The sequence below is a fragment of the Oncorhynchus mykiss genome, chromosome 17 (assembly GCF_057628025.1).
Source record: "Oncorhynchus mykiss isolate SJ-2025 chromosome 17, ASM5762802v1, whole genome shotgun sequence".
Taxonomy (NCBI): Eukaryota; Metazoa; Chordata; class Actinopteri; order Salmoniformes; family Salmonidae; genus Oncorhynchus; species Oncorhynchus mykiss.
Window position 1 is genome coordinate 8656859 of NC_143038.1, and position 102853 is coordinate 8759711.

General features: G+C 42.7%; 6 protein-coding genes, 2 long non-coding RNA genes and 1 pseudogene across 23 annotated transcripts; 3 read left to right on the top strand and 6 right to left on the bottom strand.

Moving 5' to 3' along the window:
• Positions 1-2414: 2414 nt before the first annotated feature.
• Positions 2415-15691, bottom strand: LOC110495119 (mitochondrial Rho GTPase 1-A-like; annotated as a pseudogene). Its single transcript, XR_016487711.1, has 14 exons — positions 15564-15691; positions 15223-15324; positions 15006-15104; positions 14749-14857; positions 14366-14489; positions 13301-13385; positions 12973-13118; positions 9361-9461; positions 8751-8881; positions 8459-8542; positions 8201-8323; positions 7746-7943; positions 6034-6144; positions 2415-3880 (listed from the first exon to the last, which is right to left on the bottom strand). The product of XR_016487711.1 is annotated as a mitochondrial Rho GTPase 1-A-like (transcript).
• A 9319-nt stretch (positions 15692-25010) lies between these two features.
• LOC110493569 (E3 ubiquitin-protein ligase RNF135) lies at positions 25011-31927 on the bottom strand. 2 transcript variants are annotated; one of them, XM_021567919.3, is made up of 4 exons: positions 29060-31927; positions 28729-28830; positions 28448-28586; positions 25011-27415 (listed from the first exon to the last, which is right to left on the bottom strand). In XM_021567919.3, exons 1-4 carry the CDS (start codon positions 29363-29365, stop codon positions 26859-26861), a joined length of 1104 nt encoding a protein of 367 aa, XP_021423594.3. In that variant the 5' UTR covers positions 29366-31927; the 3' UTR covers positions 25011-26858. The 2 variants fall into 2 exon arrangements, with proteins under 2 accessions (XP_021423594.3, XP_021423593.3); XM_021567918.3 differs by having other exon boundaries at positions 25011-27418.
• Positions 31928-33343: 1416 nt separating this feature from the next.
• LOC110493571 (arf-GAP with dual PH domain-containing protein 2) lies at positions 33344-43067 on the bottom strand. 2 transcript variants are annotated; one of them, XM_021567925.3, is made up of 11 exons: positions 42424-43067; positions 41619-41749; positions 41355-41446; positions 40990-41078; positions 40688-40800; positions 36189-36335; positions 36028-36111; positions 35833-35895; positions 35637-35714; positions 35268-35459; positions 33344-35064 (listed from the first exon to the last, which is right to left on the bottom strand). In XM_021567925.3, exons 1-11 carry the CDS (start codon positions 42509-42511, stop codon positions 35050-35052), a joined length of 1092 nt encoding a protein of 363 aa, XP_021423600.3. In that variant the 5' UTR covers positions 42512-43067; the 3' UTR covers positions 33344-35049. The 2 variants fall into 2 exon arrangements, with proteins under 2 accessions (XP_021423600.3, XP_021423599.3); XM_021567924.3 differs by having other exon boundaries at positions 35231-35459; positions 42424-43061.
• Positions 43046-46278, top strand: tefm (transcription elongation factor, mitochondrial). The gene is made up of 4 exons (XM_021567926.3): positions 43046-43195; positions 43644-44113; positions 44257-44406; positions 44616-46278. Exons 1-4 carry the CDS (start codon positions 43153-43155, stop codon positions 45054-45056), a joined length of 1104 nt encoding a protein of 367 aa, XP_021423601.1. The 5' UTR covers positions 43046-43152; the 3' UTR covers positions 45057-46278.
• atad5b (ATPase family AAA domain containing 5b) lies at positions 45515-52088 on the bottom strand. 9 transcript variants are annotated; one of them, XM_021567921.3, is made up of 16 exons: positions 51997-52088; positions 50913-51711; positions 50475-50825; positions 50199-50295; positions 50022-50110; positions 49724-49863; positions 49045-49210; positions 48694-48891; positions 48262-48401; positions 48063-48156; positions 47910-47974; positions 47599-47803; positions 47307-47449; positions 46370-47187; positions 45981-46130; positions 45515-45862 (listed from the first exon to the last, which is right to left on the bottom strand). In XM_021567921.3, the coding sequence occupies exons 2-16, from the start codon at positions 51700-51702 to the stop codon at positions 45805-45807; spliced, it is 3504 nt and encodes a 1167-aa protein (XP_021423596.3). In that variant the 5' UTR covers positions 51703-51711; positions 51997-52088; the 3' UTR covers positions 45515-45804. The 9 variants fall into 9 exon arrangements, with proteins under 9 accessions (XP_021423596.3, XP_021423595.3, XP_090060802.1 ...); XM_021567920.3 differs by having other exon boundaries at positions 45515-45865; XM_090204676.1 differs by having other exon boundaries at positions 47307-47431; positions 51997-52073.
• Positions 52089-52282: 194 nt separating this feature from the next.
• On the bottom strand, positions 52283-65830 carry LOC110495120 (polycomb protein suz12-B). 5 transcript variants are annotated; one of them, XM_090204684.1, is made up of 17 exons: positions 65475-65830; positions 64852-65002; positions 64503-64549; positions 60895-60959; positions 60410-60478; positions 60078-60127; positions 59825-59910; positions 59466-59700; positions 58995-59100; positions 58642-58747; positions 58192-58369; positions 57648-57736; positions 57260-57403; positions 55514-55671; positions 54963-55161; positions 54567-54646; positions 52283-54220 (listed from the first exon to the last, which is right to left on the bottom strand). In XM_090204684.1, the coding sequence occupies exons 2-17, from the start codon at positions 64979-64981 to the stop codon at positions 53893-53895; spliced, it is 2070 nt and encodes a 689-aa protein (XP_090060810.1). In that variant the 5' UTR covers positions 64982-65002; positions 65475-65830; the 3' UTR covers positions 52283-53892. The 5 variants fall into 5 exon arrangements, with proteins under 5 accessions (XP_090060810.1, XP_036805405.1, XP_090060809.1 ...); XM_036949510.2 differs by having other exon boundaries at positions 54546-54646; XM_090204683.1 differs by having other exon boundaries at positions 54546-54646; positions 65438-65742.
• On the top strand, positions 65780-77160 carry utp6 (UTP6 small subunit processome component). The gene is made up of 19 exons (XM_021567927.3): positions 65780-66444; positions 66536-66620; positions 66714-66755; positions 67705-67797; positions 67921-67968; positions 68065-68128; positions 68963-69081; positions 69262-69339; positions 69412-69493; positions 69634-69715; positions 69805-69980; positions 73331-73410; positions 73563-73640; positions 73800-73979; positions 75125-75205; positions 75567-75676; positions 75879-75945; positions 76220-76292; positions 76607-77160. Exons 1-19 carry the CDS (start codon positions 66353-66355, stop codon positions 76759-76761), a joined length of 1785 nt encoding a protein of 594 aa, XP_021423602.3. The 5' UTR covers positions 65780-66352; the 3' UTR covers positions 76762-77160.
• A 1902-nt stretch (positions 77161-79062) lies between these two features.
• LOC110493576 (uncharacterized) lies at positions 79063-83060 on the bottom strand. The gene is made up of 2 exons (XR_002469173.3): positions 82255-83060; positions 79063-81543 (listed from the first exon to the last, which is right to left on the bottom strand). It is a non-coding gene; the product is annotated as an uncharacterized LOC110493576 (long non-coding RNA).
• Positions 82959-102373, top strand: LOC110493575 (uncharacterized). Its single transcript, XR_016487712.1, has 7 exons — positions 82959-83447; positions 89278-89409; positions 89598-90885; positions 99311-99472; positions 99606-99701; positions 99973-100118; positions 101312-102373. It is a non-coding gene; the product is annotated as an uncharacterized LOC110493575 (long non-coding RNA).
• The last annotated feature ends 480 nt before the right edge of the window (positions 102374-102853 follow it).

A 102853-nucleotide genomic window follows, 5' to 3' on the forward strand; every position in this document is an offset into this window, starting at 1 on the left:
ATAGTCAGTTTAGGACACTTATGGTACCAAGTACCAAACACTGTTTTACTTCTCTGTTCACCTTCCTTCCCCTCTGTATCTGGGTGGTAAGTGGGTTGAGGTTGAGGAGGGTAATAAGGGCCTGTAATTTCCAGGTTGTGTTTTAGGGTCATAAACAAACCCTCCCCTGCAGGCCTGCAATGACAATCAGCAAAATGATGGGTCTTCCATTCCAGAGGACCACCTACCCATTATCTATAATCACTTCAAACAAACTATTCATTTAAGATCAACCTGTGTGTTTTGTGTTGTTTGTGTGCACATGCATGTGCTTGTGTGTGCCCACTTGTGTGTGTAAGTTATTTTGTGGCTGTGGGGTGCAGCTGCTTTTGAGTGGGCTGGTAGCACTGTAAAGAGATTGTATCTCTCTCACAAAACCTGCACATGCTATTTGATAGTATTACCATGGAAACAATATGGCCATAGGTTATTTTTAACCTTATGGGTCTTGTGACACCTACACAGCACTTTTGAATGAAACTGCAGCCAACAATGTTTTAACAGCGAAATCCTATACTACCCGTCCTCAACTGGCCTCAAAACTGGCCTCAAAACGCTTCCTCCGAGAGAGAGCGAAGCTGTTGGGATGCCATCTGCAGTCAGCTGTGCAATTACCATGTTTGAGATCACAATTAAACTAATCTCATCACCCAGAACCACATCTCAACTACTCTATACGTATACTGAATGTGGGGTCTCTATTTCTAATGACTTTTCCTATTACTTTAGCCTAACACTGCTGTGGTTTCCATTCAAACTTCTACTTAGATCATGCTCACTTGAGTATCACCGTCCGATAGCCTTGGCTTAACTAACCCATGAGCAAAGCATTCCAATCCCCTGCTGGTTGCACATACTGCAATCTATGCAATTTGGCCAGTCAGTTAGACACTTACTCATAATATGTTACTCATTATGAGTTACAGCGACACTTGGAGACACTCATAGTATCAACATCCCCCATATCACCAGTGAGTGACTCAAACCATTGGCCCGCCTGTAGCGCACCCCAACACGGGAGAGGAGGGGAACCGCATATTTAAATTTAAATCTAATTGGGTGAAGAGTTCACATGTCAACTTTCACAGGTCAACTGCTGGTGGCTTCAGCTCTGAAAGTAGAACAGCCCACGGAACAGAGCGCAGAGGAACTGAGGCTAACCGCGGGTAAACACCTGCACGGTGAGAGGAATGCTTATCAACTCTGTCTCAGAATGTTAGTAGCTCTGTCTGCGTAGGTGTTAACTGGTGAAAACAGGTACAAATGACCTGCTATCTAGAAGAAAAAGAAACACACACCTATTTAGGCGAGGTGCTGGCTAGCGGAGTAGAAAGCTTGAAAATAAAAGAGAGCCGCACACTCTAGGAGCTCAGATTCAAAAATATAATTACCAGCGTTTCGACAGCCAAGCTGTCTTCATCAGGGTATCAAATGACCTGCTAGACAGACATGTACTCACTCACACATACACACTGTTAAGGCTCTGCGTTCCATGTATTTGCGTCTCTCTCGCTCTCTCTCTCACACACACACACACAGAAAGAGAGAGAGAGAGAAGAACAGACCAATCAGTTAGGCCCTAGGGAATAATCTTCATGGTTAAAAAGGCAATTTTATGCAGTCTGGTGGGGATCATTAGAGACTAGTTACAGCTCATCCCTGAGGGATCCGACTGCGCCCTGAATATTGTTATTAGGTAGCCTAGTGATTAGAGCGTTGGACAAGTAACCGAAAGGTCGCTGGGTGGAATCCCAAGCTGACAAGGTCAAAATATGTCGTTCTCCCCCTGAACAAGGCATTTAAACCACTGTTCCTAGGCAGTCATTGAAAATAAGAATTTGTTCTTAACTGACTTGCCTAGTTAAATAAAGGTAAAACAAATCATTAAAAAAACGTGGTGGTGTGCTGTCTGTAGACATTGGAATCATTATTTTGATAATACTGCCTCCATGTGTCCAGTGGCAGACCTACAGTTACTACATCACATTACCTCATCCTTCACGTGAAATCAGGGGGAATGACATCGCTGGCTGCCTCCTTCCCTACCCCTCAGTAGGACCTTCCTGGACCAATGTAGTGAGGACCTGAAATTAAGAGAACATTCAGCAGCATGTTGGCATTACCTCAATACTACAACAAATACTCTGAAGTCAAAATCATACCAATCACTTCGGCAGATCTCTTGCATAACGTGCACTGAGGAAGGCACTGTTCCGAAAACATTGGTGATACCCAATAAATCATTGGAAGCATACATATTACGCAACTTTATTTATTTAAACGTACCTCTCCATTTGTCAGCACCTCTGACTATTTTGGGTGTGCATTAACTGCTGCTTTTCATTAAAAAAAATGATCCCAAATGCAATAAAACATTATTGACACAGGATTAAAGTAGATGTATTTATTATAAACATTGGAAAGGCAAACGTGAAACACAATTGTCCTAATGTTCTGGGAGTTGGGGGTGCTGGATAACATTTGGATAATTGGAATAATACCATTGAGAGGAATGTTGGCTTAATAATAACAGTATATTTGATATAACAATATTGGAGGATGATCAGAAAAAGCAAAGCATGCAAATACAATAACTGTACAGCCTCACATACACACATAGCAAGCACACACAATTTTGACATGCATGCCCAACACACACAATTTGACTTTACATGCATGCCCAACACACACACCACCTGGGTGGTCCATACCCATACAGGAAGCCATGGGTGGGCTACAGAGCCTTACTGAGTTCTAGGGGTAAGGCGCAGACAAAAAGTATCATCCCATACGGAACATCCATTGATTGAATATGGGCTGATTCAGCCTTACAAATTTGTAAGTGTGCCACCGAGGTTCGGACCCTGGAAGGCAAACTAAAGAACAACATTTTAATAACAGTAGAGCAGCCTTTACTGAACTGGTTTGAGAACATTTGAAAATACTAAATACATGATAGAAAGCTAATGCCTTTATAGCATTGAATGTGGCTTTGTTGTGCCATTATAGAGTCAGCATTTGAACTTCATAACGTCCCGTTTGTTCAAGGGAAAACAAATATACAAGCAGTTATATATACATTATTTCCACATTGTTTCAGTGCTTGTTTTAAAGCATATATTTTTGTGTATGGTATTGGTTATTTTGCATACTCATTTCACTACCCTTACTTCAACTGCTTAAGATGGAATTGTTTTCCCATTTCAATCCACACAGGTAACCAAAAGAAATTGATATTTTGCACAAAGAGAAGAAATCACTAGCTTCATCAGTAGTAGTTATATAATCACATTTTCAATATAAATATGATATACTTTTGAGTACAGACTTGCAGAAGCCAAAATAAAGAACAATAGCAGTCATTTTCTTGTGAAATCTCTAGGTATAAAACTAAATAATGTTTGCTTTTTTTCCCCCTCATCACATGGGGGACATACTGGATCTTTTATGATCTTAGAGAGATATTTATTGGGAGAGGGTGCCAGGTTTAGCCTGGTCCCAGATCTGTCTGTGCTGTCCTGCCATCTCCTATTGCCAATGGGGCAGATCCAGAACTTGCACTTATGTTGAATTTTCACTTAGTCATGTATTGATGTCAATGGGAGACTAAGTGTAAATTCAACTTAACTGGAAGCTAGGATTCACTCCATACACCATAGTAGTTGGCAAAACAGCACAAAAAGATTTGGGTACAAGTCTCGCAAAGGTTGGGTTTGCATTGGATCCCCGTTGTTTGAGCAGCACTCTGTACATGGCGAAGCCCAGCACGGCAAACACGGTGGCTCCCACGCTCACTCTCAACCAGAACGTGGAGCTCTTCAGGTCAGCCTGTGTCACATGTCTAAGAGAGCGAAGGAAAGATACACACAGAGAGAGAGAGAGAGAGAGAGGATCCAGAGACAGAAAGAGAGCGAGAGAAAAACAGTGAGACACATTACGTCAGAGACAACAACATGTAATGCTTTTACATAACCTCTCTGCTTACACAGATGATCACGATACATGCTACAGTGCATTCGGAAAGTATTCAGACCCCTTCACCCTTTTCCATATTTTGTAACGTTACAGCCTTATTCTAAAATGTATTTTAAAAATCCTCATCAATGTACACACAATACAGGTTTTTGACATTTTTGCAAATGTATAAAACATTTTTTTTTTTAACATACCTTACGTAAGTATTCAGACCCTTTGATATGAGACTCGAAATTGAGCTCAGGTGCATCTTGTTTCCATTGATCATCCTTGAGATATTTTTACAACTTGATTGGAGTCCACCTGCGGTAAATTCAATTGATTGGACATGATTTGGAAATGCACACACCTGTCTATATAAAAAGGTCCCAAAGTTGAAAGTGCATGACACGATGTCGAAGGAATTGTTCGTAGAGCTCCGAGACAGGATTGTGTCGAGGCACAGATATGGGGAAGGGTACCAAAAAATGTCCAAGAACACAGTGGCCTCCATAATTCTTAAATGGAAGAAGTTTGGAACCACCAAGACTCTTCCTAGTGCTGGCCGCCCGGACAAACTGAACAATCGGTGGAGAAGGGCATTGGTCAGGGAGGTGACCAAGAACCCGATGGTCACTCTTGACAGAATTCCATAGTTCCTCTGTGGAGAAGGACAGACGGAAGGACAACCATCTCTGCAGCACTCCACCTATCAGGCCTTTATGGAAGAGTGGCCAAACGGAAGCCACTCCTCAGTAAAAGGCATGACAGCCCGCTTGAAGTTTTCCAAATGGCACCTAAAGGACTCTCAGACCCTGAGAAACAAGAGTATCTGGTCTGATGTAACCAAGATTGAACTCTTTGGCCTGAATGCCAAGCGTCACGTCTGGAGGAAACCTGGTACCATCTCTACGGTGAAGCATGGTAGGTGGCAGTGGCAGGGACTGGGAGACTAGACAGGTTCGAGGCAAAAATGAACAGAGCAAAGTAAAGAGAGATCCTTGATGAAAACCTGCTCCAGAGCGCTCAGGATCTCAGACTGAGGCGAAAGTTCGCCTTCCAACAGGACAACAACCCTAAGCATATAGCCAAGATAAAGCAGGAGCGGCTTCGGGACAAGTCTCTGAATGTCCTTGATTGGCCCAGCCAGAGCCCAGACTTGAACCTAATCAAACATCTCTGGAAAGACCTGGAAATAGCTGTGACACAATAGCGACACTTCCCATCCAACCTGACAAAGCTTGAGAGGATCTGCAGAGAAGAATGGGAGAAACTCCCCAAAAACAGGTGCGCCAAGCTTGCAGTGTCATACCCAAGAATAATCGAGTCTGTAATTGCTGCCAAAGGTGCTTCAACAAAGTACTGAGTAAAGGGTCTGAATATTTATGTTAAAGTCATATTTCAGTTCGATTTTTTTAAAACATTTGTAAAAATGTCAAACAACCTGTTTTTGCTTTGTCATTGTGGGGTAACATGTGTAGATTGATGCAGTGGGAGAAAATGATGTAATCAATTTTAGAAGGCTGTAACGTAACAAAATGTGGAAAAAGTCAAGGGGTCTGAATACTTTCCGAATGCACTGTATGTAGGAATTCATTCAAAACAGTGTGGCTTTGAACCTCCGTACAGTCCTATGCACTAATCACAACTAAAGATGCCAAAAGATGAACGTCCAACAGGATGAACAGACAAGACACTAGAAATCTGCATTATTAGACTACATATGCATTATTCATTAATGAAGAGGAACATAACGAACAAGGTTGGAACAGAACAAGATGGTCAAACAAGTGACGAATGACGAAGAGAGAGGATCAAGGAACTCAGAATCCGGGAACGTTTGGGTGAGGCAAAAGAATAAGAGTGAGATGTCATGAAGATTTACATGAAAACAAACAGTGGTTTATGACAATCCACAGCCCAAACTCCAGAACAGGGTCAAAACAAAGGCGATGAACAGCCACTGAAGAAGAACAGGGACAAATGAAGAGGAGGATTGTGAAACAGAAGAGTTGGAAGAGTTGGAAGGTCTCTGAGGACCTGCTGAGAATGGCAGTGTAGAGCTTGGCCTTCACTGTCTGCACCAGCTCTGAGTTGATGAAGTTCTGCAGGTGGCAGAAGGTGCACCTGTTACAGCGCAGCCGAGCATGACTAAGGAGAGAGGTGCACCCACCCACACACACACACACACACACGTGTTCAAAGACACACATACACAGGCACAAAGAAGAAGAGAGTTAGATCAAAGACCAATGTCACCAGAAGGTTTGAGCTCTTTGGGCCATAGAGCTCATCTGTTATGGGGTTAAAAACCAAGAGCACCCACCCAGGAAGAGAGGAGGATAATTGTCTAATTGAACAAAGGGAGAGCATGACCATAAGTCTGATTCATTGTAATCTTCACCTCACACTATTGGGGTTAGTAATCTCCAAATAGCCACTTTGGATCATTTTCAACATTGTTAAAATGTCCTCATGCCACCACAGAGTTAGAGGTCCATAGATTAAATAAAAATGCACTCGTTTAAGTATGTGATACGTTGATGCTGTCCCCCATGTGTTGGCTACAGTTCTGAGGAGTACAGTTCAGATGAGTCCAGTCCACCGTGCCAGAGAGGTGATCAGTGTGGATAACAGCCTGACAGAGTAGTGGGAAAAGGGGCACGCAAGGGCAGTAAACATACAATTGCAGCAAATGGCAAATTGAATCCACCGCATTAACCACCACGTCTAACCAAGATGGTGGATACTGTTCACCCCAAGAGTTCAGAGTCTCTATATTTCAATGTGAAGTGGCACCAATTTGGGAAGTGAGGGATGAGGTAGAATTTAACAGCTAAGGGGCAGTTTGGGGGCTTGAGGTAGGAGCAGTTTTGGGGCAATAGGTTTTACAGCATGAGATGAGGTCTTAAAATATTTTAAATTATTTATTTTAGGGATTGTGGAGAGTGTTTAAGGGCTTACGGTAGAGCTTTACACGGAACCCAAACCAACTGCGCGCATGTGCCATCGTGCATAAATGTATTTTGTCCCCCCAATTTAGCTAGTTAGCTTGCACTTGCTAACTAGCTAAATTGCCATACATGTTTAATGCTTTTCGACCTGTCCCCAAATGAATGTCATTGGTTCAGAGTTTGTTTTGATATTTTAACCTGCGTGTCGTGATCGCGTTTGGTGTGGGGGGACAAAATACATTTAGCTAGCTTGATGTTGCTAGCTAATTTGTCCTGGGATATAAACATGGAGTTGTTATTTTACCTGAAATGCACAAGGTCCTCTACTCCGACAATTAATCCAAACATAAAACGGCCAAACGAAACGTTTCTAGTCATCTCTCCTCCTTCCGGACTTTTTCATCTTTGAACTTATATGGTGATCAGCATCTAAACTTTCATAGTATTACCACAACTACTGGCAAAACAGTTTGTCTTTCAATCACCCACGTGGGTATAACCAATGAGAAGATGGCACGTGAGTACCTGCTTATATAAACCAATGAGGAGATGGGAGAGGCAGGACTTTCAGCGCGATCAGCGTCAGAAATAGAAAGGAGTTCTATTTTAGCCCTTGGCATCGCAGACGCTCGTTGGCGCACGCGAGCAGTGTGGGTGGAATAATTTAATAACATGGATTTCAAAATGTATTTTGCGATGCACGCGATGTGTCCGGTCTGGTCAGCATGTTAGGGTTTGAGCGAGGGATGTTAAAGGTTCGACATGGGGCCTAAAACAACAGAGTGACCCACTACCCACGGGTGCATGGCCATGGTGGTGTGTTTGGTGTAGATGTCTTTGCAGATCTGCCGTGTTGCAGGTGAAGGCCTGTGGAGGGGGCATCTTGTGCTTCCTACAGAACTCCAGAGGGGTGAGGGCGTAGAGCTGCTTGGTCTCCTGGAGGTCTGACTTGGCTGCGATCATCATGCACGGCGTCTTGGTGTCCATGAAGTACTGCTGCAAAAGGCAGAGGGATATTGTTATTGGACACTGTCGTATTCCATTCAGCAATATACTTTTTTAAAAGACAATGAAAATATGTAAATGCTCCAAAGAAGCACATATTGGTAATAATATGGTAATAACAGATGGTTTCCGCTTTAAAAACATTTACTTTCATTCAGTGGTACTGTAGATTAGAATAGTATTGACATCCTGAAAGACTAAATAGACAAACAGGGATGGTAGAAGGACTGGTTGTAAACGGCACATACCTTGAAGGCTCTGGCGCAGTACTCGAACGAGTGGGGGTTGCTGGCGTCGTACGCCAGACACACAATGTCACAAGCCTGGTCAGCGTCCGAGAGGACGTCAAAGTCTGGGAAGACCTCGTGGAGCTGAGGGAGAGTAGAGGAAACAAAATGGAAGAAGGTAATGAACACACAGAAACACAGACAACTTTTAGACTGAAAAGCTGTGGACAAATAAACACCATCGAGTCGATTAAGAGTTAGTCAAAACAGACGACTCACCATCAGGTATTTCTCCTGACCATACACATATGCAGTGCTGATAGCATAGTAGGACATATGCTCTTCGCTAATGATGTTTTGACGCTGAGAGAAACAAAGAGGGTGAAAAATGACTTCAAACAATAAAGTTGACCAATACCGAGAGGAATTCCAAAAAGTTTTAAACAGGCAGTAGACGGAAGTATTTGGAGTTGCGCGGAGTTGTTCAAATGTTTCTTCCATCCAGGGAAGTTTTCCTTGCCACCGACTTACAACGTAGTCTTTGAGGGAATGAATGAATGTTGACACTGACCGTGAGGTTTCTTCCAAGGAAGGCTTGCAGGAAGCCACTCTTGCCACTGCCGTTGTCCCCGAAGACGTTACAGCGGAACACACTGCGCTGTGTCTGCTTCTTCTGCAGGTCAATCTTCTTGTCCCTCATCACTGTAGAACGGAGAGGACACACACACTCTGTTAAGTTTATACAGCAAATGAAAGTATATGAATGAATGCTGTGGATGTCTTTAGTCCTCTGCAGAATGTGGTTTCAGTAAGAGTAACTTCGTCCCTCCTCTCTAGATAGAGAAGTTAGTACAACATGAAGTTCTAACACGCAATGTTTACTGGTTGGCTGTAGACTAGAGCTTACAGCTAACTTTGGTATCAGTCATCTTCGTCTTCTATACTGTTCACTCAAATACGACAAGGTTCCAGTTTAACAACGTTTACTCAACAGTATTAGCACAATGCATGACTGCCATTGCACTCAGGCCAGGTTCATCTACAACAAGACTCCTGCGCATGCGCACTAATAACACCGTAATATATACACTGTCCCACATTCAGAGCCATATCTATAGGTCTCTGCTCATATCTAATATAGCGGTCATCTCAGTTGCCATGACAACGGGCTGTCCTCCCACCTGTGATGGCCGCTGCCTGGGACTCCTGCTCAGAGATGATGGAGTAACCAAGGTAACCCAGGTACTCCAGGCAGCGCTGGACATCCAGGTAGGTGGTCAACCTGGGCACAGGGAAACACAGAGGAGTGAATGGAAACTGTCATACGTACACTGTAAGAAACACTGTCTTGGGGGTTCATTCAGACTTTCATAGTTTAGATAAAGAAACAATACACTTTGTGGATTTAACACAGCAGAACATCTCTCTTGTGTGTGTGTTTGTGTGTGTCTGTCTGTGTCTGTTCAAGTGTGATAAGGACCAATTGGAATCCAAGCTTCAAGATTGTTTTGATCACGCGGACTGGGATATGTTCCGGGTAGCCTCAGAGAATAATATTGATTTATGCGCTGATTCGGTGAGTGAGTTTATAAGAAAGTGCATAGGAGATATTGTACCCACTGTGACTATTAAAACCTACCCTAACCAGAAGCCGTGGATAGATGGCGGCATTCGTGCAAAACTGAAAGCGCGAACCACCGCATTTAACCATGGAAAGAGGTCTGGGAATATGGCCGAATACAAACAGTGTAGTTATTCCCATCGCAAGGCAATCAAACAAGCAAAATGTCAGTATAGAGACAAAGTGGAGTGGCAATTCAACAGCTCAGACAAGACGGATGTGGCAGGGTCTACAGACAATCACAGACTACAAAAAGAAAACCAGCCACGTCACGGATACCGACGTCTTGCTTCCAGACAAACTGGACAACTTCTTTGCCCGCTTTGAGGATAATACAGTGCCACCAACGCGGTCTGCTACCAAGGACAGTGGGCTCTCCTTCTCCGTGGCCGACGTGAGTAAGACATTTAAACGCGTTAACCCTCGCAAGGCTGCCGGCCCAGACGGCATTCCTAGCTGTGTCCTCAGAGCATGCACAGCATTTTATAACAAAGTCCATCCTCCTGGATGTTCATGACAAACAACAGATGTATGGAATGGGTCACAAGGTTACTAATAATTCACAGCAAACAGTATCTGCTGTAAATACTGTCCTTATTGTGTAGAGACCAGGGTCTGGCCCCCCAACTCCATACTGGAGCCATCTCGCCCTTGTACCCCAGTACAAAAACATTAACTCGTGCTCTGGAATGCGGTACCACCCAAAGACATAATAAATCTCCTGTCAGTGTTAAATCTCCCAGAGGCCCACTTTCAGTTCACACAGACACAATAGAGTTATAAGAACTCTTTTCTGTTGCATAAAACAACCATTTGATGCAATTACGGCATTACAACATAATCTTGCAATTTTGCCCTCACATGACATATTCAATCTCTCCCTATCCCAGTCTGCTGTCCCCACATGTTTCAATATGGCCTCCATTGTTCCTGTACCCAAGAAGGCTAAGGTAACTGAACTAAATGACTATCGCCCCATAGCACACACTTCTGTCATCATGAAGTGCTTTGAGAGACTAGTCAAGTATCATATCATCTCCACCTTACCTGTCACCCTAGACCCACTTCAATTTGCATACCGACCCAATAGGTCCGCAGATGATGCAATCGCCATCACACTGCCCTACCATCTGGACAAGACAAATACCTATCTAAGAATGCTGTTCATTGACTACAGCTCAGCATTCAACACCATAGTACCCTCCAAGCTCATCATTAAGCTTGAGGTCCTGGGTCTCAACCCCGCCCTGTGCAACTGGGTCCTGGACTTCCCGAAGGGCCGCCCCCAGGTGGTGAAGGCAGGAAACATCTCCACTTCGCTGACCCTCAACACTGGGGCCCCACAAGGGTGCGTTCTCAGCCCCCTTCTGTACTCCCTATTCACCCATGACTACGTGGCCATGCACGCCTCCAACTCAATCATCAAGTTTGCAGACGACACAACAGTAGTGGGCTTGATTACCAACAATGACGAGACAGCCTATAGGCAGGAGGTGAGGGCACTTGGAGTGTGGTGTCAGGAAAACAACCTCTCACTCAAAATCAACAGAACAAAAGGAGATGATCGTGGACTTCAGGAAACAGCAGAGGGAGCACCCCCCTATCCACATCGACGGGACAGCAGCGGAGAAGGTGGAAAGCTTCAAGTTCCTCGGCGTACACATCACAGACAACCTGAAATGGTCCACCCACACATACAGTGTTGTGAAGGCGGTGCAACACCTAAAACCCTCACAAACTTTAACAGATGCACATTTGAGAGCATCCTGTCGGGCTGTATCACCCCCTGGTACAGCAACTGCACAGCCCTCAACCGTAAGGCTCTACAGAGGGTGGTGCGGTCTGCACAACGCATCACCGGGCGTAAACTACCTCCAGGACACCTACAGCACCCGATGTCACAGGAAGGCCAAAAGGATCAAAGACAACAACCACCCGAGCCACTGCCTGTTCACACGGCTACCATCCAGAATGCGAGATCAGTACAGGTGCATCAAAGATGGACCGAGAGACTGAAAAATAGCTTCTCTCTGAAGGCCATCAGACTGTTAAACAGACATCACTAACACAGAGAGGCTGCTGCCTACATACAGACTTTAATAAATGGATCACTAGTCAGTATAATAATGCCACTTTAATAATGTTTACATATCTTGCATGACTCATCTCATATGTATATACTGTATTTTATACCATCTATTGAATCTTGCCTATGCTGCTCGGTCATCACTCATCGATTTATTTATATGTATATATTCTTATTCCATTCCTTTACTTAGATTTGTGTGTATTAGGTAGTTGTTAGATATTGCTGCACTGTCAGAACTAGAAGCACAAGCATTTTGCTACACTCGCAATAACATCTGCTAACCATGTATATGTGACCAATAAAATTGGATTTGAGTGCGTATCTGTCTGTCTGTGCGTTTTCAGGTCGGTCTGTCTGTCTGTGCGTTTTCTGGTCGGTCTGTCTGTCTGTGCGTTCTCAAGTCTGTATGTGTGTGTCTGTATAGATGCCTGTCTGTGTGTGTTTGTATAGATGCCGGTCTGGGTGTGTCTGTATAGATGCCTGTCTGTGTGTGTCTGTATAGATGCCTGTCTGTGTGTGTCTGTATAGATGCCTGTCTGTGTGTGTCTGTATAGATGCCTGTCTGTGTGTGTCTGTAAAGATGCCTGTGTCTGTATAGATGCCTGTCTGTGTGTGTCTGTATAGATTCCTGTCTGTCTGTGTCTGTATATATGCCTGTCTGTCTGTGTCTGTATATATGCCTATATGTGTGTGTCTGTATAGATGCCTGTCTGTCTGTGTCTGTATATATGCCTATATGTGTGTGTCTGTATAGATGCCTGTCTGTCTGTGTCTGTATATATGCCTATATGTGTGTGTCTGTATAGATGCCTGTCTGTCTGTGTCTGTATATATGCCTATATGTGTGTGTCTGTATAGATGCCTGTCTGTCTGTGTCTGTATATATGCCTATATGTGTGTGTCTGTATAGATTCCTGTCTGTGTGTGTCTGTATAGATGCCTGTCTGCCTGTCTGCCTGTGTCTGTATAGATGCCTGTCTGCCTGTGTCTGTATAGATGCCTGTCTGCCTGTGTCTGTATAGATGCCTGTCTGCCTGTGTCTGTATAGATGCCTGTCTGTCTGTGCGTGCAGTGGTAACCTACGTCCACTGGGACAGGTAGCCCTGGTAGGTGATCCAGCCTTCGTCGTTGGTGCACACCGTGTTGTTGACGTCGAGACCCCAGGGCATGTAAGGGAACACGTCAAACAGGTCCTTCAGCTCCTCTGGGGACAGGGCACAGTCCCGGTCCTGAAAAACACACACACCTCACAGGTCATTGGCATCTAGAACATTAGGACACACACTAGCTTGACCACTCGATTTATTGTTAATTCACTGCCAGCAGGGTTTAGAAACGGTTTGACTTTTGTTAGTCTGAAATGTTGGCTCCAAATTCAAATGGCATTATTTACCACAGGAAAGGTCAATACCTTGTCATGTTTGTCGAATACACTCTGGAGGAAAAGGTAGGCATTGTGATTCAGCTCGGTGGTGCAGTCTGGAGGTATTTTCAACCTGGAGGTACAGTAGAGGTGGGGAACACACACACACGCACGCACACACACACACACGCACGCACGCAGGCACGCACGCACAACAGTTAGATGGAGAATCCTGGAAAGATTACGAGATAAATAAGAACACAGATTCAATTATGGTGTCCTCAATGGACGCTCTGCAGGGGGGAGAGAGAGAGACTTGTGGGTAATTGAGGTCAGAGCCAGAAGGGGGATGATGTTAATCCTGACTGTACTGGGGCTTAGTGGCTCGTCTCAATCTGAAAGATGGGAGGCAGACATCTTTTGTTGTACTGGGTGAAGCCTAAGTGTATTTCTGCATGGGAATCAATGTTGATATTTATTATTACGTATTTGAAGTCTCGTAAGTCTCAGATCGTCCCGAGGAACACAAAGGCAATAAAAGCATGATGAACTAAGCACACGGAACAGTCAATATCTGTGCCTGTGGGTAGAGGTATAGACATGCACACTAATAGGTAGGCCTGGTAATTGCCACAATACAATATTACCACGATACGTATTGCGATTCGATACTGTTTTTATTGCGATTTGATTTTCCAAACATACTGCTCACCATGTTTGCTGCAGAGGGACAAGAGAAAACAAGTTTTGATCTGTCATTGAAAAAAAAAAAGCGCTGAAAAATTGTCTCCCTATTTAAAAAGAAGATTGATAACAAGCTATGAAGGAAAAATACTGGAGTCTTGGTGCAGGTACAGGCAACTAGCGTAAAAATTATATTTTACGATATTGTCAAAATGATACAATATTTCATCAATAATAACATACCGATATGAAACTGTATTGATTTCCCCTCCCCATCACTAATATGGGAAATAGTTTGTTGGTATGGGTGTAGAAGCAGCCAGTACACCCTGGAGGAACAGGTTGTAGTGGACGTGCAGAAACAGGCAGCATACTCACGTGAGTGGGAACAGGTTGTAGTGGACGTGCAGAAACAGGCAGCATACTCACGTGAGTGGGAACAGGTAGTCCTGGTGGAGTTCCAGGTCGTTGTCGTAGCCGAACCTCCTGAGGACCGTCCAGGTGGTCTCATGTCTCCCCCTCTGGATGAATAGGGTGTGGAGGAACAGGAACCCTGAGGACCACCACCATGATATAGGTCAACTACAGTGTGTGTGTGTGTGTGTGTGTGTGTGTGTGTGTGTGTGTGTTTTCGGAATGTGGAATATTGGGACATTATTCAAACATACCCCAACATACCCCAACATGGTGCTTCAGAAAGGTGTGACTAGTTTTATAAGAAATACAGTGGTCAAAGAAACAGATAATTACACACATTTGGATCAACAGGAAGTTCATTGTCTTCGCTCCCTCCCTTTGTCAATAGAGCATACCTTTGAGAGTGAGGCCGTTGTCACACACACCGTCGATCACATTCTTCCTCACAACGTTCTTCACATCCTCCAGAGCCTGAGACGCCAGTGGGTCATTGAAGCATGCCCTCTGCACACGCACACACACAAACACATCCCCAAAGCTGACAAGGAAAACACTGAAATAACTATTTGAACCCTTCACCTGAAAGGAAAAGGGCTAGTGAACTTGTTAGTGCACTTGTTCTGCTGTAGGAGTCACAGAGTTGAAAACTCACCTGGAAGAAGTTGAGCTCGTTATCATTGAGAATCCCATCGTTGTCCAGGTCTGACACCTTGAAGATGCGAGTCAGCGCTTTGATGCAAGCAGGCTTCATCTGGGAATCAAGTCCAATCAAGAGTATAATGACACAGTTGGCCTCAAACTAAATGTGAGACTTTATGAACAATTCTTATTCTGTAACATTCTGTCAACAGGGCATCTTCACTCTTTACCCGTTTCTCCTCTGGACAGTATAAAGGGCCAGTGGGGTGCAGGACAGCCTTTTGGGCGTAGTAAAACAACTCTGATATGTTCTTCAGGTTCTTTGCTGAACACTAAAAAAAAAAGTTACGGAAATACAGAAGGAAGAACATACAAAATATGAATTTCATTCATCCTGAACTAATATTTACCAACATACCAAAAAAACAACACAGTTCCTGTGCAGAACTAAAATACCTAAATACTTAAAGTTGGAATCTTTAAAAATTGTGAAAACAGCCACGTCCATTTGGGATATTGCAACAACAATGAAGTTAGTGGAAACAACAAACATTTGCTCGACGCACCTCACCTCTGTTTCGTCCACAAAACAATAACAAAGGTGCTGAGATGCGGATTCCATCTTTAAGCCGTGCACGGCAAACTCCCTCTCTTTCCACTAGATGGGTCAGGAAAGTGAGAGTTGTTTACAGTAGAGTATAGTAGTGTTCAAGATCGGTCTCCATAGTGACCTGGCTGGCTGGGGCCTGGGAGGATCTACCAGCCGGGGATTGGTCCGAGGGATAAGCCAATACTAATTAGACAGTCTGTGAAACATGGAGGAGTTAGCAGCCAAGCTGAACTGTGGACATGCCTCTATGGCTAGCTGGGTGGAGGAGAGCCATGGGGGTCAAACTCCAGGTTTGATTGGATCAGTTTGATTGTCAAGTCTGTTTCCTTGAATTGACAATCAAACGTATCCATAGTACACCTCTTGGACGAGGAGCACACACACGCACATTGACACGCAACCTGTCCATTAGGCTTAATATTTCTCGAAAAATGCATGTACACTCACATACCGACTTGAGCAAGCTATAGAAATCCCTTAGCAATAGCTCCATTAAGAGTCTAGACTGAAACCAATACCAAACTGACCCGTGCGTCACGCTAAGCACATGATTGACCCATGGAATTCCCACCATGAGAAAAATAGCATGAAGCGTGTCTGGGTGAAGGTCATACTCATAAATAATGCCCAACATAGGCTATGGAACCAAAGTGCATATACAGTAAACAAGCACGACATATAGTCTTAGTGTATATAGTCTTTGTATGGACTCACTGTCACCCTGCATGATGACGGTAAAAGCTACAGAGGTAGAGAACGTCAAGCTGGGACCAGCTTTAAACCCTACAGATTTAGATTTACAACATGTAACCTTTGTAAGCTGTATAGCAGCACACTAAAATCTGTATAGGCTGTAGAAGAAGGACTGCTAGAATATAAGCACCACCCCTGCTATACATCTTTAATAGATACTAGAACTGTTCAAGCCACTCTTTAAACAGTTCATTGATTTATCCTCAGTGCAGCCCCTGTGCTACATCTGGAGGTGTATCACTCCTCTGTCAGTGCGATAAGTGCAGTGGTGTGAAATACTTAATATATAATAAAATAAAATATTACTTAAGTCGTTTTCTTGGGTTATCTGTACTTTACTATTTGTATATTTTTTTTAATACTTTTACTTCACTACATTCCTAAGGAAAACAACGTACAGTTGAAGTCGGAAGTTTACATACACCTTAGCCAAATACATTTAAACTCAGTTTTTCACAATTCCTGACATTTAATCCAAGTCAAAATTCCATGTCTTAGGTCAGTTAGGATCACCACTTTATTTTATGAATGTGAAATGTCAGAATAATAGTAGAGAGAATTATTTATTTCAGCTTTTATTTCTTTCATCACATTCCCAGTGGGTCAGAAGTTTACATACACTCAATTAGTATTTGGTAGCGGTTGCCTTTAATTGTTTAACTTGGGTCAAACGTTTCGGGTAGCCTTCCACAAGCGTTTTTAGCCCATTCCTCCTGACAGAGCTGGTGTAACTGAGTCAGGTTTGTAGGCCTCACACACGCTTTTTCAGTTCTGCCCACAAATTGTCTATATGATTGAGGTCAGGGCTTTGTGATGGCCACTCCAATACTTTGACTTTGTTGTCCTTAAGCCATTTTGCCACAACGCATGCTTGGGGTCATTGTCCATTTGGAAGACCCATTTGCGACCAAGCTTTAACTTCCTGACTGATGTCTTGAGATGTTGCTTCAATATATCCACATAATTTCCCTACCTCATGATGCCATCTATTTTGTGAAGTGCACCAGTCCCTCCTGCAGCAAAGCACCCCCACAACATGATGCTGCCACCCCCGTGCTTCACGTTTGGGATGGTGTTCTTCTACTTGCAAGAATCCCCCTTTCTCCTCCAAACATAACGATAATCATTATGGCCAAACAGTTATATTTATGTTTCATCAGACCAGAGGACATTTCTCCAAAAAGTACAATCTTTGTCCCCGTGTGCAGTTGCAAATCGTAGTCTGGCTTTTTTTGTGGCGGTTTTGGAGCAGTGGTTTCTTCCTTGCTGAGCTGCCTTTCAGGTTATGTCGATATAAGACTAATTTTACTGTGGATATAGATACATTTGTACCTGTTTCCTCCAGCATCTTCACAAGGTCCTTTGCTGTTGTTCTGGGATTGATTTTGTACTTTTCTGACCAAAGTATGTTCATCTCGAGGAGACATTATGCGTCTCCTTCCTGAGCGGTATGATGACTGCGTGGTACCATGGTGTTTATACTTGCGTACTATTGTTTGTACAGATGAACGTTGAACCTTCAGGCATTTGGAAATTGTGGAGGTCTACAATTTTTTTCTGAGGTCTGATTCTGGCTGATTTCTTTTGATTTTCCCATAATGTCAAGCAAAGAGGCACTGCGTTTGAAGGTAGGCTTTGAAATACATCCACAGGTACACCTCCAATTGACTGTATCCCTCACCTGCTGTCCTTGTCTGTGTTGTCATTTATAAGTGGAATCCAATGGCTGGTCACCTAAAGGGAAACAAGATGGTGAAGATACAAAAAGCAAACCTGAGTGTGAACTGGCTGATATCAAAACAATGTGCATACAGTACTTCAAGAAAACACAAATACAATTAAATAGCCTAGGCTATGTCAAGTACTATGACTAAACTTACCTTCTCAATGGACTTCTTGTTGTTGACGGCGTACACTATGCAAATCACATTGGCCTGTAAAGGGAGCGACAGCCATGACAATCTGGACTCGGCAGCACTCTCAAACCTCGACACACATCTTTCTACAATACTGGACATTGATTCTAATATTACCTTTGATATCTCTGAAGACAACTGCTCATCTGTTTGTTCCGCCTCTGTGCATGTTAAAACATGCAGTGCGTGAACAACAGGACAGTATTAGTGTAGTAGTTCAGTGTGGCTTGAATGTACAGTAACATGCGTATCCATGGTTTGCATAGTACAACAGAGGTAAGGTACACATTATATAGCTACACTGTTAGTACAGTTACAGTACCTGAGTAGTCTACTATGTGTGTAGGAACTCTCTCTGGGGTGACGTCTGCCGGTATGGTGATCTCTTCAGCCCGGTAGGGCACCTGTTACAAGGAACCAACCAAGGATGACCATCATAAAGAGACACCAATGGGATACTCAAAACGGACATTCTACATACAGTTGAAGTCGGAAGTTTACATACACTCAGGTTGGAGTCATTAAAACTCGTTTTTCAACCACTCCACACGAAATGTGTCAACAAACTATAGTTGTGGCAAGTTGGATGACAAGCATGACACAAGTCATTTTTCCAACAATTGTTTACAGAGAGATTATTTCACTGTATCACAATTCCAGTGGGTCAGAAGTTTGCATACACTAAGTTGACTGTGCCTTTAAACAGCTTGGAAAATTCCAGAAAATTATGTCATGGTTTTAGAAGCTTCCGATAGGCAAATTGACATCATTTGAGTCAATTGGAGGTGTACCTGTGGATGTATTTCAAGGCCTACCTTCAAACTCAGTGCCTCTTTCCTTGACATCATGGGACAATATAAAGAAATCAGCATAGACCTAAAAAAAGAAATTGTAGACCACAAGTCTGGTTCATCATTGGGATCAATTTCCAAATGCCTGAAGGTACCACGTTCATCTGTACAAACAATAGTACGCAAGTATAAACACCGTGGTACCACGCAGCCGTCATACCGCTCAGGAAGGAGACGCGTTCTGTCTCCTAGAGATGAACGTACTTTGGTGTGAAAATCCCAGAAAAACAGCAAAGGACCTTGTGAAGATGCTGAAGGAAACAGGTACAAAAGTATCTATATTCACAGTAAAATGAGTCCTATATCGACATAACCTGAAAGGCTGCTCAGCAAGGAAGAAGCCACTGCTCCAAAACCAGCATAAAAAAGACAGACTACGGTTTGCAACTGCACATGGGGACAAACATCATACTTTTTGGAGAAATGTCCTCTGGTCTGATGAAGCAAAAATAGAACTGTTTGGCCATAATGACCATCGTTATGTTTGGAGGAAAAAGGGGGAGGATTGCAAGCAGAAGAACACCATCCCAACCGTGAAGCATCATGTTGTGGGGGTGCTTTGCTGCAGGAGGGACTGGTGCACTTCACAAAATAGATGGCATCATGAGGGAGAAAAATGATGTGGATATATTGAAGCAACATCTCAAGACATCAGTCAGGCAGTTAAAGCATGGTCGCAAATGGGTCTTCCAAATGGACAATGACCCCAAGCATACTTCCAAAGTTGTGGCAAAATGGCTTAAGGACAACAAAGTCAAGGTATTGGGAGTAGCCATTAGAAAGCCCTGACCTCAATCCCATAGAAACTTTGTGGGCAGAACTGAAAAAGCGTGTGCGGGCAAGGAGGCCTACAAACCTGACTCAGTTACACCAGCTCTGTCAGGAGGAATGGGACAAAATTCACCCAGCTTATTGTGGGAAGCTTGTGGAAGGCTGCCCAAAACATTTGACCCAAGTTAAAACCTCTAGTGACTCCCCATCCCGCATGCGGGAGCGTAATCATCGCCTGACACTAATTAGCATAACGCAACGGACGTAGATATCCCTAGAAAATATTCCTATTTATGAAAATCACGAATGAAATATATTGAGACACAGCTTAGCCTTTTGTTAATCACCCTGTCATCTCAGATTTTCAAAATATGCTTTACAGCCAAAGCTAGACAAGCATTTGTGTAAGTTTATCGATAGCCTAGCATAGCATTTTGTCCAGCTAGCAGCAGGTAACTTGGTCACGGAAATCAGAAAAGCAATCAAATTAAATAATTTACCTTTGATGAGCTTTGGATGTTTTCACTCACGAGACTCCCAGTTAGATAGCAAATGTTCCTTTTTTCCAAAAATATTATTTTTGTAGGCGAAATAGCTCCGTTTGTTCTTCACGTTTGGCTGAGAAATCGCCCGGAAATTGCAGTCACGAAAACGGCGAAAAATATTCCAAATTAGCTCCATAATATCGACAGAAACATGGCAAACGTTGTTTATAATCAATCCTCAAGGTGTTTTTCAAATATCTATTCGATAATATGTCCATCGGGACAATTTGTTTTTCAGTAGGACCGATTGGAGTAATGGCTACATCTGTATTTTACGCGAGAATCTCTCTGGCAGCATCAGGTGACCACTTGCGCAATGTAGCCGCTTACGGGTATTCTTCAACATAAATGCGTAAAACTACCTCACAATGCTGTAGACACCAACGGGAATACAGAGAAAGAGTAATCTGGTTGATAGCCCATTCACTGCTCAATAGGGACTCATTGGAACGCAGAGCTTTCAAAACATGGGGCACCTCCGGATTGGATTTTTCTCAGGCTTTCGCCTGCAACATCAGTTCTGTTATACTCACAACCAATATTTTTACAGTTTTGGAAACTTTAGAGTGTTTTCTATCCTAAGCTGTCAATTATATGCATGTTCTAGCATCTTTTACTGACAAAATATCCTGTTTACTAGGGGAACATTTTTTTTCCAAAAATGAAAATACTACCCCCTAGTCACAACAGGTTATTAAACAATTAAAGGCAATACTACCAAATACTAATTGAGTGTATGTAAAAGTTTGACCCACTGGGAATGTGATGAAAGTTTAAATAAATCATTATCCCTACTATTATTCTGACATTTCACATAAAATAAAAGTGGTGATCCTAACTGACCTAAAACAGGGAATTTTTACTAGGGTTAAATGTCACTGGGTTTAAATGTATTTGGCTAAGGTGTAAGTACACTTCCAACTTCAACTGTAGGTAATGCATGTATTATAACTGTTTATTAGTATTATTGCTGATCATCAAGATGTGCATCTCCCACGGGGAGTTAACAGTCTACCAAATACAATTCAAAGCACTCTCAGTTTGAGGAAAGTGCTTCATAGGCTGAATAGACATTATTCAATCTATTTACTAAACACAGAGGTTCCAGGAAGCTTTTTTACGTACCACCTGTGGGAACTCCTCGCTGACCGGCGACATGATCAGGGAAGTCTTCCCCACCTTGGCTGTTGGAAAAAAAGACAAAGAGGATGTCATACTGGCTCAGTGTCACGCCTGGCAATGAGACTCTTCTCCATTCTAGAATTGACAGAAGAAAAGGGTATTTGCTCAGCCTCACTTTCTATTGCATTGTTATGTGTACGTATAGTAACTGTTTTAGAAGTGCAGCCTTCTCATGCATTGTTTCTCTGCACATTTCTACCATCAGATGGCAAGCCTCTTTATGCTTTGTACAAATTGGCAGTCTGTCTCTGTGCTTCACACACACGGTGAGATAGTGATGCTGCGGCAGTGAAATATTCTATCCCTCATCTCCTACACCAAGTTGCCTCCCAAATCTAAGACATGAGCATTGGCTCTAAGCCCATTCGTGGCCAGACAGAGCGACTTGACAGCTTACTAAATCACAATTGGGCTTTGCTTTAGAAGGGAAGATAATTGAATTTGGCAAATGTGAAAGATAGAGCCCTGGTTCGCTGTATAAACAAAAACAATGCATTCAGAAACTATTCAGACCCCTTGAATTTTTCCACAAAAATGTCTTAACCCCCCCCCCAATCTACAAATAATACCCAATAATGACAAAGCAAAAACAGGTATATAAATGTTTGCAAATTTATTACACATTTAATATGTCATTTTTTAAATTACAAATAAAAAAATGACATATTACATTTACATATTCCGACCCTTTATTCAGTACTATGTTGAAGCACCTTTGGCAGCGACTACAGCCTCAAGTCTTCTTGGGTATGACGCTACAAGCTTGGCACACTTGTATTTCGGGAATTTATCCAATTCTTCTCTGCAGATCCTCTCAAGCTCTGTCAGGTTGGATGGGGAGTGTTGTTGCACATCTATTTTCAGGTCTCTCCAGAGATATTTGATTGGGTTCAAGTCCGGACTCTGGCTGGGTCACTCAAGGACATTCAGAGACTTGTCCCAAAGCCACTCCTGTGTGGTCTTGGCTGTGTGCTTAGGGTCGTTGTCCTGTTGGAAGGTGAAACATTGTCCCAGTCTGAGGTCCTGAGCACGTTTTCATCAAGGATCGCTCTGTACTTTGCTCCGGTCATTTTCGCCTAGATCCTGACTAGTCTCCCATTCCCTGCTGCTGAAAACCATCCCCACAGCATGATGCTTCCACTACCGTGCTTCACCGTAGGGATGGTGCCTCCCTGACCAAGGTTTCCCTACCAAGGCCCTTCTCCCCCGATTGCTCAGTTTGGACAGGCAGCCAGATCTAGGAAGAGTCTTGGTGGTTCCAAACTTCTTCCATTTAAGAATGATGGCGGCCACTGTGTTCTTGGAGACAGTCAATGCTGCAGAAATGTTTTGGTAACTTTCCTCAGATCTGTGCCTCAACACAATCCTGTCTCAGAGCTCTACGGACAATTCCTTTGACCTCATGGCTTGGTTTTTGCTCTGACATGCACTGTCAACTGTGGGACCTCATATAGACAGATGTGTGCCTTTCCAAATCAAGTCCAATCAATTGCATTTAACACAGGCAGACTCCAATCAAGTTGTAGCAACATCAAGAATAATCAATGGAAATAGGATGCACCTGAGCTCAATTTCGAGTCTCATAGCAAAAGAGTCTGAATAGTTATGTAAATAAGGTATGTTTTTTATTTTTTATAAATTTGCAAACATTTGTAAAAACCTGTTTTCGTTTTGTCATTATAGGGTATTGTGTGGAGAGGACAGACAGTGACTGACAGGCTGACACGTCACAGTTACAAATAATAGCTAGCTAGAAATTGAGCAAAAATGTGTTTTTCAAAGAAAAGGAAAGTAGACAATGAATGTAGGGTGTTTTTTGGTATTTTTGCACATTAGATGTACATCCTAGTCATAGCCTTCAAGGGAAAATGAATCCTCCTGACCCGCCAAGTAGAAGCCAACAATCTCACACACCTTCCAACACTAATAGTCTGTTCCCTATCAGATAGAGAAGTATACATCGCTGCTACGTGCTTTGAAAGGTGAGTTCTCGTCATTTTGAGGATTTCAAAGAGTTGGAAAATGACATGCTGTTGGTTTCCTCTCCTTTCACCTTCAATGTGGATAACGCTCCCACTGACCTGCAACTTGAGTTTACCGATCTTCAGTCTGATGCAATGATTGGAGAAGTATTCAAAACAATGTCACTGATGAGGTTCTATGCATCTCGCTTAACAAAACTTTCCAAAGATTAGGAGTCATGCTCAGAAGATGTTTGTACTGTTTGGGTCAACCTATGCATGTGAACAGACATTTTCAGTGATGAAATATAACAAGTCAAGGCACAGATCATCTCTTACTGACTCTCTCTGCGATCCTGCGCAAAGCAACGTCAGAAACTATATCCGACTTCACTGCTCTAGTCAATGCCCATCAGAGACTTCACCCCTCACACTGATTGAGTAGTTTAAATGCAATGTTGAGCTCTCAATTTCTTGTGTTTTTGTGCATACCCGTTAACAAGAGTTCTGTCCGTGGTGCTGAATGCACAGTGTACTTTTCCCTCTGTGTAGTTCATTGCATGTTTAATAATGAAAATACCTACCAAAAGGAGAACATGAATGTGGTTAAAAAAGTTAAGTAGCATGTCTGGATGTGATTTACAGTAGATTTACTGTGTTTACAGTAGATATCTGTAAACACAGTCATACACATGATGTATAATCCTGTAATATGATTCTGGCATGCAATGGCAAAAATATATTCTAATGTGGCCCTCCATGGAAAATAATTGCCCAGGCCTGGTCTAGAATGCAATTTTATGCTGTAGCGTTAAGATTTCCCTTCACTGGAAGTAAGGGGTCTAGCCCGAACCATAAAAACAGCCCCAGATCATTATTCCTCCCCAACAAAACTTTACAGTTGGCACTATGCATTCGGGCAGGTAGCGTTCTCCTGGCATCTGCCAAACCCAGGTTCGACCTTCGGACTGCCAGATGGTGAAGCGTGATTTATCACTCCAGAGAACGCGTTTCCACTGCTCCAGAGTCCATAAGCGGTAAGCTTTACACCACTCCAGTCGACGCTTGGCATTGCGCATGGTGATCTTAGGCTTGGCTGCTTGGCCATGGAAACCCATTTCATGAAGCTCCCGACAAACAGTTATTGTGCTGACGTTGCTTCCAGAGGCAGTTTGGGACTTGGTAGTGAGTGTTGCAACTGAGGACAGTCGATTTTTACGCGCTTCAGCCCTCGGCGGCCTCGATTGCATGGCTGTGTGCTTGATCTTATTCACCTGTCAGCAAAGGATGTGGCTGAAATGGCCAAATCCACTAATTTGAAGTGGTGTCCACATACACTTCATGGCCAAAAGTATATTTAAAGTGGACAGGTGCTACCTAGGTGAGAGAGTGAATGTTTTGAACACATCAACTAAAGCTGACATTTAGCTAAGGCAAACTTAATTTTTATTTCACCTTTATTTAACAGATAGGCCAGTTGAGAACAAGTTCTCATTTACAACTGCGACCCGGCCAAGATAAAGCAAAGCAGTGCGACAAAAACAACAGAGTTACACATAAACAAACGTACAGTCAATAACACAGTAGAACAATCTATGTACAGTGTGTGCAAATGTAGAAGAGTAGGGAGGTAAGGCAAGAAATAGGCCATAGAGGTGAAATAATTACAATTTAGCATTAACACTGGAGTGATAGATGTGCAGATGATGATGTGCAAGTAGAGATACAGGGGTACAATAGAGCAAGAAGATAAATAATATGGGGATGAGGTAGTAGTGTGTGCTCTTTACAGATTGGTTGTGTACAGGTACAGTGATTGGTAAACTGCTCTGACAGCTGATGCTTAAAGTTAGAGAGGGAGATATAAGACTCCATCCAGCATCAGTGATTTTTGCAATTTGTTCCAATCATTGGCAGCAGAGAATTGGAAGGAAAGGCGGTCAAAGGAAGTGTTGGCTTTGGGGATGACCCGTGCAATATACCTGCTGGAGCGCGTGCTACGGGTGGGTGTTGCTATGGTGACCATTGAGCTGAGATAAGTGGGGCTTTACCTAGCAAAGACTTATAGATGACCTGGAACCAGTGGGTTTGGCGATGAATATGTAGAGGGCCAGCCAACGAGAGCATACAGGTCGTAGTGGTGGGTAGTATATGGGGCTTTGGTGACAAAACAGATGGCACTGTGATAGACTGTATCCAATTTGCTGAGTAGAGTGTTGGAGGCTATTTTGTAAATGACATCGCCGAAGTCAAGGATCGGTAGGATAGTCCGTTTTATGAGGGTATGTTTGGCAGCATGAGTGAAGGAGGCTTTGTTTGCGAAATAGGAAGCTGATTCTAGATTGCTTAGATAAAGGCAAACCATGCATTGATATGACAAACAAGTAATGTGGACAGGCAGTTTGTCAACCTCACAGCAGATGGTAAATAGCCAATGTCACTTGGGTCTAAACATCAAATTGTTAAGGATACTAGCTAGATAGCCATGTTATGACACTACTAGCTGAGTAGTGTGTAGTTAACATCATGGTGTGTGTATGTGGTAGTGTAACGTTAGCTATAAAACGTTATTCCTCAGAGTCCTTTCATCAGCATTACTCGCTCTTCCAGCTGGCTGTCATGCATGCAGGTTCGAGCTTGACAGTAAAACAGAACTACGGAGTAGACCAAAACAAATCCACTTACGCTCTCCCACCAGTAATATTCTGACGTCTTTCCGCATCTTCACCACTGCTGAAGACCAAATCTGCAAATGCTTTCATGAAATCATTTATGTTCTCGTGTGGTTTAATACAGCCAGCGTTCCGCTATGTGGCCTGGTTTACGTTTGCATTTTCCCAGTTGAGCTTCACCAACATAAACCTAACTGTAGTAAATGCCCTGCACTGAATGATATTACCAAACGGGTCCTTTGAAAGAGTTAAACCTCTCAGACATAAAGCGTAGCTGCTGAGGTTGACATTTATATTATTAGTCATTCGTCTGCACACAAACTTGAGTGTTACGACCGCGCAAGCTAGCCTGAACATGAAATTACGACCCGCCTCCAACGAGGCGAGCGAGGAGACAAATATTGTACAGCTACTACAACAACGCAAAACTCCATACACTCTTTGGGTGAAATAAAAAAGTAACATTAAAAATATGGGTGATTGTCATTTTATTTTGACCTCTAATAGGAATATTGTGCTAAATATATTAATTACTAAATATGTTATTTTATTTATCTCACTCGTAAACAGACAACTCTTTATGTTGTCCCCATCCTCACATATCCTTATGACACGCAAGGAGGAAAGGACAGAGCATTGTTTAGCTTCAGCCCAAACAGCCAGAACACTGGCCTCACTGGCTCTGTGAATCCCTCCTCCACACAATGCAGCAGAGTCTGACTGTCAGACAGGCTATAAAATGACAAGGTCCCATTCGTCACATCCAGAGCCAGTCTAACGATACTGGGGCAGCCATGTTTGATAAACTCCTCTATGTTATCGTGCCAGTAGCAGAGCTTGTTCCTGCTCCACTCCAGGCACCAGGAGTTGGCTGTGCGACCCAGCTGATCTCTGCGGCCGATGCTGGGGTAGGAAACCCCGACAGCCCAGCCCACGCTCGCCGACGTATCTACATCCCAATAGTGGCAGCCTTCGCTGAACTCCTGCTCCGCCATCCACTGGCTGATGTCAAAGCGGCCGTCATGGCATGCGGAGGACGTCCTCTTGGTCACCACTCTGTGCTCTTTGGGTATGAAGGTCAGGCTCCTGTGGCCTAGGGCTGGGTTGAAGGTGAGCCAGGAGAAGCTGACCCCAGGCAGAGGATGGGGTGGAGGGGCAAAGCCTGCTGACAGACATGGACAAAATGTGAGATTGAAGTCATTAGATGAACACAGTCAAGTTTATCAGCCTACTGTATCTGACCATGATGGAAAAAATGACCTAATTGTCATACTTCAGTAAAAGTAAAAATACCATTAAAAAAGAATCCCATCAAAAACTATTTGTTTCATTAGTTCTTTGTTGACAAAGTCCCAAAATGTTTGCTTGTCAGCAATCAAGTTTTCAAGATATGTAACTTTCAAAATACCAAAATCCTCCCTGTATGATGCATTTTGCAAATACCAAAATATTGTTTTTGGGTGGAGTGTTCCTTTATAATAGAAAATGACTGAAGTAAAAGGGAAAGTCGCCCAGTAAAATAATGCTGGAGTAAAAGTCTAAAAGTATTTGGTTTCAAATATACTTAAGTATCTAAATTAATAGTAATTGCTAAAATATACTTAAGTATCAAAAGTAAAAGTATAAATCATGTCAAATTCTTTATATTAAGCCAACTAGACAGCACAATCTTCTTGTTTTTTAAATTACGGATAGCCAAGGGCACATTCCAACGTCATTTACAAACAAAGCATTTGTGTTTAGTGAGTCCACCAGATCAGAGGCAGTAGGGATGACCTGGATTGTTTTATTGATAAGTGTGTGAATTGTACCATTTTCCTGTCCTGCTAAGCATTCAAAAGATAACCAGTACTTTTGGGTGTCAGGGAAAATGTATGGAGTAAAAATTACATTATTTTATTTAGGAATGTAGTGAAGTAAAAGTAAAAGTTGTCCAGAATATTAAAAGTTAAGTACAGATACCCCCCAAAACTACTTAAGTAGTACTTTAAAGTATTTTTATTCAAGTACTTTAATCCACTGGTATCTGATGTACTCTAATTCAACAGATGTCTTCGAATGGCTATACTGTATATAGGCTACCCCATCTAGTGGTTGATTGGTGAAAACAGCACATTATATTTACAGTATTCAGTACATTCTAAGGAGTAATATTCAAATGAGACTCAAGAATAGGACAAATCCTACAGTCTACCTTCAGCCCGGTGTCTGTCATTTGAAGGAGGGGAGATAGGCAACTCCTGAACCCGACCATCATGGGAGGCTGGGACATCTGGACATCTGTCATCTGTCACTTCTGAGCTTGTGTCATTTATAACAACAGGGGCCTCCATCTATATGACAAGATAACACAACACCGGAGCATGAAAATTAACTTTAAAAAATATGATCTTTAAAAAATATGATCTTTAAAAAAGAAAACCAACTAAGGAGGAAGTTGTAGCCTACTGTAAATACTGTATCTGGAAAGTTTACCTGTTGCTGTTGAATAGTACTTCCCAGCTCAGATGGTCTGTTGATATCAGTCTGTTGTGAGTGTGAGGCCACACATTCTTCAGCTTTATCCTCTTTGAAGTCCTAACAATTATATAATGTAATATTATATAATACAATTAAACTATTTCTACTAATTGATAACTACTATAAAGTTATTTATAGTTGTGCACTTGTTTATGGTAAAAAATATATAAAAGTGAATCCTCCAAACTGATGTATTCCTATTTAAAATTCCGTGTTATTATGTAGCGACGTTGATCGTGACAGGAGTCAATAAGCATACTGTGTTCATAAAAACGTTTTAACTTACCACTTCCATTTCATGTCCTTTTGTAAAATTTTCAGTGGATACAAAACGTTTATGTTCGTAATGAACATTCACGATGTTACAAAGTAGAACATTTTTATTCAGTTTAAAACCTGTTCGAATTTTTCCTCTGCAACCGGGACAATCCTTCCTCGTCTTCGTTTTTCCAAGTAGATAATCCTCTAAACATTTCATACAATAACTGTGGCCACAAGTTAAAGTCACCGGATCAGTGAAAATGTCAAAGCATATTGAACATGTGAGACATTTTCCTATATCTGTAAGAAGTTCTTCATGTAGCAACGCCATTGCGGTTCGGTGTGTAGGCTAGAATGCCTGAATTGAAACCGAAAGTGCAGTAAGGGGAAGTACAGTAAGGCAGATTGCAAATTTTCCGAAAGGGATTTTTCCTCTCGAAGAAAAAAATGTACTTAATTAATAAACACCAATTAATTATCTCTCTCTTTCTGTGTGTGTGTTTGAAAGCACGGAAATACAGTATGTCTGTGTCTTGAGGCTGTTGCTCATTGCTGAGAGAGAGGTTTCATGAGAATATGTCAATCAATGCAACTGTAGGCTTGTCTTGTATAACGTCTGTTTGTTGTATTTGTCACACCCTGATCTGTTTCACTTGTCTTGTGATTGTATCCACCCCCCCCGGGTGTCGCTTATTTTCCCTGGTGAATATATCCCTGTGTTTCCTGTCTCTCTGTGCCAGTTCGTCTTGTATGTTTTTCAAGTCAACCAGCGGTTTTCCGTACTCCTGCTTCTATTCTCTTTTGCTAATCCTCCCGGCTTTTGACCCTTGCCTGTTTTCTGGACTCTCTACCTGACCATTCTGCCTGCCCTGACCCGGAGCCTGCCTGCCACACTGTACCTCCTAGACTCTGAACTGGTTTTGACCTTTTGCCTGTCCATGACTATTCTCTTGCCAACCCCTTATGGATTGTTAATAAAATAACCCCAACCCCTTTTGGATTTGTTAAATAAATATCAAGACTCAAACCATCTGCCTCCAGTGTCTGCATCTGGGTCTCGCCTTGTGCCCCTATAGTATTATAATTGTTAAAAAGTTAGACACTTCCAAGACTGCCATTTTCTGGTTAATATATTCACTCACCTCAAAACTGTAAATAACCATAACTTTCTCTCCTACTGAAAGCATTGCCACCTGATTTTATTTTTTTGCCCAAACTGGTATTCTCAAGTGTAGGATGTGCAGATCACCCTCCTTTTCTGCTTTAAAGATTCAGTGCAGTCAAAAACGTGATTTAAATGTTTTATATATATTTCCACACTAAATGGTTGGAGTACTACTCTGCAGTTGTGGAAATTATAATAATGCCCCTTCAGTGTAAGAGCTGTTTTAAAAGACAGCCTGAAATGTCTGCCTGTTTTGGGGGGATGGAGTTTTGGCATGGCTGGTGACATCCCCAAGTGGTAAATGAGTTAATAGACCAATAAGAGTTCCAAACCTCTCTACCAATAACAGGTAGTTTTCAGTTTTCCTCTCCCACTCAGGCCACTCCCAGACAGTCCTAGCATAATTTTTTACCATTTTAATAGAAAACAATCATAGTAAGGTACATAATTGCTATCAGAAAGGATTTGATATTGTTATAAAAACAGCTGCATTGGACCTTTAAGATAATCAGAGTGGTCTTACATTGGACCTTTAAGGTAATCAGAGTGGTCTTACATTGGACCTTTAAGGTAATCAGAGTGGTCTTACATTGGACCTTTAAGGTAATCAGAGTGGTCTTACATTGGACCTTTAAGATAATCAGAGTGGTCTTACATTGGACCTTTAAGGTAATCAGAGTGGTCTTACATTGGACCTTTAAGATAATCAGAGTGGTCTTACATTGGACCTTTAAGGTAATCAGAGTGGTCTTACATTGGACCTTTAAGGTAATCAGTGGTCTTACATTGGACCTTTAAGGTAATCAGAGTGGTCTTACATTGGACCTTTAAGGTAACTAGGCAAGTCAGTTAAGAACAAATTCTTATTTACAATGACGGCCTACCAAAAGGCAAAAGGCCTCATGCGGAGACGGGGGCCTGGGATTATTATTATATATTTTTTTAAATACAATATAAATATAGGACAAAACACACATCACAACAAGAGAGACACATATGGAATCATGTATTAACCAAAAAAGTGTTAAACAAAACAAAATATATTTGAGATTCTTCAAAGTAGCCACCCTTTGCCTTGATGACAGCTTTGCACACACTTGGCATTCTCTCAACCAGCTTCATGCGGTAGTCACGTGGAATGCATTTCAATTAACAGGTGTGCCTTGTTAAAAGTTAATTTGTGGAATTTCTTTCCTTCTCAATGCGTTTCAGCCAATCAGTTGTGTTGTGACAAGGTAGGGTGGGTATACACTTGATAGCTCTATTTGGTAAAAGACCAAGTCCATATTATGGCAAGAACAGCTCAAATAAACAAAGAGAAACAAACGATAGTCCTTTATTACTTTAAGACAAGAAGGTCAGTCAATCTGGAAAACTTCAATAACTTTGAAAGTTTCTTCAAGTGCAGTCACAAAAACCATGAAGTGCTATGATGAAACTGGCTTTCATGAGGACTGCCACATGAAAGGAAGACCCAGAGTTACCTCTGCTGGAGAGGTTAAGTTCATTATAATAACTGCACCTCAGATTGCAGCCCAAATAAATGATTCACAGAGTTCAAGTAACAGACACATTTCAACATCAACTGTTCATAGGAAACTGAGTGAATCAAGCCTTCATGGTCGAATTGAGTGCTGCGTCAGATGACCTGGCCTCCACAATCACCTGATCTCTACCCAGTTGAGATGGTTTGGGATGAGTTGGACCGCAGCATGAAGGAAAAGCAGCTAACAAGTGCTCAGCATATGTGGGAACTCCTTCAAGACTGTTGGAAAAGCATTCCTGGTGAAGCTGGTTGAGAGAATGCCAAGACTGTGCAAAGCTGTCATCAAGGCAAAGGGTGGCTACTTTGAATCTAAATTATAAAATATATTTAGATTTGTTTAACACTATTTTGGTTACTATGTGATGTGTTATTTCATAATTTTGATGTATTCAATATTATTCTACAATGTAAAAAATAGTAAAAATAAAGAAAAACCCTAGAATGAGTAGGTGTGTCCATACTTTTGACTGGTAGTGTATATTTGAGACTTCTCAGTCAACCAAAATGGGGTCAGTCCAAGTAGCCCTGCTTGGCATCAACTGAGCTACAAAAGTATTCTGAAGGGGCAAATTCAATTTCAACATTTATGAACATTGGGTCACTACAGTTATTGTTACTTGTGGTCAAAAACATTATTTTTAGTTCATACTATGAGGGGGGGAGGGTGTTAAATGTATTTCACAGTAAAAGAGGAGGGTCATGTGAAAATATTTTTAATGTTGGGGAGGGGGTTGCATTTTTTCTTATGACACCGTGAGTTATATTTTACATATATGGCCACTCCTCCCCCTTTCTGTGATCTGTCACATCTAAATACATTATAATAATTTACTTCAATGTCTTTATCAAAGACAGAACCATTGAACCATGTTTCCGAGAGAACCAGAACGTCAGGACACTAGTCTTGTGCTCAAATGTCAATTGTGTTCATTTTAAAATCATACTTCGCATATTTAAGTGCATTATCCCAAGCCCCCTTCGAGATTTAAAGTCAGAGGGCGTATTCAGCTTATTCACATAAGAGTTAACAGGCATAAGATCATCTGTAACTATTTTTTGAGTGAGCTGAACCTTTGCCAAGGCCCCTGGCAACCACGTGAGAGCAGAACAAACTGAGCATTTGGCAGTCGTCCCTCAAGTCACAGGACGCAGAGGCTGGGCCAGGAACTGGGAGAGCAGTGTTGGCAGAGCTCAGTCCACCCGGATGAAGCTCCCACCAAAGGAGTGGAGCTGCTACAGAGGACCGGAGTGGCTGCCAGTGCTGCATTCTTCTGGGTGTGCACAGGATGCCTTGGTGTGGCTCCTGTTGCAGGGTTGGGGCTTCCATGGGGGGCAGGAGTGTCTCAGGCCTGACCTGGGGATGGGAGTAGGGAGGGAAACCGAAACTAGCCTGGGAGAGAGGTTGTGGCGGGAATTGAGGAGGGTGGTGTGGAGGGCAGTGTGGCTGGCGAAGCTCCAAACTCTCAGCATATGAGGGCTGATGATGTGAATGATGCATGGTGTGGACTGCATCATGTGGTGCACTACCCTCGACAGTGTGCTGTGATGGGCCGGGTCTGGTAGAGATATTAGGTTTCAGGTAAGACCCCAATGCAGACTGTGTTGAAGATTTTTTTATTACAGTAATAGTGGAAGGCAAACGACAGATCAAGGCAGGCATGGGTCGATAATCTAGAGTAGTGGGCAACGGTACAGGACGGCAGGCATGCTCAGGGTCAGGACAGGCAAGGGTCTAAACGAGGAGGGCGAGAAAAAGAGAGACTGGAGAAAAGCAGGAGCTGAGACAAAACGCTGGTTGACTTGACAAACAAGACGAACCTGCAACAGGCAAACAGAGAACACAGGTATCAGTACCCAGGGGATAATGGGGAAGATGGATGACACCTGGAGGGGGTTGGAGACGAGCACAAGGACAGGTGAAACAGATCAGGGTGTGACAGATGTGCTGTGATGGGCTGGGTCTGGTTGAGCTGTGCTGTGATAGGCCTGGTCTGGTGGCATAGGAGGGAGGTTCTAGGGGGAATTGAAGAGGTTGGTGTGGAGGGCAGTGTGGCTACAAAATCTGTATTGGGCCTCTTTGACTGTGTACAGCTTGGGCATAGCTCAGTGTATCTGCTTGCAGTTCCTGGGAAGAGAAGTGGTGGAGAGTGGTGTGGGGGCAGTGTTGCCGGCTGTTCTCCAGTCTCTGTGAGGTGCCACCAGATGCAGCTCTAAAGGAGCATTTGATTTGTCTCAAGGAGTTGGTGGCTGTTCTGTTGCTCCTGTGGTGTGAGGTGGACTGGCCACCCAGAGCAACATCCTTAAAATCCTGGTAATGGTGGGGACTGCCTTTGTAATGGCAATTTTAATGTTAGTGCTTTTCTTAAAACCAATTTTTGTGTTCATGCAAGTGGCTGACTGAACGAATCCTCACTATCAGTAGCTGCAATTTGGCAGTATGCCCAGACCTTATTTTGAGAACAATACCTCATGAGGTATTGGTCTGTCACATGTCGTGGCCTCTACAAGGTGTCAGGGATGCAGGCCCAACATAGCCCATGTTGACTCCAATGCTTCCCACAGTTGGCTGGATGTCCTTTTGGGTGGTGGACCATTCTTGATACACACGTGACTACTGAGCATGAAAAACCCAGCAGCGTTGCAGTTCTTGACACAAACTGGTGCGCCTGGCACCTTCTAACATATCCTGTTCAAAGGCACTTCAATATTTTGTCTTGCCCATTCACCCTCTGAATGGCACACATACACAATCCATGTCTCCATTGTCTCAAGGCTTACAAATCCTTATTTAACCTCCTCCCCGTCATCGACACTGATTGAAGTGGATTTAACAAGTGACATCAATAAGGGATCATAGCCTTCACCTGGCCAGTCTGTCATGGAAAGAAGTTGTCCTTAATGTTTTATACGCTCAGTGTATATGAACAGTAGTTAATAGAAAGTATATATTACATTCCCAATGTCCCCGACAATGACATCAGTTCCCATCTCATAATAGTCAGTCCTGTCACCGGTTTGCAAGGTGCCCTGGATAATGGTGACTTGCAATGATTACCAGTGCTGGTCCACATTGGCAGCTCTTCAGTTCGTTTAGCCTCTTTAGCCTGAGTTCATTTAGCCTCTCATCATTTTCCGATAAACATGACTCCATTGAAGAGTTCACTGATCCCCTCTTGTGAGAAGCCTCCGCCTGTCACTGGTAGGCTCTCTGAAACAGGCAGCCAGCCTCACACATTGCCATTTCTTCATGTAAATGCTGCTTTCCTTTCCTCCAGTTTATACACCATTCATTTTGTCATCCTTCTCATGTTTGCCTCAGCTGAAAAAACAAATAAAGACACATTGTCAATCATAAAAAATAAAAATAAAACTTATTTCAGCTACTCAAAAGTATAATTTCTTGTCATTGACCACGTTTATAATAATCATAAGTCTCATGCTGCTGGTATATTGTAAACATGGTGAACAGTGAATGGTCTTCATACTGTTGTAGTGCTGCGGTAGCATAGGCTGGGAGATTACTAGTTTGAAGGCTTCTATCCACTCCCTCTGGTCCTGCTCCTGGTCACACAGGAAGACAAACTGCCTGTCTGGCGTCTCCAAGGTGACCCCGAACCTCCACCTGCCACTGCGGTTCCCCTTAGGCTGGACCTCCCTCACAGAGTAGCCATGGACCTCTGTGCCGATGAAGACAGCTCCTAGTTCCAAAGCATCCTATGGACGGACACACAGCAATACACACATAGACACAGCCAGACACACGCACACACACACACACACACACACACACACACACACACACACACACACACACACACACACACACACACTAGTTACAACATTCTTCTCCACAAATACAAATGGTTTATGCATGTTCTCTGTTGTCATTACCAGTGAAGTTTTGAAGTAGGACATCTTTCTGTCCGTTAAGTTTAAGACGAACCATCTCTTCTTGAATGTCTCCCATTGCTAAGAACAGATACAGAATCAGTCCTGGCTGACCATCATACAGGTTGAGTTTCTGGTGCTCTCGATGTATATCACAATAGAACTTCACTATGTTCAATGGATTTGATGGATTACTAACCGCGGGGCCGGTTTTCTCCATGTAGCCTTCTTTAATGCTACTTCTGGTTATCAAAGGTACAAGCTGCACAAACAAAAAACATAGAAAGGAGACAGATCTGTACCAAGGAAATCCTTGAAAGTATGACGTCACCTGTGACATATCATGTCAGTTACGGCGATACAAGACTTCTACTTTGAAACAGTTTGTACTCACGTCACACTCCCTGGCATTAGGGTCGACTTTCTTGAGGTAAGCAAACCGGGTGGCCCGAATCGCATTGAAACAGGACACAATTTCCTAGAAGGAGAGAGGAATTTGAATCTCTAGACGTCTTCATGACAACGTTTCAATTAAGTTTTGTCATTGGTTATTACCTGGCTGTTGTCATGGTAAACAAACAGGTTTCTGGTCCGTTCTCCCTCTAGGTAGGAGATTTGCAGCCCGTGGGCGTGGCCTATCTTTTCCGGCTGGAACACGGCATTGAGGTCCTTCATAGAGATGACTGCTTTGGGCTTCTTGGACTAGGGTCAATAATACACAACAGGCAGCATTATGATGAGCCCTTCTCAGGTATTTTATATTTAACATTTATTTAACCAGGTAAGTCAATTAACAACAAATTCTTATTGACAATGACGGCCTAGCAAGAGGGAAAGGCTTCTTGTGGCGACGGGGGCTGGGATAAAAAATCTACAAAAATTGACAACACGGATCACAACAAGAGAGACAACACAACTCTACATAAAGAGACCTAAAACAACAACAAAACATGGCAGCAACACAGCATGACAACAACAAGACATGGCAGAAACACAGTATGACAAAAACATAGCAAGACAACAACATGGTAGCAAAACAGCATGGCAGCAGCACAACATGGTAGCAGCACAAAACATGACAACAACACAACATGGTAGCAACACAACATGGCAGCAGCACAACATGGTAACAGCACAAAACATGGCACAGACATTATCAGGCACAGACAACAGCACAAAGGGCAAAATGGTAGAGATAAAAAAAAAAAACATCACGCGAAGCAGCCACCAGTGTCAGTAAGATATTCGTCCTAACGAATCACATAACCTTTGTTTTGGAGGTGTTCACAACAAGGTTAAGGGCAGAGAAAGCTTGCTGGACACTAAGAAAGCTTTGTTGTAGAGCATTCCATATACAATTTGGGGAGGGGCCAGATGATTATAAGACTGTATCATCTGCATATAAGTGGATGCAGTGCATTCAGAAAGTACTCAGACCCCTTCCCTTTTTCCACATTTTGCTACATTACAGCCTTATTCTAAAATAGATACAATTAAAAAAAAATCATCATCAATCTACACATAATACCCCATAATGACAAAGCGAATACAGGTTTTTAGACAATTTTGCAAATCTATTAAAATTAAAAAACAGAAATACCTTATTTACATAAGGATTCAGACCCTTTATTATGAGACTCGAAATTGAGCTCAGGTGCATCCTGTTTCCATTGATCATCCTTGAGATGTTTCTACAACTTGACTGGAGTTCACATGGTAAATTCAATTGATTGGACATGATTTGGGAAACACACACCTGTCTATATAAGGTCCCACAGTTGACAATGCATGTCAGAGCAAAAACCAAGCCATGAGGTCAAAGTAATAGTCCATAGAGCTCCGAGGATTGTGTCAAGGCACAGATCTAGAGAAGGGTACTAAAAAATGACTGCAGCATTGAAGGTCCCCAAGAACACAGTGGCCTCCATCATTCTTAAATGGAAGCAGTTTGGAACCACCAAGACGCTTCCTAGAGCTGGTCGCCCGGCCAAACTGAGCAATCCGGGGAGAAGGGCCTTGGCCAGGGAGGTGACCAAGAGCCCGATGGTCACTCTGACAGAGCTCCAGAGTTCCTCTGTGGAGATGGGAGAACCTTCCAGAAGGACAACCATCTCTGCAGCACTTCACCAATCAGGCCGTTATGGTAGAGTGGCCAGACAGAAGCCACTCCTCAGTAAAAGGCACATGACAGACCACTTGGAGTTTGCCAAAAGGCACCTAAAGGACTCTCAGACAAACAAGATTATCTGGTCTGATGAAACCAACCTGACAGAGTTTGAGAGGCTCTGCAGAGAAGAATGGGAGAAACTACCCATAAGTTTGTAGCGTCATGCCCAAGAAGACTTGAGGCTGTAATCGCTGCCAAAGGTGTTTCAACAAAGTACTAAGTAAAGCGTCTGATTACTTATGTAAATGTGATATTTCAGTTTTTTAAAATTTTATAAATATGCAAAAATGTTTTTTTTAAATGTTTTTGCTTTGTCATTATGGGGTATTGTGTGTAGATTGATGAGCGGAAGAAAACAATTGAAACCATTGTAGGATAAGGCTGTAACGTAACAAAATGTGGAAATAGTCAAGAGGTCTGAATACTTTCCGAATGCACTGTAAGTGGATAAGAGCCTACTGCCTGAGGTATGTTGTTGATGTAAATTGAGAAGAGCGTGGAGCCTGGGTTCGAGCATTGGGGTGACAGGTGGGCTGAGACAGCAGATGTTCTGACTTTACATATTGCACTCTTTGAAAGAGGTAGTTAGCAAACCAGACCAAAGACCCCTCAGAGACACCAATACACCTTAGCCGACCAACAAGAAAGGAATGGTCTACAGTATCGAAAACCTTGGCCAAGTCAATAAAGATAGCAGTTTAGCAATGCTTAGAGTTAAAGGCAGTGATGACATAATTTAGGACCTTTATGGTTGCAGTGACACATCCATAACCAGATGCACAACCGTAAGGCTCTCCAGAGGGTAGGGAGGTCTGCACAACGCATCACCAGGGCAAACTACCTGCCCTCCAGGACACACACACCACCTGATGTCACAGAAAGGCCATAAAGATCATCAAGGACAACAACCACCCAAGCCACTGCCTGTTCACCCCGCTATCATCCAGAAGGCGAGGTCAGTACAGGTGCATCAAAGCAGGGACCGAGAGACTGAAAAACAGCTTCTATCTCAAGGCCATCAGACTGTTAAACAGCCACCACTGACATTGAGTGGCTGCTGCCAACATACTGACTCAACTCCAACCACTTTAATAATGGAAAAATGTATCACTAGCCACTTTAAACAATGCCACTTAATATAATGTTTACATACCCTACATTACTCATCTCATATGTATATACTGTACCCTATACCATCTACTGCATCTTGCCATCTTTATGTACTACATGTATCACTAGCCACTTTAAACAATGCCACTTTTGTTTACATACCCTACATTACTCATCTCATATGTATGCCGTTCTGTACCATCACTCATTCATATATTTTTATGTACATATTCTTCATCCCTTTACACTTGTGTGTATAAGGTAGTTGTTGTGGAATTGTTAGGTTAGATTACTCATTGGTTATTACTTCATTGTCGGACCTAGAAGCACAAGCATTTCGCTACACTCGCATTAACATCTGCTAACCATGTGTATGTGACAAATAAAATTTGATTTGATTTGAACCAGAGTGGAAACCAGATTGCGTACCAGAGAGAATACTATAGACATCATGAAAGCCAGTCAGTTGATTACTAACAAGTTTTTCTAACACTTTGGTAAACAGGGCAAGATACTGTAGAAATTAGCCTATAAGAGCTGGGATCAGCTTGATCTCCCCTTTAAATAAAGGTTTCAGCGTGGCTGCCTTCCAAGCACTGGGAACCTCCCCAGAGAGGAGAGACAGGCTCGGCAACTATAGGGTCTGCAACTTTAAAGAAGAAAGGATGTAAGCCATCTGTCCCAGATGCTTCTTTGGGGTAAAGTTTAATAAGGAGCCCCTTTAGCACATCAGACATAGTGACCGCCTGCAGGGAGAAGCTGAGTAGCGAGGAAGGGGAAAAAGAGGGAGTAGCATCAAGGCTAGTCACATTAGAAGGGCTGGGAGATGAGGAAGTGTTGGATGGGAAAGGAGGCATGGCTGAGTCAAATAGGAATCCTGACTCAATTAAGTGATGATTAAAGAGCTCAGCCACAACCACATTATCCACATTGAGGGACATGGGCAGCTGTGAGGAGGAGGGTTTATTCTCCAGGTCTTTCACCATTTTCCAGAACTTCTTTGGGTTAGACCCACAGAGAGAGAACGGCTCCTTAAAGTAACTGACTTTGGCCTTCCGTGCCTGAGTGCACTCTTTCTCAATTGCCTGAACAACAGCCAGTCAGCCTGAGTATTTGTATACAGATCCTTTCATCAAATAGTGTTCTTGAGGTGAAGTAACTCTGCCAGATCACAGTCGAACCAGGGGCTGAACCTGTTTTTAATGATAATTTTCTTTATCGGGGCATGCCTGTTAATTTAACAATACCACTGAAAATATATTTTTTAAAAGGTCCAAGCATCTTCGACAGAGGGGAGGGACCAAGCGGATTCTATGCTAATTTCCAGAGGCTCGGTCATGAAGGAAGGTTTCTCATTCAAGTTTTTCAGCAAGCGTCTATGACAAATCAGTACAGGTAATTTAACTGAGCAGCCAATTCAGAACACAGTGATCACTAAGGTCACTACAGAAAAACACCAGACTGATACCTAGCAGGATTATTTGTGAGGATAACATCAAGGAGAGTAGCCTTTCTGGGTATTTGGGGTCATACCTCATGGGATTGGTAATGATCTGAGAGAGATTTAGGGAGTCCCATTGTTTTACGTAACTGGGGTTGTTCCCTGTGACTTTTCCAAAGCGTTCTGGGCACTTACCCAGGAGGACATTTTGTTAGCTGGGTTATCTGATTGAAGAGGATGGAGAGAAGCTACTTAAAGGGAAAGAGGTATACCTAGTCAGTTGTACAACTGAATACATTCAACTGAAATGTGTCTTCTGCATTTCAACCAACTTACATCCTCCTTGGTGAAGTATCTCAAGGTAAAGTCAGTTTCAGAGAGCAGGAATCTCCTTTTCAGGAACTGCTTGTTGTCCTTGCCTTTCTTCCATAATATTCCTTCGTAAAGTCCTGAATGTGATCCAACCAATACAAAACATTGATTTAGTTAGTATCCCTCGTCTCTTCATACGCAGTATTTTGGTATGTTTGGTTCTATGCCTTGCTCTGTAGACAGCGATGTAATGTCTTGTGTTCCTAGACAATTTGAATAAAATAAATAGACTTATCCATGAAGGCTTGTCAAAATTTAGCACTTACCTGAACTATAAACTTGTTGAAGGGAGTTATTCTCTCCTGTGAATTCTCTCCTCTCATACTTAGCACGTATCCACTGATCTTTAAGAACACTGTCAGGAAACCAAAAGGTTAAAGATTGAAATACAAAAACTAATATTTTAAAAATACAAACTTTTTGTGTTGAATATATGACTCAACTTCGACCACAAACACTGTAGTATTTGCCAACTCAGTCAATTGTAGGCTAATTGACGCCAAGATGTTTCTTCTTCTTCTCTTGAAATAATACTACATCCTTCCACTGAATGAACAACTGTCAAGTCATCACAATTTACACTTCCTTAAATTGAGTGAGCGAATGAAGACATTGATATAGTTCCACTCACACACAGTCCTTCTCCTGTGGCCGGTAGTAGAAGGGTGGAACACACTTCTCATAGAACGCATTGGCTGCTGCGTTACCCCTTGTCTTCATAAACTACAATTAGAAACATAATAGGAACGTTATAACATAATAATAACATAATAAGCATGTTATAACATGACAACATCAAAGGGATTGTGACTATTGAGTGATCTTGAGAGTACATCCTTCAAGGTGTAAAGGTCCTTGGTACACTCCTGGGCCATGGTGACATGTTAAACTGTACCTCTACTAGGGAATCATCCCAGAAATCCAAGCGTATGGACTTTATCTGGCTGATGGCAGGAAGGTCCCGATGTGTCCCAGAACAGTTCACACATACAAACACACCAAGTTTGTATGAGGCCCAGTCTGGCTCTGTGAATAGCAGTAATAGGACACTGTATCAATCAATCAGACACTGGACATGTTTGCAGCCTGTATACCTTTGCACCACATTACTATAGTTTGGATATTGGACTTTGTAGTATGTCATGCCTTGATTGGTTGTTTTCTTCTAGGCTGGTTGATGAGTTGTAGAGAGTTACTGGAAAGGAGGAACCCTTGTAATCATTGACTGAATGGACTATAACTTTAAGACATGCCATGGTTGTACTAATTTGACTTTTTAGTCATTTAGCAGACGCTCTTATCCAAAGTGACTTATAGTTAGTGCATTCGTCTTAAGATAGCTAGGTGAGACAACCACATCACAGTCGTAGTAAGAACATAATCAGCAGTGAAATCCAGTGGAATAAATGCAAATGCAAATGCAACTATAACTCACTTGTCTTACATGGCTTAGGTTTTTGCTCATGCTCCACATTCTATAAACAATAGACAATCACACTGAAATAGTCGATCATTAATATGAAATAGTCACATAGAAGACATAGCTTCTGTTTGGGGGTCCCTCAATATTTCACTACTTTAAACTTTTGTTTTACAGTTCCTATCTGTACCATATCCTAACCACAATGGTAACCTAAATATGTCAAATGTTAGAGGCTATCAATAATGTTTTAACATGTATTCTATTAAATATAACTCACCAGGGGCCCCACAGTCGGCACAATGGTCGTTGCTGGGCTGTTTCACCATATCAAGCAGAATCTTCTTATTTCTCTCCGGACTTGCCATAAGTAAATCGGCTATTCTTCTGCCTCAATCAAGTCCCAACAAACGAATTTCTTATTTTACTTAGGTCCATGCCTTTTCATTCACTCAAATGTATTACTTCTAACAGGTGTCAGGACATTTTTTGTTGTTGTTTCACTTGACCGCGGTCACTGGCCGACGTTTCCTTTTCTCACTGGCATAGCAACATGACGTTTATTGTTCTTCACACAAACACGCACTATCAAATAACAATGAGTAGGGGAAGCGAAAAAGGCGTTACCATATATTACGCATAATTTATAAACGGACAAGTAGGCCTGACAGAATAGTCATATCCAAGAAAAACAACTGTACTTGATTTTATAGTATATATTACAACAACATATATCGAGATAATATATAATGCCTTGAAAATGTCACCAAAGTTAATTCATATTCATATTGAAATGTAAATAAATAAAATATCTTAATATATAAAAACGAAGGCACTTGAGATGAAAGTCAGTGAGATTTCAAATGCAGCATAAATAACCTGGAGAGCGGGGGAACATGAAGTGCCTCGGAACGAAGTATGCGTGATCCTTGTTTCCGCATCGGCGTGAGATCGGCGAACAATGAAAGGGCAAAAGTTTGAATGAATTATCTGTAAAATCACGATTACAATGTGGGTTGCAAGGCGATTTATGTCTTTGATCGCCCGGAGAGGTATGCACAAATGTTTTATTCAAGCTGTCAAGTTTCTCGTAACTTCTTAATTATTTTTTTCAGGTGCTATTTGTTAGCGGGTGGGTATAATTTGTGGAACGTTCCAACAGGAATCTGTTCCAAAAACTGCGGAAACAAGGTTGCCAACAAACACCGCATACAAAGTTGATACCGGGTAGGAAGTGGGCTATTTAATTAATTCATGTTTCACTCACCACATTTATTCCGAAAATGTATGTCCTCACTCTGGTAGCCTATGGAAAAACTTAAAGAATAAACTACGTGGTGAGTTGATGTCTATTCGGCAGCTAGTTAGCTAGGTCATGCTACATTGTATGCGTTGTTTGTTGACAACCTTGTACTTTACGAAGTTTTTGCAACAGATTTCTGTTGGAACGTTCCACAAATTATACCGCCCCCTATTATGTGTTTCCATCTATTCTTGCAGGGCAGTATGGCTTATTCTACCAACCCCAGGGCTCACTCCCCAAACTAGAATTCCGGTATCTCAACTGCACGTGCTGCTGGAGGAGTCGGATCCCAGTCGCAGGCTTTGAAACCCTTAATGACACCCTCTCTTCATCTACTACTCCTTGCGACGACAAGTCGCTGGACGCATACTACACGTCAGAGCAGCGAGGTGTCATTCTGCAGCTCCTCAACAATGCGGCAGAGTCGGAGCTTGCTGCTGTCAAGCTCCTTCGTGGCCGCAAGTCTGTCAACATTGTGGAATACAGGACTAGAAATGGACCTTTTAAAAATCTCGAAAGCGTCACAAATGTGCCGCTTCTGAAACACAAAAGTGCAGTCATTGTCTTCAACTCCATCCTCAACCCTCCGGAGAAGAAGGAGAAAAGAAAAGTAAAGATCCAGCTAGCCAAGTTCATCAGACCAGAGGTGGAAAGGACCTGGCTAGAGGTAAGATTATTTAGCTAGACGGATGGCCTTGGTCTGGATGTTGATGGCACAGTTGGGCAGCCCACAGGGTCAGTCCCCGCTGTCATTTCACCATAGAAATACATCAGTGTTATTACATGTGTATTAATCCATCTTTCTTCCAGGAAGCAAATTCCATAGTGTCCATTGTGTGTGGAGTGAATAAAATAGCCTGGGCGCACATGGATCGTGGCATGAACGTGTTGGAGTGGAAACATGAGGATTGCCACAACTTTCTGAAGGGAACCTACATGGCTTCTGCCTACTTGGATGACGTAAGTTGAATGTTTCCGACTGAGGTATTCTTGCATTTGGGTAAGTAGGTTAGCCCTGAGACATGACTGTGCAGACTCCTATGGTGTCAGTCTACAGCCATGTCACAGGGCTAGGTTTCAGCTTAGCACATAATCATTGACTCTGTAATATCCAAATAGCTTAACTCCTGTACTGAATCACATCTCATTATGTGCCATAACATCACCAGATATCCAGTGTGGTATCCCACCTCCCCACAGCTGACTTCTTCGTTGTGGAAAAGACATCCATCTCCCTTCAGAACACTGCCCTGTACCCAGTAATGGCTCACATGCGTACAGTGGAGGCTATGCTGTTTGCCCTGCTGGAGCCCCGCTACACCCAGCCTGACAACACTGCTCCACCCAAGGTGCTCAACATGATGCGCACCGCCGTCGGCCGCCATTTTGGCCTCATGGTGGGTGACTCCCGCACCAGCGGGGCCCAGGCGATGCAACAGATGATGACGGAGTCAGTGACTCAGAAGATTCCGAGGGTGACATTCCCTCACAACCTGTTGGTGAAATACAGGAATTCCTTCCAGATGGGCGGGCGGAGTCGGGGGGAGGAGCTGTGTGATGCCATGTTGCAGGCTGTGGCATTTTACGAGCTGCTCAGTGAATCGAGTTAATGTTACAGCGACAATTTCCACGCTCCATTTTCACCAGACTGAAACTAGTTGACTGTGTACAGTATGTGTGACCTGGTGGGGTCGAAGTTCAGAGCGCTAACCAGAGAGACCTGCATATTGGAGGCTTGATGGAAATTGACACTAGCTTATATTTAAATGTATACTACAACACTTCCCACCTGTAGAGTCAGATGGTTTTGCACTTGAGGTGTCAGTTCAGGCCCCAGCAGCTGTACTCAAGCCTTTCCTCGTACAGACACCACACATCAGGCTTTCTTCACTTTCCCATGAATAGAAATGTTCTCAGGGCCACCAGTAAAGCAGAACAGGCTTGAATATGTACAGTGATGATTTGTCATGTGTGACCACCTCCATCTGTACCTTTGTGGGCAAATGTTTAATGAAATACCTGATGCCTGAAATACCACTGATTTTAAACACCAACTCACTGAACCAGCTTAAAATAAAAAGTAACATACATGTTTTTATTTTTACGCATGAATATAAAAAAAATATTATTTCAATTATACATTTTGAATGAATACAGTAAACTTAAACTTACCATTCAGTGTAAGAAAAAATAAGTGTATAGCAAAATATATCATGAACATCCATATTGCCTACATTCACTAAATCACAAGTCATTAACATGGGGAGAGATGATGGCATTAACCTTCCTGTCATCCAGTGTAGAGCCAGAAATGTTGCAGATCTGTTTGTGTAGTCTTGCTGGCTTAAATGGTCATTGTCATGGGAAGTCATCTGCAAGGAGTCTCACAGTAGCCTTAGGGAGGCCAAGGTGAATACTGCTGAGGTAATGCAGAAACAGCATTCATAAGTCATCTTGCGCAATCCTTTTAATTCTAACTTTGTTTTCTCTTAGTAGAAATTAATAAGGTGCTCTCATGCAGTGTATTGACTCACCGGCCTTGGCCCTGCTGAGTTCTCTCCGATTGGCACATGGTGCGGAGGACAGGCAGGTAGTCCACGGCAACAGCCTGCTTGTTTCCCAAGGTGCAGAAGGCTCTGCTTGAGAGGACGGTTCTGATGATGTCATATCTCCTTTCGACCACACTGGAAGACAAACTGCTGTTGAGATACCACACTGACTCAATGGAACTGGAGCTTTACAATGAGAGTTCTATTAAGTTTAATCTTATATCAAGGTTTTGTTTGTAATAATGCTAATTTCTGACAACATTAAACTTGAGTGCTAACTTCACATAAGCATGTATGGTAATTTAGAGGACTGAGCCGCCAACGCATTTCTTACAGTGAAAAAATACCAGAACAAATCAGGAAACTGCACTCACCTAGGATCACAGGAAGTGGTCTGATTGACATTGAAACTTTGTCTGGGTGGGGCGACAGGGAGGGTGAGTTTCTCCATCACCCTCCCCCTCTGCTCCCCCTCCAGCCTCTGGGATCCAGTCCACCCCTCAGACACCCTGGCCAGGCACCTGTGGTAACCCAGGCCCTCTACTGCAGCCTGGATCTCCAAAGTCCTCTCACACCACCACCTACAGCCCCCATCCTCCTCTCTCATCTCATCTAGCAGTCCATCCTTAACCTCTGCCCCTGTCCAGAGAAAAGCCCCTGGTCTGCATGGGCCAGCCTTATGTGAAGACTCACTCTGTAGAGAGGTATCAATGAAGGACATGAGGTCCATAAAGTCAGTCATTGCATCTAAGCAGTGGTACACCAAGCCATCTGCCGCCTTCTCAGTTTGAAGTTTGTCATTAACAGTCTCGGTAATATTTGATACACTTGGATGAGCCCTCAGAGACAGTGAGGCTCTGTAAGGCTTTACTAACATGCTGTGAGCTGATCTGGAATCAGATGTTGGCACACATTTCTTTCTCCTCAGCCTGGAGCCAGAGGACACCTTAACTGGACTGGTCTGATCCAGGATCAGTGGGATCTGAGGGCGGTGGATGTCAGGGGGTGTTGGCTCACTCTGAAGCCTAGGGCGAGTCACTTTCTTTGGGGTGAGGAGAGGACTGGGCTGGGTCCTGACTGGTAGGGGAAGGAGGAGCTCCAGGTTCGAGTAGAGCAAAGCTACACCTCTCCTCCAGCTCTCAGTAAGGATCTCCATCAGCTTGATGGTGTCTGGTTTAGCCCAGGACTGGCACTGAGGAATCAAAGAGAAAGGCACCTCATACAGTTATACTGTCATTCAATGTTGTTATCTGAATAAATGCATTGCATGTTCATCTAGTTCAAGTTCACAGGGCCTCTGAGGTGACGTGCCTTTAGAGTGGTCTGCAGGTCATGGCCGAGGCCAGAGTTCAGGAGCCCCAGCATGCTCTGAGTGCAGCCCACGTCACAGGGCGGATGGCGGGGAGAAGTATTTTCACCCACTGCAATGTCTTCCACTGCAGCAACATCCAGAGCTAGGGTTATCCAAAACAATCAAGTGATTCAATTGTAAGACTTGACGTAAACTCTTTTAGACAGGGACCAAGAACTAAGGGGTCACAATACATGTGATATACTAACACACCTAGCCATTGAAGTTAGTTAATAGTTTGTCATCACTCACTTCCATGCACACCACCTGCAGGGTCCTTCAGTGGGGTTGCCCTCTGAGATGCTTGTCCTCCTCCACTGCAGACCCAGAGCTGCAGCTGCAATAGGCTCCGTCTGATGTCTATCTGGTTCAGGGTCACCAGAGAGGTGATGTCCCCAGCATCCATCCTGACGTTCTCAGCCAGACACAGCAGCTGCAGATAACTGCAAACGTTCACCTGGGAGGGTGCACAACACAGACATAAACTAAATGGAGTAGCAGCTTCATACCATACCATGCACATTAGATGAGGGGATGCAATGGTGCCAAGATGCTTGACTCACTACTGAAGGGGTTTTAAAAAGGATCGCTTCAAAGTTGCCGTCAAACTTTGCCTTGAAGGAGGGATCTGAAGACAGTTTTCGTGTTATGATTCAACTTCGTCATTTTCTATCCAATTTAATTCATATTTTTCAGTATGCAGTATATACACACACCACTAGTGGTCAGGATCACAGGTCTCTTGGTTGTCGTCATGAAGGTCTTGATTGCTGTGAGGAATCCCACATCATCATCAAATACGACGTCAACCTGCGGGAGAGCAGGTGCAGCTCGGTCACTTCATTAAAACTACAGTTATGCAGTCTAGTCTGCAACCTATAGCACTGCTATACAACTGACTGCTGTGTGGTTTACCTCTTCAAATAGAATGAGTGATGTGGACATCCTTTTACTCCGGCTACCTGTTGGTGGCTCTTCAATGTCTGGTGACAGTTGACTGACTAACAGAGGGTTAATAATATCTGCCTTCTTCACGGTCTTGAGCGAGACAAAACCTGTAGGAAATAATATCAACAATTAAACAAAAAGACTAACCATAGCCACACCAGAGGAGGCTGGTGGGATGAGCTATAGGAGGATGGGCTCATTGTAATTGATGGAATAAATAGAACGGTATCAAGCACATCAAACATATGGAAACCACACGGTCGGCTCCGTTGCATTCATGCCATTCCAGCTATTACAATGAGCCCGTACTCCTATGGCTCCTCCCACCAGCCTCCCAAGATCCACACATGCCTATGTGTGGTTAACTAAACTTGCAAGGTGTTTCCTGTTTTTCTTAACTGTTTGGTAGGTGCTCATCCTGTTTTGTAGATAACGAAGGCCCATCTAAGTTTGTGACCTCTGGATTACTCTTCTTCTTGAAGAAGTTAGCCAGCATCATGGAGGCTGCACTGCCACCTCTCTTATGGTGGGAGCTACGAGGGGGCTGAGGCCTCTTCCTATAGGATGAGAAAACCTTTCTTGGAGAGGCCACTTTACCTGTGTGAGGAGAGCACAAAATAGATGTAACCCACAGTCTCCATTGGACAAACACCATACAAAATAGTTCCTGTCACTTTAAATAAGTGATTTTCAGTAGATGGTTATGCTTAGACTGCAATAAAGTACTTTTCAGTAGCTGGGTGTACTTACCAGCTACTGTGTCAGATTTAGTTGAAGTGTTGTTGTAGCTACTGAGATGAGATGGTTTGAAGGTGGTGCTTCCCTGGATCTCCACCAGGTGAGATTGGGTGGCCTCCTTCAGTTGAGTCAGGATGTGGCGACCACTGCGCTGGGAGGAGGCGTTCACTTCGAACACCTGGAGAGGCCAAGGAAATGAGCAGTCAAGACAGCCACCGTACATATATTACACAGGTTAGAAGATGATTGGATACACCTGTATGAAAGCTAACCTGTTTTGGTGAATCATATGACTGAATGAACATGAGCCAACCTCTCCTGGTTCTCTGCTTTACCCATCTTATCCAATTACCCACAAACTGTCATTTAAAAGTTAAAAATAGAGGAATGTCTCTGTACCATATTCTAACACCAATCAGTAGGTCCTATTCGGGTTCCCCGAGTGGCGCAGCAGTCTAAGGCACTGCATCTCAGTGTTAGACGTGGCACTACAGACACCCTGGTTCAAATCCATCTTTATCACAACCGGCCGTGATTGGGAGTCCCATAGGGTGGCGCACAGCGCTGTTCGGGTATGGCTGGTGTAGGCTGTCATTGTAAATAAGAATTTGTTCTTAACTGACTTGCCTAGTTAAATAAAAGGTTACACATGTGAATGGGACTGTAGGTCTTCCAAGTAGCCCACACTGACCTTGAAGCCTAGCTCCTGAGCGCAGGCGTATACTGAGGCAGTCTTGCCGACCCCTGGAGGTCCTGTGATCAGCATGGTGCTACACAGATCTTCCTCCTCCACTCTAGCCTCTCCCTGGAACTCACCACAGTCCCACGAGTCTGCACAGCCAAACCGGAGGTCAACGCTACAATCAATGTTATTCATGGAAGATTCATCGTCAGTGATGTTTCTTGATTTTTTATAATACAGTGGGTGGTTTCATTTGACACATTTTCCCCCATCAATTCATAACATCTAAAAAAATATATATTTTTACCATTGCTGTTGGCGTTTTCCTCTAGTTTCCTGTCTCGCTCTTTACTCCTCTCTTCACAGTCAGCTCTCCGTTTCCATTTCTTTAACCAACTGCAAACAGAAATAAGGAAATGCATTTAAGACACCATACTATAAAAGCTAAACATTGAAGGAGCTAGCAGTGGTGTTAGCAACTCACCTGTGTAACTTCTTTACAGAGACAGAGTTGCCTATTACCTCACTGGAGTGCTGAGGGCGGTACTTCTCTGTCCACAGCAAATCCTCAATGTTGTGAACTTCACAACAGAAAAATAAAGGTACATATTTTAAAAACCTATGGCAGATCCCAATCAATGACCGAGCTAAAGCACCTCTGTATCCTAGTGGTCAGGGACATAGTTAGGACATACAAAATCGGACAAAGAAAAGTAAATACTGATTGTTGTTGAAACTACAATGTATTAGGAATCATCACCTCTCCTAAGGCATTGCTGTGGTTGGGCAGGATACACCTTCTGAGGAGATTCTGCTTGGTTTGGTGGGTTAGGGGTCAGTTCATGACCTATCCCCAGACCTCGACTTTCCCGCTGTTGCTGCCTGAGTCTTTGTGTTCGGCTCAGCCGGCTTCTTCTAGGCTGACCCCTGGAAGAGGGGATAAGAGACCCCCTGACTTGGTGTTCTAAAGAGGGACTATACCCAGTCAAGCTGGTCTCCTCTAACCCCGGGCTAGACCTTTGGCGCTTGTGTACGGTTTCAGGGTCCTCCTTCTCATTCTGATGTTTCCTCTTTCCTACAGAGCTAGCAGATGTAGCGCCTATCTCTGTCTCTGAAAGAAAAGGCGACCAATAAGACGGAATCTGATACTAGAATATGACACCACACTATAGAGTCAACTATAGTCTCTCAATCTTACCGGGACTTTCTGACTCCAGAATTTTAGGTTTGTATTTCTTCAGCAGCATAGTGAAGACTCTTCTCACTGGGAACAGTGGGTTAGACAATTTGACCTCTTCAAGAGACCCCTTGCGGGCAGTCCCTGACAACTTCTCTCTCCAGCCAGAAGTAATTGACCCCTTCCTCTCAGCCTGGTTGTGTTTAAGTGTTGACCTGGAACACCAATTCAAAATCCATCTCTGTGAGTGTTGGGGACTATTGGCCTTATTAGTGTCCCGTTTCCTGGTGAAAATGGATGCCACTTTCTCATCCGAGACCCTGGTTGTCCCGGAGGCAGACTGCACCGCTGCTTGAATTGTGAGGGTACATGCTATTTCACTCTGACCAGATCCGAGTCCAACTCCTGCTCCATGGCATCGGCCAGTGACTTGAGCCAGGTCCACAGACCCCATCACTGCCCTGCTCCTGAATGCTGTGTCAGCACTGGAGCAGTTTGACTCTGAAATCACTATAACATTACTAGGAGGGTCTGAGCAGGAGCTATCCTTGATGAGGCTTGTTCTTGCTTTGGGGTATCTGTTCTGCTTGAATCTGTGCAGCCTACTTTTTGACCGTGACACAGAGAGAGGCACCTCATCATAAGACCCCCCAATATGACAAGGCGCCATCTTAGGTTTCTCTTTCGCCTGCTCAGAAATAAGGCTCTTCCTCCCAAGAGGTTGTGCGGTTATACTGAAGTACTTTGTGATGTCATTGGATTTGGAGCACCCTGCCTTCTTCTCAATGGCCAAGTAGGGCGATAACCACATCTTTCCTGCCTAGTTAAATACAAATAAATACATCAAATACCTTTCTGAAGATGTCACCATTACTGTCATAACATCAAGGGCATTCATATCATTCAAGTTACTTTCACTTTTGTCTTCGAAGTGCCAGATGGCAGCAGGTGCTGCAATTAGTTACCTATATAAAGTAGCACTTTCACAACCGTTGACACATTGCAACAACATAGACTTAGCTAGTTAGAGAACTTCACTTTCTGATATGAGCTTCTGAACAAGACAATAATAGCTTCCCGAGGAAGTTACTTTAAACATGCTTACTTTCACGCTAATTTCTTGATTTAGCTATTCCTTAAACATTAATCAGCACGCGCAGCCAAATGTTTAAATGTTGTGTAACTTACCGCTTCCGTATGTTCAAATAAATGCGCCAAACCCAGATCAACCAATCAGACAGCAATTTGAGTACTACGTCATGAATATTTGGTCCCGCCCCTAGGCACTTACGTTACAAATCATTTGGTAGTAGGCTGATCTACATTTTCTGAACATATTAAAATATTCTATATTTCATTAATGTTGGTATCAGTAGAATAAAGAAAACTGACAAGGTCAAATGTATTTTATTTTAAATATAAAATCCCCATATCCAAAGTTTATTACATAGTTCACGACTTCAACGGTGGTTTGACAATATGGTGAATTGATTGTTTTCTACCCTTATATCCAGCCGATCAAAAACGTGCATAAAGGTACAAGGAAGTAAAAGACTGGTCCATGGAGTTGAGGGAAAAGGTGTCCAACGAGGCACCAAAACTACTGCTTATGTTCAATTTGTGCACTCACACAACGCAAAAACACAGCTAAGGCTTATACACCGCTCGTCATTTAACGTTTTGAAATGAGGCAAACAAAAATGTACGAAGAACTGAGAGACTTACTGAAAATCACCCCCTTTGGCATTTAAACAGAGACTAATAGTAGGATAGACACATATCAACTAGGACCCATTTCCAATGAACAAACAGCATATTATTGCCTTTGAAGAATAATCCTACATGTCCATAATCAGTGATAATCAGGTTCACAATGGGATATAGCTAAATATTGACATTATTACAATGTATACAAAGTGTCTGTAAGGAGTGTTGTCCAACACTTCCTATCTCACCCGTTTATGAAGATAAATGAACATCAAAAACAGCTTGAGTTCCAGATGTCCCTCAAACCTAGTTAACCATAATACAGGTTCCAGCATGTCATCCATAGGTTGTAGTCATGTTTTCTGGGGTGTATTCATTAGTGCATACAGTAGCAAACTGTGGCAAAACATTTTGCAACAAAAACAAGAATTCCCTATTGGACAAATGCAGGTAGGTCCCCGCCCCGTTTTGTCCCGTTTGCTTCCGTTTGGTTCCTAGTGAACACACCCCTGTAGAAGAGCTAGGCAGTCTACATAAAAAGGGTGAATGTGCTGGCAGTTTGTGGTTCATCTTGGCTTAATATCCTCAAGCTATGGATGCAGAGAGTAATCCGGTCGTGTGGAAAAATAGTCCACTGATCCTCCATTACTCAAGATAGTATCAACAGAAACATGAGAAACAACATACATCAAATCAAAACAAATAAAATCCCGATAAGGATCCAGGGGATTCAAGACAGACAGACGGGGTGAATCTGACAATTGATGCAGTTGCGCAGAATAAAAAAAAAAAAAAGTGATTCAACTCAAGTTTAAAACAATTCACGAATACAAATTATTACCAAGTGCTAAAACAATAGTCAACTAAAAGGATCATGAGAGCCAAACAGACAGGGTTATGGGATACAGACCATCAGGAGTGACAATGTTACCAATATGCATGACTTACTGCATATCCACTCAATACAGTTTCTGATTACAACGTGATAACAAAGGCAGTCAAAGCATGATTACAATACCTTTCAAGTGATTCCCCCAGTTTCTTCACACCCCCGAAACCACCAAGAATCACTAAACTGGCTACGGTGCATAATGACTTGGTAAAACCTCACATTATAGTGAGTCTTCATATGCCTGTGTTGTGTGTGTGTAGCTATATTTGTATGTCTTGAGTCAATACAAGACAATCCTCCGTTGACATCTTCCTCCCACCTAGCTAAGCACCAAGGGTGACAGTTATAACAATGAAAATGAATGGGTCGGATCGACTGCTGCCACCAAATGCCATCAGTTCATTAGTCAGTCACGGAGCTTTTTGTCCTCTTGCCGTGCTTGGTCCCACGACCCCCGCCAGAGCTGCAGGCGATTGCGGTGCCATTGCAGGCGCCCTCCATGAGGGCCCGGTCAGCCTGGTCGTCCGCCCCGGCGTCGGGCAGCTCCTCCTGGATGTGGCGGAGGCGGGACATGGCGCGGTCGATGGTGGCCACGGAGACCAGGTTGAAGTCGTGCATGCTGACCAGGTGCAGCAGAAAGTTGCGGCAGAGGTTGCGGCGGGCGATGTAGGCGCCGCACTTCTCCACGAACTGCATGCTGGCCTGGTTCATCTGGTTGTCGGCTATGAAGCTAGATACGGACAGGAAACAGAACACAACGGGAGGAAATGAGGTTAGAATACTGATTTTACTAGAGAGAATGAGTCAGATTAAGGACAACTTTTTAAAAATACATTATGCTATTTTATATCACGTTAGATGTAAACTCTCAAAGTGTCATGGCTTTATGTGGATTTCTAAATTACAGGAACACAAGGATGACTGTTTTTATCCTTACTTAAACACCATTTATAGCACATGTTAAGAGGTAAACTCTTCAAGGTGATGTGGCTGTATGTGTATTTCTAAGTTATCTACGATAGTGCCGTAAGAGGCTAGTGATTAGAGATACATACCCACAGCTTTTAGGTACATACCCATGCTTCATGACGTGCAGGTTCCACAGCTTCATCACCTCCTTCTCGCCCTCGTTGACGTCTGTGAACTCATCCAATTGCTGTGGGTGGAACACTCATAGATTAGTCTACCAACACAACCAGAAGGTACATTTTAGTATATGGAAGCAAAGCACAGCTGTAGTTCAAGCCGACACTCATTTCTGTTGGCTTCATATAGGGTGTAATCCTATCTTGAGATGCTCGAATTTCATACATTGATTTCAATGGGACACTCATTTGATATGCATCTATCTAAAGTTAGGACATGGGCCATTCTGTATAAACATCAGGCAGTCATTGTTAAATTTTTTTATTATCTTTGACTCCACTGTACATCATCTCAGTCTGAGTAACAGTGTGAGCGGAGGGACTGACCGTGGCGGTCTTCTCTCTCAGCCACTCAGGGTCTCTCTCGTCCTCGCTGTCCACGTCCATCTCCTGGGGTCTGAGGGGCATGCAGCTGTCACTGTGGAAGTACAGGCGGTTGTGTCCGCTCACGTAGGTCCTCTGCTGCTCCAGCTCCCCATCCTCAGACTCCAGGAACTCTGACAGGCTGGGCTTTGTCCGCTTGGGCCTACAAGACAGGAGAAATGCACTAGGGGTCAGAGGCTATGGTTAGGTTAGGTACACACCCGCAGGCAAGCTAGTGGACAAATAGTACACATTCTCAGCTAGCTATATGGCTATGATGGTACCATCCAAGTGAGGAAATATGAAATACGTCAGCCAATCAAAATGGCAGTTTTACTTTTTAAGCACACAGCAAATACAAAAATCATTTCACATGATTACCCAGGAGGCTGAACATAACCAAGTGAATCTTTTTACTTCAGCGCTTTGATTCTGACATGCAATCCGTGCTACTGGTTGACTGAGGGTGAGAGAGCCAGTGAGGTGAAAGTGGAGACAGGAGACGCCTTCTTTACCTGCACACCAGTACGTGTGTCACGGCAGTCCTCTTGACGGGGCCGTTGCGGCTGAAAGCGAAGCCGGGCTGGCTGTGGATGTCCTGGGGGTTGCCCACGTAGGAGCCGTCGTAGCACTCATTGATGGACACGTCTATCCTAGCACCTTTAGGGTGAGGCTGGAGACACACAGGGGGACATCAATTCAATTACAATAACTATCTCTCAAACTCTCAACAACTCAAATATTCAACATACAGTATGCCAGGTACTTGGTAGTAGATGGCTTTAAAATCTCCTTTCTTTTTAACAGTTTTTATTTTTTTTTACCTGTATAGGGTTAATCAAAAGATCAAATTAGCATAAGTTAAAAGTTAACATTTTTAAAACATTACAATACATTCATTACAGAATTCACAACACACTAAGTGTGTGCCCTCAGGCCCATACTCCACTACCACATATCTACAATGCAAAATCCATGAGTATGTGTGTGTATGTTATCGTGTGTGTGTATATGCAAGTGTCTGTGCCTATGTTTGTGTTGCTTCACAGTCCCCGCTGTTCCATAAGGTGTATTTAAAAAAAATTCTACTGCTCGCATAAGTAACTTGGTGTGGAATAGAGTTCCATGTAGTCATGGCTCTATGTAGTACTGTGCGCATCCCATAGTCTGTTTTGGACTTGGGGACTGTGAAGAGACCTCTGGTGGCATATCTTGTGGGGTATGCTAGTCATTTAAACAGACAGCTCGGTGCTTTCAACATGTCAATACCTCTCACAAATACAAGCAGTGACGAAGTCAATCTCTCCTCCACTTTGAGCCAGGAGAGATTGACATGCACATTATTAATGTTTGCTCTCTGTGTACATCCAAGGGTCAGCTGTGCTTCCCTGTCCTGAACCAATTGCAATTTTCCTAAGTCCCTCATTGTGGCACCTGACCACACGACTGAACAGTAGTCCAGGTGCGACAAAACTAGAGCCTGTAGGAACTGCCTTGCTGATAATGCAGAGCAGCGTTTTATTATGGACAGACTTCTACCCAACTTAGATACTGTTGTATCAATATGTTTTGACCATGACCGTTTACAATCCAGGGTTACTCCAAGCAGTTGTCACCTCAACCTGCTCAATTTCCAGATAATTTACTACAAGATTTAGTTGAGGTTTAAGGTTTAGTGAACAATTTGTCTCAAATACAATGCTATTTGTTTTTGAAATATTTAGAACTAACTTATTCATTGCCACCCATTCTGAAACTAACCGCAGCTCTTTGTTAAGTGTTGCAGTCATTTCAGTCGCTGTAGTAACTGACATGTATAGTGTTGAGTCATCCGCATACATAGACACTCTGGCTGGCATGTCGTTAGTAAAGATTGACAACTGTAAGGGGGCTAGACAGCTGCCCCGGGGAATTCCTGATTCTACTTAGATTATGTTGGAGAGGCTTCCATTAAAGAACATCTCTGTGTTCTGTTAGACAGCTAACTCTTTATCCACAATATAGCAGGGGGTGTAAAGCCATAACACAATTATTTTCTTGTGATCTATGATCGATAATGTCAAAAGCGAAACTGAAGTCGAACAAAACAGCCCCCACAATCTTTTAATCATCAGCCATTTGTATAAGTGCTGAGCTTGTTGAATGTCCTTCCATATAAGCCTGCTGAAATAGGAAAACGTTCAAACATAGGAATCCTGTACACACACACACACACACACACACACACACACACACACACACACACAGCCCTAGTCTCTCACCACGTAATTGAAAATGAAGCGGCTGTGGGACTGTTTGAGGTGTTTTAGCAGGCTGTAAAGCTTCCTACAGTTCAAGGTGCACCAGGGACAGTGGAGGTCGTCTCTAGCCTCCGTCTGCTGCCGTGTGTTGTTGTTGTACAGGAACTGCCATGGGACAAAAAGATGGAAGTTCATTACTGGTTTATTAATAACTGAACCATTCTGAGTGATGCTCAAAAAATATTTTGTTTTACATTTAAGTATATTACGCTACTCTTCCCCTGTACTTAGAGATGTATCAGGATAATCATAACCAGGCGTGTGCTACACATTAGTGATGGATGAGGCGAGTTTCCCCCCTTACTATGTAAAGCGCTGTGAAACATTTCATATTGGTGCATAAACAAACCTGGTAAAATATACGCAGTTTCTGCCTGGGTTCACACAGGATCTGTTCTCTTTTCATCTGTATGTCTGTGCTGACAGAGGCCTTCACAGCTACAACAGGGAGGGGAGGGAGAAATGAAGGAGTCAGAGGTTATTAGATAGTACAAACCATTTTTCGGGACATTATTGTGCTAGTGATGCAGCTGCATGTCGGTCTGGTCAATTTTATTATGAAGTTAAAGCCATAGTATATTTATGGCTCTAGTATTGGTTAGATGGTGACCAAGGCTGCGTGTGTGCCTTGACAATTCTGATCTCCCCCCCCCCCCCCCCCCCCCACTAATTGGCCTTCTGACCAATCACATCAGATCGGACACCAATGAATGAAAAAATTATCAGAATTGGGCTGCCTGTGTAAACCCAGCCTTAGATACACACATTTTGAGTCGAGGCAAGAGAACAGTATACTGAAATTGGTGTGAGTGAATCTAATGGGAGGTTACAATGTGTTGTTCCTTTTGGGTAAAAGCCAAGTAAGTTGCTAGTGAGTGTGTTGTGTCTCCTACCCAGGGGGGCAGATTTGAGTGTGCTGGGCCTGCTCTCCACGGGGCTGGAGCCGTCAGAGTTGCGTGTGGCCAGGGGCTTGGCCACGGGGGCTGTGGACTTGTCGCTGGCGTCACCTGTCCAGCGCAGAGTGAACTGCAGCGTGGGTCCCTGAGAGAACGTCTCGAACGGTGGCAGCCTCTGTGTGAACAGAGCCCGGAAACATTGTCTCAGTACCATCATTCACACATTTCGATGTGGAGTGTCCTACTGATAGTATAGTTGTCGTCCCTAACCCTGGTGCTGGAGAGCTACTGGTTGGGCAAGCTGTTGTTTCAGCTCTGCACAACAACACCGGATTCAATTCAGACTTATCTAGACTGATTATTGTAATTAAAATCAGGTGTTTTTAGTGCTGGCCTGAAACCAAAGCCTGCTAGGTTGGCACACACACATGCCATTGGCACACTCACCTTCCCATCCAGAATAGTTTCCCATGTGGCTCGTTTCTTGCTGACAGGGCAGTCCTCCATCCCTTGCATGGACACTTCATACTCCCCATCCAGCAGCTGCAATCTCCTGCACATGACAGAGGTCCCTTATTAACTAATGAGTAATGCATTTAGCAATGAGTGTGAACAGTTATAGAATATATGTGGTCATGGTTTTAATTCAAAAATAGGGGTCAGAGTTTATAGCACTTTAGAAAAAAAACTCGCAAGCGGCTAAATATCCTTGAGGTCAAAGTGCAGCAGCAACTTGCTAATGACAGTTGCCACCTGGGGATAAATTACTACCATTTTGCCATATATGGTATGTTGTTTACCTGTTCTTGTCAAAGACGGTCATCTGTGCAACAAAGGTCTCTGTGGTCTCTCCATCTTCTCTGTGGGCGGAGCTTCTCTTCTTTCTGTTGGGCACCTCTGTCACATCTGAACATGTAAAGACACCAAACAAACAAAAACGAGATATTTGCCTCATGAAATTAATGCCACAGCATCAAAACGATCCCCATATTATATATATATATATATAATAGTGAAGACATCAGAACTATGAAATAACACATATGGAATCATGTAGTAACCAGAGAAGTGTTAAACAAATCAAAATATATTTTATATTCTTAAAAAGTAGCCACCCGTTGCCTTGATGACATCTTTGCACTCTTGGCATTCTCTCAACTACCTTCGTGAGGTAGTGTCCCTACAACTAATCTGTTTTCTCTCCAAACAAACAGACATTTGATTTGAGTAAGTCATCCAACATCCCCGAGGGTGTTTGAGCAACTACTTGCCTATGTTCTCGTTGGCCTCGCCGTTCACAAGGCCGTTCATGTCCCTCCTCCCGGTGCGTAAGACCCTGAACAGGAGCGAGTAGGACTTGACCATGTGGCTGTTGCTGGGCTCAAACTCGTTACTGGACACCAGCAGGGAGGGCAGGGAGCCGGGCTTGGTTTGGTTGCTGCAGTCAGGATTCAAAGGCACTTGCTTTTTACCTGTAGGCACTTGCTTCACCGGGCAGCTGACATCCTATGGAAAACAACGTTACAGGAGAAAAGTTAGGATTTAGCTAGGAGTTGAGTTAGGAGTTTGGTTTATAAACAATTTAACGTGATTGAGACAATGTGAGAGAGAAACAAAGCATTGTTTTGACCTTTCGTTTTTTATGGCAGACTTTGACAAGTAGCACCTCTAGAGAGACCGAGCTCTGTTCGTTTTCTGAATTCTGAGATGGCTTTTCTGTGAGGGAGAAAGTGAGAGAGAGAGAAAAAAAAACTTGTGTCTTATGTTTCACCCTTTTGTCTCTTCCGTTTTTGTACAAATATCACACCAACACATTGGCATAAGGCATACAAATACATTGCATTTGAACAGGGTGCAAACAGGAGAGTATTGATTGGGTATACCATCCTTATGGAAGAATCCAGTGAAGGTAAGCTGCAGGTGTGAGGACAAGCTAGAAGAAAAAGCAGTAATACACAATCAGAAAAGATGCAGAGCTGCTAACACTCTCAGGCACAAGTCACATATAAGGCTCTCCACCCTTCCCACTGTTTCTCTCCTACTTGCCAGTCTCCACCTCCGATTACTTTGTCTAAATAAAGTGAAAACACCTCAAATAAAAGACATTTAAAGAAAATAAAACTATACGGCTCAAGGCTTTATAAGTTATGATAAGTCATGAACCATTAAAACGTGTAACACGTCTCATAATATGTTACGTCTCCCTAACTCTTACCTGTGAGATTCCTGCTCTCCCTTCATCTTCTCAACTCTGAGCAGCATGTCATCCACCTTGAACGTTTTCCTGAGCACACAAGTTCAAGCACAGCCCAAATTAGGACCTTAGAAGCGGCTTTAACTTTGATGAGATAAAAACAAAAAGTACAGTAGGGCCTCAAAGATGTCGGGAATGGAGGTCCATAAAATGGCCGTCCGTAACTTTGAAGTTATCTTGATAACCGCATCTACCTTTATAGAAAATATAGATAGCGTATTTACACGTGTAAGCAAGGTGTACGCTTGTGTGTAGCCCCCATAAGTTTGGTTTTGCATTTAATACATGTCCCGGTTTGATATTGACCGTTTGGGTTAACGTCCAGTCTGAAAGTTTGAGGATCTTATCTTTGAGGTTCTACTTTATACCATCTCTGATTAATGTCTTACTACCATATAAAAATCATCTGATCCCTTTCAGATCAATCAGAGAACAATATATGTTACCTTTTGGCATTTGTTCGAGTGTTTCTGTGGGTCATGAAGGTAAGAGTCCTGTGCAAGAATATAGGCTAAAATGGAAGCATTTGGAGGTTAATCATTAATACACCAGACATTGTGAAAATGAGAAATAAAATGACATGTATATATCTATTATTATATATACAGTGCATTCAGAAAGTATTCACACCCCTTGTTGTGTTACAAAATGTGTTTAAAATAAATGTAATGTTTTGTCAACAATCTACACAAAATACTATAATGTCAGAGTGGGAAAAAAAAATAATAATCACATTTATGGAAAATAAAACACTAATATATTTTGAATAGATAGGTACTCAACCCCTTGAGTCAATACATGTTACAATCACAGCAATTACAACTATGAGTCTTTCTGGGTAAGTCTATTAGATTGGTTTTATTCTATTCAGTCTGGTATGAGAACGGTAGCCCCTATCTGCAAAAGCAGAAAGTTCAGTATCTTGGCTTATTGACCTGTGCCTTAAAATCTTTGGTGTGGCTTCCTACCATATATGGGCATACAAATGTATAAGGGCAGGCCGAGCCGACGACCTAATTCCAAGATGGCTGCTACCTAAATTGCAGTTAGCATGAACAAAATAAACACGGAACACGTCTATACACACCAAAAAGCCGGGACTCCACAGATCATGGGGATGTCTTATTTGTCTGCCTGTTTTTTTGTCATTTTTTAGATATTTAAGAAGGCAAGTCAGTTAAGAACAAATTCTTATTTACAATGACGGTCTAGGAACAGTGGGTTAACTGCCTTGTTCAGGGGCAGAACGACAGATTTTTACATTGTCAGCTCAGGGATTTGATCTAGCAACCTTTCGGTTACTAGCCCAACGCTCTAACCAATAGGCTACCTGCCGCCCCTGTGACCTACTGTTATTGATCACCAGCCCGAGAGTAATAATGTTTATTTTTGTTATTGTCTGTTTCATATTAGTTCACTATTTGCTGTTCTAAGTTTCATCCTTGTAACTTTGGAGAGGCCACTAAACTCTCATGACCATTGTTTTTGTGGTTCTCACCTCTGCCCTTGTGTCCAAAGTGTTACTGTTTGCATTGTGTGTGTGTGTGCTTCACACCTATTTTGAATCCCTGTACAGATAAAGACTTGTTGTTTTTACTTCACAGTAATGTCTTTTTGTAAATTTAGTCAACTGTGTGTCTTACAATATTTTTCCTTTATTTTGTTTACCACAGAATGGAGGATGCAGACGATTTAGACGATGACGTTTGGGAACCACCCCTCCCCAGCAAGCGCCCCCCACTGCTATGCCAATCACCCCGTCTGATGGTTCTACATCCACTTTTCATAGACCTCTTGAAAAAGAAAATAAGGGCTTGTGGCACCATTCGTCCCAACAAAAATGGTTTCCCCAAGACCAAGGTAAACGTCATGACAATGACAGCGGAGAGGGGGACCATACGTTGGAACAGGAGTAACAAGCTACTTTTTGTGAAATGGAAGGACACTAGAGAAGTAACCATGCTCACCACAAAGCATTCAATAACAACCATGTCTTAAGGAGGGTGAAAAGGGAAGAATGTCCCCATTCCTATTTCTATGAAGGACTACAGTGCCAGCATGGGGGGTGTCGACCTATCTGATGCTCCGATAGGCTACTACCAGGTCCTCCACAAGACCAGGAAGTGGTATAAGATTTTTTTAAAACCACTTTGTGGACATTGCTACAGTAAATGCTTTCATTCTCCACAAGCAGATGTCCAAAGCAAAAAAGGTCAACCCCCTCTCTCCCAGTTGGCCTTCCGAGAGCAGCTGGTGTTGGAAATGGCTGAATTGGGGGCCCAAAGCAACCATCACAAGACCCCCCACTCAAGGTGAGCACCACTATCCAACACACATGCAAAAAGACAAAAGGAAGAACTGCAAGCATTGCACAAAACACAGGGGGCGAAAAAGTGTGAAATGCCAGGTCTTCTGCCCGAAATACCAGTTCGATTTTTGTTTCCTGGCAGAGAGGGACTGCTTCAAAGACTATCACGACACGGACAAGCTATGCTGAAAGTGAAATCTAAATCATCTACACCTGGGATATAAAACGTTCAGCTTATTTCTATTTTTGCACACGTGAAGGACACGTGTGTAACCAACTTTGTGTTTGATAAGACATGTTTATATATTTTTGAATGTATATCTGTTGCTTTTATATTGTTTTTGTAAACAGTTCATATGTATGTGGGACCAATACATTGGATATGCCTAGGCTAAACATTCAGGCACTTTTGAGAGGTTTTAAAAACACTTGGATATCCCCTGTATGTCCCCCGTTACCACCACAAAGTTTGAGAGAGGTTGGTGTTGTAGAAACTTTGTTTTTATAGTGAAAAATAACTTTTAGGCACATCCATGTGCAATTACCACATTCTGACAATTTGGAGAGGTTGAAAGAACACTTGAATGTACCCTGGATACCACATAACACCACCACAATGTTTGAGTGAGGTTGATATAGTAGAAATTGTTTTTATACTGAACAAATAGCATTTAGGGATTGCAAATGTGTAATAGCACTGGAATGATCTAATTTACAGACATATGCCACTTTGAAGAAGTTTAGGGACACTTGGAAACATCCCGTGACCACACTTACTAAAACAACTGCCCATTTCTAGTTGTTAGGCCTATCAATCCCCATCTGATGTGTTTCCAGCTCTGGGCATCAATAATTATCTTATTGATGAAAGATTACTTTCAAAGTATTTGTATTTGTGTGTGCTTGATCTTGTGTATTCTGACCTATGTAACTCCTATCTTCTGATCATTTCCTCAATCTCCCAGATGTCTTCTTTCCAGATATAGCCATTTTTGTCATGTCAGTATCATGTAATTACACATGAATAGCAGTTCCTTTTGGGTATGTCTATATAGATGTAAAGGCAAAATGTTGATTTCCATCTAAGAGGTTCAACTCTGTAACTGTTTTAAAGTCCCCATTGGCCTCATGGTGAAATCCCTGAGCGGTTTCCTTACTCTCCGGCAACCGAGTTAGAAAGGACGTATATTTGTAGTGACAATGTATTGATACACCATCCAAAGTGTAATTAATAACTTCACTATGCCCAAAGGGATATTCAATGTCTGATATTTTCTTCATCTACCAATAGGTGCCGTTCGTTGCGAGGCATTGGAAAACCTTCCTGGTCTTTGTGGTTGAATATGTGCTTGAAATTCACTGCTCGACTGAGGGACCTTACAGATAATTGTATGCATGGGGTAGTCATTCAAAAATCACATTAAACACCACTGTTGCACACAGAGTTAATCCATGCAATTTATTATCTGACCTGTTAAGCAAAGTCTTGCCATAACAATGGGGTTGAATACTTATTGACTCAAGACATTTCAGTTTTTCGTTTTTATTTTTTTGTTAACATTTCTAAAAACATAATTCCACTTTGACATTTTGGGTTATTTTACGTAGACCAGTGACACACAATCTAAATGTAATCCAATTCAGACTAACAACAAAATAAGGAAAATTTCAAGGGGTGTGAATAGTTTCTGAAGGTTAGTTTAGTTTCTGTACATTATGTATATTATGGATGTAATATTTGCTTACTGCAATCAGGTTCCTTGTGCGGAGAAATCTGTAGATTTGAGTTGGCTCTGCAAATACAATAATCTTATTTTTTATGATTTTAGTAAGAATTGAATAGAATTGTGGTATGAATGTATTCACAGAGCTGTATAGTATTGCAGAGCAGCACAGATATATATCCTATGCATGTTATGGTTCCAGGCCCACTTCAGATATAGGCCTCGTATTAGTCCGTGTCATTGATATTAGTTGTGAGAAAAGTAGACAACAGTAACAAAATCTAAATTATACGCTATTGGTTATTTTCAAAGATTTCCACCTGGCTTAAAATCGTTACTTCCTGGTATAAATAAAAAGTCATGCAACTCACTTTCAAAGGCCTGTAGAAACAACTCATGGTCTGCTTGAATCTGCTCCATCTTCGGCTTCTTCACCGTGGTCATTACAGTTGTTGAGGCCGGGTAGACGGCGCCGTTCGCTTTACAACTGGTCCCACTCATGACTTCACCTGAATGCTGTAGCTAGTGCATCCATGCAGATGAAACAAACATTATTATGGTCCTTTTCAAAACAAAGGAAACATAATCATATCAGCTAACGTTAGTTGGGTTAGCAAGCTAGCTAACCTACTTTACTATTGGCTTTGTTTAACATTATATTTTTCAATTTCAACATCCCATAAGACTATGAAAGATCACAGCTAACTACACACATACATATTTTTGTAAGAAATATAGAGATAAACACATTAGCTAGCTACCGTAATTTGTCTCAAATTCCAGCATCTGGATTTTTGTTAGCTAGTTAGCCAGCAAGGCTAACTAGCTAACATAAACAAATGGTCAAAATGTCCTAAATTATAACTAGATGGCTAGTAAACGTGTGGGAGTGTTATTCGAAACGGGTAAAACACAAAATGTTTTTTTGCTATCTGACTGTACAACACTGAAGCTAACCTTGTGAGCATTAGATTAGCTATCCAGCTAGACTCACCAACACAGGTAACCCATGAAATTAGCAAGGAAGCAAGCTGCTGCTAGCTAAACTAGCATACTGGGTTAACGAGAAGAAATCCCAAATGTTTCGGTCCAGTATTCCCTCCAACGATTAACACAAAGTCGACTAGTAAAGTACATCCATCATATTTACATAAAAATAATAGATTATGTTACTGATTATATGAAAAACATTAAAACTTCAGATGAGCTACACGTTATGCTAAAATCGTGTAGTCTTTACTGGACATCTAGAAATACTTCTCATCCAATAGAAATTCGAATATGGAATTTGAGACTTGTGATTGGGCAGACGCAACTGTAAGTGACACCATCATGTTTGGTGGAAGAGGCAAATTGCCGCTCGCTTTCTCTTGCTTTTCAACGATTTTGCGGGAAATCTTTCCACCAACCGGGCACGATTCGTGAAGCTTGTTTACTTTTCTGCCTAGCCGTTTGCATATTTCTGGTGCCAATTATAAATCAATACACATGTTGCAGAAACAGTTGTTGCCAAATATTCTCAGTTCTAAACTTATGCAAACCAGAAAACTGATGAAATAGGAAATGTACTGTCTATGTTATATAGTTTTATGGTGAATGTAAATGCAGACCATTACATCTGATTATAATGCATGGTCTAATAATAAAGACCAATGCCGAGTTTTTCGCTTGTCAAACGGTAATTTATTGTAAATTCACATGTTTTTGCACGGACCCAGTTGAAGCACGGAACCGGAAGTACAGCAATCACAACTTCCACACGTGTGAAAAATGCTTTTGGGCTAATTTAGTTCACTATTCTTGTTTTTACGGAATACTTTAATAACATTTACAACAGAAGGCAGTCAAAATTAAAGCACCAAGTAAGCGACGATGGCTGAGATAGTCCAACAGCGGATCGAGAATCGAATCCCAGAGTTGGAACAGTTGGAGAGAGTGGGACTGTTCAGCAAAAAAGAAGTCAAGTAAGATGAAAACCACTCTAGCTTAGCCAACTAGCAATGTTGGCAAAAATCTTTGAAGTTGTATTAAATCCGATTAATTTTCCAATTACAGATCCATGCTAAAAAGGGCGACAGCTTTAGAATACAAACTGCATCGATTGATCATAACCAAAGTTGACTTCATTGCATACATTCAGGTGAGTGCCAAATACCAGTGAATATAGCTTGAAAATGTGAGTATGGTCAATCAAAAACAATAACAATTTATTAATCTGTTTTATTTCTTTCAGTATGAAATCAATGTGTTAGAGCTGATAAAGAAGAGAAGATCAGTAAGTTTTGAATCTCATATTAACTATTATATACATGATTTGGATTGGATTTGTTTCATTGGTTCATTTAATTTTGTAGGCTACACATTTGCAGCTACAAGTTCAATTGTGGTATAGGCCTACAAATAAAGAGAATAACAATTAGGTAGATTAACAAAACAATGAAAGTGATGTTGATGAAGCCAGCTTCGGAGGGTTCCGCCGTGTGCCAGCTCATGGCAGACTGGTGCTTCTGGCAACCCATTGGTGTGATGGTGATGCATTTAATTTGGCTTGCTGGCCATAATGTTGTCCTCAGCCTATCTGTAGCTTTCCTGTGATGGAGTTGGCTTGGTGGCCCTGATGTCGTCCTCAGCTCAACCTCTCTGTAGCCTGGACTTGTGCACCCACTTGGGTGATGTCTCTGCACTTATTACTATGGCACAAAAAAGCTCACCACACATCAATCCAGAGCAGTAGTCATCCTCACTACGAACACTCTACCATTTCCACAATGCAGTCAGGTCTTATAAGGAAGAGCTTAATATAAGCCTAGTTGTCTGTTTCCGAGGTCAGACAGGCAATGTTCCACTTTTTAATTTACATAGAAGCCGGTGCTGAGTCTGATGCGTCTTTTAAATGCAAACGTTAGTCGGCAGCTAGCTATCTAGCTAGCCTAAACAAGCAGACTTGCCATCACTTGTGGGTAGAAACAACCAGATATATATATCCAATCAACACTCAATGACTTATCAAAAAAAAAAAATATATATATATATACAGAGCTCTCTGTTTGGCTGCCTTACAGCGCCATGGCAACGACAGAATCCACTAATAATAATATCCACTTTCGGTATCGTGCTATAGTTTACAACCAATGAAATCCTGCAAATCCACTTGAAGTTCTATGGAAATATTTAATATCTGTATCAGGAGTTCATATTTGTTCCTCATCATGTTTCATTTTTAGCGCATCGGCTATCAGTTCAAAAGAGAGGAGATAGAGTATTCCATCATCTCGAGGATCAACAGCATTTTCAGAAGGGCCACAACTAAATGGAAGGTACTGTACAAGCCCTATATGACCTAGCTATTAGCTACGGGATGTTGAATATATCAAACAGCGCTATGCAGAAGGCACCAAAGAAGTCAATGGACAGACACATTAGATCTCCTCTTTTTGCAGGATGATGTGCAGTTGTGGCTCTCTCACATTGCTTTCTGTAAGAAATGGGTAAGTTTAAGTTCTCTTTGGTTCTTTACTGATAAACATTGAATAAATGTTGTGTTCTGGTGCTGAAACGGTTATTTTTGTTATCTCCTCAAATAGAACACAAAGGCTCAACTCAGCAAGGTGTTCTCCTCCATGCTTGCCATTCATCCTGAGAAACCAGGTAGATTTATCATCATTATACTATGGTGACATACCACGTCAATGGCATATGTCCTTGTAATATACACTGAGTGTACAAAACATAAGGAACACATTGTTGCACCCCCCCCTTTGCCCTCACAACGGCCTCAATTCGTCGGGGCATGGGCTCTACAAGGTGTCAAAAGTGTTCCACAGGGATGCTGGCCCATGTGGACTCCAATTCTTCCCACAGTTGTTTCAAGTTGGTTGGATGTCCTTTGGGTGGTGGACCATTCTTGATACACACAGGAAACTGTTGAGCGTGAAAACCCCAGCAGTGGTGCAGTTCTTGACACACACAAACCAGTGCGCCTGGCACCTACTACCATACCCCGTTCAAAGGCACTTCAATCTTTTGTCTTGCCCATTCACCCTCTGAATGGCACAAATACACAATCCATGTCTCAATTGTCTCCAGGCTTAAAAATCCTTCTTTAACCTGTCTCCTCCACTTCATCTACACTGATTTTGAAGTGGATTTAACAGGTGACATCAATAAGGGATCATAACTTTCACCTGGCCAGTCTGTCATGAAAAGAGCAGGTATTCCTAATGTTTTGTACACTTAGTGTATAATAGTAAGCCATTTCGCATATGCATTTACCCAAAGCAATTTAGTTATGCGTGCATACATTTTACATATGGGTACTCCTGGGAATCAAACCCACTACTCTGGCATTACAAGCGCCGTGCTCTACCAACTGAGCTGCAAAGGACCACTATCTACACTACACAGGGTCCTATCATTGCCCCAGTTGTTTGAGTGGATGACAGCCTAGTCAGCAGAATCATTGATTGCCTCTCCTTTCTCCAGCCCTCTGGATCATGGCTGCCAAGAGCGAGCTGGAGGACAGAAACTTGTCAGAGAGCGCCAGACACCTGTTCCTGCGTGCCCTGCGCTTCCACCCGGAAAGCAAGAAGGTCTACCAAGAGGTACAGAGTGGCATTTGATTTTCAATTAATTGAAGAATTACCATATTTGGCTCGAAGCTGAGATGCTATGGAAATCTAAGTGCTGTGGTAGCAAACATGAATGCACACAAAAGCCTAAATGTAGCAGGACCACTGTTAAAACCCCCAGGATGATTGATACCTGTGTCTCTATCTGAACAGTACTTCCGTATGGAGCTGTTGCACGCTGAGAAACTGAGGAAGCAACAGAAGGAGCTGGAGCAGGCTGAGATGGACTTGGTGAGTACACACACACACCTTTTGAGTTTCTTCTTTTGTACTGGGTCACTGATTGTCCTCTTCACTCTACAGGGAGGGTACGAGTTCTCCCCTGAGATCATGAGTGGCAAACTGGCCGAGTTGGTGTACAGAGATGCTACTGGGAAAATCCAAGGTGAGCTGTATTCCATCGCATTGTATTTGTTCTATGCCATTTGTATTGCCTAACAGTCATCCCGTATGTCTACTTTGGTTATTAAGAGAGTAGAGACAGTGTTTTGGAGATGTTAATGGTTTTCTCTGTGCTGTCCACAGGAGCCGATTTCATCCTGTCTCTTTTGACCATCGCCTCCATCTTTGACTTCACTAAAGAACTACAGGACACCATTATACAAGAGTACGGCTACATTTTGGGTTGCTGATCTCTGTATTCATTTTTCAACATGACACAACTCACACTGACCATGCTGAATGTCCTGTCCTCAGCCTGCAGAGCAAATACACAGACGACTCACTGACGTGGGACTTCATGGCCAAGCGGGAGCTGGAGGCGACGGTGGGGGAGGAGCTTCAGACAGCCAAGGGGCGGGCCTCTGACATCGCCAGGAGAGAGGAGCGCTGCTGCCAGGTCTATGAGGAGGGCCTCAACGGCCTCAACACAGGTACGTGCACACAACAAACAGAAAGGCACACATCAACACCGGTATGTACACACAACCAACAGAAATGCACATCAACACCGGTACGTACACACAACCAACAGAAATGCACACATCAACACCGGTACGTACACACAACCAACAGAAATGCACACATCAACACCGGTACGTACACACAACCAACAGAAATGCACATCAACACCGGTACGTACACACAACCAACAGAAATGCACACACCAACACCGGTATGTACACACAACCAACAGAAATGCACACATCAACACCGGTACGTACACACAACCAACAGAAATGCACATCAACACCGGTACGTACACACAACCAACAGAAATGCACACATCAACACCGGTACGTACACACAACCAACAGAAATGCACATCAACACCGGTACGTACACACAACCAACAGAAATGCACACATCAACACTGGTATGTACACACAACCAACAGAAATGCACACACCAACACAGGTTAGACAGAAACGCAACACATTACAAGCACACGGGTAAGACACAACACAAAACTTAACACAGGTAGACATAACATAATGCAAATAAAGACCTCAACACAGATAGACACAATACAATAATTACACAACTCGACAGAAGTGACGTGTTGGATGAAGTGAAACGGAGGAGGTTCGAGGACCACGTTCGTGATGGGTAACCTTGCCTGAGACCTGAAAAGTTACATTTGCTTCCAAAACCTGGGTGGGCTAATGCCGTCATCTGGGGTCCAGGTGACACTGCTTCAAATCATATTGGTCACAAACAACTAGGGATGGGCATTTTACTCTTTTTTTTTTTTACTGTTCGAGTACTCGCATGAGTTTTTTTTCCTGGTACTCGAGTATTCAAATAAAAATATATATTTTTAGAACAAGGCCTGCACTGGATTTTTTGGGGGCATTTGTCTGTATGCCAACAGTGCGCAACAATGCCTAATTTATCATACAGATAAATCCTAATTGTTAATTGCCCCATATATATTCAGTCAAAAAACAAGTGCCATTTAAGATGTTGAAACCGTAATATCAACTGGTTATATTGTGGAACACAATGTTAAAAAAGGCAGTAACCTTAGTGGTGGCGCTTGCTTGTAGAAGCCCTCTGTTAGGAATCAAAAGGACTACGTAAATATCAACTGAAATTGCCCCATATCTATTCAGTCAATAAAAAAAACAGGCCATTTGAGAATCATTCATTGAAACAGTAATGAGCTGTGTTAACTGCTCGGCTCTGGTGGGATCTCAGCGGTGCTTTTCAGTGACAGTAGATGCGGTGCGAGATTGCTGCTGCTTGTCCCACTCCGAGAATGTTTCTTTGCGCTTGATAAGCATATGATTTCTCATGGCGATAGTTGTGCTATGACAGGAGAGCTTGATATTTGCATTGCAAACTATGCAATATACTTTCAACCCTTACTGCGTTTGGCCGACATGCTGATGGTGCCCATTTCACTCTGTGCCTGAACCCCCCCCCCCCCCCCCCCCCCAGCCAATCAGAAGCACTTGCCATCAAATATTTGCCATTTATATTTTAAAATCTTAAATAAAGAAGTTGTAATGTGATAGTTAACCCCGTACTCCCAATATAACACATTTTAATATTGAGAAGTTCTGAAATAAATGAGAAATAGTTTTACCGTATTTGAAGAAGAAAAAATCTGGTTGAACATCATGTTTTGACGTCTGTTTGTGTACTCGATTACTCATGCCCATCTCTACAAACACCATGATTGTTTTCCCTCTGTAAATGATGAGTAGGGCTGTGGCAGTCATTACATTTTGTCAGACGGTAACTGTCATGCCAACTGACGGTTAATTAACAAACCCGGTTAGCATCTCCAGGCCTCCGCCTTTGGAACAAAATCCAACTAATATACACCATCACAAATCCATCATTTATTTTAGGCAGGTGTAAAGAAATATGATATGAAGAAAATGTATTTCAGAATAGTATATTAGCAGCTGAATATTATAGTAGCACTGGTATCCTCTGCTTGTTGTGGCAACCAGTAAAACTCTGCTTTCACACATTGCATATAGAAATGTCTGGGCTTTTAAGAAAACTTTCACTCCACGCATCAACCACTGTTTGAGGAGCATCCTCTCGCTGTGTGACGGGTCGTATTCCGTTCAAACTGTATGCCATGGTGTCTCCAAACCTGTTTCCTGCCGCTACCAAGTGAAATCTATTCAGGAACATCAATAGTCACGTTTTCACAACAAAACATATTTCATGAAACTGCCGATGGCTCCTCTCTCTGCTCGCTGGAGAAAGGAATGAGGAAATGGAAACGCACGGTGGTGAAATATTCTGTAGCTAAAGGTAATATGTCAGCCTATTAAAAAAAAAAAAAAAATCAAACGCCATATTATTAGGTTATTCAAAATCCTAATAATATCAAATACAAATTCACTATAATTGTAGGCCTCCCTGCACAATCAACGAAGCAACACATGGCCTGGGCCAGTGTTTCCCAACCCTGGTCCTCCAGGACTCATTTGTATTGTAAACCTGGACAAGCACACCTGATTCAGCTTGTCAGCTAATCATCAAGCCCTCAATGTGTTGAATATGGTGTGTTTGTCCATGTGTACTGTTGGGGTTACCCAAGGACCAGGCTTGGGGAACACCGTCCTAGGCCTATACGTTCTCTCCCAGACTGATGGAGAGAACGTTTTAGAGGGTAGCATAAGGTAACCAGTCCATCCAGTATGCATAATACTGCAGTCCACACTCAAAGGGGATTACTATAGTTTGTAGCCTACACCAATTATGTACCAAGTACATCTTAAAATCAGTTAAAAAAATAAAAATAACATGTTTTTCTGCTGTGCTTAATATGCAGTATTGTATAACTGCGATCCATTTTTTTCAGCCTTGGGCTCATATATAGGTCTATGCATATGGGTGTTCTACATGCGACGTCTTAAATGCTTTGCATGAATCATCACCTTAGAAAGCACTGTCCCTTTTCGTTGTTTGGCTTTGAAACAAGATCCACAACGACCATGTTTTCCACTGTTTCAATATGCTGTTGAACTTCTTCAAATTGATCGATCATAGTGAGGTCAAACAATGTAGCCTACATTTGCATTCATTTCAGAGTGATTAGAGGGACAATGAAGCGCTGGGTAGCAGGCCGTTAGCCTTCTGACATCGTTAGCGAGTTGGGTACTACCAACGCATCGGTGCCTTTTTCATGTACAGAGAGCATAGGAGGAGAGTACCGTGACTCAACTTTCATGTGGAATTTGACTGTGGTCATGACTCATGACTGCCGGTCACCGCAACAACCCTAGTGATGGGTGGTCTCTCTGCTGTGTTCCAGAGGCCATGTGGGCGTGCTACGTGTCCTTCTGCCTGGAGAGGTTCAAGAGGAAAACCAACGTCCAGGAGCTGAAGGAGAAGGTTAACATTTCAAACCGTTGACTATAATTGCCGATGAGCACTTTTTTTTAGGGAAGAATATTGATAGATTGATGATCTAGTATATTAGTGAAATTTAGTGAAGGGTTTTCTAAGACTGAAATCTGGCCTGTGTGTGTGTTGGCATCCCTCAGAGGCAGGAGAGGCTGCTGGCAGTGCTTCAGCGTGCCCACGACTCCTCACTGCTGAAGGAGGACTTCTACAAGAACTGGGTAAGAAGATGTCTTATGGCAAGAGTAAATCTAGGACAGCAAGTGTATAAACATAGGCTTTCTAACGTACAAACATACAGCATAGCAACCAATAGGATACATGAGGTTCACAACATGTAACGGTTTCCTGTGCGTGTGTCCCTCCATCGGTCTGTTCAGCTGCAGGTCTTACTCTCATCAGGAGACTCGGAGCAGACCGCTGCGGTTGCCATGGCAGCCACCCAGCGCTACAGACAATCTGTGGACGTGTGGTGCCTGGCCCTGCAGACGATGGTGCATCTGGGGAGTGGCGCCACAGGCAAGCTATTCCAGGACGCCCTGAAACACGTGAATCCCAAGGTACACACACACACACGGTCACTAAGGGCTGCTGTGAAAGTGGGGCAGCTCCAACTCTGTCCCAGATAATTTCCTGAACTTCATCAAATGACTGCTATTCCCTGCTAGAAACCAGTTCCAATATGACTGGAAGGGCTCAATTCAATCAAACCCCCCAGTGCAGTATTTACGTGGTAGTTCCTTTTCCTGTGGTCAAATGACATGACAGACAATCTGACAGAATGGCTTCAGGTACTGTTAAACCCCATTACTAATACCGGGTAGACTTTCCTTACAGGTAAATTCTTCAGGTACTGTAAAAACCTATAACTAATACCAGGTACCAGGACTTTGTTGATTTCACGTTCGTAGACGTTGAACTGACATCTGTGCCCAGTGGGTAGTATGTAGTAGAGCTGGGATGATAAACCGATCAATTATCGACACCGACCATACCGATCACTTTTCGTCATGCTAAGTAGCCTATACTAGAGAAATGAAAAGGTTTGCTAATATGGTTGATTGTTTATGGGGCAATTAGTAGTAGTAGTTTAAAACAACTGGTGCACATTGTTATTAACATATCCTTTTATTTATTGTTATTGCATCAATTCAGGCAATTTATTGCAATATGGATCTTGTAGCTAGTCTATCAATGTTATGATATTATGTTATTGTTGTGCAATATAAGGGGCGGCTAACGAGAAGGGGCTGATGGTATGGTCACCCTCCAATTCGTTATTTAATTATGTAGTCACAAAGACATATTTGATCCGGGAATGTGAGTTGCGAAATAATATAGTAAAATGTAAAAAAAACATTTTGACTAAGATTTATGAGAAAGGGAGTATGTTACAAAAATGTTTGGGGCGGCAGAGTAGCCTAGTGGTTAGAGCGTTGGACTAGTAATCAAAAGGTTGCAAGTTCAAATCCCCGAGCTGACAAGGTACAAATCTGTCGTTCTGCCCCTGAACAGGCACTGTTCCTAGGCCGTCATTGAAAAATAAGAATTTGTTCTTAACTGACTTGCCTAGTTAAATAAATAAAAAAATCTGTGTACTTACCGGTAACAATTTTCCAGCCCAGCAACCCATGAAAATATGTGTGTCTATATGTAAAATAAGATCTTACTTGATGTTAACCACCCTGGTCTTGTCTGTTGCCAGTTGAGTTTGCCCCTGTGGCAGCTGCAGGTGGAGTGGAGCATGACATCACAGAGCCCAGTGGAAACTGAGGCCCTGTTTCAGGTACAGAACCAACCTCTCAAATTACATTAGTTTATGACATTTTAATACAATAACAGTTTACACTTGTGATAATTCAAAGCTCTGTCCAGACAGTGATTTGACCAAGCTTTTTCTGGTTCTATGTCATTCTTAGCCTCCATTGTGTCATAGTGCAAAAGCAGTAGTGCCTCATAAGCTGTGTTTATGTAATTAGGGTTAGGCAACCCAATTCTGATCTTTTGACCAATCACATCAGATCTTTTTCAGCGCTGATCTGATTGGTCAAAAGACTAATGTGTGTAAACACAGTCATATTTCCCTACATACAATGTCTGGTTGGATGAGAATTAGTTGTAACGGTTCGTTTCTCCTCTGCTCTCAGAGAGGTCTGCTGTCTGTGGTGCCTGCCGTTTCCATGGAGATAAAGGAGAAGTACCTTGACTGGTCCTACAGGGCCGGAGGCTACAAGAAAGCCAGGAAGACCTTCACAAGGTACTGAATATGAATAGTACTATTAGATTATTCATTTCCCACCAGTTCTGCATTGTGAAGGCAATCATTACAATGATGATTCTAATTCACAGTAGTTATTTTGTACAACAAGGTATCCTCGTTTAGATGACTTATTAATACGCATTTACGTTCAGCATTTTGTAGAAGGAAAAACAAAGCTGTACCTTTTCTTATTTTCCAGTTTGCATGAGAGCCGGCCCTTCTCCAAGGCCTTTTTCACCAGAATGATCCAGATGGAGAAAAATCAAGTGAGTTGAGTCACAATGGATGGGGAAACAAGAACACATGTCCACGCTCTAACAAATGTATGTCGCAACCAACCAAAGCATAGTCTCAAACTAGCTTGTTGTTCCAATATTGCCACATATTGTTGTGGCTTTATGTACAAAATGTTGTATCGAGGGATTACCTATTCACTACTGTTAGGATTTTGTTCTCAGATCTGTTTGTCCTGTATAGCCAACTCCTATGGTCGTTGTCAAGGCGGGTGTACTAACTGGAATGGTGTGACTGTTCTTTTAGGAGACTCCCAAGATGAGCAACCTGAGGGACTTCTATGAGAGAGCCCTGAGGGAATTTGGCTCCACAGATGATGGTGAGATTCTGAAAAGCGCATTCAAAGCAGCTGCAGTCCCACGGGGATAATTGCATGTCAGTTGCTTCACTAACAACTAAAAGACTTCCAGTAGGCCAGTAGAAGAATGAACAAGACACACATGGTTGGAACTACAGGGTTTGCAGGCTTTTATTCCAGCCCAACATTAACACACCTGATTCAACAGCAACTTTGATTAGCTGATTGAGGTGTTTTAGTATGGCATGCATATAAACCTTTACTTCCATGTAGTTTTCTGGGATAAAGTAAGTTGAGATGGTCACTCAGGACTGTATATGGCTTTTTCCCTCCAGATCTGTGGCTGGAGTACATCCGAGAGGAGCTTGGGCCCAGCGGCCAGCCAGAAAACTGTGGGATGATCCACTGGAGAGCCATGAAGATGCTGGAGGGGGAGAGTGTGGAGAGATTCACTGCCCAGTACACCCTGCTGCAGACTGGACACATCTAGAACACACCTGACCCCCCCCCCCCCCCCCGCTGGTCCAACAGTGTTGTAGGAAACTACTTACTGCAGTTTGGATGAGTAGGTAGAAGTTGATCTAACCACTGATACAGAGTCAGATATATTTGATCAACCTAATGGTTAAGGTTAGGGTAGATCTGTGGTTAAGGGCAACTACATAGAGACAGGGTTAACAAGCTGTTCTGTTTTTATATGACAAGTTACATTTGTACTTTACATTTCCTTGCATTTTGTATACGACGTGGTGTTTCATGCAAGTTTACAACTTGAATCATTTCATTTTGAAGATAGTTATGTTAATGTACACATCAGTAAGAATAACATTATGTATTTACAAAACATTAACCTTGTCACTGTTAACTTGAAATAAAACCATGAATAGTCTCCTTGGTCAGGGTGTTTCTACAGTGTTCTGTCTGTAGGTCAATATCACATTGTAGCACATGGGATTATCGTTATTCTGTCTTAATAACCAGTGCGTCACATGACTACTTACATACATGTGAGTGTTATGACCCTGTCCCTGAACGACCCCTGACTTGCTTACTCAGATTGGAGCGTAGGGATGGCAGTATGTCCAATCACCAACCAGTGCTTTGTGAAACCTTTTCTTGATTACAGAGTAAACAGATTTAGCTCTACACAAGACTTATCTGTAGTCAGAACATTGCACTCTCCTGATCCTTAGTACCATTACAGTGCCTTTGGAAACTGACTTTTCCCACATTTTGTTAGGTTACAGCCTTATTCTAAAATGCAAATAGTTTTACCCCTTCGATCTACACCCTACTCCATAATGACAAATCAAAAACAGGTTTTCAGAAATTGTTGCTATTTCTTTAAAAAAAAAGTTAAATGTCACTTACATAAGTATTCAGACCCTTTACTCAGTACATTGTTGAACGATTGGCAGCGATTACCGCCTCGAGTCTTCTTGGGTATGACGCTACAAGCTTGGCACACCTGTATTTGGGGAGTTTCTTCCATTCTTCTCTGAGGATCCTCTCAAGCTCTGTCAGGTTGGATTGGGAGCGATGCTGTACAGCTATTTTCAGGTCTCGTTTAGATGCCAGGTTTCCTCCAGACGTGACACTTGGCATTCAGACTGCAGCATTTTGTTTCTCATGGTCTGAGAGTTTTTGGGTGCCATTTGGCAAACTCCAAGCGAGCTGTCCTGTGCCTTTTTTTAAATTTTTATTTTTTTACTGAGTGGCGGCTTCCATCTGGCCACTCTACCATAAAGGTCTGATTAGTGGTGCTGTTCCTCCACAGCGGAACTCTGAAGCTCTGTCAGAGTGACCATCGGGCTCTTGGTCACCTCCCTGACCAAGACCCTTCTCCCCCGATTGCTCAGTTTTGCTGGATGGCCAGCTCTAGGAAGAGTCATGGTGGTTCCTTGAACTTCTATGCTGCAGAAATGTTTTGGTACCCTTCCCCAGATCTGTGCCTCGATACAATCCTGTCTCGGAGCTCTACGGACAATTCCTTTGAGCTCATGGCTTGGTTTTTGCTCTAACATGCACTGTCAACTGTGGGATCTCATATAGACAGGTGTGTGTGTGCGCCTTTCCAAATCATGTCCAATCAATTGAATTTACATTCCATTGATGCCCATTTTGGCAATCTGAACAAGATGATAGGGCAAACATTGTGTATTGGTCATATTGAAGCAAGTGAACAATTTAAATGTATTATTAATGTATTACAATTATTGCACTTAAACTGCCATAAATATATTAAGCCCTAGTGGACTCCAATCAAGTTGTAGAAACATCAAGGATTATGGATGGAAACAGGATGGATGGAAACAGGATGCACCTGAGCTCAATTTTTATTTTTATTTTATTTATTATTTTTAACCCCTTTTTCTCCCCAATTTCGTGATATCCAATTGTTGGTAGTTACTGTCTTGTCTCATCGCTACAACAGGCTTGAGATGAAGGTCTTAACACAGCGCGCATCCAACCCAGCCGCACCAATGTGTAGGAGGAAACACCGTACGTACACCTAGCTTGCACTGCGCCCGGCCCGCCACAGGAGTCACTAGTGCGCGATGAGAGAAGGATATCCCTCCCGGCAAAACCCGGACGACACTAGGCCAATTGTGCGTCGCCCCATGGACCTCCCGGTCGCGGCCGGCTGCGACAGAGCCTGGGCTCGAACCCGGAGTCTCTGGTGGCACTGCGATGCAATGCCTTAGAACACTGCGCCACCCGGGAGGCCCCTGAGCTCAATTTCGAGTCTCATAGCAAATGGTCTGAATAGTCATGAAAAACAGAAACAATATTTACATATCTTTTTTTTATTAGCAAAAAAAATCGATGAAATTGTTTTTGCTTTGTCATTATTGGGTATTGTGAGTAGATTGCTGAGGAAATGTTTTTATTTAATCCATTTTAAAATAGGGCTGTAACTTAACAAAATGTGGAGAAAGTCAAGGGGTCTGAATACTTTCTGAAGGCACTGTACATTCACACAAAGATCCAGGAGGTGATTAAATGTTTTGTTGCCATGGAGGCCGTTTGTCACCTGTAAGTCACATTTGATATACCTGAAACATTCCATTGAGGCCCATTTTGGCAATCTGAACAAGATGAGAGGGCAAACATTGTGTATTCGTCATATTGTAGCAAGTGAACAATTTAAATGAATTATACAACATAACATTGCACTTAAACTGCCATAAATATATTAAGTCCTACAATGTGTTTTATACCCTTTTAAATGTTAAGAGTGATCATTACTGAAACATTTATAAACAATGTACCAAAACATTCAGGTTGATTCACGTTTGACAGGTAAGGATGCTTCTAAATACTCTTTCCAGTGACGTAACCTTCACAGCTGTAGCCATGTTCAACTAACGCCACGAAATGCCACTACAAAGTCTTGCATTACAAGACTATCTACAATGATTTATTTTAGCAATCAAATAAACATGCTTTAAAAGGAGTTTTATCAAAGAACATGTACGGTACTAAATGGCATTCATGGCGACCAGTGTATTGACCTTTGAGTGCTTCACAGAAACTCCTTCTCCTACAGAGGAATTCACAGGAGAACCTTGAGGCCAGTTTTCTACAACAAATAAGGCCTTTTGAGAATACATTCAGCCCGTCCCATGATATTCACTCTCCCTCACTGGGTGATATAATAGTTAACCTCTAAGTGAACACTTTCATCTTCATGACCAAGACTTCCAATTATAGACCTGTATAGACTGTTGGGCTGGCACCTAGTACAATCATGGTTTTGAAGAGGGAGTTTCCAATTTTCCAATGCATCATACAGGTGGGATAAGCAATTAGAGCCAACATAAAAACCTAACTAACTGATAATGTTATTCCATCTGGGGAGTGAAACCACTTGAGGCATATTAAGGCAGTCAATCCTAATGATAGTTATCATCCCTTTAGTGCGTTATTAGATTACAATCTGCAGGCTGTGTCGTCGCTGTGGTTTTAGCATCCCCACATCCAGAGATGGGCAGTATTCCTGTTACATGTAATTGAAATTCATATTTCATTTGCTTTTGAGTATTTTGTCATTTTGTATTTCACTGGCCTGAACTACAATCCAATGTAGTTTGTAACATACTTGAGACCTGTCATTTATATTTTCAAAATACATTTTCTATATCCTTTTTTATTTTATAGCGGTTCAACATTTGGAGGCCCCCTTTCACCCTGCATTGGTATCAGAAGTCACGGCACTATGGTGTGATATGAGTGTCTGCTGAATGAACAACATGTAAATGTACAAATGTACACCTGCAAAGCATGCTGGGTATTATTGATGAGCTCCGCCCACAAAATAAGGCCAATAATAATACCAAGTGTGCTTTGCAATTATTACATTTTTACATTTAGGTCATTTAGCAGACATTTATCCACAGTGACTTAGTCAGTGCATTCAACCAATGTAGATAAACAACCACATATTACAGTCATAGCAAGTTAAATGTGTTTTTGTTTCTGTTACTAAGAATATTGTTGTAGTGAAGGCATGTACTTGCAAATGTATTTTGTATTAAAGAATGAATCATTCTAAATACAATTCTTCGCAAAAGTATTTTGTATTTTAGTTTGATACATTGGTCTTTAAAGTAACTTGTATTTGTAAAAAGATACATTTTCATGCATCTTTTGCCCATCTCTGTCCATGTCTTCATCTTCCATGGGTGCAAAGTGAGTGAAACCATTGACTCCCAGAGACACAGTGTCCAGCAACACCTCCGCAGTAGAATGGTACAATTGGCAGCCGAGATAAAGGCCAAATAGCCAAAAACTTTTCTAGTAGCCAAAATCCCTTGTTAATCAAGTCCTCCTCAATCTAATCCATGTAGGCCGGTAGGCCTCTCCAGGGCTCTGGATGACTTTCCAGACCCACACTCTCAATGCTTCTGATCACTCTGGTAATCCTGTGTTGTCCTCAAAACTAGCCTCCTGGGCCCTGCGTGGCTTCTCCTTCCTCACTCCCCCTCAATGCTTCCTCAACAGTATGTAGGTGAAGAGCACCACCACTCCAGTGGTCAGCGCTGCGATGACACACTGGTGAATGGTGATGACGGTCTCCAGCGTGTGGATGCGCTCCTCCATGGCGCTGGTGTGGATGTAGTCATAGACGGAGGCACCGATGCTCCACACTGCCCACACAGCGTCCACCAGTGCCTTCATAGTGGGGGAGACCATTGGGAGGCTGCAGGGCGCCGCTGAAGCTGGACCCCAGCCTCATCCACCGCTCACGGGCCCCACTACACGGCCCTCACTGGGGGGGAATGAGAGATAGGTACACACAGGGCACACTATGGTGACCTTTGACCCCTTAAATGGAGGTCATATGGGCAGTTGGAAAGAGGAAACTGTGAAGTAGCTCTACATACAGGTTCTTTGAGACAGTTTTCCTGACAGGTGATATATCTGTGATTGTTCAGGCAATTTATCAATATGATATTCATTCATCATCCACAACATGTTATGATTGCTGTTTTTCTAGAATAGGTATCATTCTCATCTTTGACCAGCTGTTACGTAGCCTTCGAGACTAACACCAGCTGACTGTCTGACATCAGGGCACAGATATAGCCTGTTGGTCCCTCCTGACAATCTTCATCTTAGTAAATAAGGAACGTTGCGATGGAATAAAACGATGAATGTAAAAATCTAATTTAATTAGTGATGAGTTCCCCACGAGAAAACAACTCAAAACTGGGACCAATTTGAATAGCCTATGTGCGCAAATATCGAGGCGCCATATTCCTAAACTTCTATGGCCTTGTAGCCAATGGCATTTAGCAAATATTTAACAGGACATGACACAGGAAGGAGATAAAATAATATTGATTGCGATAATTTACTTGGCCAAAACAAGAGCTTTTTAAAAAACCGCATCATCAACATCATCCTTTGGTCGAAACTCGAGTCAAAGTTCGCCGGCGCGACATTATGCGACTATTACACACACACGAATAATACTCACCAAGGGATTGGAAATGTTATGCAAATCGTTGTTGGAATAAGGATGAACATCCGTATCTGTGGTTTATAACAATTATTATTCAGTTTAGAATAAATCGGTGGCGCTGTCTCGGTGTTGCGACTGTGACATTGCTCCTGCGCAAGTGCGTCATTACGCACAGAGAGTAGGGCGTGCTCTTTGGGTTTATTCGTTCTTGTTACTACAATAATCCTCAATTTGTTGCCACGTGGAGTCGCACCACACCACCAAAAGAAGTAGGAGCGCAAGAGAAATGACGGGCCAATATAATAATAATCTAAAATCTTAATATTGCCTAGTGCCAAGTTTACATAAATTCTAAGATGTTTCTTAATAACGGCCACTATGCCTATTAGGCTATAATATGCGAATTTTATGACATTATTATGTAGGCCAAATAAATGTATCATTCGGATAAGAAAGAAACCACAGGAATGTGTCCAACTTTCTTTCGTTGTGTTGTCAATAGTGTGCCGATTTCTATCGATGTCTACTCCATCAATAAGTAGCCTATAACAATATCAGTTAAGTGCTGCGCCCAACCTTGGCAATGGGAACCTATAACTTGGAGACAAGACGAAGTGACGCGCTCAAAATAACCAGGTTACCACTTAGCAGAAGTCCATTTTGGGGAGGTCCCAGCACAAGGGCGCAACACAATATATCTAATCATTTCAGCTCTTGGTGTTGCCGTGGTCATATAGCCTACAACTGGGCAATAACATCTGCAAGTCCGTTTAGAGAATGGATATTTTGAGTGCCGTCGGCGATGCGTGCGCACGGGGTTCGCTCAGACTGGAAAACATCGCATTTATCCTTTTTTTTAACCTTAGGGGAATCCCGAGTGCTACACTGTTGCGTTTTTCTTATTTTGGAGAAAACAACATTTCAAGTTATTTTGAAAGAAAATGGTGCAATACGTCCCCAAGGATATTCTTTCTAAATTTGGTGATTGTGCAATACCAGCGCCACTGATCAAAAAGAGGGGCGGTGGTGGTGTGATGAGCAGCAGCGAACTTCAACTTCGCACGCATCTCCAATCTCTCCCATATACTCATCAAGCGAGGGTTTTGCGCGAAGTCATCTTGCTGTCCAAGGGATGCGGACGAGACATCACGGACCCTACGGCTTTGCGCATTTATGCTGAACATGTTTGTGACATTGGAGAATATCAGGTAAAGACAACGTTAGCTCAGTCAAACAGTGAATATGAATAGCCTATTGTGGTTCTGTGGATTTCCTTGAATTAATTGTTGTGCCTTGTCTGGATAGGAGGAAGTCGACACTATTGGAACAATTAGTTTGTGCCAACTGCGTTTTTGAATAGGATATACTGAATGAATGCTAAACTACAAAGGATTTCGGCTATTTTGTTCATCATTATTCATCATAATCCACTTATAATTCAAGGACAAGACACAATTCCTCACACAATTATAGAGTGTTCTGAAATCAGTGTGTGCCAGAGGCTGGGTCTTTGCGGGCAAGGTGAGTCCTCATTCATTCAACTGGCCTACAAAGTCCCAGTTTCTGACTCATGTGACCAACACGTTCAGAATATATTACAAGTGAACTGACAAAATATAGATTCTGTACTTGTGAACTATTTCGCACTAATGCAATTTAGGGAGACGACATGCACTGCACACTGCCCGGAATATGGACTACCTAACCAAGCATATAACTTTTTCGCAAAACGCACAAGCCTAGTTTAAGGGCCTCACAGGGATTGATATCAAAATATCAATTATAACACACAATTAATATATAGCCTATATGGTTCCTTATTCTAGAAGTGAGAGGGTCAAAAAAACTTTTTTTTTAAAATCATTGTAATAAGATTGGCCAAGAAATTATGACAAGTCATCAAAACAACTTTTACAACACTGATCTACTGCTTTTACATGAATTAATATCAAGTCCATATGTTTTCTACATATGACACGTGGGCTTAAATCTCTTTGACAGGCCAACGTGTTCTTCTCAACATTTATCCAGACCTACATCTTAAAATGGCCCATTAAAAAAAACGTCTTCATTGCAAAGATACAATAACTTTTATGACATCTCTTAACAGTCTACTTGAGAATACATTTTTTATGTCTAAGACAAAAGTTGAATTCAACTGAGGGGGAGAAAAGTCCATCTTCTAATAAGCTTAAAGTGTGTTAGTCATAAAAGTAGCAGTGAAGTCAGTTACCAAATTAGTCTCAGGCATATTTTCACCAGCCAAATGCAATAGTCTACATACCCCACTAGTGAATTTAGCATCTATTCCCTAAATGTGTTACGTAATTAATATTAGCAATGCTGATGGTGACATCTACATGCTCAAATGACACCTAGGTAAGACATATGCTGAAGCATGTGTTTTATTCCAAGATGGATGCAATACTATCTAATTATTATATATCTAAGTATAATGATCATTGCCATAGTACTCTCTACTATTTAGGCCTACTATCTCACCATCTGACTAACATCAATACATTTCTTTACAGTGCTGTTTTTTTTTTTACAGTTTAAGTAGGCGGTGTTCTTCTCTCTCCTTTGCAACAGACTTTGTTTATAGAAGCCTGCCATTTTAAGCTACAGTTGTGACAAAGCTGCGGCTGTCAGCTGTCAGCTCTGTTGAACTATTTTACACATCAGTGTGCTAATTTTAACACTTAATTTGTTTGTTGTCATCAGTGTAAGGACAAAAGACAGTAAACCTTGAAGATTAGCATTTGTGAAACTTTATCTTCTAACTGGAATGATATCCTCTAAGATATCTTCAGGTATCTTCTAACTGAAATGATATCCTCTAAGATATCTTCAGGTATCTTCTAACTGGAATGATATCCTCTAAGATATCTTCAGTTATCTTCTAACTGGAATGATATCCTCTAAGATATCTTCAGTTATCTTCTAACTGGAATGATATCCTCTAAGATATCTTCAGTTATCTTCTAACTGGAATGATATCCTCTAAGATATCTTCAGTTATCTTCTAACTGGAATGATATCCTCTAAGATATCTTCAGTTATCTTCTAACTGGAATGATTTCCTCTAAGATATCTTCAGTTATCTTCTAACTGGAATGATATCCTCTAAGATATCTTCAGTTATCTTCTAACTGGAATGATTTCCTCTAAGATATCTTCAGGTATCTTCTAACTGAAATGATAGAGCTCACGCGTGAACTCAGTTTCAAGTTTAAAAACAGAATCAAATAGATTACACCCTCAAACTAAGTGAGACGTCGTCATTAACGTTCCTATTGCTCTGTTTCAGGTAATTTTAAGATATATGTAGGCCACAGCTGATTTACATCCTACCACCATAAAGATGAAATGACTCACTACAAAAACTAAACCAAAAACATTGCATGACACAACTCCTCCTCAACACCAACCAGGAAAACAGCCAGTAAGAGTGTGAGAGTGTAGAGTGCCTAAGTGGGAAGGCTTGGGAGGCTGGTAACACGGGCCTGGATTGAATAAGCACCATGGCTATGCTGGACATCTGGGATATCCACCAAGAGTGCTGATTTAAGTTGGGATATAAACAGTGCTCACTGCCTGCCAAGCCTTTCTCAATGGCATTTTATATTGTTCCAGGTCCAGTCAGACTCATCTCGCGACTTGCAATAGTCTTTGTAATCACTTTAACTAGACCATATCAGTCTCTAACCCAGGCTGCAGCTGTAACTAGGCCTGGGCCTACACTACATGTGCGAGCATATGCCAGGGAATGCTTGTTCAAGGTATGTCAGGTCATTGGATTCGTTCGTCGAGTTTCCAACTGAAACACAGCAATTCAAAAGCCATAACATGTGTAATATATTGTCATTACGTAGTAATTGTGAATAGAGCAAACTCCTCTAATTCAACTGGCCTAGGTTGTGTTTACCTTGTCTGCTACAGTAAAGCTGAAGAGCTAATGAACTAGACTAGGGACCCTTCTGAGAAAGACTGAAGCTCTGAACTCATTCAACCCCCTTTAAAATGCCCGCACTAATCCCAATAACAGTCAGCCATTATAAATATACAATTCATAAATTGCTTTCTGTGAAATATGCAACCCTCTAGCCTCATCCACTTAAACTCAAAGTCCAATGTGTTGGCCTATTGACAGGCTGGTTGGTTCTTCTTTCGCCTCTGTTTGTTGTTCCGAATGATCCAGCCACGGTTCTGATGGTACCCAACTAATCCAAGCTGTGAACCCACTCCTCAACCAGTAAACGCAACGGTTCAATCTCAAAAAAGTTGGAACAGACATAAGAGAAAGAGAGACAGAGACAGAGACAGAGAGAGAGAGAGAGAGAGAGGGAGGGATGGAGAACGAGAAAAAGGCAGCAAGAAAAGTGAGGGACTTTTAGGGGCAGCTGTGTTTAATTAACCCAGTCATAATGCCCCTAAAAATCCTTATTGCTCTTGCAATGGTCAACAGAATCTTCTATAAGAACAAGTCTCTGTTATGTGGCGACGCACTCTTACGGACATGTTACAAGCTCTATGAAATCCATTGGTCACATTGTCAAGTCCCTGAAATATGTTCAGATTGTCTTGAAGCAAGTTGGAGGGCATTGAAAATTGAATAGAAAATGCTTATTTGTTACTCCCAACTGACGCATTTCGACAAATTACGGACGTTGTCAGGGTGCTTTCCTAACTTGTCAATGAACTTGTCAATGAATTAGTCAAACAAATCTAGTTAGATGCAACTCTGGCCTCAGGCGTTCTTATCCGGAGTTCACGTCTCGTTGAAGGTGCTGCATCACGACACAACAACAGTTCCAACCTAGACAGATATGTAACAACAGTTCCAACCTAGTCAGATATGTAATAACAGTTCCAACCTAGACAGATATGTAACAACAGTTCCAACCTAGACAGATATGTAACAACAGTTCCAACCTAGACAGATATATAACAACAGTTCCAACCTAGACAGATATGTAACAACAGTTCCAACCTAGTCAGATATGTAACAACAGTTCCAACCTAGTCAGATATGTAAAAACAGTTCCAACCTAGACAGATATGTAACAACAGTTCCAACCTAGTCAGATATGTAACAACAGTTCCAACCTAGACAGATATGTAACAACAGTTCCAACCTAGTCAGATATGTAACAACAGTTCCAACCTAGTCAGATATGTAACAACAGTTCCAACCTAGTCAGATATGTAACAACAGTTCCAACCTAGACAGATATGTAACAACAGTTCCAACCTAGACAGATATGTAACAACAGTTCCAACCTAGTCAGATATGTAACAACAGTTCCAACCTAGACAGATATGTAACAACAGTTCCAACCCAGACAGAAATGTAACAACAGTTCCAACCTTTTTTTTTATTTTTATTTTTTATTTTACCTTTATTTAACCAGGCAAGTCAGTTAAGAACAAATTCTTATTTTCAATGACGGCCTGGGAACAGTGGGTTAACTGCCTGTTCAGGGGCAGAACGACAGATTTGTACCATGTCAGCTCGGGGGTTTGAACTCACAACCTTCCGGTTACTAGTCCAACGCTCTAACCACTAGGCTACCCTGCCGCCCCTAAACAGATATGTAACCGTGTTTTTAATGAGGAATACATATATGTTTCATTTCATTGTTATTTGTTTTTACTGCATTTGTTTTTAGGCATATGGGCAATGAAATGTACCAATATTTACATAGAGTTGCATATTTTCCAAAACTTGGGTCACAGGAAAACATAGAATTTCTCATTTGGGTCCCAGGCTGAAAAAGTTTAAGAACCCCTTCTTTAGATGAGTGGGATGATTAAAGACCAGAGCACACTTTGCCCAGACAGAACTATAGACATCTTCATCCTCACTAATGATAGCTATGCGCCTATGGAACCCTGACCTGTTCACCGGATGTGCTACCTTGTCCCAGACCTGCTGTTTTCAACTCTCTAGAGACAACAGGTGCAGTAGAGCTACTCTGAATGATCGGCTATGAAAAGCCAACTGACATTTACTCCTGAGGTGCTGACCTGTTGCACCCTCTACAACCACTGTGATTATTATTATCTGACCCTGCTGGTCATCTATGAACGTTTGAACATCTTGGCCATGTTCTGTTATAATCTCCACCCGGCACAGTCAGAAGAGGACTGGCCACCCCTCATAGCCTGGTTACTCTCTAGGTTTCTTCCTAGGTTTCGGCCTTTCTAGGCAGTTTTTCGTAGCCACCGTGCTTCTACACCTGCATTGCTTGTGGTTTGGGGTTTTAGGCTGGGTTTCTGTACAGCACTTTGTGACATCAGCTGATGTAAGAAGAGCTTTATAAATAAATGTGATTGATAATGATAGCTATGTACCTTGCAGGTTGGCCTTAGGATGTCATTATCTCCCCAGTATCCATTGTTTAACATGCAGACAAGTGAGCTATATGTCCTTCAGTTTCTTGACTTTGTGCCAAAGGCCAGACAGACAGACGGGCGAAGGATTCTGATCTGATCCGGGTTGGGGTGGGGTGTGGTGGGGTTGGAGAACTGTCTGAGAGGGGGAGGCTGGCTGGAGGAGGAGACGGAGAGGAGTGCTCCTCCGTGGGGGTGAGTCATCGCCTTCGGAGGCTATTCAGTGAGTTCACTCTGGGAGGATCGTGATCCTTCGGTTGGTCGGTGAATCCGCCGTCCTCCTCGCCACAGCCAGAGAGGGGCTGTGAAGGAAAGTGTGGGGGCTTGGCTGGGCTGATGACTCAGGGCCACGCACCGCACAAGGAGTGAGGGAGGAGGGGGAGGGAGGGAGGAATTACGAATTACTCCGAGCATGTGGAATCTCATACAGCTATCACAGGACAGACACTGTGCTTCTACTAGGCTCTGAGGCTCTGTAGAAGTCTGTCCTTAGACACAGTGGTAATGGCAGTGGTAAGACGGCTAAGGGCCGTTGGTTTCCATTGAAGAGGAACAGAACAGAGCAGTATATTCCTGTCCTCGCACTTTGAAACAAAGTCATGCCCCCCTTCTTATTGAATGAATTACGTCTTTCTATTACAGCAAGTCGGTGCAGGTTTGAAGCTCTGCAACTCCAGCAAAGTAATTAAGCATTGCATGCTGTCAAAATATTCCATTACAAAAGTCTTGAAGATTTGGGAAGTGTCTCCGGTGACTATCTAGATGGGAGGGGAGGTGAGTTGGGCCGTTTATTGTCCAGTTCTTCCTGTTTCTTTCTTGAGTGATGATGCTCCTCCTCCAGCTCTGTCATTGGAGAAATTCTTTCAAATAACAAAGCTTCATTGAGTGATGATGACAAACATTTCCAGAAAGAGAACTACCTGTATGACATGCAATACGGACTCTCTATGCGCCCCCTCTAGTGTGAGTCATCAGGCCTAAAGACGCCGAGCTGTGAGTGGTGAATCAGGTGTTGATAATGGCCAACAGTGGAGGGCTGGTCAGCCGACAGGTGGGGGCTGGTGTGTGTTGGGTGTGTGTATAGGTGTGCAGTGCGTGCATGTATTGTTGTGTGAATGTTTTGTGTGATGTGAGTGTGGAGGGAGATTATGGTGTGTGTGTGTGTCTCCATGAAGAGGAGTTGATGTTGTGTGATGCATGACTCAACACGAGAGGAAGGCCACACCCATGGGACGAGCCCAGGCTCCCTTCAGCGGCGGCATGGTCCTAGATCTCACTGACTATGGGTGCCACGATTAAAGTGTATTGTCCTAACTGATGAAGCTCAAACACTTGAAGAGGCACTCAAATCCTGCACAAACCCTCTGACACAAAGGCAGAGAGGCCAGGCGAGAAAGTGGAGCACACCTTCACCCTCCGCTGTATGCCCCTTTATAAACAAACTCTTCCAACCTGATTTCAGCCAACCAGCTACTGAGAGTCTGGGCCCGTATTCACAAAGCGTCTCAGAGTAGCAGTGCTGATCTAGGATCAGGTCCCCCCTGTCCATACAAACATATTCATTATGGTCTAAAAGGCAAAAAACTGAACCTAGATCTGCACTCCTTCTCTGAGACACTTTATGATAGGGACAACCGGGAGTAAATAGAATGACTTAGCCATGGCTTAACCATGTGTTGCATCTCCATAATGGTAATTTCCTCCAGTAATTACTCATCATTAAATGTCTCTCTCTCCCAATCACCTGGTTAGTGTTTATAATACGGTCTGCCTTGGTAAATCCCCATCATTCTGAAATAGCCTGATTGTGTTTAATTGGAGCATTCACTAAACAGAGTCCACCCACCAGCATCAACAAATCCAATATATTTTAACAGCAGGGAACAATTTAATCCGCCTCCATATATCACCATTGTAAACAACCAAGACGCAGAGCCCAATGTTGCACAATGAGCCTGCGTTGAGGAGGAGTTGAAAGGTCAGGTAAACACTTGTCCCAGGCTTTCCCTGCCTTTTTAATCAGGACTCCTGTCCATTTTTTGATCTTGATTAGATCTCTTGACTTATGGCTGTGTACACTAATGCTGCACTTCTGGCGGCTCCTTAACTCACTGTTTGGTTTGTTTCATGTGGACGGGAATGTCAAGTTGCTTGTTGGCCTGGAGGCTTGTGCGCTGAGTCGCCGACAAACCATGGAATGAATCCTTTGCAGACTAATGGGCGGGCCAACGTTTTCCAGTGTTTGTCATGGTGAGTTTGTTTGCCTATATGCATACCTCATATTCATATTCAGTGCTAACTTTAGTGCTTGTGTGTTTCCATTCTGTGAATATAGGTCCTCAAAGCCCAACGTGGTCCAGTTTCAGAGAAACTGCCTCATTCAGCACAAATATTATGGAAGACCATTTAGGTACTTCTCCACCCTCCTTGTCTTCGCCAACCAGCCATGGGGGAGGTGCTGACAGATTTGTTGTTTTTTTCTGGCAATTTGGGGTCAACGATGCATGTTAGCAAACCTCGCCGGCTCTCTTAGTTTGCATTGCAAAACCAGGAGGCCCCCGACGTGCATTGTGCAATGTACACAGCAATCTGTTGGGTGACTGGCATGTGTCTGATGATGCTTGATGCTTTAGATATGGTTGTGGCCGTTGAATGAGGCATTCACAGTCGATTACATGTTGTCAGGGGTCTGTATTGGCAAGAATGCACAAAATCCCTGTCATTCAGTAACTAATAGCTTTTACGCTAAAACGGACTTCGCAGAATAAGGCAAAGATGCTCAACAGTTCAAATCTCTGCACAGCACGTTGGAAAAGACTAAGGGGAGACAACCTTGCTACCTCAAATGGCCTCCTGCAGTCTTCAAGGACTGGTGAGTGGGTGTGAGGACGTTGGTAAAATGAAAACATGCAGAGTCAGGCGCAGGACACAGTTCTGAGTAATCATCCAAAATGTACTCCAACAAGGAACAAATACAATAATCCCAAGCACGAACAATGAGAACCCACATGACAAACAATAACGCACAAAACAGAGAGGGAAATCAGAGGGTTAAATAAGGAACATCATTAATGGAATGGAAACCAGGTGTGTATGATCAAGACAAAACAAAACGAAAATGAAACATAGATCGGTGGTGTCTAGGAAGCCAGTGACGTCGACCGCCGAACGCCGCCCGAAGAAGGAGAGGGACCAACTTCGGCCGAAGTCGTGACAGTGGGGCTGGTGAACTTAATGAGATTTTCATGGTTTCTCAAGTATCTTTGGGATTTCTCAGTCGGTCTCAACAGCACAGCATGAAGCTACAGCTTGAAGACCCACGGTCTAGTCCTCCTTGTCCAACCTGGCTCAGTTGATAGGACGACAAGACCGGAAATCCATCTTCCTCAAAACCCCTCTTACATTACATTAGAAAGGTCTTCCGCCCCTCTCAAAACTGTCATTGGAGCTCCTTCAAAATCATAGAGAAAACATGATTGTTCCTCTTTGGTCTTTATGTTGGCAAACACCCTTTCGTCTTGAAGGAGAAGCTAAATCCATTTATAGTCCGTTTCAGGGGGGAAATGTGTGTGTAGCGCAACTGTTCTCCAGGGCCGAACAAAGAGCTGTTTTATGTTGGCACCAGATTGAGGTCTGTGGATCACAATGTGACAAGGCAGACCTCAGAAGACCCTTGCCCAGCAGCTAGTGATGTGCCTTCTTATTCTTGGAGCCACTCTCTCATTCCAGGACATGGAAACCCTTGGCCTGGCCATCCATACAACTCCAAAACCAACAGTTCTGCCCATGTGTAAGCAAAGAGGGCAAGTGTTTTTTTCATGACACCTAAATGTCTTTTTCTTTTGTGGACAGCATCTTTCGCTGCCCCTTTTGCTTTTTGTTATTCCACAAGTCTTTGTCTTGGCCAGTTCCTGTGCACATAGCTCTGCGGGATCTGAGGCGTCACACACCGTGGCATTGTTTTTTTGGTCATGTGACGTCTAGAGTTGACACTGGCATCAATCCTCCGACCGTTTCACACTCCAACACTGCCAGTAGGATCTTTTGACTTCCTTGACTTCCCTTTTAGTTTGCAGTGGAGTAAAGGGGCTTTACAGCACTTCTACATTGAAACCCTGTTTTGGAACGCTTTCTTTAGATCAGTGGTCATCAACAGGTCGATCTCCAAGGCATTCCTAGTCGATCGCCAAATATTTCTGTAAAAAACCCAACAATAAGCCTTGCGTTCCTATTTTTTCTTTTTTGTCTCACGCTGTTGTTGGTAGGTGCACCCGATTCAGCTGCCCTGCGCTCCAGGTATGCGATGTGTTCCCATTTTGAACCATTTCATATGTTTGAAGGCGCAAATCAAGTACACTATAGGCCTACCAATCGGAGGACTGTCTGCAGTAACATAGCAGGCATAAAAGAAAGCTACAGCAAAGGCGGTACAGAGGGTAGTGTGTACGGCCCAGTACATCACTGGAGCCAAGCTTCCTGCCATCCAGGACCTATATACCAGGAGGTGTCAGAGGAAGGCCACTAAAATTGTCAAAAACTCCAGTCATCCAAGTCATAGACTGTTCTCTCTGCTACTGCACGGCAAGCGGTACCAAAGCACCAAGTCTAGGACCAAAAGGCTCCTTAACAGCTTCTACCCCAAAGCCATAATACTGCTGAACAATGAATCAAATGGCCACCCAGACTATTTACATTGACCCCCCCTCCCCCTTTGTTTTTACACTGCTGCTACTCGCTGTTTATTATCTATGCATAGTCACTTTACAAATTACCTCGACTAACCAGTACCCACGCACATTGACTCGGTACTGGTGTCCCCAGTATATAGCCTCATTGTTATGCAATTTTCTTGTTACTTTTTGATTTGATTACTTTTTTAAACTTTCGTTAATTTAGTAAATATTTTCTTAACTCTATTTCTTGAACTGCATTGTTGGTTAAGGGCTTGTAAGCATTTCACATTGCATTCGGCGCATGTGACAAATAACATTTGATTTGAAGACTGTGTCCCTTTTTGAACAGTGTCAGAGGAGGACCCTAAGTCTGCTGCTCTCTCCCTCCGCTGAGACTGACCATCAGATGCAGGCTCCACCAGCCTAGTAAAATTAAAATGACTGAAGTGTATGCTCATTCAGCGGTCCCTCACAATAATACAACAAATGACCTATTACCGGTGTGATCATATAGCCTACCTTAAATGTTGAAATATAATTGTAAAAAAGGGTCTGCGAAACAAAGCCAATATGCAGTGATAATGTATTGGGCCTATAGCCTACTGCACACACCTCATTACTACAGTAGCGTTTTTAATAGGTTAATGTTGCCTTGCCCTACGTTTTTTTAAATCATGTACAATAACAAAAAAACTGTTGAACGGTAGATCTCGGCTTGCATCAGAAATTGATCCGACTCAGAAAAGGTATGTGACCGCCTGCTCTGGATCATTCCAGGTGGTCCCTGCCTTCTTCATCTTATTATTCCTCTTCATGGTCTTCACCTTCTTCTCAATAACTAGGTTTTTATTCAGTAGCCAACTGTTGCATCAATGCATGCCGCCATCTCTAGAATATGGCTGTAGATATCTTCTGAAGTAGGGGGATATTTATGATGTAACACACCACACGACTGCAGCCTTTTGAAGCTTTCGCAGCCTCCGCCACGGCCATTTTAGATATATAAAGTCAATAAAGAAGTTGTATTGGAGTAAACACTCGTCTCCGTTCCCAGAGCGAGAGAGAAGAAAAATGTATCTAGTGCAGTAAATTGAACTCAACTTTGCCTCGTTCATGAACTCGCCTAATAATAACCTGTTCCAACAAGTGAAACACTTTACAGCTAAGCTAACACCGAGGCCCTTTAAAGTAACATAAGATAATTGGTTTTCAATGATGAGATACCAATTTAAACCAGGTTAGCCTCTGTCAAAGGCTGAGAAACGCTTGAAAAGTGTCGGACATAGGGCTTACAGGGCATTCAGAAAGTATTCACACACCTGGACTTATTCCACATTTTGTTGTGTTACAGCCTGCATTTAAAATGGATTAAATTCAGATGTTGTGTCACTAGCGTACACACAATACCCCAAACAAACAGGCCTGGATGAGATCTTTAAGGTCAGGGCCCTCCGCAAGGCTCACAAAATAATTTTAGACCCAAGCCATCCCCTGTACCCGGACTTTGAACTACTTCCCTCTGGGCGCAGGTATAGGGCACCCCTCAGCAGGAAAAACAGAACTAGACAATCATTTGTGCCAGGTGTGATATCCTTCCTAAATAGCTCCGGCTAATGTTCCTATCGAGTCAGTAAGGCCAGCAGGCTAGTCTTTTGAAAAAAAAAATGTTTTAATGTTTTTTGGTATGTAACTGTTATGAAAGTTGTATTGTCAATTTTGTTTTGTATTTAAACGCCACTTTAAATGTGTACATGACACCGCAACAACATTTCCCCATGGGGACAATAAAGTCAGTAAGTAAGTAATGTCAAAGTGGAAATTGTACAAATTAATTAAAAATGAAAATCTGAAATGTCTTTGGTCAATAAGTATTCAACCTCTTTGTTATGGCAAGCTTAAATAAGTTCAGGAGTAAAAATGTGCTTAACAAGTCACATAATAATTTGTATGGACTCACTCTGTGTGCAATAAGTGTTTAACATAATTGATTTATGACTACCTCATCTCTATACCCCACACATACAATTGTGTGTAAGGTCCCTCAGTCGAGCAGTGAATTACAAACACCGAGACCAGGGAGGTTTTCTAATGCCTCACAAAGAAGGGCACCGATTGGTAGATACATACAATTTAAAAAATCACATTGAATATCCCTTTGAGCATGGTGAATGTATTAATAACACTTTGGATGGTGTATCAATGGATGGTCACTACAAAGACACAGGGGTCCTTCATAATGCAGTTTTTGGAGAGGAAGGAAAATGCTCAGGGATTACACCATGAGGCCAATGGTGCCATTAACACAGTTACAGAGTTGGCTGTGACAGGAGAACTGAGGATGGAACAACAACATTGTAGTTACTCCACAATACTAACCTGAATGAAAAGAGTGAAAAGGAAGCCTGTACAGATACAAATATTCCAAAACATGCAATAATGCACTAAAGTAAACCTTAAAAACATGCAATAATGCACTAAAGTAAACCTTAAAAACATGCAATAATGCACTAAAGTAAACCTTAAAAACATGCAATAATGCACTAAAGTAAACCTTAAAAACATGCAATAATGCACTAAAGTAAACCTTAAAAACATGCAATAATGCACTAAAGTAAACCTTAAAATCATGGCAAAAATGTGGCAAAAACATTTTGTCCTGAATACAAAACGTTATATTTTGGGAAAATCCAACAACACATCACGGAGTACCACTCTTCCTATTTTCAAGCATGGTGGGTGTTTGCATCATGTTATGAATATGATCGTCATCGGCAAGGACTAGGGAGTTTCTTTCGGATAAAAAATAAACAGAATAGAGATAAGCACAGGCACAGTCCTAGTAGAAAACCTGGTTCAGTCTGCTTTCCAAAAGACACTTGGAGACAAATTCACCTTTCAGCAGGACAATAACCTAAAACAAGGCCAAATATACACTGGAGTTGCTTACCAGGATGACATTGAATGTTCCTGAGTGGCCTAGTTACATGTTTTAACTTAAATCTGCTTGAGAATCTATAGCAAGACTTGAAAATGGCTGTCTAGCAATGATCAACAACCAACTCGACAGAGCTTGAATATTTTTTTAAATAATAAATGTGCAAATATTATACAATCCAGGTGTGCAAAGCTCTTAGAGACTTACACAGAACTACTTACCACTGTAATCGCTGCCAAAGGCAATTCTAACATGTATTGACTCAGGGGTGTGAATACTTATGCAAATGACATATTTCTGTATTTAATTTTCAATACATATACAAACGTTTCTAAAAACATATTTTCACTTTATCAATATGGGGTATTGTGTGTAGATGGGTGAGAATAAAATATATTGAATGCATTATGAATTCAGACTATAACACAACAAAATGTGGAAGGGTATATCTGAAGACATTGTATATCCGGCAGAAAACACCTTCACACACACACACGTCGACCCTGGGTGTCTGTGGAGGTGTTGACGGGGGATTGGCTGCCGAGTAACAGAGGCTGCAACCAATTAGCATACAGAGTAGTGATGTAGCCTCGAATGCCCTCTGGTTAACAGAGAGGATAGCATGAACACACCACACTTTCTCTATTCTCTCTCTATCTCTTCCTTTTCCTCTCCCTCCTCAGGTTCAGACAGTCTAATGGCCTTGTGATCCGACTGAGCCCCGGCTTTGTGGGATACTCTAGGACTCCAGCATTAAGATAACGAGACAGTCACGGTGGGGCTAGTTTTCCAGGAAGTCAACCGGAATAGTGAGAATCTTTAAACTACTCTCAAGTCTCATTCAAAGAGAGAGAGAGAGAGAGGTAACCCTGTGGTGGGCGTAAGTAAGAGGATGGATGGTTTAATTGGGCGAAGAGAATGAAATGGATTCATTTCTGGTTTGTTCAAAAGGCGTAGTAATTAGAGGTGGGAACAGAGTAGTATTAGCAGCAGAGGCGGGAGAGAAGTGAAGTGAAAGCTCACCATTTCCCATTAGAAACTGCATCTAGGCCGGTCATGTGTGTTAAATAGCCATCTGATTGGCTGACTGACTACTGTTGTATAGGTCTGTTATACTGTACAGAGCATTAGGTAGTCATGAGCTTAGAGAATCAACTCCCTTGTAAACCAGATGACCATCTCAGTGGGACTCGCCAGGTTAAACAAAGGATAGATCAAATAAATGAAGGTGGGACTTTCCTCTCATGCAGGCAGCAGTTTACTATGGCGTGGAGTGGGACGGGATGGCTGGGTGAGATTTACTACAATAGTAGAGTCACAAGGGGCTGGAGTGAAGTGGTACTTTTCTCTGCTCTCCTCCCTTTTTCTATGCAGCTGCCTGGTATGTGGGTCACACCATGGTGTTGTGTGTGTGTGTGTGTGTAGTATGTTTTCACCCGCCTGTATGTATGCTCCTCTATTCGTGTATGTACCTCGGCGTGCACCTGCGTGTGTGTGTGTGCGCGCGTATTCCTATAGGTGTATCTACCTCTCGCCAGACAGGGGGAGATATTTAAGTGTGACACGCTGCATGGCCTGTTTGCCTTGCTCCCAGCCATCAAGAGAAGTGTACACACCCTCACCTTGGCCAGGGAGGAAGGATATTTCTGATGGAGTGGAGGGCTGAATTTAGGCCCAGGCATTCTCAGTATCTGTCACCCAACTCCAATAGATCACCGTGCAGTGTGTTGCCCTGAGGAAGTGTGTGTCCGTGTTTACTCCCTCCCTCCCAGGTCCAGGTTGCTTTGCGCTGAGCCCAGTAAATATACACAGTGCCTTCAGAAAGTATTCATACCCCCCAACGTGTTCCACATTTCGCTGTTACAGCCTGAATTCAAAATTGATTCAACAGATTTTCTTCACACTCATCTACACACAAAACCCAATGTCTTTACACATTTTAGCATATTTTTTGAAAATGAAATGAATGTTAGAATCACCTTCGGCATCAGTTTTTCTGGGTAAGTCTCTAAGAACTTTGCACACCTGGATTGTACAATATTTGCTCAATTCTTCAAGCGCTGTCAAGTTGGTTGTTGATCATTTCTAGTCAACCATTTTCAAGTCTTGCCATGGATTTAGTGCCTTATTGCAAACAGGATGCATGTTTTGGAATATTTGTATTCTGTACAGGCTTCCTTCTTTCCCCTCTCATTCAGGATAGTATTGTGGAGTAACTACAGTGTTGATCCATCCTCAGTTTTCTCCTACCACAGCTTTTAAACTCTGTAACTGTTTGGCCTCATGGTGGAATCCCTGAGAGGTTTCCTTCCTCTCTGGTAACTAAGTTAGGAAGGATGCCTGTATTTATGTAGTGACTGGGTGTACATATTCAATGTCTGATTTTTTAAATGTATTTTCATCTACCAATAGGTGCACTTCTTTGGGAGACATTGGAAAACCTCCCTGGTCTTGTGTGGTTGAATCTGTGTTTGAAATTCACTGCTCGACTGAGGGACCTTACAGATAATTGTATGTGTGGGGTACAGAGATAGTCAAGTCAAAAACATTGTTAAACACTATTATTGCACACAGCGTGAGTCTATGCAACTTATTATTTGACTTGTCAAGCATATTTTTACTCCTGAACTTATTTTAGGCTTGCCATAACAAAGAGGATGATGACTTTTCAGCATTTCATTTTTAATTAATTTGTCAAATTTAGAAAAACATACTTTGACATGTTGACATTCTGGGGTATTGTGTGTAGCCAGTGACACAAAGTCTCAATTTAATCCATTTTAAATTCAGGCTGTAATACAAGAAAATGTGGAAAAAGTCAAGGGGTGTCAATACTTTCTGAAGGCACTGTACACAGTGACTCTTGCTTTCCCTTCCTAAAGTGTCCCTACGTTTACTTCCCTACTAAGATGGAGTACATCATTTTAACCAGTATGTATTGAGATGTTTGGATGTTCATGCACTGTATCCTCGGTCGACTACAAAGTATTTTGAATATAGTAGGGAAACTCACTGTGCTGTATGTGTTTTTGAACAATGACACAACAATGTCATCTGCCCTGTTTAGAGTGGTTTACCAGATGGCTTCCATGGAGTTTCTCAACCTCCACCAAATAGGGAATTGCCATTGACAGCAAGTAAACAACCTGAACACCAACTGCCGCCAACGTAAACATCTTAAGGTAGCATGTGTCTCTGCTACATTCAAAACTTCGGCTGCAGTTGTCAGGTAAAAACAACATCCTCCTTACACTACCTTTTAAATGCTTTCACAACTGAGTCAACTCTTGCAATCTCCATCCCAAAATGTTGAATTAACGTTGAATGAATGTATTCTCACTGTATACATATTATCCATATAGGCTGGGTTAAAGGTCATGAAGCATCCAGTGACGGGTGGAAATGAAGACCACACAGCTTGAAGAGATCAGGTTGAAGAGGGAGGACATATTTAACTTGTGGGTCATAGGTCAAACTCTCTCCCTCTACCTTTCCATCTCCCCCGCTCTCTTTCACTCTCACCTTTCTCCTTCCCCTCTACCCCGCTCTTTCTATCACCCCACCTCTCTCTTTCTTCACCTACATGTATACTCCTGTCTTTTCCTCTTCTGACCCCCCCACCCCTCTCTCTCCTTCATTCTCATCCTCTCTCTCAGCCTGGCTGTTATTTCTCCATATGTTTTGACTATGTGCTACCTGAGCTGGTCTGTGCTGTTGGGCCTGAGGCAGGTCTCTGGCAGGCAGCAGTGTCAAGTTGGAGGGAGGCTTGGTGGTCTGTGTGTGACATGGAGAAGGGCCCACCGGCACCGCAGCAGCCCCGCTGAGGCCAGGTCTACAGCTGTCCCACCCTGCCAGGGCCTCTGCTTACAGTCACTGTGAGTTACGACCGTTGCTCCTTACTCACACACACACACACACTGGCAGGCGCACACACAGAGGTGAATGCCCCCCCTACTAGCAGCCACACACACCGCAGACACACACGCTGAGGCAAGATATATTCCTAGCAGGAGCTTAAGCCCTATCTGAGAAAGCCCATTCCCACTTGGCTTGTTAAAGACAGGCCATGTAGAAAGAGTACATTTAAAGCCCACACATCAAATACAGGGGAAATGTGATGTGTAGCTGATAGCGCTCTGTGCATTCACACCACATCCCGTGCCAGAGGGCACAGACAAACACACACACACACTCCCCGTACCAGAGGGCGCACACACACACACACACACACACACACACACACACACACACACACACACACACACACACACACATACACCCCGTACCAGAGGGCACACACACACCCTGTACCAGAGGGCACACACACACCCCGTACCAGAGGGCACGCAAACACTCTTTATCAGAGGGCACACACACACCTCGTACCAGAGGGCATGCACACACACACACACCCCGTACCAGAGGGCACGCACACACACACCCCATACCAGAGGGCACGCACGCAAACACACCCCGTACCAGAGGGCACACACACACCCTGTACCAGAGGGCACACACACACCCTGTACCAGAGGGCACATACACCCTGTACCAGAGGGCACACACACACAATGAATAACCCCCACCAGACGCACACATAGACGAATGATCCTTAACAGAGGACACACACAAACTCCCAAAGCCCTCAATCACAGGCGTGTACGGGCCCAGCATACATGTTTATGTCTACAGATCAATCCAGCTGATCCAGAAGCAGCCCAACCTTGACCTGATAGATCAACAATGCTCTCTGTCTCTCCATTATTGGCGAGATGTTTGGACACAGCTTGTAGCAGGGTGATGAGGCCAGAACTGATATTGGATTTCATAACCCTATAATGCTATAGTCCAATCATTGAAATGCTTTACTTTAGAACAGAAGCTTTTGCTAATTAAATCAATACAATTGTCCTGTTGTTTGTTCTACAGCAAGGAGAACGTCCCCTGAAGGTGTGTGTGTGTGTGTGTGTGTAAATGTGTAACTGTGTTCATGCATGTATGTGTGTGTGTCAATGTAATACAGTATCTCATGCAACAATCACCGGATGGAATGCTTCTTGGTCCACAGGAAAGGATGGATGGAGAGAAGATGGATGGATGGATAGAGGATCGAGATTAGAGATGGATAAATAGAGGATAGAGACTAGAGATGGATGGAGAGAGGATGGATTGAGAAAGGCGTGGGTGTAGATGAATGGTGAGTGGGGGTCCTGCAGTACTAAAAGCCGGTGACCCAGACCATACACACCCACTCACAGGGACCTAACACCACTCAGAGGACTGCTCCTTGGTCCACTGCTACCACATGCTAAAACACTTAGATACAACACACACACACACACACACACACACACACACACACACACACACACACACACACACACACACACACACACACACACACACACACACACACACAGAGATAGCAAAATGCTAAATGTGAAGTTCACATTCAAAATACATCCCGAGACACAGACTACCAGTCAGAGACATCAACACACGCTCTTGTGTGTGTTGCCATGCGATGGTGATGAGCTGCACATGACATGAGTGGGGCGTGGAGCCCAACCTCTTATCAGACAAAGGAGATACACAGAGAAGAGAGAAGGAGGGAAGGAGAGGAGAAGGATGGGGGGGGGGGGAGGAAGGAGACGTGCCGCCCCAGACTGCAGTCATGAGGTCTCCATCCCGTTCCACACGCCGAGTCTCGTGGGTAAAAAGCCATAATAAAAAAACTTTGCGCTATAGCCAAAACCCCCCTCACACACAGTCAAGAGTCACAACACACACACACACACACACACACACACACACACATACACACACACACACACACACACACACAGTCAAGAGTCACAACACACACACACAGTCAAGAGTCACAACACACACACACAGTCAAGAGTCACAACACACACACACAATCGAGCCACAACACACACACAGGAACCGGACTGCGTAGATTAATGCCATTCGCCCCGGGAGTACCCCTTTGGTTTTGAGTTGAGGAAGTCCAGACAAGCTATTTCACACACACTGTTCATGTGATCCCATAAATTCACTTCCTTTTCTGTATGTGTTGACCGAAAAGTTGTGTTTGTCAATAAAATGTTTGATTTGCAAGTACATAGTGTGTGGGAGTCATTATTTTTCTTCACTTAGTGGGGAATTCATGCCCTTCCTATGCAATCATCTGACCTTGAATTTAAGCATGAGGAAACGCCTGACAGCCAGCTATTCATTTGGGCCGGAGGTCATAGATGGAGGTGTGGCAGTGATGGGCAGAATACGGTGTATTCTGCCCGACTTCCCTCCCTCATAATTCCACCACCTTTACTTGAGAGGAAACCATGAATAAGGTCGAGCACCAGTCGGTTCCAGGTGGAAAGACCTACTATTTCTGATAGAAATAACACCATTCTCCATGCACTATAACGTATTTTTTATTTCACCTTTATTTAACCAGGTAGGCAAGTTGAGAACAAGTTCTCATTTACAATTGCGACCTGGCCAAGATAAAGCAAAGCAGTTCGACACATACAACGACACAGAGTTACACATGGAGTAAAACAAACATACAGTCAATAATACAGTATAAACAAGTCTATAT

What these genes read in the sequence shown, in the direction of transcription:
- LOC110493569 (XM_021567918.3), bottom strand. Translation starts at nt 29,365, where the DNA reads ATGGCGTTGCTACATGAAGAACTTCTTACAGATATAGGAAAATGTCTC. An exon ending in AAGGACATGAAATGGAAGTG is followed by an intron (nt 28,831 to 29,059) that starts GTAAGTTAAAAC and finishes TATAATTGTTAG; the next exon opens with GACTTCAAAGAGGATAAAGC. An exon ending in TGACAGACACCGGGCTGAAG is followed by an intron (nt 27,419 to 28,447) that starts GTAGACTGTAGG and finishes CATGTCTGTCAG; the next exon opens with CAGGCTTTGCCCCTCCACCC.
- LOC110493571 (XM_021567924.3), bottom strand. Translation starts at nt 42,511, where the DNA reads ATGGCAAGTCCGGAGAGAAATAAGAAGATTCTGCTTGATATGGTGAAA. An exon ending in TCAACAAGTTTATAGTTCAG is followed by an intron (nt 40,801 to 40,989) that starts GTAAGTGCTAAA and finishes GATCACATTCAG; the next exon opens with GACTTTACGAAGGAATATTA. An exon ending in CCTACTTCAAAACTTCACTG is followed by an intron (nt 35,460 to 35,636) that starts GTAATGACAACA and finishes GTCCGTCCATAG; the next exon opens with GATGCTTTGGAACTAGGAGC.
- tefm (XM_021567926.3), top strand. Translation starts at nt 43,153, where the DNA reads ATGTGGGTTGCAAGGCGATTTATGTCTTTGATCGCCCGGAGAG. An exon ending in TGGAAAGGACCTGGCTAGAG is followed by an intron (nt 44,114 to 44,256) that starts GTAAGATTATTT and finishes TCTTTCTTCCAG; the next exon opens with GAAGCAAATTCCATAGTGTC. An exon ending in CTTCTGCCTACTTGGATGAC is followed by an intron (nt 44,407 to 44,615) that starts GTAAGTTGAATG and finishes TAACATCACCAG; the next exon opens with ATATCCAGTGTGGTATCCCA.
- atad5b (XM_021567920.3), bottom strand. Translation starts at nt 51,702, where the DNA reads ATGTGGTTATCGCCCTACTTGGCCATTGAGAAGAAGGCAGGGTGCTCC. An exon ending in TCTGGAGTCAGAAAGTCCCG is followed by an intron (nt 50,826 to 50,912) that starts GTAAGATTGAGA and finishes CTTTTCTTTCAG; the next exon opens with AGACAGAGATAGGCGCTACA. An exon ending in CACTCATTCTATTTGAAGAG is followed by an intron (nt 48,157 to 48,261) that starts GTAAACCACACA and finishes GCTCTCCCGCAG; the next exon opens with GTTGACGTCGTATTTGATGA.
- LOC110495120 (XM_036949510.2), bottom strand. Translation starts at nt 64,981, where the DNA reads ATGAGTGGGACCAGTTGTAAAGCGAACGGCGCCGTCTACCCGGCCTCA. An exon ending in GTTTCTACAGGCCTTTGAAA is followed by an intron (nt 64,550 to 64,851) that starts GTGAGTTGCATG and finishes TTGTATTTGCAG; the next exon opens with AGCCAACTCAAATCTACAGA. An exon ending in CGAGGCCAACGAGAACATAG is followed by an intron (nt 59,101 to 59,465) that starts GCAAGTAGTTGC and finishes TTACATGTTCAG; the next exon opens with ATGTGACAGAGGTGCCCAAC.
- utp6 (XM_021567927.3), top strand. Translation starts at nt 66,353, where the DNA reads ATGGCTGAGATAGTCCAACAGCGGATCGAGAATCGAATCCCAGAGTTG. An exon ending in GGGCCACAACTAAATGGAAG is followed by an intron (nt 67,798 to 67,920) that starts GTACTGTACAAG and finishes CTCTTTTTGCAG; the next exon opens with GATGATGTGCAGTTGTGGCT. An exon ending in AAACTGAGGCCCTGTTTCAG is followed by an intron (nt 75,206 to 75,566) that starts GTACAGAACCAA and finishes CTCTGCTCTCAG; the next exon opens with AGAGGTCTGCTGTCTGTGGT.